The sequence below is a fragment of the Ranitomeya imitator genome, chromosome 3, assembly GCF_032444005.1.
Source record: "Ranitomeya imitator isolate aRanImi1 chromosome 3, aRanImi1.pri, whole genome shotgun sequence".
Taxonomy (NCBI): domain Eukaryota; kingdom Metazoa; phylum Chordata; class Amphibia; order Anura; family Dendrobatidae; genus Ranitomeya; species Ranitomeya imitator.
Window position 1 is genome coordinate 553,385,265 of NC_091284.1, and position 144,179 is coordinate 553,529,443.

A 144,179-nucleotide genomic window follows, 5' to 3' on the forward strand; every position below is an offset into this window, starting at 1 on the left:
ATGACAAACATACACACACACACACACAACACACAGAACACATGCATCACACACAACACACATAGTGTATAGTGCGATTACATTTTAGACCTCGACAGCATTGACACAATATACATATAATGGCCAATTCATTTACCCATATTTATATAGAAAAGGTAAAAATCACAACTGAGGAAGAAACCAGTAGTACATGAACAAAAGTAACACCCGGAAAATAAAATACTGTAAACAATAGTAAAACATTATATTCAATAATATTCATATTTTTAACCTTATATGATTTGTTTGCGACAGATCATAGAAATCAAAAACCATATCATGTTTGGTGCACTATATTAAATGCTTTATGCATATAAACTTACGTTATCTTAACCCAAGGATTCTTGATAATGTAAAAAGAAAGGGGCTTACTAATGCTGCTAGGTTGTTTCTAGGGCCCCAGATAAGGTCATTTTTGTGATAAAATGTATTGTTAAACTGAAAATGATCTAGCCTAAGCAAATATCACGAGTCACATATCTAATGAGAAAATTATTATTTAAATGATTATAACTTTAAACCGTAACGCGGAAAAATAAACCGTGACACGAGATATAGTGTATATTGGATCCATTTGTGACGAAAATCAATGGTGTATGTCCGGGTTTGAAAGTAGCTATTTGGCTCTATTTTAAGCTACAGATATTACAATAGTCTGAACAGAACCTAAGATGTAACTTCACATGAAACTACTGTGATACATTATAAACTACAAAATAGTTTTGTAGCTTTGTGTAGAAATATATCAGACATAGAATATAAAACTACTAGGGAAAAGGATTCTATTTGTAGGATGTCTCTTACTCATAAAGCTAAAGAGTCATTTAATATGGATATTAGTGACTATAAAAAACAAAATAAGTCATCCTGTGCACATACACACCGCCTTTATAAGCTTCCAAAAGTAAACCCCAATGTATAATTAATATGATATTCTGCCATCTAGTGACCGTGATAGGTAATTGGTTATACACTTCAGAATATATTTTCAATTCACTACGCATGTAACACATATTTCTTCGCCCCAACTCCTGCCTGTTATGCATATAGACCAAATTTGTGCCTAAAATAGCACAAATAGTTAATATTGGTGTATTTTCATACACGTATCAAAACTCTGGGTTTCTATCAATAATTTCTCCTGTCATTAAGCCCCAAAAATATGAAATAACTGTATAATTTTTAATTCAGCAAAAAACTGTAATAATATATGCTGATGTGTTCGAGCTAAAAGTTATGCGTTTGTTTCTTACGGTTTTGGGTTAACCAAGAAGATTTTTTATGCATAATTTCATAGTAAAGTAGGCCTATAGAAATCATTAGTCATTCAATATAAAATGGTTATTTTCTGAATTCGACATTATAACCCCCAATTTCCAATGTCTCTGGTGTGTCCCGCATGTCTTGTAGAGATACAGCTGTGCCTGTCTGCCAGAGATTTTTACACAAAAAACAAGAAAAAGCAGCGGCATATAAAATGCGAATTACAGTGTCAAATAATGGTGCATAACACAAAATATATATATATATATATATATATATATATATATATATATATATATATATATATATATATATATAATATCCCCGTGAGAATGTGTTAGAAAACTCTCATATAAAATGAATGTTATAAATATCATATAAAAGTTGTGAAATTAATATGTGCTAAAATAATGTAGAATTAAAGAACGCTGAAATAATATCTGTGGATGCGGTAGATCTAAAAGTTATACATTTGTTTCTTACGTGTTTTGGTGTAGCCAAGAAGATTTTTTTATGCAGATTTTATATAAAATGCGGGCGAATACAAAAAAGGCTTCTTTATTTCCAAATAACATGCTGCAGATACACTATCATCATGACCTGTGTGACTTGTGGCTGTCAAATAAAATACAATGCTCTGATAACTGCAGTAAACTCATTTCCGCTACCTTAGTAAATATTGTAAGTTGCTCTCTGTGTACGTTCTACACCGGTTTATTGGGTCAACAGAACCTCTGTTAGTATATCTCCCCCACAGAAACTCTGGCTGTCTAGTGACCGGCATGTCCTGTAGAGACACAGCTGTGCTTGTCTGTCAGTTTCACACTTATATTATTGAAATGTCTTTGTAAGCCACGTTGTCCTGTAGAGACACAACTGTGATTATTATATAAACGGCATGGTGTGTTATAAAATACAATATATAAAAATGAGAATACCTTACACATTACAGTCTGCAGCCAGAAACACTGGTTCTAAAATACACTGCATAGAAATGTGGCCGTAATAGATAATTGGTTATGCCACATATTTCTCAAAATGACATACACTGTAGAATATATCTGCAATTCACTACGCTTGTAACACATATTTCATCGCCCCAACTCCTGACTGCTATACATATAGGACAAATTTACGCCTAAAATAGCACAAATAGTTAATATTGGTGTATTTTCATACACTTATCAAAACTTTGAGTTTCTACATAATTTTCTATTTATATGGCCTAATTAGCAATACTATTCAGCTGCATTCTGAGATATATATATTAATGTACACTCTGCACGCCATCATGCCTGAACAAAACAGAAATGTAGATTTTTTGCGAATTTATTAAAAAGAAAACTGAAATATCACACGGTCATAAGTATTCAGACCCTTTGCACAGTATTGAGTGCAATATTACACTCAGTCATGCCGCCTGTTACTGTATACAGGCTGTAATCCACATATAGTCTGTAAAAGTGCGAATTATAGGGCCATGTAAATACACGCCTAAGGTATAAGCATAATTATAGGAATTTGTAAGTTTCCAAAAGTAAACCCCAAATGTATAATTAATGATATTCTGCCATCTAGTGGCCGTAATAGGTAATTGGTTATGCCACACATTTCTCAAAATGACATACACTGTAGAATATATCTGCAATTCACTACGCTTGTAACACATATTTCATCGCCCCAACTCCTGTCTGCTATACATATAGGACAAATTTACGCCTAAAATTGCACAAATAGTTAATATTGGTGTATTTTCATACACTTATCAAAACTTTGGGTTTCTACATAATTTTCTATTTATATGTCCTAATTAGCACTACTATTCAGCTGCATTCTGAGATATATATATTAATGTACACCCCGCACGCCATGTGTGTGTGTGTGTGTGTTCGTGCCTGTCTGACCGCGATTTTACACAAAACATTAAAAGTATGTATATGTTAGATGTCTTTGAATAAAAAGGAGTCAAATTATAGACAGCACAGGCACCTGTAAAATTAATATGTGCTAAAATAATGTAGAATTAATGAAAGCTGGAATAATATATGGGAATGTGTCACACCCTTTTGAGATATCAAAAATACTATATGTGTACAGCATATTAATAAAGTGCAAAAATCACTGACCTATGTGGACCGCATATTAATAAAGTGCAAAATGGCATTACCACTTGCTATAGCGTTATTTTTATAAACATGTGTTATCCCCGAATCAAATTAACAATATCAAACATGTTGTGTTATAAAAGCATGAATAAAACTGATAGAAATGCACAAAGAGAAATGTTATCCCAGAATAATTAATATGATATTCTGCCATCTAGTGGCCGTGATAGGTAATTGGTTATGCTACACATTTCTCAAAGAAATGTCTTTGTAAGCCATCAACGAGATTTTACACAAAAAAAAAACAAACAAGAAAAACAGTAATACATGTGCAGAAGTAACTTAAAATGTGTTCCCAGAATCAAATTACCAATATCAAACATGGTGTGTTATAAATGCATGAATAAAACTGATAGAAATGCACAAAGAGTGCAGAAGTGTTATTTCTATAAAGATATATTGCCCGGTTTCTTATGTATGTCCAGTTATTTTCAACAAAACAAGGATAGAGTCAAATTATAGACAGCACAGGCAACGTGCATAAAGATAATAACATAAATAAGTCCTAAATGTCTATTTCGTGTGTGTGTTGTATGTGTTGTGTGTGTGGGTTCTGTGTTTGTTGTGTGTGGGTTCTGTGTTGTGTGTGTGTGTGTGTTCGTGCCTGTCTGACCGCGATTTTACACAAAAACATTAAAAGTATGTATATGTTAGATGTCTTTGAATAAAAAGGAGTCAAATTATAGACAGCACAGGCACCTGTAAAATTAATATGTGCTAAAATAATGTAGAATTAAAGAAAGCTGGAATAATATATGGGAATGTGTCACACCCTTTTGAGATATAAAAAAAAATACTATATGTGTACAGCATATTAATAAAGTGCAAAAATCACTGACCTATGTGGTCAGCATATTAATAAAGTGCAAAAAAAATCCCTGACCTATGACAAAAAGCTAATATAATATAAGCCAAAGATATAAAAAGAATGCTGAATTTTTACTAAACAGGTTGCTGCAGAATAAAAATGTCACAGCATGGAATAATAATGCTGAATTTATTTTCAAAGGATATTATTAAGGCCGCGAACCAATAAATGATTTTACAATATTGTGTTATAAATCCCTTATAAATGAGAATGTGTTATAAATATCATATAAAAGTTGTGAAATTAATGTGTGATAAAATAACGTAGAATTAAAGAACGCTGGAATAATATCTGCGGATACGGCAGCACTATAAGTTATACATTTGTTTCTTACGTGTTTTGGTGCAGCCAAGAAGATTTTTTTATGCAGATTTTATATAAAATGCGGTCGAATACAAAAAAGGGTTCTTTATTTCCAAATAACATGCTGCAGATACACTATCATCATGACCTGTGTGACTTGTGGCTGCCAAATAAAATACAATGCTCTGATAACTGCAGTAAACTCCTACAATATCGTGTCTTTGGTTTATATTCGTATAAAACACGCCGCTTCTTACTTGCGTGTGTTGTAACATTGGGGCATAATATATATATATATATATATATATATATATATATATATATATATATATATATATATATATATATATATATATATATATATATATATATATATATATATATATATATATATATAGAAATAAGTTGTCCAGTAACTTTTCTGCTTGTGTATATAAGGCAGCCACAAGGAGAAAATCTGGTGTACACTGTGAATAAACACAGCTTACAATTTTCTGTTAATGGGTAGTAGCCGCACAAATAACTTCTCAGCTGACGTCTACAGACACAAAGAGAAAGCAAATATCAAACATGGTGCGTTATAAAAACATAAATAATACACAATGCCTGGGCAGATGACCCGCAGATAACACTACATAACCCTACAGGTACAATACAAGCACAAACAGAAAATCTGTCGCTTCTGCTTGTGAAAATAAACATTTATTGGGAAAGCGATTACAACAGCAATTGACCTAGGCTTTATAAACCTCTGACCCGCAAATAACCCCACCATTTAGTTAATGTTCAGTAGGTCCATAAATAAAATGGCTCTTCTGTTTGTGAAAATAAACATTTAGTTAATGTTCACCATAATGTTCAGTAGGATCACAAATAAACAGCTTGGTGTGTTATAAGTTCTCCACTATATGAATACACTGTGAATAAAACACAGCTTACAGAATCAAACTCGGGGCTACGTATAAAATCTAATATAAAACAAATGAGAAAGGTGTTATAAACCACGTGTAAAATAAATACACGACTAGGATATAATTATAAACGTGTTATTCCACAAAAATACGGGAATAATATCAAAATGCAACAAATTAAACTATATTAAACGATATCAAAAGGGGGAAATCAAACAAGGAGGGACAGCTGGCTACCAGCCGTCAGACAAGGGGAGGGGAGGGGTTACACACTTTGATAGGGGCGGGGCACCTGTCAGATTGAGTTTGACGAATCATATGAATTATACACTACTATGGACTTTTTAGGAGCTTCCTCAACCTGCAAAGAAAAAAAGGATCGTTCTATGAAATGTACCTCAGATGGCGGATAGCATGACAGTGTGGGAGAAATAAAAAAAACAAAACCCTAAATAACTCACTTGTACCAGGGTTTCAGCAGCGGTATCAGCCTGGCCAGTGGTTTGTCCTTCCATTGCTGGCAGTTCAGATGCACTGGAACTTCAGCTCCCCTCTGCAAATACTTTAAATAGTATTGTCTCACCGGTCTACCATCGGCATCATCAAAAGGCGGTTCCCCTATAAATTAAGGATTTGGCACCTTTTTTTCAGATTCATGAAAGGTGAGCTCCACAATAGAACTTACGCCAGGTACTGAGGGATGCTGGAGGGAGGGTCTTTTTAATCTCTTGTGTGCTTCTGTCCCTATCAAGGATATGAAGGACAACCACCTGATGGTGCGGTCAGGTGCGGTCAGGAGGGACGTCCTTGAAAACCCTTTTTTCAATCACCAATACATGCAGTTTGCACACCAAGCAAAAAATATGCAGTTGCGAGCATAAGCCCTCAGGTTAAACTATTATTTAAAAACAAACTGGTATTTAATAAAATCACAAAATTCATTGTATCTGCAAGAAAAATGTTTATTCATTGTAAACCCCACAAAAAAAAAAAAAAAAAAAAGCTGAGTCGCAGCCAAGACCAAGAAATTAATGATGAGAAGAAAATAAAATATAGCCGTAAAGGCAGCAAATAGTAGAGGAACTTTCAACACAGAAGTCTGTGAATTAGATTCCAGGTTTTGCACAAAGATAGAGAAACTATGAGACATATCCACTAGTGATGAGCGAACGTGCTTGGATAAGTAGCTATCCGAGCGTGCTATTATGCTACAAGAGTATCTTTGGCATGCTCAAAAACTGTTATAGTCCCAGTGGCTGCATGTCTCGAATGCTGTTCGACAGCTGCAACACATGCAAGGATTACCTAACAGCCAAGAGGCAAGCAGCCGCTTGGACTCTAGCATATTTTTCGAGCACGCTAGATACTGTTAGCACACGAGCATGATCAGATAACGCCTTTCCCGTGCACATTCGCTTGTCACCAATATCCAGGTATCGCTTCAATGCAGACGGTAATAGAAGGTGGTCTAAAATGCAAAATCATTGCAACATCTACATCCTGCTAGACTAGATAAGTAAAATAAGTACTAGATAAGTACTTTATTATGAAATGAGGACCCCTTGTTAATACAGAGGGCTGGGCAGAACTGGATACCCTGTCAAAACAAATTAGAAGACATTGTCAATTTTAATTATATATACACTGCTCAAAAAAATAAAGGGAACACTAAAATCCCACATCCTAGATATCACTGAATGACATATTCCGGTTGTAAACCTTTATTCATTAAATAGTGGAATGTATTGCGAACAATAAACCCTAAAAATGTCAACGTAAATCACAACTAATATCCCACAGCCGTCTGGAGTTGGAATGATGCTCAAAATCAAAGTGGAAAATGAAGTTACAGGCTGATCCAACTTCAGTGGAAATGCCTCAAGACAAGGAAATGATGCTCAGTAGTGTGTGTGGCCTCCACGTGAATGTATGATCTCCCTAGAATGCCTGGGCATGCTCCTGATGAGGCGGTGGATGGTCTCCTGAGGGATCTCCTCCCAGACCTGGACTAAAGCATCTGCCAAATCCTGGACAGTCTGTGGTGCAACGTGACGTTGGTGGATGATGCAAGACATGATGTCCCAGATGTGTTCAATCGGATTCAGGTCTGGGGAACGGGGTGGGGGGATGGGGGTGGGGCAGTCCATAGCTTCAATGCCTTCACCTTGCAGGAACTGCTGACACACTCCAGCCAAATGAGGTCTGGCACTGTCCTGCATTAGGAGGAACCCAATGCCAACCACACCAGCATATGGTCTCACAAGGGGTCTGAGGATCTCATCTCGGTACCTAATGGCAGTCAGGCTACCTCTGGCGAGTACATGGAGGCTATGCAGCCCTCCAAAGAAATGTCACCCCACACCATTACTGACCCACTGCCAAACCGGTCACGCTGAAGGATGTTGCAGGCAGCAGATCGCTCTCCACGGAGTCTCTAGACTTGTCACATCTGCTCAGTGTGAACCTGCTTTCATCTGTGAAGAGCACAGGGCACCAGTGGCGAATTTGCCAATCCTGATGTTCTGTGGCAAATGTCAAGTGTCCTGCGCGGTGCTGGGCTGTGAGCACAACCCCCCCCCATCTGTGGAAGTTGGGCACTCAGACCATCCTCACGGAGTCGGTTTCTTAGGGTATGTGTCCACGTTCAGGATTGCATCAGGATTTGGTCAGGATTTTCCATCAGTTTTTGTAAGCCAAAACCAGGAGTGGAACAATTAGCGGAAAAGTATAATAGAAACATATGCCCCACTTCTGTATTTATCACCCACTCCTGGTTTTGGCTTACAAAAACTGATGGAAAATCCTGACCAAATCCTGATGCAATCCTGAACGTGGACACATACCCTTACAGTTTGTGCAGACACATGCACATTTGTGTCCTGCTGGAGGTCATTTTGCAGGGCTATGGAAGTGCTCCTCCTGTTCCTCCTTGCACAAAGGCTGAGGTAGCGGTCCTGCTGTTGGGTTATTGCCCTCCTACAGCCCCCTCCATGTCTCCTGGTATACTGGCCTGTCTCTTGGTAGCGCCTCCAGCCACAGCTCGCATTGATGTGCCATCCTGGATGAGCTGCACTACCTGAGCCACTTGTGTAGGTTGTAGAGTCCATCTCATTCTACCACGAGTGTGAAAGCACAACCAACATTCAAAAGTGACCAAAACATCAGCCAGAAAGCATTGGTACTGAGATGTGCTCTGTGGTCCTCACCTGCAGAACCACTCTTTTATTGAGTGTGCCTAGATCACTTCCAATAATTTGTCTGTTATCTATTCCATTTGCACAACATGTGAAACGGATTGTCAAACTATGTTGCTTTTTAAGTGGACAGTTTGATTTCACAGAAGTTTGATTTACTTTGAGTTATATTCTGTTGTTTAAGTGTTCCCTTTATTTATTTTGAGAATATATATATATATTTTTTTTAAATTAGTGATTTTTTTTTTGCACAAATGACTGAAAGTTACCAGACTCTTCTATATGTCACCGAAAAGATCTCAGGAGTCTACATTCTTGGCACCAACTTTTGATATGACCTCTCACTGCACCGCTTTGTGACTTCTAGAGAGTAATTTTAGAAGATTTTAAACTAGTTTTGTAGGCATTAAAAAAAAAAAAAATTCCATTCCTATGATAAATGTGCCTTTACTTAGATGATGGATTGATAAGAATACTTTAACCCAGAACATTATTGCATTAGCTAGTCTTTGCCAATACATTTGCATTGATCAGCACCTTGGCTGCAGCATGGGGGTCTGTGGCCTGTTCGTAATCAGAATAAGGAAAAGTAAATCAGACCCTAATCTTTCTTGCACCATAACAGTCTATTCTCAAGGCACTGAACGAGACCCCATTCCACTAGAAACACCAATAAACACTCGACGGATCTACTGACAACTAAGAACATCACTATCTCGTTCCCCTTCACACCATGTCTAAGTCCACAGTACTTCTATTTTTGGTCCAAGGCAGGTAAATGGAAAGCTGTAAAGTTTTCTTATTTGTTTTTTCTAGAAATGTTCCTCCCCTTAAACTTTTCTTACTGGAAACAGTTATAAAATTAGTTCTGTTGTGCAAAGAAGAGCACAAAACTTGATTTGGCTGTGGATAAAGTGCAGGCAAGCAATAATGTTGCTTTTTTCCCCATAACAATCCCCTTAATTTTTGCTTCAGTACCCAGAATGTCTGTCCACAGTAAATTCTCTGCCATTTCTCCAGATGCAGCGTCAACTTTGACGGTATAATATATATATTTGGCATAAACACATCGTAATCCTATAACTACACCCTACAGAATGATTTTCCTTTCATCGACTGTGCCCAAAAAAAAGAGACCAAAATTTCATATTCTGGAGCTGCATTAATCGCATAAAAGACAATGGAGGCCAAAATGCAGATCTATTTTTCCGCCTCCAGTGCCTTCTATGCGAGAACGCGTCGTGAATTTAATAGATTGATAAATAAAAATAAATAATCCTTTGTACATCTCTAATGGCAAATGCTAGATTTTGCTACTTGCCACAACCACAATTATATAAGGAGTTCCCATCCATTCCTGTAAATCAAAACCACACATTTAATATCATAACTGATGGTCGCAGATCGAAGAGACCATAGTTAAACAGGCAGACAACATTCAATACCTAGCGGTCGCGGCTAGATTTGAGACCCCCCCCCATGGATGACCTTGTCCATCGGTCATCAATATGTTGTGACTGGACAACCCCTTTAAACATGAAATGTAAAAAATCAAGACGGTTTGTATCAGGACGTACCATGACTAATGAAGATGCTCACATTAGTGCAAAGGCAAAAATTAATATGAAATCTTGTTGTCAGGGAGAAGGGGAAAAAAAATCTAAGATTATTTTTAGTATGCTAAAATATCTAGTATTAACCTAGTGTTTTGATTGGTACCAGGAGTCCAATTCTGTATTTTAACTAAAATTACAACTGTGAACCCCGAAAATGGTTTAGGATTATTATTACTTTTTTTTTTTTGAACATACCAGCATTAAAAAGTTATTGCATAGCAAGAACCGGGATTCATTTCATACTTTTTACAAAGCTGATCCATTTAAAAAGAAAAAAAAAACAAAAAAAAAAAAAACAGACATTTAAAAAAAAAAAAAAAGCGCAGGGTAAAAAGAAAAAAAAAAAAAACACAAGCCAAGCTTTAATACTTAATTTGCATTGCACACAAGCAAGGCAAGGAAGCAAAATACTTACTGGTCCTCATGTACCAAAACCATGTCAGGATGGAGGGGGAGGAATGGCTGCTGATAGAAACCAGTCAAGGGGTATTATGAATCTACTTAAAAACAAGATTTCTTTGGGTCTAGCAATTTTTTTTTTTTTACAGAGATAGAAAAAACAAACAAAGGAAATTACCTAACATGAAGCCATCTTTCATGTTTATATATGGTCGTTCACCAATTATGATATGGCGGGTGGCTCTCGCCCAATAACCTTTCCGGCTGTGAAACCTTACACGAAGAATCTTCAAAAATGATAGGGGGACAAAGATGCCAGTTTTCAAATGTACAACACCCAACAAGCATTCTATTTGTGTCATTGACATCGCTATTGTTACCGCTGTGTGCAAGGCAAAGAGTTAGAATTGTGGTTCCCTGTGTATTCCCTAGATTGTGAATTGATCCCAGGACAGATAATACAATGAAGAGTCAATTCAAGATGGTCTCAGAGGGGCAAATGGCAACAACGTACTGTTTCAGAAACCGTTACACAGGTTTGTGACAATTACAATGGTTCGCAGCATTTTTAACTACAGTTTTCAATCAAAACCCTCCGTGCTATTCCTTGTAGGCTAGCTTATGTTTGTATGCTTCTCGATGACCCATAGGACATGAATTACAGCTTATGCAGAGTAAGAAATATCATTCAAAGGTTTCAACTCAAGTGAATCACTTATGTATTTGCTATAGGATGAATTGCTAAATTTTGTGACGTTTAGCTTAAAAAAAAAAAAAAAGTCCAAATGATAAAACATAAAAACAAAAAATTAAGAAAACCTCATCCTATTGCAACATGGTGCTATCAGCTTTGATTTTTTTCCTTTTTCATTTTAAGTTAACACAAATACAGTTCTTGTAATACAATTCCATCTTTAATTGCAACAGATGCTTTTGCATGTTGACTCCAGTCAGACAAAATTTGTGGGGGAGAGTGGAGATTGGGTGGCCTGATGGCAGCTGGCATTCATTTCTTGAGTGGCTGGTAAACTGATGCATTGGGGTCCAACCCAGATGAGCTAGTCTCCACAAACTTGGAAGAGTAGTGTGGGGAAACTGGGCTTAGGGTACTTGTCCCTGCTGTATATGCAATGCTGGGCATTACTGCCATTACTTCGGCAATCTTCTGTTTGAGGTCTTTGATTTCTTGATCTTTCTGAAGAATTTGTCCTAAAAAAGTGAGAAGAGGAGACCGTGTTAAGGATAAAAATGCCACCTCAAATGAAATTACTACTTTAAGGACGGCTTCATACATACAACTTTCATGGCCCAAGTATAGAATGAGTGGTTCAGATTTTCCATAAGTGTCCTGACCCAAACTCAATTAGCCACAAACTTCTACAAGTTTGTCGAGTTTGGGTCAGGAGACCCATGGCCGGTCTGGACCATGAATGCTGGAGGTGTAAACCCCCAGATCACTCAACCAATTTTAGAGCAGTTTCCTTAACCCCTTTACCCCAAGGGTGGTTTGCACGTTAATGACCGGGCCAATTTTTATAATTCTGACCACTGTCCCTTTATGAGGTTATAACTCTGGAACGCTTCAACGGATCCCAGTGAATCTGACATTGTTTTCTCGTGACATATTGTACTTCATGACAATGGTAAAAATTCTTTGATAGTACCTGCATTTATTTGTGAAAAAAACGAAAATTTGGCGAAAATTATGAAAATTTTGCAATTTTCCAACTTTGAATTTTTATGCAATTAAATCACAGAGATATGTCACACAAAATACTTAATATGTAACATTTCCCACATGTCTACTTTACATCAGCACAATTTTGGAACCAAAATTTTTTTTTGTTGTTAGGGAGTTATAAGGGTGAAAAGTTGAACAGCAATTTCTCATTTCTACAACACCATTTTTTTTTTTTAGGGACCACATCTCATTTGCAGTCATTTTGAGGGGTCTATATGATAGAAAATAACCAAAACTACATTCAAGAAGTTTGTTAACCCTTCTGGTGCTTCACAGGAATTTTTTGAATGTTTAAATAAAAATGAACATTTAACTTTTTTTCACAAAAAATTTAATTCAGCTCCAATTTGTTTTATTTTACCAAGGGTAACAGGAGGAAATGGACCCCAAACATTGTTGTACAATTTGTCCTGAGTACGCCAATACCCCACATGTGGTGGTAAACCACTGTTTGGGCGCATGGCACAGCTCGGAAGCGAAGGAGCGCCATTTGACTTTTCAATGCAAAATTGACTGGAATTGAGATGGGACGCCATGTTGCGTTTGCAGAGCCCCTAATGTACCTAAATAGTAGAAATCCCTCACAAGTGACACCATTTTGGAAAGTAGACCCCCTAAGGAACTTATCTAGATGTGTGGTGAGCGCTTTGACCCACCAAGGGCTTCACAGAAGTTTATAATGGAGAGCCAAAAAAATAAAACAAAATTTCTTTCCCACAAAAATTATTTTTTAGCCCCCAGTTTTGTATTTTCCCGAGGGTAAGAGGAGAAATTCGACCCCAAAAGTTGTTGCCCAATTCGTCCTGAGTACGCTGATACCCCATATGTTGGGGGGAACCACCGTTTGGGCGCATGGGAGGGCTCGGAAGGGAAGGAGTGCCATTTGGAATGCAGACTTAGATGGAATGGTCTGCAGGCGTCACATTGCTATATAAGTAGCGTGGTGTATTTATCCAATAATATTTATACCGTATAGTAGCAAAAGGATAAAATTTAACCTTTATTAGGTATGTATAAAAAATAGGCCTCAAATAGGACCTGACTATAGACCAAAAAACAACAAAAAAAATAATAAGACAAACCAAAATAGAAAACCAAACGTGGTATGTGCCCTATTACCTACACAGAAAGGAAAAACGAGAAACAGACAGACAAATACAAATAACATATATTCTGCAGCACTGACCGTGCCAATACTGAGTAACCAATCCACAATAGTCTTTACAGGCTCACACAAAGTGGGCCAACTATTGAACAAACCAGCTGGACATAAATATATTTATGACACAGGATGCACCTCTATATGAAGGTATTATGGCTATAACTGTCTATACAAACAGAGTATCACCTTGTCACAGCTGGTTATTAAACCAAAGAATGTACTTCGTCCACCTCATATCCTGACCCTTAGTCTTTTACAGAGTGGTACTGCAGAGAGCGTTTCCTCCTTGCGGATTCATCAGGGGAGAATGCTGCTGCCATTACGGGTCTCCCCCTTCTGTGTCCTTTATAGATTGAGCTCGTGCCGCGCTGACATAAGCCCCGCCCACCTGGCATGTGACGCGCTGCTCGAGCTTGTCCAGACTGTACCAGCCGCTCACCGTCTTCGTTGAACCTAGGGAATCCCGGCACAGTAGCGCATGTGCGTCTGCCGTAGCGGGGATAGAGATGTCCCAGGGTATGTGAGTGAACTGTATCTTATTCTTGATACGGGGGAATAAAGCGTAAATGTATGAATTCATACATATACCCCCCCTAAGGTGTCTGTACACATTGCCGCATGGAATCAATAATCCATCCAATATGCCGCACACTTAGTCAGCACCCTAAACACAGGACCTGCAATAGAACACCGATCCTGTTCACCAAACGACATGATTCATGGAAAAACTCAGCATATTATCATACCAATTAAGTTACAGTAGACAAACAGAGGGTTGTCTACTTTTAGTGTATGACCATATCAAATATAAACTGCGAGAAACAAAGACGAGAGAGCCTAAAAAAACAGTAAGAATTTAAATACTGATTTGTTGATATACAGAAATATATAGGGTAAAAATTCCTATGCGCGGGACACCACCATCCATCACAAAAAAACCCAAAGGAGGGAAAAGGTGACCCTAAAACATTACCCTATCATAATATCCCTACTCTCCTGTCCCTGCCTGTCGCGGAGGTTGGCACCCTACAAAGAACCCTGCGCAAGTGGCGCCCCCACTCGACGTCGGCTCACCCAGAACTATCTCTCCCTATAGCACCCTCATATCTACAAAGGACAGCTATAAAGAAAGAAACACAGATAGGGGGGAGAAAAGGAACTGTAGGATTTTCCAATAATTTGAAAATATTTTTTAAGGTCAGATCCGTAATTAGGAGATATAAACAATCCCTAAGATCCTGACCCTACCTGTCGCGGGGGTTGGCACCCTACAGCCTTTGCATGTGGCGCCCCCACTCCACGACGGCTTGCCCTAATTGGAAACCCTATCAGATATAATCACAAAAGAGGTGGAAAAAATAGTAAAATACAGGACCACTTAAATACATACTACAGAAAACAACTGTATGATTGTGTCTCATTTAGTCCTAACGGTTGTACAGTCTTCAACATGAATATCCATCTCGTCTCTTTTTGCAATATTTGTCTGTCCCAGTCGCCACCTCTTGGTGGAGGTATAATCCTGTCAATCCCTACGAAATAGATCTTATCGGGGTTACCCTGATGAAACTGATTCATGTGGATAGCCACGGGAGTGTCCCTTTTATTAGCAATATCACGGAGGTGCTCACCAATTCTCTTACGAAACTCTCTTTTTGTTTTACCCACATACTCCAGGTTACAATCACATGTGGCCTTGTAAATAACCCCCTTGGTCCGGCAGTTGATAAAATGCCGAATTGTGTATGTGGTACCTGTGACATTGCTTATAAAGCTCTTTGAGGGTCTGATGGATGCGCAGCTTTTGCAGCCACCACACTTCTAACAACCCTTAGTCTGGTTTGTCGTTAACCAAAGGCTGTTACCTGAGTCAAAATGGCTGTGAACCAATCTGTCATGAAGAGATTTGCCCTTTCTGTATGTGATCTGAGGTACCGGTGGGACATGTTTGTTTATATCCCTATCCATCTGCAGGATAGGCCAATGTTTCTGAAGAATTTCTCTGACATAATTCGACCCATTGGAATATCTAGTGATGAAGCGAATAACATTGTCTTCATCAGACTTGGGCTTGGGTATCAATAAATCTTTCCTTTCTTTTTTCAGAGATTCTTTATAGGCCTTATTGAGTACCCCCTCCGGATATCCTCTTTCCAAGAACCGATGCTTCAAATCAATGGCTTGTTCTTGGAACACTTCATTGTTTGAGCAATTTCTGCGCACCCTTAAATATTGCCCCTTAGGGATCCCTCTTTTAAGAGGAGCAGGGTGACTGCTTTCCCACCTGAGGAGAGAATTTGTGGCCGTGTCCTTTCTGTGTGTTTTTGTGGTCAATTCACCATTAGGACTTTTATTAATGCGTATGTCCAAAAATGCCAGGCTAGTGTTGCTGGCTTCAAACGTGAAGCGCAGGCCTAGGTCATTGATGTTTAGCCCCTCAACAAAGTTGCCAAAATCAGTGGCTTCTCCTCTCCAAATTACAAACACATCATCAATATATCTTAGCCGCAAAATTATCCTCTCCTCAGGATGGGTCAAAGTGTCTCCAAAAACTACCGTTTCCTCCCACCAGCCCAGGAGCAAATTTGCATACGAGGGCGCACAAGGGCTGCCCATCGCAGTGCCCCTGAGCTGGTGGAAGTACTTCCGGTCAAACAGGAAAACATTATGGGTCAAACAGAATTCTAGGGCCTTTATCACAAAATCATGTCGTCTGTTATATTGTGTGCCTCTGGTATGTAAGAAGTGGCTCACAGCCATTAGGCCCTTGTCATGTGGTATTGAAGAGTATAGTGACTCCACGTCAATGCTGCCTAAGATCATGTCTGGGTCCAGGCAAACATCTTCCAATTTAAGCAAGAGGTCAGTGGTGTCCCGCACATAAGAATTCAGAGCTCCCACAAATGGTTTTAAGATCTTATCGATATAAACACCAAGTCTTTCTGTCAAACTGTTTCCTGAAACAATCGGGCGCCCCTTTAGGGGATTAGTCCCCTTGTGAATCTTTGGAAGACAATAAAAAGTTGGAGTAACCGGATGCTTGAGTACCAGATACTCCCTCTCGTCCTTGCTTAACACTCCTTCTCTGAAACCCTCCTCAACGATAGATCTGAGTTCACACTCATATTGTTTAAGGGGGCTATGTGGTAGTATCTTATAATCCTCCTCACCCTCCAAAAGAGAAAGGCATAGAGTACGGTATTTAATAGTATCAATTACCACCACATTACCCCCTTTATCTGAGGGCTTGATGGTAATGTTTTTGTCCTTTTCCAAATTACACAGACAGTTCATTTCACTTCTGGATAAGTTGTGGGAATTTTTTCTTTTTTTGTCTGATATTCTCATGAGATCTTCCGTGACCAAGTTTAAAAAAATATCAATGGAGCTTAAGTCTCCCATAGGTGGGGGCATACTGGAGCTTTTATTCTTAAGTTTGGTAAAAGGTCCCAACCCTTCCATATTGGGATCAACATCTCCCAGATGGAACAACAACCGAACATCCTGCAATAGATCCTCTGCTATAACCAAATCTGCACATTGTTTTCTCTCTTCCCTCAGAAAAAATTTCTTCCACTTGAGACGTCTTACAAATAAATTTACATCCTTAATAACCTCAAAAGTGTCCATGTCTGAACTAGGTACAAAAGAAAGACCCCTACTTAATGATGATATTTCAATCTCTGATAGTGCTCTGGAAGAAAGGTTTACTACCTGCATATTTAAGTTGGGGGATTGGTTCGACTCCTGAGTGGATAACTGAGGTCTAAAAAATTGTTCTTGACCGGTGATTTTTTGTTACTCCCGCGTCCCCAGTTACCACCTCTCCCCCTATTCTTTCCTTTTCCTCTCTGTCCTCCAGCTCTACCTTCACTGTCTGAAACTTCTGCCTCTGAAGATGAAATATCAGTCTCTGTTTTTCGGGAAAATCTACTCGCTGAAAAGGTATATGCTTTATTATCTTTGAACTCCTGAAGATCTCTTATGAAAAATTTATGTTTTTTATCCTTCAGATGATACTGGAATCTCTCTACCGAGTTCTGTAATTGAATTTCTTTTTTAGAGAATTCAGGTTCAGCCGAGAATTTCTTTGTTATATCTATATGTTCTTTCAGGGATTCATTCAAACTGTTCAAATTTTGTTTTTCTTCTTCTAATAATAGTCCCATCAATCTAAGAGAACTCGCCGTGGCCTCCTTCTCCCATTTAGCTAACAGACTGGGATTTTTATAACGATAACCAGGTGCCAAGGTGATCCTTAGATGTCTGGGAACAATACCAGCTGGTGATGAGTTGAACACGCGGTGAGATCTAACCAATTTACATGGTGGTTACATGACTGATCTCGTGTATCACAGCGTTCCCGTTACTATACCCCACCGTCATTAACCCTTTTAAGAATGCCACAACTGAATCCTTCAGGGAACACTCATAGTATATGTAAATGAGTTAACATGTATCCCTAAGTTATATGGAAGGGTATTATTTTTTATTGTTGGGCATCTCACTATGCTGCATATGTGGTCTGCTACTCTGCACTGACGTTATTCCTATCTGGGTATATATATTTTGGTAGAGCAATGATACGTTGTCTACCAGTGATATACTATAAGTACATTCTTTGGTTTAATAACCAGCTGTGACAAGGTGATACTCTGTTTGTATAGACAGTTATAGCCATAATACCTTCATATAGAGGTGCATCCTGTGTCATAAATATATTTATGTCCAGCTGGTTTGTTCAATAGTTGGCCCACTTTGTGTGAGCCTGTAAAGACTATTGTGGATTGGTTACTCAGTATTGGCACGGTCAGTGCTGCAGAATATATGTTATTTGTATTTGTCTGTCTGTTTCTCGTTTTTCCTTTCTGTGTAGGTAATAGGGCACATACCACGTTTGGTTTTCTATTTTGGTTTGTCTTATTATTTTTTTTGTTGTTTTTTGGTCTATAGTCAGGTCCTATTTGAGGCCTATTTTTTATACATACCTAATAAAGGTTAAATTTTATCCTTTTGCTACTATAAGGCGTCACATTGCGTTTGCAGAACCCCTAATGTACCTAAACAGTAGAAACCCCCCACAAGTGACCCCATATTGGAAACTAGACCCCCCAGGGAACTTATCTAGATGTGTTGTGAGAACTTTGAACCCCCAAGTGTTTCACTACAGTTTATAACGCAGAGCCGTAAAAATAAAAAATCTTTTTTTCCCACAAAAATTATTTTTTAGCCCCCAGTTTTGTATTTTCCCAAGGGTAACTGGAGAAATTGGACCCCAACAGTTGTTGTCCTATTTATCCTGAGTACGCTGATACCCCATATGTTGGGGTAAACCCCTGTTTGGGCACACGGGCGAGCTCGGAAGGGAAGAAGCACTGTTTTACTTTTTCAACGTAGAATTGGCTGGAATGGAGATCGGACGCCATGTCGCTTTTGGAGAACCCCTGATGTGCCTAAACAGTGGAAACCCCCCAATTATAACTGAAACCCTAATCCAAACACTCCCCTAACCCTAATTCCAACGGTAACCCTAACCACACCTCTAACCTTGACACACCCCTAACCCTAATCCCAACCCTATTCTCAACTGTAAATGTAATCTAAACCCTAACTGTAACTTTAGCCCCAACCCAAACTGTAGCCCTAGCCCTAACCCTAGCCCTAATCCTAACCCTAGCCCTAACCCTAGCCCTAACCCTAGCCCTAACCCTAACCCTAGCCCTAACCCTAGCCCTAACCCTAGCCCTAACCCTAGCCCTAACTTTAGCACTAACCCTAGCCCTAATGGGAAAATGGAAATAAATACATTTTTTTAATTTTTCCCTAACTAAGGGGGTGATGAAGGGGGGTTTGATTTACTTTTATAGTGGGTTTTTTAGCGGATTTTTATGATTGGCAGCCGTCACACACTGAAAGACGCTTTTTATTGCAAAAAATATTTTTTGCGTTACCACATTTTGAGAGCTATAATTTTTCCATATTTTGGTCCACAGAGTCATGTGAGGTCTTGTTTTTTGCGGGACGAGTTGACGTTTTTATTGGTAACATTTTCGGGCACGTGACATTTTTTGATCGCTTTTTATTCCGATTTTTGTGAGACAGAATGACCAAAAACCAGCTATTCATGAATTTCTTTTGGGGGAGGCGTTTATACCGTTCCGCGTTTGGTAAAATTGATAAAGCAGTTTTATTCTTCGGGTCAGTACGATTACAGCGACACCTCATTTAGATCATTTTTTTATGTTTTGGCGCTTTTATACGATAAAAACTATTTTATAGAAAAAATAATTATTTTGGCATTTATTCTCAGGACTAACTTTTTTATTTTTTTGCTGATGATGCTGTATGGCGGCTCTTTTTTTTGCGGGACAAGATGACGCTTTCAGTGGTACCATGGTTATTTATATCTGTCCTTTTGATCCCGTGTTATTCCACTTTTTGTTCGGCGGTATGATAATAAAGCGTCGTTTTTTGCCTCTTTTTTCTTACGGTGTTTACTGAAGGGGTTAACTAGTGGGCCAGTTTTATAGGTCGGACCGTTACGGAAGCGGCGATACTAAATATATGTACTATTGTTTTTTTTTATTTATTTAGATAAAGAAATGTATTTATGGGAATAATATTTATTTTTTTTCATTATTAAGGAATATTTTTTTTTTTTTTTTTTTTTTTTTTTTTTTTTACACATTTGGAAAATTTTTTTTTTACTTTTTTACTTTGTCCCAGGGGGGGGACATCACAGATCAATGATCTGACAGTTTGCACAGCACTCTGTCAGATCACCGATCTGATAGCAGTGCAGGCTGCTTCACAGTGCCTGCTCTGAGCCACCTCCCTCCCTGCATGACCCGGATCCGCGGCCATCTTGGATCCGGGCCTGGAGCAAGCAGGGAGGCAAAACAGCCACGACCAATCAGCGACTTGGGATTTCTGTGACAGACAGAAGGACAGACAGAAAGTCGGAAGTGACCCTTAGACAATTATATAGATCACTATTCCCCATGCAGGTGGGCAGCCATGTATGAGACATGTGGTAAATTGACGACAAGTCTCACCTAGCTTTCTTCAACTGAAAAGAAATAAGACAAGAAAAGTGAGACTAAAAGTGACCACAAGCATGCAAATCGCATACATCCACCCACACAAGGAAATACAGAAGAATTTTGATTGCCTACATTGTCAAGATTTGGCAGTCTACAGTCAGATCTTTCTTCGGATATCAAACAACCCTTTTCAAAATGATGAGTGGATCATAAACAAGTATCCTTGTTTTGTGTTAATTCTTGGCTATGATTTCATTTATATTAGTTTACAGTTCGAACTGGCCTTTAATTTTCATTTGTTACATAATACTGCTTCCCCAATGTTTTAAGAGGGGTGGTATTGATCCATATCCTCCTAGCTTTGGAGTATAATGAGTGGAGAGTCTCATTAGACATGCATGTAAAAATTTACATGGGGGATATGGAGCATTACTTATATAATCTCAATCATCATGAGGAAAAATGTAATGCCCTTGAGTAGGCATTGCAGAAAATTGAGAAGTGTGACAGGCTTCTCCAAAAATCATAGGCAACAGCTTGATGTTCCACCAATGTGACCCAACTACCGGAAAGGACAATCCCATACTGGATAGTCGTAGGAGCTCCTTCAAGTCCAATGGCCGACTGTGGACTATAACAATCTGAAATATACTGGCTGCCAATAACTGCACAGTATTTCACACATGACGATTTTTCTGAGCTCTTCCCCAGCCATAATAATATGCCAGTTACCTTGGGCAATCTCCAGCTGTCGTTTTGCATCACCTAGTGCAGAGAACAAATCCAACTTGATTCGGGTTTCTGCGCTGAGGCTATTTTCTAAGTGCTGTGTTTTATCCTGCATGGCTGAAAGTGCAGACATTAACACCTCTGTATCTTTTTCATTTTCTTTGTACTTTCGCAGCTCCTGAAACAAAAAATATAGCAGAGCTTAAAAACAGATTACAGGATAGTGTGTAATAAAGGCCACTTCAAGACAAATATTATGTTCATTAAATGTAGAATACCCACTGCATCTCTCTATAAAAGGAGCACAGCCTATACTAAGGCCATGTTCACACTTTGCAGTTTTTACCGCGGAACCGCGGCGATTTTGATGCTGCGGGTCCGCAGCAGTTTCCATTGCGTTTAAAGTAACATGTAAACCCTATGGAAACCGCAAACCACTGTGCACATGCTGCGGGAAAAACCGCGCAGGAAAGCAGCAGTTTACAACCCACAGCATGTCACTTCTTTGTGCAGAATGGCAGCGATTCTGCACCCATAGGAATACATTGATCGGCCTACTTCCCGCATGGGGCTGTGCCCACCATGTGGGAAGTAATGCGGATAATGTGCGGTTGCTACCCGGGGTGGAGGAGAGGAGACTCTCCTCCAGGCCCCGGGAACCATATTTGTGTAAAAAAAAAAAAAAAGAAAAAAAGAATTAAAATAAAAAATAATGATATACTCACCTCCCAGCGCTGTACGCGGCCGTCCGGTCTCAGGTTGCTATGCGAGCAGGACCTGCGGTGATGTCGCGGTCACATGACCGTGATGTCGCGGTCACATGACCGTGACGTCACGAAGGTCCTTCTTGCACAGCATCTTTGGAACCGGACCGCCGCGTGCAGCGCCGAGGAGATCGGGACGTCAGAGGGTGAGTGTATCATTATTTTTAACATTAGCATATGCAGCATCAATAGTAAAACAAGTGCAGGATTAAACCCGCAGTGGAACCCGCAACAAATCTGCAGGGATAACCGCAGCGGGTTTGCCCTGCAGATTTATCAAATCCGCTGCGGGAAAACCGGCGGGAGAACCCGCAGCCCCCTTCCTACGTGTGCACATAGCCTTAGGCCTAGTCCTGCTGCTGAAAGCCTTTATCAGATCTGTACTCTTTCATTAATTAAAAAAAAAAAAAAAAACCACACTATGAACAATTTGGGGGAGCATCGATGTCAAAAGGACTAAGGCACTTATCTTACAGTACATGTGGAGAAAAAGCTATTTAAACATTAATGAGGATCTGCCATCAGATTTCATTATACAAATAGTTTAGATCAATAAATGGATATTAAACCCAGTGGGGCTGGTGTGTTTTGAAAGTTTTCATGCTTAAAGGGGCATTCCCATTTCCAAGATCCTATCCCAATATGAGGTACAGTGGGTACGAAAAGTATTCAGACTCCTTTGAAAAGTTCTCACTGTTTCATTGCAGCCATTTGGTAAATTAAAAAAAATTACATTTTTTCTCATTAATGTACACTCCGCACCCCCATCTTGACTGAAAAAAAAAAAAAAAAAAAACAAATCTAGAAATTTTTTCAAATTTATTAAAAAAGAGAAACTGAAATATCACATGGTCATAAGTATTCAGACCGTTGTTCAGACTCATTTAAGTCACATGCTGTACATTTCCTTGTGATCCTCTGAGATGGTTCTACTCCTTCACTGGAGTCCAGCTGTGTTTATTTAAACTGATAGGACTTGATTTGGAAAGGCAAACTATAAAAGGTACCATCACATTAAGCGACTGCAGCGATCTAGACAACGATGTCGATCCCTGCAGCGTCGCTGTGTGGTCGCTGGAGAGCTGTCACACAGACAGCTCTCCAGCGACCAACGATGCCGAAGTGCTTTGCTTTACGGCCGGCCGGCGCTCACAGTCACTGCAGGAAGCTGAAGGCGAGGGACGTGACCAGACACTGGAATGTAAGTATGTAGTGTTTTTTTTTTACTTTTACAATGGTAACCAGGGTAAACATCGGGTTACTAAGCACGGCCCTGCGCTTAGTAACCCGATGTTTACCCTGGTTACCAGTGAAGACATCGCTGAATCGGTGTCACACACGCCGATTCAGCGATGTCAGCGGGAGAACCAGCAACGAAATAAAGTTCTGGACTTTCCCCAGCGACCAACGATCTCCCAGCAGGGGCCTGATCGTTGGTCGCTGTCACGCATAACGATTTCATTAATGATATTGTTGCTACGTCACAAAAAGCAACGATATCGTTATGTGTGACGGTACCTCAAGAGCCACCTTGTGCAGCACTAATGCTGCATTCTGACAAGGTGGCTCTTTTAGTTTGGGTCCCTGGCACTGCTGAAAGAATGGTTTTTGAAATTTGTCCCTCAAACCGTGAAATCGTCAGGGGGCAGGTTTTTCCCCCCTAATACAGATGCCTCCCAGCCGTCAATCATGGCTTCTGCGCACAAGGCGCCGCCTCCTCTTCCTTCATTAGCGTCGCCAGCGCAGTTTTTTTTTCCGGGCATGCGCAGTTGCGCTGCCCTTTGAACTTACAGCGCAGGCGCTGGGAACGCTACTGAAGGAAGAGGAGGCGGCACGCAGAGGCCATGATTGACGGCTGGGAGGTGTCTGGATTGGGGGGGAAAGACCTGCCTCCCTGGCGATTTAACAGTATGAGGGACAAATTTAAAAAACCATTCTTTCAGCAGTGCCAGGAACAAGAACTAAAAGAGCCACCTTGTCAGAATGCAGCATTCGTGCTGCACAAGGTGGCTCTTTTAGTTACAAACGCCTGGGGGAGGAGGGGGGGGGGGAAGGGTGACAGGTTCCCTTTAAATGGAAGAAGTCTGACCACCAGAAGTCTTCCTGGACCTGGCCGTACAGCCAAACTGAGCAATCGTGGGAGAAGAGCCTTGGTGAGAGGTAAAGAAGAACCCAAAGATCACTGGCTGAGCTTCAAAGATGCAGTAGGGCGATGGGAGAAAGTTCCACAAAGTCAACTATCACTGCAGCCCTCCACCAGTCAGGCCTTTATGGCAGAGTGGCCCGACAGAAGTCTCTGTTCGGTGCAAGACATATGAAAGCCTGCATACAGTTTGCTAAAAAACACAAAGGACTCCCAGACTGAGAAATACGATTCCCTGGTCTGGTGAGATGAAGATACACCTCTTTGGTGATAATTTTAAGCGGTATGTGTGGAGAAAACCAGGCACCGCTCATCACTTCAATCCAGGCACATACAATCCCATCAGTGAAACATGGTGGTGGCAGCAGCATCATGCTGTGGAGGTGTTTTTCACCTGCAGGTACAGGAAGACTGGTTGTCATTGAAGGAAACATGAATGCAGCTAAGTACAGAGATATCCATGATGAAAACCTCTTCCAGAGTGCTCTGGACCTCAGACTTGGCTGAAGGTTCACCTTCCAACAATGACCCTAAGCATACAGCTAAAATAACAAAGGAGTGGATTCAGAACAACTCTGTGGCCATTCTCGACTGGCGGAGCCAGAGTCCTGACCTAAACCCAATTGAGCATCTCTGGAGAGACCTAAAAATGGCTGTCCACCAACGTTCACCATCCAACCAGACGGAACTGGAGAGGGTCTGCAAGGAAGAATGGCAGAGGATCCCCAAATCCAGGTGTGAAAAACTTGTTGCATCATTCCCAAGAAGACTCATGGCTGTACTAGCTCAAAATGGTGCTTCTACTCAATACTGAGCAGAGGGTCTGAATGCTTATGACCATGTGATATTTCAGTTTTTCTTTTTTAATAAATTTGCTAAATGTTCTACATTTGTTTTTTTTTCAGTAAAGATGGGGTGCAGAGTGTACATTAATGAGAAAAAAAGTGAACTTTTTTGAATTTACCAAATGGCTGCAATGAAAAAGTGAAAAATTTAAAAAGGGGTCTGAATACTTTCTGTACCCAATGTAGGTGTAGTAATTATAATAGTATTAGCAAAATACCTCCAATTAAAAATGTAGTGTAGTTCTCCTGATAAGGTATGTCGCTTACCCCATGTGCACAGAAATGCAGTAGCTTAAGAATCCATGGTTACGACCACTAGCAACTAGCTAACTTTCAGTATAGGAGTGGTCGTAACCATGGATATTTAAGCTACTGCAATGCCCTGCACATAGGGTTCAGAGACACAGCTTATCAGGAGAGCCATGCTACATGTCTAATTGGAGGTATTTGCTAATATTACCACAATACCTACTACAGTTTCATGAGTACAACACTTGCTGGATTCAAAATATTTATCTAAATCTGAAAATCTGGTGTCAAGCTGTATAATTTTCTAAGTGCCCCAGCCTTGTCAAGTCGAAGATCTAGTTAATAATGTATACCTTGAAGTCTCATGTAATGAAAGGGTTCTTTACAGTTGGAGTATTTAAAAGGGGTTGACCAGGGTATAGAAATATATATTTTTGCAAGGCAAAAAGTAGTATTAAACAAAAAACAAACCACAAACATTTCTCACCTGTTTACTTTCCCAGCATTACTTTCGGACAACTGATCTGGAGCCATCTACCCAAGTGGCCTCAGCAGTGTGGAGCCATAAACACAGGCATCAGCGCTAAGGCCAGTGACTGGCTGCAGTGGTCATGTGGGCAGATGGCATGCAATAAGGCAAAGCAAAACAAGCAGGGAGAGTTTTCATTTCAAAGCATTTTCTGCAGAAAAATGTGGACAGATGATCCTACTAACGGTCCAATGGAACTATTCTAATACATTTGTGTACCAAAATAACCCTGGTAAGTTATAAAAAATAAATAAAAATAATGTAGGCAAGAAAACCGATTTTCCGTGGCAGCTGCAGCGGAAGATATTATACCTGAACCTTTAACTCCAGTTCCCTTATCTGGTCTTCTTTGAGCTTCATGTCTATTGATAACTTTTTACATTCACCCTCTAGATCTCGGATTCGACCTCGTAATGTTTCTGTACATTCACCTCTGAGAGATAGAGAGACCGGGTCAGTTATTATGAGTCATCTTAAATATACCAACTCTGTTATTCCGGTCCCACTTTGCACACAATGACATACCTGTTCGCTGCAGCAAACGCGACCGCTCTCGCTGCTGTGGCTTCTTCTAATTTCTTCCTTTTCTTCTCCTCCAGGAGCTGCTTCTCTACAAAAGCTCGGGCTTCTTGCTCTGCCTTGAGCTTTTTCTCCAGCTGACTAATGGTCTGCTTGTCCTTCTGCTTCATCTGGACAGCGCTGTGTAATCTGGGGGGTGACATAACGTTTCATTAGACCCTAGAATAAGACAATTCCATCAGCTAGGGATTATTCTCCTGCAGAGCACTCACTTGTTTTGCAGCAGCTCGTTTTCCTGTCTGAGCTGCCCTATTTCACTCCGAATTCCCCGCTCCGTGCTTGTTAGTACGTTGATCTGACTGCGGAGGTCCTGCTCAATCTGTCTGCTGCCCTGCAAGTCTGCTTTTAATTTCTTTACATCTTGTTCCAACCTGAAAGGACACAGAAAAATGGTCATCATTACCCGGTCAATGACAGAAAATACAGGGCGTCGAGAAACAAGGACCCCCATGTGCAAGCATTCTTCAGAGCCACCAGTCTGCAGTCACCTCCTCATGTGTTGTTTACGGCCATTCATATAACGTGTATAATGACAAATATGCATGTGTGAACACTGATATAGACCGCCATCTGACGCCTTCATCGGGTATCCATGACCGTACAGACAAAAATCAGAATCTCTAAGAGGACTTCTAAAAGACTCCTCCATATAGGTATTAGACTGAAGTCAGCAGAACGTGTAGATATTGGCCAACCGTCTTATGTATGGAGGTCTTCTAACTCCGAAGAAACTCCCGATCCTTTTGTTCTTCAAGAGTTAAGTTGTCTTGGCAGTAGGGGTCTCGACTCCCCACTGAAAACATGTTAACGCTCGGCACAGCCAAATGTTCACGTGTGGGGTATTCTCCATCGAGTCTCACATTCACTTACCTAAAAATAAACACCCAGTTCCATGGTCTTCCATTGGTTTGTTTGTTTTAATCATAGTCAGCTTTAAGAGAACTTGTCATGATGAAAATAGTATATATCAGGAGAAGCAGAACAGATCAATATATATTTTTGTTGGAACATTTCAGGAACACTTGTACTTTATTGTACTTTATGCATTGAAATCCCTGGTGTTTGTATGTATACAAGTCCAGTGATTGAAAGTCTTCCCTGTATGACTGCATAAGCAGAGATAGCTGTCAATCACTGAATTAGACCGCCTACTGGACTCCTACAGACACCAGGAATTTCAATAGACTTGTTGATCGAGTCAATATATCATTCTTCTCTATACTTATAAAACTACACGTAAAATGTGACCGGTTCCCTTTAGGGCCTTTATCATACTGTAAAAGTTGTCTGGGATTTTTAATAGTTCATTAGCAGCATAAAATTATATATTGCTACCCAATCAAATCCTTCACTTTAAAGTGGTGACTTACGATCCTGCAGTGCTAATGTATATCATTCAGGTGAGAACATCAGCAACGACTAGGGTTTTCCTGGCTGAAAAGTGTACAGTCACTAGGTGCACATTGCAGAGTTGTGACTCTCCCAGATTCGCAGCACAAAAAGGGCACGTGACTGCATGAATGCTTTTTATCCGCTTCACTCAATGGAACATTGGGAGAAACAACGGAGACCCTTAGTCCGCACCTGGCCAAAAGCATGGAAATCCTACACGTGACCCCACCTGCACCCCAGCCGCTCGGAGAATACAGGAGAATCATGACAGTGTGCAATGCAGCAGCCTGACTTCAGTCCCCAAAAGCACTTTAGAATGGGGACTATGTCCTGTTCTAAAGAGTCTGCATCTCAAAGGCAAGAAGCAGGCAGAAACATTTATACACGCCTGTCATCTTTCAGAAACAGAGAAACCATGGTTGTTTCAGGTGTTTTAAAGGGGTTGTCCACTACTCCGACAACCCCCTTCTCAACCCTACGTTCCCCCCTTCTAAAATAAAAAAGACCTATACACACCTCCAGTACCGGCGCTATTCCAGTGATGTCAGCACGGTCTCTCCCGGCGACTGCGTATCAGTGCGATGTCACACGAACCCGGTGGCAAATCAATAGCCATTCTCCACCTTCGGACACATTACATACTGTATATCTGGACAAAGCAGCAGATCTCGCTTCCCTTAGATGTAAGGCAAAGAGTGAAGCGGCCACTGATTGGCCGTAGGGTTTGTGCGACGCCATACTGTTATGCTTTCGCCGGAAGAGAAAGTGCTGACATCACTGGAATGGCGCCAGAGAGTAAAAGTGTAATTTTAAAAAGGGGAAACACATGGATTGAGAAGGGATTGTCCAAGTAGTGGACAAACCCTTTAACTCAGCCATATAACCCATAGTCGGGGGCTGAAGTTTCAGATCACGTGGCCCCGCTCATTAAAGTTAATATTCACCTCTCTCCAATCCCATAGGCGTGGAGTGAATATTCATTACCTTAATGAGCGGGGACACGTGATCGCTCGTCCGGTAGAGCTGCTGGTGCCGAAACGAGATGAAGCGAGGGCGTGCAGGGAAGGTAAATAGGATGTGGTTTTTTTTTGGTTTTTTTTAACAGGAGCCATGCATACAAGGATGGGGGATAAGGAGCCATGCCTACAAGGATGGGGAGCCATGCCTACAAGGAAGGGGATGGGGATGGAGTGCCATGCATACAAGGAAGGGGATAAGGATGGAGTGCCATGCATACAAGGATGGGGATGGAGTTCCATGCATACAAGGATGGGAATAAGGAGCCATGCAGACAAGGATGGGGAGCCATGCATACAAGGACGGGGATGGGGGTGCCATGCATACAAGGATGGGGAGCCATACATAGAAGGATGAGGGGAAAATGCATACCCAGCTTATACTCTAGTCAATAAGTTTTCCCAGTTTTTTGTGGCAAAATTAGGTGCCTCGACTTATACTCGAGTATATACGGTAAGTTAATATTTACTTATAGAAACATGGAAATGTTGGTATGTTTTTAAAATGTTATAACGATCACAGATTTGTTAGCAAGTCACTACTCATTCTGCAAGATCCACCCACAAGTATAAAGTGTATAGGGGCAGATAACAGATGCCATGGGATTGGATGGCTGTGGAGCATTTCTCAATGCATGTATGGCAGGTGTAGGAACCGAGCATTATGTGAGCAAATGTTAGCCATCATGACAATCAGTGATAAGGTCCTGTCAAAGTCAGCCAGAAAAACAAAAAACACAAAATTGGTCATCTGAAACACCATGCCGGACAAAGGACCAACACCTTCCTATATTTTAGACCATACTTGTGATAAGAAATAAAATCCAAGGCAGCAGACAAAAGAGGGTCAACAAGAAAGCTGCAATGTCTGAAGAGTCAGCACTTGTTTTTATTTCAGAGCATTACATCAAGTACTGTTTGTTCAGAACTGATCACAGATTTTAGGTCCGAGAGCACAGACTATATCTGTGAGGAACAAAAAAAATACGACTAGTGCCCAATTAATGGCCTTTCCTTCCCTCTTCCAAGAAATCTGTATATAAAGGGTGCATTTCTAAAATAAAGTTTTACCCACCATAGCAGTGCCCATGCCACAGCTGTCAATTAGTCTATTATAGAGCAGATCTCAAGATTAGGAGTCAGCCTCCTCCACTACTAGCATAGTATTTTTTTTTTTTAGCTTTGCAGAACACCAAGTCTTTTAAATTGACCGTTCTTGTAAAATAATCATTAATCTAACAAATTATTAAATTCAACTACAGTAATTGTTCATGTCAGTAATATCCTGAACTCCTGCCAGTGAAACCAGATTGGAGACATGGGGGGCTATGCTATTTGAGCGAGTCACTAGAAGACTGAGGCTTGGAGATATCCATTATCAGTGACCACAGTCCAGTAGTGGTGGCAGACATAATAGTTAATCACTATGAAATGGATAAAAAAAAAAAATGGTGTGAATAAAACATTCCCCACACCATTCGTTCCAACATTTTCCCAGGATGTTGTATAGGAAGCAAACATTTGTTATGGACCAGGCAAGATTCCACTTGTCATAGATCACTCGGGTTTTGCTCAGTTTTTAAGCTAACAAGATTGGAATGCAAAAGGGCATTCCACCTCCAAGTCATGCACTTTAAAAAGCAACTAAAATAATAAAGCATGTAAAAAAAAAAAATCTGATATGTGGGTATCCCGACACTACCCTGTTCCTCACCAGTCAAAACTTCTGAACATATTACTAGAAAGCACCTAGAGCTGAGCTTTTAAAGAGCCTTTACCATTGTGTCATCAATGTATCCCTTTTTTTTTCTCCGGAAGCTTAGAAACTTCCCAAGACTCCAGCCTACCCCCGAGAATCTCAAACCACTTCACTGGTACCATCATGATACAGTCCCTCAGTACCCGCTTTTTTCTCATTGTGAGGTTGCCTCTGAAGAGCCCGTTTACCACGTCTACTTGTTTCTACAGTTAGCGTGCACCAAATGAGTGGCCAATAACATTGGCACTACTGAACAGCTCTACCCAGTAGAGCACCAGTGAGCCACAAACTAGGTTTATTTACACGGGCAGACTTTGGGAAAGATTTTTTTTGCAGCAATTATCAAATGTGCCTTTATAGTTTTAGTCCAGTCTTGAAGGACTAAGCAAGATTAAAAGCTGCACAGAATCAGCAACAGTAGAAGCTGGCATAGAATGTTTATAACTGCTGGAAGGAGAAGGACATGTCACAGAAGGCATAGAAAGACAAGAATCATGTGTGAAGGGACTAGGTCAATGATCTTCTGCCATAGGAAAGGACAAGAATAATGGGACGTCTACCCGAGAAACATGGCCCAGCACCAATGTACTCCAGTACATGTGCACATACCCTAAGGCCATGTTCTCACGTTGTGGTTCTGTAGCTCTTAATATGCAAATTAAAAGCTGCTCTTTACATTGGCAGCAAAAGCCTTGCAGGGATTTTGCAGTTTTTTTCATTTTTAGAAAAATCAATGAGGGAAAAAAAATAAGAAAGCTCTACTTTATTAAACATGTACTGTAGGCAAAACATGTAATCCGTATCCCTCCCCCCCCCCCCCCCCCCCAAAAAAAAAAAAAAAAAAAAAAAAAAATCAAAAACACTGGAAACGGGCGTTTTGAAAGCATGAGGTTTTATGTAAAAAAAAAAAAAAAATGCAGCAAAACGCTGCATGTGAATGTAGCCTAAGATATTTTGTAATTCTTTTTGACTGCATGTCCCAGAAGAAAGCAAATATAACTCCTGTATTGGAGGTTTTTTTTTAAGGCAACTTTTCTACCTTAAAGTGTTCTTTTAAAGAATTAGAGGGTTGAGTGTGAGCCATGATATGTACTTCTAGGAAGTAATCGAAGGGAGGTACAGTCAGAGCTGTGAGGAGGAACTCTGCGTACAAGTCACACAGAAGCACAGGCTCTCACGTGGATGGAGGAGTCGTTTCTTACATGCTCATCTTTGTAAAAGGCTTTTTTGCACCTTCATTCTTCTTATCCTTCTTGGAACAGGAAAAACCCACAATCTGACATTTTTGGGGGTGGGGTTATGCCTTTATGGTGTTTATTGTGCAGTAAAAATGATCAGGCAATGGGAATCTTCAGGTCAGTATGATTAAGATATCAAATTGGCAACTTTATTACCATATATACTCAAGTATAAGTGGACCCAAGTATAAGCCAAGGCACCTAATTTTGCCACCAAAATCTGCAAAACTTATTGACTCAAGTAGAAGCTGGGTATGTATTGTCCCCTTACCCCCATCCCTGGATGCACGCCTCTATCCCCTATCTTTGTATGCATGGTTCCTGTTTAAAAAAACCTACTTACCTTCCCTGTGAGCCCTCACTGTATCTCGCTCTGGCACAGCAGCTCTTCCAGCCGAGCGATCACGTGTCCCCGCTCATTAAAGTAATGAATATTCACTCCACGCCTATGGGAGTGGAGAGGGGTAAATATTCATTACATTAATGAGCGGGGACAGACGACTGCTCGGCAGAAGACTGACAGTGGAAGGAGAAGCAGCGAGGGCATGCAGAAAGGTAAGTAGGATGTGTGCTGGAAGCCGGCAGCTGCGGCTGTAAGGCTATGTGCACACATTCAGGTTTTTTTTGCGTTTTTTTTGCGCTAAAATCACTATAAAAACTCATTAAAAACGCATACATTATGCATTCTATCATTTAGAATGCATTCTGCATGTTTTATGCACATGGATGCGTTGTTTTCCGCGAAAAAAAAAACGCATCGCGGTAAAAAAAAATGAGCATGTTCATTATTTTTGCGGACTTTCTGCGTTTTTCCCCGCAATTCTATGCATTTCGGGGGAAAAAAACGCACAAAAAAAAAAAAAAACGCATGCGGATTTCTGGCAGAAATGTCCGTTTTTTGTCAGGAAAATTTCTGCAAGAAATCCTGACGTGTGCACATACCCTGTGTGTGCTATACGGAGAAATGAATATTTACTGCCAGCACAGTGAATATTAATTTCTCTTTAGCAGAAGGCACAGCCGCTGGCTCCTGTCTTTGTGACCCGCTGCTCCCCTCACCCGCCAGCTTTCTGGGACAATGACTTGTGTATAAGCTGAGGGGGCGTTTTCAGCACAAAAAAAAAAGTGCTGAAAAACTCGGCTTATACACGAGTATATACAGTAAACGTATTTTAAGACTTTGGAGTCTAAGGCCATGTTCACACAGTGCGTTTTTTACTGCGGAACCGCAGCGGTTTTGCCGCTGCGGTTCCGCAGCTGTTTTCCATGCAGGGTACATAACAATGTAACCCTATGGAAAACAGTCACTGCTGTGCACATGATCCGTAATTTCGTTTAAAAAGCCGCGCAGAATAGCTGCGGCAAAAAAGAAGGAGCATGTCACTTCTTTTTCCTGAACCGCAGCGGTTCTGCACCCATAGACCTCCATTGTGAGGTCAAAATCGCAGTAAAACCCGCAGATCAAAAATATATCTGCGGGTTTTACTGCGATTTGATGTGCAGAACCGCTGCAGCAGGAAGTGCGGGGGAGCGGGCGGAAGTGCGTGGGCGGAGTGTGGCTGCCCCCCCGTGCTCCGATCCCGCCCCCCGTGCTCCGATGCCCCCCCCCAGTGCTCCGATGCCCCCCCCCAGTGCCCTAATCTCCCCCCCTTATACTTACCCGGCGTCCCGGTGTCCGTCCGGCCGTCTTCTCCCTGGGCACCGCCATCTTGCAAAATGGCGGGCGCATGCGCAGTGCGCCCGCCGAATCTGCCGGCCGGCAGATTCGCTCCAAAGTGCATTTTGATCACTGAGATATAACCTCTCTCAGTGATCAAAAAAAATAGTAAATGACACCCCCCCACACTTTGTCACCCCCATTGGTAGGGACAATAAAAAAAATTAAGAATTTTTTTTTTTTTTTTCACTAAGGTTAGAATAGGGGTATGGGTAGGGTTAGGGTTAGGGGTAGGGTTAGGGGTAGGGTTAGGGTATTTTCAGCCATTTTAGCCCTAAAAAGCTTCCTAGGAAACACACAGTCTCTGCATAGAAACCTGCATAAAAAAAGGATAAAAAAACGCATCAAAAAACGCATCAAAAAAAGGACAAAAAAAAGGACCAAAAAAAGGACCTGCGTTTTCTGCCAAGAGCTGCAGTTTTTAAAAAAAACTGTCCTGAAAAAAAAAGGATGGAAATCCTGAACGTGTGAACATACCCTAAAACAAAATTGGCTTGTGTTTCTATTTACAAACGTAATTTTTCCATTCATTGAGCGGTACAAGGTTTGAGATGTTTGCCTGTTGAGCCGACATAGGACTGGAACCTGTGATCGTTCATCGTATATACTGCTGTATTACTTTCTATAGTTGAATTGATGTCTTCCACAGGCTGGGCTTCACAGGAGGACAAACATTGCAGTGATAAGTAGAGTTGAGCGAATTTGTTGGGTCCCCGCTTATTTGACAAGCTATATAATAAGCTGCAGAGGGAACCCAGATACCTGGAGCGCTCCGGCTGATCAGCGTCGCAGCTGCACGTGTCGTGGCGGTGTCACAGCACATGCATTCAGCGCCCAACACACAGGCTCTCCATGCATGTGCTGTGACTGTCACACAGCCGCGACATGTAGCTGTGGCACAAATCAGCCGGCGCCCTCGGTGTATCCGGGTTCCCTCTGCAGCTTATTCGGTAAGTGCTATAGCTTGACAAATAAGCAGGGACCCGAACACATTTCACTCAACTCTAGTGATCAGGGGATTTCAGCAGACCTTCAGTGGTCATAGTAACTCATCAGCACCCTGCACTTCTCATGGTGGAGGGTAAACGTAATCATGCCATTTAGCCCCTAAACGACCAGGGGTATTTCTGTTTCTGCTCCCATTCTTCCCAGACCCATAACTTTTATTTTTCCCATCAATATGGCTTTGTGAGGGCTTTTTTTTTTTGCTGGACTAGTTGCACTTTTGAACTTCACCATATTGTGTAATGTAAAATTGAGGGGGGGGGGGGGGAACTTTTGAAACAAAAATCAAAGTGTGGTGAAATTGCAAAAAAAAAAAAAAAAAAGGGCAATTCCACAATTTTTTTTTTTCTACCATGTTCACTTAATGCTAAAACTGACCTGCCATCATGATTCCCCAGGTCATTACAAGTTCGCAGATAGCAAACATGTATTTTTTTTGTGGGGGGGACAAAAAGAAACTGAACCATTTTCCAAAACCCATAGCATCTCCATTTTTCAGGATCTGGGTGACGGCTTATTTTTTGTGTGCAGAGCTGACGTTTTTATTGATATCATTTTGGGATAGATACGATGTTTTGATCGCCTTTTATTGCAATGTTGCAGCGACAAAAAAAAAAAAAAAAAAGGAACTCTGGCATTTTAATAATAATCTTTATTTTTTATATAGCGCTAACATATTCCGCAGCGCTTTACAAGTTGCACACATTATCATCGCTGTCCCCGATGGGGCTCACAATCTAAATTCACTATCAGTATGTCTTTGGAATGTGGGAGGAAACCGGAGAACCCGGAGGAAACCCACGCAAACACGGAGAGAACATACAAACCCCTTGCAGATGTTGTCCTGAGTGGGATTTGAACCCAGAACTCCAGCGCTGCAAGGCTGCTGTGCTAACCACTGCGCCTGGTTTTTTGTTTGTCGTTACGCCGTTTACTGATCAGTTTTTTTTTTTTTTTAAATTGTTTTATTCTGAATGTGGCAAAACAGGGGGGTGAATTGAACATCGTTTTAAAAAAAAAACTGATGTTTTTACTTTTAACTGGCACCCTGCGATCATGTGACATGGGCAGAGCTATGACAAGCATCCGGTTTGCGAGAGTTAAACGCTTCCAGCAGTGGTATGTAAATGGTTAAACAGCAATGATTGTAACACACATGAAGTCTTTTTACAGTGCAAGCCAGGCCGGACTCTTCAAATATCTGGCCAGTAGTCCCAAATTTACAGCCTTGCAAAAACTTTAAAAATGAACAAAAAACACAAGCAAAAAAACCAAAGCCTTACACAGTATGGCCCCAGAATCAACATTTGCGTTTATTTTTTTTAAGTTTTTTGTATTCTAGTAATTGCCATTTTTTGGTGTCAAATTCATGAAATCACATGCGGAATAAAAAAAACAAAAAAAAAAAACACCTTTCTTCCTGTTGAACTGTTTTTTGTGTGCAACTTTTGACACCAAAGGCACAAAAACTGTGACAAAGTGCAGACATAAAAATACACCAGGAGGAGACTGAAAAGTCACATGTAAAAACAGACTTGAATTGAGACACAAAACTGGACAAAAAAAAACGGGAAAATGCAATGGTGAATCAGGGCCTATATGCAGAGTTGTAACTACATTGAAGAGAACTTTTAAGAACAAAAACACTTCTAATATTTCATAGTGACACCGAGCCAGAGGTTTTGATGGGAAGGTGGCCGAGTGCAGAGACCTCAACCGATCACAAAAAACAACACGTGCCTTCTATTCTATATTCTATCCTTGGATTGAGGAGCGAGTGAACCGTCACCACTTGTTCCCCTCTCCGATGAGTGAGGAACCAAAGTGAAAGGTCACATTGCTCAGGACAGGGCTTATGAACTTTATATTTTAACAATCACGATATGTGCACACATGTTGCAGACTTTGCTGCGGATCCATTTTTCACGGACGAAAATCGCACAAATGTTTCATGAACAGTGATCCGTATGTCATCCGTGTGCAGTGCGAGGATGCGATTTTCTCGCATGTAAGCATCCATGTGACATCCGTATGCCGAGATTCTCGAAGGCTTGCAATCCAGGACCTCAAATATTCTTGAAAACATATATACAGTATAATATATATATATTTTTATTTATTTTATTTTTTTCAAACAGAGCGGAGAAAACGTTCAGAGGAACGTTTTTTCTGCACGGTGGAAAAAAAAAAAAAAAATCGCTCAGCGATGGATCCTGCGCTGTTCGTCGTTGTCTTTAATGGAAGCCTATGGAAGCAGGATCCGTTGCTGACCGTTAAAACACTGGAATTTAGCGACGTATCCCGTTTTTTCAACCGAGCATGCCCGAAACCATTTTCCAAGTCAGGGAAAAAATATTCTCTCTCATCGCTTGGAAAACTGATTGACAGGTTGGTTACACTTGTCAATCATAGTGTTTTGACAAATTTGACCAGCTTTTTACTATTGATGCTGCGTATGCAGAATCAATAGTAAAAAGATAAAATAATAATAATAATATTTATTGTTATAGCGCCATTTATTCCATGGCGCTTTACATGTAAGGAGGGGTATCTAATATATAATTGCCTAGAATACTACTTCCTGCAATTTGTGCCAACTTCCGTGGCTTTGTCCGGAGCTAATGTCCGGAGATTAATTGCCTAGAATACTACTTCCTGCAATTTGTGCCAACTTCCGTGGCTTTGTCCGGAGCTAATGTCCGGAGATAATGTCCGGAGCTAAGTGACGTCAACAGTGTCCAGTGTCTGATTGGTTGCCGCCTGCTGCGAGCGACCAATCAGAAACGTGCCGTACTGTGACACACTCCGCCCGCCATTTTGGTGTGATTTTTGAATTTTTACCTCACAGCAAGTTTCTACTGCGTGGAGGCGGGCCCAGTGACGTTGCTCTTCAAGCTCCTGCCGAATTTCGTCAAAAAAATGATAATACCATTTACCAAAACTATATATATTTAGTTGTGAAGTGGTTCAGTGACATTTTCACACCAATTTTGAACTTTTGTTTGGTGTTTTCTCCATATACTGCCTATTATTTTTGTTCTTTCTTACTATTATTTAATTGTATTATTCTTACATTTGAATAAATAAAGTATATATGGATTCTAGACTCCCGATTCTTTAGAATCGGGCTGCCATCTAGTACATAATAAAAACAAGTACAATAATCTTAAACAATACAAGTCATAACTGGTACAGGAGGAGTGAGGACCCTGCCCGCGAAGGCTCACAATCTACAAGGGATGGGTGAGGATACAGTAGGTGAGGATAGATTTGGTCATGCAGCGGTTTGGTCGATCGGTGGTTACTGCAGATTGTAGGCTTGTCGGAAGAGGTGGGTCTTCAGGTTCTTTTTGAAATAAATCATGATATTCTCACCTTCCGGCGTCCCCGACAGCCTTTCCCGCTCCTCGCGATGCTTCCATTCCCAGTAATGCTTTGCGGCATGACCCCAGATGACGTAGCGGTTTCGTGAGACCATATGTCATCACAGGTCATTTTCGCAAAGCATCCCTGGGAATGGGAGTGTCGCGAGGAGCGGGAAAGCTGCGCGAGACGCCGGAAGGTGAGAATATCACTTTTTTTTTCCTTTTTTTTTTTTTTTTACAATTATATGGTACCAAGGGCCTGGAGGAGAGTCTCCTCTCCTCCACCCTGGGTACCATCCGCACATGATCCGCTTACTTCCCGCATGGTGGGCATAGTCCCATGTCGGAAGTAAGCGGATCAATGCATTCCTATGTGCGCGGAATCGCCACGATTCCACACTAATGAACATGCTGTGCTTTTTTCCGGAATGCGATTCCGCCACGGAAAAAAATGCAGCATGTGCACACAAAAAAAAAAAGCGGAATGCATTCTAATAGGATGCTTAATGTATGCGTTTTTTTCGCGGTTTTACAGCGAAGAAAAACACGAAAATTCCTAAAACGTGTGTGCAAAGCCTAAAAGAGAGAATCCTTAATTAGGTAAGATTAGACAAGTGGTGTGAAAGTTTTATTGACCCCACATGTATGTGAGATCAAAGGGGTGGTGGTGCCTTCATTGTTTTTGGAGGAAATTGCTCAGATTTGGTGGTGGGCCATAAATCCTCCTGACAAATATGAGTCCTGTGTGAACAGAATCAAAGATGGTAGTGAATTTGTATTCCCAAATCCTGCGATGTTTGTGATTTGAAGTTTCCTTTCAAAGTGACAACTTTCATATTGTCCATGTTGTGTCCTTGACTACAGATGTTTGGCCACAGGTAATTTTATTTTTTTGTCTGTATGGCGATGAGACCTCATCCTTGCTCTCAGCCTCTGTCCTGTTTCTCCAACATAGAAGCCTCCCACAGGACATATATTGCATAGAATTAAATACACTACATTGGAAGAGAAACATGTGAATGTCCCAGGGATCTTTTAGTCCTGCTGTGTGTTGGGGATCTGGATCTTGTCGTTGGTCTCTATATGAATGCAGGTTTTGCATCTCCTCCCATTGGAAGGATAAATCCCCCTTGGTGAATCTGAGGGCATTGAACTTTGGATCATGATGTGTCTTAAATTAGGAGGTTGCCTGTAACATAGCAAGGAAGAAGGGGGGGGGGGGGGGGATATGAATATTATTTTCAACCGGTCATCCTTGTGTAGGACATGAAGTTTCTTAGCAGTTTCTCAGTATTTCAAGCTGTGGGTTGTAGGTCACGACTTCTAGGGATCCTTGTGGCCCTAATGATCTGATCGTTAATGGAGGTGGGATGGTAAGCTTGATTTAAAAATGACATTTTAAAGCTGGGTTAAGGTACCGTCACACTAGACGATATCGCTAGCGATCCGTGACGTTGCAGCGTCCTGGCTAGCGATATCATCCAGTGTGACAGGCAGTAGCGATCAGGCCCCTGCTGTGATGTCGCTGGTCAGGGAAGAAAGTCCAGAACTTTGCTTCGTCGCTGGACTCCCCGCAGACATCGCTGAATCGGTGTGTGACACCGATTCAGCGATGTCTTCGCTGGTAACCAGGGTAAACATCGGGTAACTAAGCGCAGGGCCGCGCTTAGTAACCCGATGTTTACCCTGGTTACCATCGTTAAAGTAAAAAAAAAAAAAAAAACGCTACATACTTACCTACCGCTGTCTGTCCTCGGCGCTTTGCTTCTCTGCTCTGGCTGTGAGCACAGCGGCCGGAAAGCAGAGCGGTGACGTCACCGCTCTGCTTTCCGGCTGCCCGGCGCTCACAGCCAGAGCAGAGAAGCAAAGCGCCGGGGACAGACAGCGGTAGGTAAGTATGTAGCATTTGTTTTTTTTACTTTAACGATGGTAACCAGGGTAAACATCGGGTTACTAAGCGCGGCCCTGCGCTTAGTTACCCGATGTTTACCCTGGTTACCGGGGACCTCGGGATGGTTGGTCGCTGGAGAGCTGTCTGTGTGACAGCTCTCCAGCGACGCTGCAGCGATCCGGATCGTTGTTGGTATCGCTGCAGCGTCGCTTAGTGTGACGGTACCTTTAGGTTTTCATCCCTGTCCTTAGGACTGGAAGAGATATCTGAGTGCCTGGCTGTAGACAATGGACTTTTTAATGTATTTAGGATGGAAGCTGTCCCATCTGAGGTATATGGGAAGGTAAATTGGTTTCCGATACACATGTTTGGAACGAACCAGTTGCCACTTTTATGGCAGTGTCTAGAAAGTTGATTTTTGGTTTCGAGTGGTCCAATGTCAAGTTTATGGTAGGATGTAATTTGTTGAATTTGTCATGGAAATTTAGAAGTTCTTGTTCGGACTCAGCCCAGATTATTAAGATATCATCGATGTAACGGAAATAGGCAAAGGGTTTGATGGAGCAGGATGTTAAAAAGTCATTTTCCAGTTTAACCATGAAGAGGTTGGCGCACTGGGGTGCCAATTTACTTCCCATAGCAGTGCCGATGCTTTGTAGATATAGCTCCTCACCAAAAGAGAAATAGTTGTGTGTGAGGATGAATCTGGTAAGTAATTACAGACTCGGAAGGGATCCTATCATCTTCAACAAACATTTGGCGGTTAGTCCATCTTCGTGTGGGATGTTAGAATATAAGGATTCAACATCCATGGTGGCTAAGATGGTGCTGTCGGGGAGGGGACCTATCATGGATAGCTTATTTAGCAGGTCTGTAGCGTCCTGTATATAGCTGGCTGTCTTCCTTACCAGCGGCTTAAGGATGTTTTCTACCCACCCTGAGATTTTTTCAGTGAGTGTCCCCACCCCTGAGATGATTGGCCTCCCTGGGTTGCCTGGCTTATGAATCTTGGGAAGCATATAGAAAGTTCCCATCCTTGGATTCTCAGTCATTAAATCCAGAAGGTTTATGGAGTCTGCATACAGATATTTGATGACTTTTCAACTCCCTCAGATATTGTGGAGTTGGGCCATCATCCAGTTTGGTGTAGTACTGTATATCCATCAGTTGTCTGTGTGCCTCTCTGATGTAGTCGGTTGTGTTAAGGAGAACTATGGCACCACCTTTATCCACAGGCTTAATAGTGATCTCCCTGTTGTTCTTTAGGCCGTGAATCGCCTCTGTCTCGTGCAAGCTGATATTAGATGTTTCCTTTGCTTTATCCAATATCGTGGACTGCGCCGAACGTCAAAATGAGTCAATATATTGGACCAAAATGGTGCTGCGGCCAGAAGGAGGTATCCAGTCGGAATTTTTCTTATTCTCAATTCGGAATAGAGTTTGGCTGCCCAGAAGCCCGAAGTCCTCTTTGGCAGAGAAGAACTCCTTCAGTCTAAGTCTCCTGAAGTATTGTTCCAGGTCACTACAAAGTTCTGTTTTGTCTAGAGATTTTGTAAGACAGAGTGTGAGACCTCTGGAAAGTACATGGAGTTCTAGATTAGTGGGTTTGTGAGATGACAAATTAATAACACAGCTGACTACCTGTGGCCTACTGCAGTTCTGCCCCATGTGGTAGTGTTTGGGAGGATCTTGACTGGGGCTGGAGTATAATCCTGCTTTCAGTAGAAGTCTGGAGTTTTTTTTTTTTGTTGTATATTAGGTACGACAGCAGAGTTGTACAGTAAAGCTGCATTTTCTGCTGTATGTCACCAGCAATTGTACTATGCAGCATCAATAGTAAAAAGATCTAAAGTTAAAAATAATAATAATAAAAAAATCATCATATACTCACCTTCCGGCGCCTCTCCGGTGACCGGTCCATGCATTGCAATCTCGCGAGACCGCAATGCACTCTTGAGACCGGGGCGATTGAGGAGCGCCGGTAAACGCTTCCTGGATCCAGGGGCCAACAGAAGGTGAGTATATAACTATTTTATTTTATTTATTTATTTTTTTTAACAAGGATATGATGCCCGCTGGGCAATATACTACGCGGGCTGTGCAATTTACTACGCGGGCTGTGCAATGTACTACGCGGGCATGCATATTCTAGAATCAAAAAAAGAGAAAGAAATGTCCAGCTTCTCCGAGTCCGTAAAAAGGCGATTTCTTTATTAAACTTTAAACATGGAGGATACAGACTTCAGCACAACCATATGGGTAAGAATCTCAACACGTTTCTGGAGACTAGGCTCCCTTAATCATGACATGTATCCTCCATGTTTAAAGTTTAATAAAGAAATCGCCTTTTTACGGACTCGGTGAAGCTGGACATTTCTTTCTCTTTTTTTGGATCTTGCACGCCTGGACACAGCGGGTCCGTGCTCCCGAGGTTTGGTTGCTGAATCATGGGTGAGCTGGTTTATGTTCCTTCTTACTAATATTCTAGAATACCCGATGTGTTAGAATCCAGCCACCATATAGTGAGGTCATAACTCTGGAACGCTTTAAATGGATCCCGCTGATTGAGATTGCTTTTTTCATGACATACTGTACTTCATGGTAGTGGTAAAGTGTATGCGATATGACTTGCGTTTATGAAAAAATTTGAAAACTGCAATTTTTGCTAAATTTCCAACTTTTAATTTTTATGCCATTGTTATATCACACAAAATAGTTAATAACTAACATTTCCCATATGTCTATTTTACATCAGCCTGATTTTGGAAACTTTTTTGTTAGGAAATTATAAGGGTTTAAAGTTGACCAGCGATTTCTCATTTTTCCAACAAAATTTACAAAACCATTTTTTTTTTTAGGGACCACATAACATTTGAAGTGAGTTTGGGGATGGGTCAAAACAACAGTAAATACCCAAAAGGGACATCATTCTAAAAACTGCACCCCTCAAGGTGCTCAAAACCACATTCAAGAAGTTTATTAACCCTTCAGGTGGTTCACGACAACTAAAGCAATGTGGAAGGAAAAAAAAACAACCCGAGTCATATTCTTTGGGATCTCAGCTACCGCTGGTAGCCAAGACCCTGGAGAAATTCAGACTCTGGAAGGCGCTATACCCTTATTTCTCAGCACCGTTAAAATGCGGCGCTGAGGCATAAGTACCCTTAAAGGCTGCTGTTAACAGGCATATCGGTGGTCGTTAAGGGGGTTAAATAAAATGTTCCTGTGCTGAAATAAAATTATAAATGTGCCCCTCCTGTGTACTGTGTAAGGTCCGTCTGACCATACAGGGACATGAGGTATTTGAGGTAAAACATTAAAAAGTAAAAAAGACAGACAGGGAAATTAGTTATCTCACATAAAGAATCAGCTGTGTAGCATGGTGGCTCAGTCCTGAGGTCCTGGGTTCAAATCCCACCAAGGACAACATCTGCAAGGAGTTTGTATGTTCTCTCCGAGTTTGCTTGGGTTTCCTCCGAGTACTCCGGATTCCTCCCACACTCCAAAAACATACTGATAGGGAATTTACCGTAGATTGCAAGCCATATTGGGGACAGCGATAATGTTTGCAAACTAAAGCGCTGCGGAATATGTTAGCGCTGTATAAAAATAAAGATTATTATCCCATGCTGTAATGTCTGTATATCCTTTTGCTTCCTCCCCTGCTCAGGAGATGTGGTATGATCAGACCATGTTCCTGCTTGGTCAGAAACAGCCATTACACAGTACATAGGCAGGGGTGGCACTTTTATAAGACTATCCCAGCGCAGGAACATTGTATTTATTTTTTTAAAACGCATCCAATTGTGGAAATTATTCTTCTTCCAAGATGTATTGATTAAAGTTAACTTTGTTAGTGGGAAAACCCCTTTATGTGGGCTAGTGAATCATTACTGCGACTCCAACATGAACTCAAGGTGTCTTTGGCCCAATGCTGAACAAGCTGGATTTTTGTAACCTCTTGTAGGAAAGACGGTCCATCCCATACAATACAGCCACCTACCTTTGATCCTCCTGCCGCTTTCCAATATCCTGTTTAGTCTGCGTCTGCACATGACACTTCTGGCTTTGCCAAAGTTTTCCTAAATTATGAAATAGTCTGCATGTGTTTTTTTTTTTTTACTGAAGCCTTTGTTAGGGATTACATATTTAAAAAGACTACATGTCTTCACACATTTTAGCCAGCTCCGGTACCCCACGACTGCAGTTGTGACCAGCCAAATCACAGGAGTTGCTGTGTAAAGCGGAGGTCACTTCTCAATGCACGTCTATGGAAATACAGAATGAGCCTTCTTCAGTCTCAGACTTTTATTGAGAAAAGGGACTTCCAGAACAGTTATCTGGTGAACAAACACTTACAAGGTGCTTCATAAGGGGTCACAACCATATGCATTCTCAGTAGCCAACAGCATAAGTGACAAATGTCTGGTTGCGGAAACCACTCGCCATCATAATGGCGGAGAATCCCACTTGCACAACCTCAGTGGAGACCTTCAATGGAGCATTCGCGCTGCCACTACATGCAAAGTCTACGGCAGTGACAAACAGCACAGAGCCTGAAAAAAGTACAAGGATACACTTGATATTTTAGAAGAACATTTTTCAATGGTCAGGGAAGGTTGTGTTTCCAGATGACAAATCACTGATCTCAGCTTGATCTGGGACAGATGTTCACTCAAGTAATGGCAACAGATCTACCAACAAGAATCACCTTTTGACAGGGTCTGTCCATTAAAAGCTCAGGATTAGTCACTTGATCTCAATGTCAATTACAACAGAAAAATACTGGAGAAAGAAAAGCCAAATCTGCTCATTAGCAATTGTGCTTCATTTAATTATAGGCTCCTCTCATCTGCAAATAAAGTAAACTCTTACAATTAAAATCAAACATGGAATAAATCCTCGGAGGGCAGAAAGATGTATTAAATGGGTCTTATGCGGAAAACCTAACAAGACCTGTTTTGTCAAGGTAAGCCAATTTAAGTGTTGGTGGGGGAAATAAAGTTCTCCATAGGAGTCATTTTTCTGGAAACTCAAAGGCAGTATTCTATAACCAAACAACATCTTGTGACAGCTCCAACCGAGCCATGCTAACAAGCCACTAATGAATAGCAGACAGACGGGAAGTAAGAATACAGCGAAGCAGTACAACAGGCTTTACAAGGAATGTATCACTGTACTCCGAGAAAGGTTTTTACTTCTCCTGAACCCGTTGGTGACTTGTATTGCTCATCATTATCGTCTTTCGTTTTTATTATGTAAAGCTCCATGCAATAAATAGCAGCGCTATAATAAATAATAACCTTGCTGGGAAACTGAGTGGGTGTGTTATTGATTAGCAGACTAAACCAGACTGCCAACAATTCTCTTCAGGGATGAGAGGACATAACACTGGTGGCAGTGCCCGCTGGGATCAAAGTGATGACACTGTTGGTTGCCAATGGCAAAAATGACAGCACACTCCCATTCCTGCAAGATTTAGAAATGCACCTTGATGACATTTCACCTATTCTCTCAAATGCCCCCTTACTGGACACCCCCTGGATCTCCATTCCTTTAGGCTTCTGAATTTACCATACCAACAATTTGACAGATGAAGACGTAAGCTGGGAATGCCCCATCACTCACCTTACTAATGTGTCCGGCTTACTAAGCTGGTTGTTTGGAATACAGTTCTCCGTTGGATCTTTGTGCATGCTTGGACTTTTACTAGTGCATTTCTTCTTGTCGTTCTTGCTGGACGTCGAGGAAGGGATAGTCCCGTTAGACGAGCTGTGGCTCCGAGGAGATGAATTTGCAGTCCCTGTGGTGTTCTTGTAGTTCTTAGAGGAAGCAGTGCACATGTCCTCCTTTAAAAGGTTCTCTGTACTCCCCAAGTCATTATTTAGTCGTTTACTGTTGATATGATTCTCCATATATTCGATCTCCTGTACTTTAGAGTCTGTAGGCTGAAGGATGTTGTTGTTAATCCCCAAATTGTGTCTTTTCACATCCTTTTCTTTGCCCTTTTCTTTGTATTCCAGCTCCGGTAATGTGCTGGATATTTTTTTATTGGATGAGAGTCCGTTGTGCTGTAACAGTATTGGTGAATCCATTTCAGATAAACCTTTGGCGGCGGCTGTATGAAAAAGAGAAAGTCATTACCTGGAATGGTAAATCTCTTTAAGAGAAAGGACCACATCCATATCAGGACAGTAGCATAATGGGGTCTACAAAGCCCACCTTACACACAGAACTTGTACAATTAAGTGCAGTAAGTTAAAGGGTCTCTTACTCTGCGCTGACATAGTACAGGCGCTCGGTGCCTCATGGGATGTTTGGGGGGGGGGGGGGGGGGGGGGCGGGGGCAAACATTTTCCTATGCCTTCCCACCTATCACCACCCCCTTTTCTTCTGGCTTGATAGAGGGAACCAAGCAGGTGATATGGTGCCCTTGAATGTTTGGCCTCGCCATGACGCACCGGGCGCCTGTACTTGGTTTGAACAGTCATTCTGCCCTGACGCTGACAGCGTCCCTCCAAGCGTGATTGCCGCCATTTCTGACAAGTCCTTACCTTCTTCTGCTTCCCTTTCTTGCCTCTGTAACATCTGCTGCTCTGGGGGTAGTGCCTGCTGCAGGAGCTGCATATAAAACTCGTTCTCCTTCTGAACCTCTTTCTGTTTTCTTAACCGCATTTTATAACTGACGTAGCTCTTAAACCCAAAGCCTAAAGTGACTACAGGATATCCGATACTGGGCAAAGACATAAAAACAATGTTCATACAAACGTGAGATGGATATAACACATACTAATGATTGATAGGTTTTAGCTATAAAGGAGTAGAGGAGCAAAAGAAAAAGAAAGATGATGACCGGTACATTGGTGTCAAGAATTATTTTATTTTTTAAACTAATGTACTGATGCTGCATAGGCATTTTCAGTCTGTTATCCCTCCCAGTTACCCCAATTTCACTCTTTGACATATATGTTTACAAAGTAATAAAACTGATAGAGGGGACAAAAAAAAAAAAAAACACTCTGTAGGCTACAAACAGATTAAAAGCGAAGCTGGCTTCTGGATTAAAAGTTGTCATAAGTAGCACGATCACCACCAAAAATCCACGGGTCCATTGGTTTCAACGGTTGATAACAATCCTCCATATCAGGGATCAGCATGCTCTGGCACCCCAGCTCTTGTGAAACTACAACTCTCAATATTCCCTGGCAGTTGGTCAAAAGCATGAGCCTGGAATGGTATGGTGAAAGTCGCAGTTTCGAAATAGCTGGAGTGCCGAAGGTGGTCACCCCCTCCAGAACAATGTAGAAGCTCTCCATTCTGACTGGATAGGGATAGAGATAAATCAATAGAAAACGAAAATTAAAAATTTACCAGTGTGCAGCAAATGGACGACAAAGATCTACATGAAAATTCTTCAGATCTTTAAACCTAATTGCTGCTTCGATATAAACAAATAGTATCCACAGCGAGACTGTAGGCAAACAGACGCCTCTTTCTGCAGGGGGGAGAGAAACACTTGGTATTAGTAAGAAGGTAATGAGCATTGCATTTTGTATAGACAGGAAGCATAGCTCCAGTACATGCAAGTGCCATCTGCCTCCAAGAAGCTACATTGCAGAAATAAGCTGCTTCAGATCAGGCCACCACTGCTTTCCAAAATAAAAGTGGCACTGATGTCCTTTTACTGTTGACTATGTATGAAACACGGAAACATACAAGCAGCATTAAAGAATACAGCGCTATATTCTGAGCTTTCAGATCACTAGTTATATTGGGAACTCACCAGAAATCAGTAACAGATATTATTTGTACCCTTTAAAGAGGTCTTGTCCCATCCATCCAGGACATTTATCATACATCCAGCACGTGAATGGGGGCTCATCTTCAGAGTCCAATAATGGAGAGATAGCCATGCATGTGTGGTGTTCTACATTCACTTCTATAGGAACTCAATTGTCAAGTACGGAAATATGCATGAGAGGCAACGCAAAGCTATTGCCAACAAACAAAGCAGATCAAGATGGTGACACCATAAAACTCATCTAATGTTCACCGTGTAGTTCCACAGCAAGTACTACATGATCATTCTAACATTTCCATCCAAGAAAACACAGCTTAAAGATTGAACTGCAGTTGTGATATTTCATCCCTATTGGGGCTGGTATAGGACTTTTTCGGACACTTATGTTCAGATATTCTGCGGTCTTGTGGTGTCGTCCCAACATAGGAGTTGGCATGCCAGCGTGCCTGCAGACATTCAAACCAAGCACATTTCCATTTATACAAATGAGTTTGTTAGATGATACACTGGAAGAACTTTCCATAATAGTCAAATTAGAAAAGTGAATCAGAAAAAATATCTATCAGAGGACATGTGAATCTTTTACAGAATAGGGATGAAATTCCCCAATGTTAGTCCAAAACACCACTATAGCCTTAGGCTAGATAGGTTAGCAAGACCACGACTTCTCCATCGGCCACACAGCAAACACTATCAGCTCCAATGAATGTTACTAGAAGCATTTACCCAATTTTACCTCTGAAGGGATAGTCCAGACAAGCACTTCTCACCCATCTACTAGAATAATGGTGGGTGCATCTAGTCTTTAAATACCTCCAGTTAAAATGGAGAAGCAGTTGAGCATACTCCCTGCTACACTATTCAATGGATATGCAACAGAAAAGTAAAAGAAGTGTGAAAAAAAACCCTTAAAAAGGGGTACCCAGGAAGACCAAACTATCTTACAACCTAGGACGATAATGAAGTCAGTCTGTAAGCCAGTGTTATATGAAGGTCCCATACTGATAACCACAAGTGAGAAGTGGAGTAGTTCTAAATGCTTTTGGTAGGGTCATGTCACCTTAGAGAAGATGCTCCTCATCGTTGCCCTTCCCGCCTGGGTGTTGTGTCACTGCTCTGAGGGCATGGCTTAAAGGGAATCTGTCACCTCATTTTGGCCCTATAAACTGCGGCCACCGCCATCAGGGGCTTATCTACAGCATTCTGTAATGCTGTAAATAAGCCCCCGATGTAACCTGAAAGATGAGAAAAAGAGGTTAGATTATACTCACCCAGGGGCGGTCCTAGTCCGGTTCAGGTCCGATAGGCGTCGCAGGGTCCGGCACCTCCCATCTTCATAAGATGTAGTCATCCTCCTTGCTTCTGACCTTTCCCGCCGCCTGCGCACTGCAGTACTTTGCTGTAGATAAGCCCCTGATGGCGGTGGCCGCAGTTTATAGGGCCAAAATGAGGTGACAGATTCCCTTTAATGCAAGCAACTCTCCGGTTGAACACCATCACACCTCCACTACACTGGCGTGCCATGAACACAGCCTGCCAATGTATAGTGTACATGTGTCCATTGCTGTAGCGCTCACAGAGCACCTGCATACGGGCACCATCCAATACAAGAATGCTGGGCAGTGACATATCGTTACATGATGAGCAGAGTTGGTACACTTTACGGTGAGTGTGAGAGAGAGAGGAGTGGTGGGATTAACAAGTCCTGGGATATGTAGATGATATATATCATATATGCAACCAACCTATATACTCAGCTTCTCTCCTATCCCTAAGTTTACAGGGTTATTCCCATTATAGTGAATAGCCACGTATTCACACTAGGAGGGCTCGATTACACGAGTGTATAACTCGGAGCAATAAAAACTATATTGTACTCGGACCAAGGTTACTTGATGAGGCAGTGCAGATCTGTGGTTGTTCTCTCAGCTGTATTCGGAGTGAGAAAAAAACAAAATGGTTCTGCACATGGACAGCAAATGAGAAAAATTAAATCGTCCCACTTTACTGGACTTTTTTTTTTTTTTTTTTTTTTTTTTAATACATGCCTGTGTGACCTCCGGTCTAACAGATGACATGATATCTATTGAACTGCCAGAGATCGAGTACAGAAGTCTACCACATAATGACTAAAGCGGTGCATAACCACAGCTTCATTGCATCGGGACATTGCAGAACTCTGATCTAGGGGGTCAGTTGCAAACACTTTGGTGGGACCACCAACCAGAAAATTATTACCTATACCATAGATGAGCAACAATGTGCCAAGATGAGAATAACCCATTTACGACTTGCAGTTCTCAATTGATCTAAGTGGAGTTAGGTGGGAAGGGCGGGCCAGTGTTCATACAGCAGGTAGTGTGCGGAGCGATCAAAAAATCATATACCGTACTTAATTTGAAAGTTCACAGTGGTTGATACTTTTTAATGACTAACTGAAAAGATGGTAACATAACCACTGAGGACTCTCAATTTTAATATTTCTCCATCTACTGGCTAACATGGTACATAGATATATACTGTATTTTTCCTGTATCAAAATAAAGTTTTACAATGGAGTTTTCATTCATAATGTTTACAAAGCAACCCAAAACCTTAGCATTGGTGGAACAGGTGTGGATTTTGCAGTCCAGCTTTTGCCTGTGATGGACAACACGATCTGTCAATGCAAGTAACTCATAGCAATGACAGTGATCACATATGAGGGAGGGGAGCAAATGGGGCAAAGAACACTGAGAAATTAAAGCAAATTGGGCATTCCAAATTTTCTTTCCAGAGAAACACTGAAAAGGCAAATCAAAGGAAATAAAAAACTTAAAAAGCATCTTTTAAAGATACAGGTTGCTTTTTAACCGACTCGGTTGAGGTTGTGCCATTTAAAGTTTCCAACACTATTGATCTAGTCAGCAGGGGGGGGGGGGGCAGGTAGTGAACTGTCACACTACTCTAAGAACCTCCCCACGAGTCCCGTCTGCCCCCAGCATTATACAGAGACATGAGCCCAGAAGATGTTCTCCACGCTGCTGCAAGGAAGGAGCTTTACTCCAATGTGTGCACAGAGCTACACAAAACATGCAGGAACATGTACATTAATGACAACTTAAACAAATCTTACCTGTGTGCCACACATATTGTACCCAAACATAGGTACTAGCTGCAAAAAATAGCCATTGCACTGGTATAAATAGGAGACAGATTATATCTGACGTGAATGCTACACACACAAAAAATACTGAGAAGGCCTGAAACAAGAACAGAACAGAGGAGCAGTTAGATCCAGGAAAAACAGACATTTGGTATAGAATATGGATTAGAACATTTAGCAATTATTCCACCAGCCACAATAAGAATCCCGATTACTTCAGTGCCATTTGCAGTACCCATGTTATCATCCCAGACTTCAAAAATTATAGTTCTGAATGAAGGCTTAGGTCAATCTAACACAGAAAGATGAAGGTGCTGCTCATACTTGGGCTATGGCTCCTGCTATAAGAGTCATAGCATATATGCTCAATCAGCCTTAGGCCACGTGCACACGGTCACTATTTTACATCAGTATTTGTAAGCGAAAATTAGAAGTGGGTGATAAATGCAGAAGTGGTGACGTGTTTTTATTAGACTTTTCCACTCCTGGTTTTGGCTACAAATACTGAGGTAAAATACTGGCCAAATACTGCTAGTGTGACCTTACACATCTGAGGCTGCATCAATGTCAGGGACACGGCATATGACAAATACACGCCACATGTCGTGAAAGGGTTGAAGGAATCCGGTCATCTTGAAAATGGCATATGATATGCAGGCTGGATGGTATAGATGAGACTGACAGACATTTTTGTGAGCAACATTTCAGTAAACCATGTATTGTATGCATTGGACTCTGGTGTTTATACGCATGCGAGTCCAGTGGGCGGTACTATTCATTGATTGACAGTCCTTCCTATATGGCTGCAGGCAGGGATAGCTGTCAATCATTGGAAGAAGCACCTACCGGGCTCATACAAACACCATGGATTTTAATGAATAAATTACAAGTTAGACTGAATCTATTCCACCAAACCTACACATCATTCTGCTCAGCGTCTTCCCTATACCCTGCGGTCCACAGATCAGATGGCATATACAATTTGACAGGTTCCTTTTAAGTTATTGTCTAAAACTTTTTTGCCAAAACTAATTACCTTCATCCAAATCAACATATTACAGTTGCACTGAAACCATCCAAGGCTACTTTCACACTAGCGTCGGTACGGGGCCGTCGCCATGCGTTGGCCCGACGTACACTGCCAAAAAAAAAAAAAAAAAAAATGAACGGGGTAGCGGATGCAGTTTTACAACGCATCCGCTGCCCCACTGTAAGGTCCGGGGAGGAGGGGGCGGAGTTCCCGACGGTGCGCCAAATCACGACACATCCGTCGTGCAACGGATGTGACGTGTGGCGATATGTCACAATGCGTCGCTAATGAAAGTCTATGGAGAAAAACGCATCCTGCGGGCAACTTTGCAGGATGCGTTTTTACTCCAAAACGACGCATTGTGACGTGCGTCAAAAAATACTAGTGTGACAGTAGCCTAAGAAGCTGTACATTCGGGTAAGAAGAGCATCTGTGGCCTTTTTGTCCACAGCAGTCCATTACAGAAAGTAAAATACCACCGACTGAACCCAGAGTTAAAGAAATCAAAGTATCACGGCTAGTTGGGACCCCAGCCCTTAGTCCTACAATGTATTCCTGATATTTTAAAGGCACGCACTCTTCAAAAATAAAAACTAAATGTCTGCCTTCCTTCCTTATCCTATATTAGAAGTAAAACTGAAAAATACATAAAGTCTCTGTTCCAGGAAGTCAGCCATGACTTCTCTATTTCTCCTTGCCATCCCAGGAACGACTTTAGGATAGAAAGGCTAACAGGCTGCAGCAGGAGCCTCTCCCTCTGAAAGGTCTGCAGTAAGACAAAATTATAATTAGGCCCTGCAACGTCAGCTTAGTTTACACGGTTTAGCAAGAGTCAACCCTCATTTTCTGCAGGATTTCTACAAGAACATTTGCTATAAAAACAAAGTCCCGCAGACTGACAGACGGTGGAAGTTTCTCTCTTTACATTTTGCATTACTGCACAGAAAGTACTTTAAGAGCTTTAATATTGGACAGGATAAAAAGGTCACCCATATACGTACCAAGCCTTGGTATCTGAACGAGTCATATACACTCCTGATGAACAGCCAGAACGGCCACAGGTATTCAAAGCGAAACTCCAGCACAAAGTCTGCCAGCAACACGAGCGCCCAGACCACAAGGAACTTCAGATACAGGAAGGTGCTGCAAGGCAAGAAACAGCAATTACTATTTCCCAATACCAGCTCGATCCAAAGGTAGAGCCCATTTCCAGGTACATTCAGACACCAGGGCTTAGATTGCACTTGGATACCATAGGTTTTTGCTTATGCACATCTCAGCATGGCCTATAATGGGGTTTTGACCCCAGGGATGAAAAGTGAAAACAGAAACATGCAGCCAACACCAACCGTCACCTCTTCCATAGCTGTCAGCACATAACCAATGAGGCTAATTACGTGGTGAGAACGCCAGTGGACATGGCTGGCAGGACAGAGGAGTGGTGAGAGGGATCATAAGTATAGGAGATATATTTTAACCACACATGTGCCATGCGTACACATAGAGAACCCCATTCGACATTACTTGCGTCTATCTGTCACACAGGTAGATAGGATTGGGGGGGGGGGGAAGGGGGGGGTTTAAAAAAAAAAAATGTCCCAAACTGCCAAGTGTGAGGCTGTAATCTTGGAAGGGAAATGCATGATGGCAACGTGACCCGATCAACTGCCCATAACCTATACAGCGTTACAGAATAGAATCTGTAGCCCACACAGTGCCAACCACTCCTGCACCCCCGTAGGTGCACGCTGCCTTGACATCAGTAGTGCCAGTAGGAATAGTTTGCATTCGGTAACATGTCCTGTTTTGAATGGAAACCTGAGAAGCTAAGAGAAAGTGATACAAAACCCACATCATTTGTGTATGCCATTTTCTATCCTGGAACAGAAGATATGATTTTTCCAGCTCATTACCGCACTATAAAAGGAAAATATGGAGGTTAAGCAGAGATTTACTGACATACATCTGTGTCCAGCAACCTGCATATTTGTTGACGTGCACTGGCCATATTCGTACAATTACATCAGCATCCATTGCAAACCTGCATGTATATTTCAATGGGGAGAGGGGGACAGTTTCAGCGAGATGCAGCAGCTCACTTCTTGCTGCAAGGATCCATACACATTATACTGCGTGTTTAGCTTTAAAGGGAACCTGTCAGCAGGATTGTGCACAGTCACCTACACACAGTGCCAGGTCGGCGCCATTATACTAATTACACATCCACAAGACGGATTTCATCAAGCAAGGTATCGGTGTAATCTTTATTTTCAGTTTTAAAGTTAATGATATGCTTGTGCTCCAGGGCGCGACTTTGTGGTGCATTCATAATGCAGCCTGCTGATAGGTCACTGACCAGCCCCCTTGTTTGCATACTGAATATCTGTACATGCTTAAGTGAAAAAAAACAAAAAACCCTTCTGCAGGCAGGTACCAGCAGCACAATCGCATGTTTCATGTCCCAATAAGACATGTTCTTGATGTTATTCAGCTAGAAAAAAAATCCATTTAAAAATGGCGCCCGCCGCACCTGCACAGTAGCAGATATACACACCTATGGCAACAACCACAAGACGGATTTCACCAACCAAGGTATCATTTTAATCAGTATAATGGCGCTAACCTAACACTGTGTGTAGGTTACTGAGCACAATCCTGCTGACAGGTTCCCTTCATACGTGAACTGCAGATCAGCTCCTATTAAAGAGGATAGGAGCTGATCCTACAGTTTTTAGCAGCAGCTGCTGCTACACAAGGAATGGAGCTCAAATCTAGGTTTACATTCATCCGTCGCCACAGCGAATAACAGTGGCGGTCCAGCACCCACACCAATCCGATATTGATGTCCTACCCAAGAAAAAATCATCAACATCATATGCTTGGATAATGCCTTTAACCCCTTTCCGACATCGGGCATAATAGTACGCTGATGTTGGACTCCCTCCCTTTGATGTGGGCTTCGGCAGTGATCAAATTAGTCTGCTACATACAGGCGATATGATCATTGTCTGTATGTAGTAGAGCCGATCGGGTTATGGCAGCTTCTAGTCTCCCATGGAGACTATTGATGCATGCAAAAAGTTAGAAAAAAAAAAAAGTTTAAAGGTAATCTGTCACCTAATTTTGGCCCTATAAATTGCGGCCACCGCCATAAGGGGCTTGTCTGCAGCATTCTGTAGTGCTGCAAATAAGCACCCCTCCCCACCCCCGATGTAACCTGAAAGATAAGAAAAACAAGTTAGATTAACCTGATCGCTAAACGGCGCAGCAAGAAAAAAGTCAAAACGCCAGAATGACTATTTGGTTGCAGCAACATTGCATTAAAATGCAATAACGGGCGATCAAAAGATCGAATCTGCCCCAAAATGGTGTCTTTAAAAAAGTCAGCTTGAAACGCAAAAAAATAAGCCCTCACCCAACCCGAGATCACGAAAAATGGAGACGCTACGGGTGTCGGAAAATGGCGCAGTTTTTTTGTAACAAAGTTTGGCATTTTTTTCATCACCTAGATAAATAAAAGAACCTAGACATGTTTGGTGTCCATGAACTTGTAATGACCTGGAGAATCATAATGGCAGGTAGGTTTAGCATTTAGTGAACTTGGTAAAACGCTAAACAAAACTGTAGGATTGCACGGTTTTACAATTTCACCTCACTTGGAATTTTATTCCCATTTTCCAGTGCATAATATGGTAAAACCAATAGTGTCATTCAAAAGTACAACTAGTCCCGCAAAAAAACAAGCCCTCACATGGCCATATTGAGCAAAAAATTTAAAAAGTTATTGCTCTGGGAAGGAGGGGAGCGAAAAACGAAAATGCAAAACCAAAAATACCTCTAGTCGTTAAGGGGTTAATGTTTGTGATGGATAATAGGCCAAGTATTAATAGTTCTGTTCCACACCAAAGTTTTAATATATAAAAGTTAAATTTTTTTGTCAAAAAGGGGGGAGGCTGGGAGGGGAGTTTGAAAATTAATTGAATCCAGTACTGGACACAGACCGCTATGAACATCTGAATTGGTGCCTAGCTAAACCAGAATGGATACAAACTTGCTGACAGGACATGAAACACTTCCACACATCTCCATGAACAAGCCGCTTCTCCGTGCCAAATGGAAACAGCCAGAGGTAAAGCGGCTGCCAAGAGCGGTACACATGGGGGTCAGGAGAAAGGCTTAGATGCAGCAGTCCTGATGCTATGGAAGGAACACACTGTGGCTCAGCTAATCTCCGGCACACACGGCAGAATATAAGACCCAAGCGTTTATCTCTGTGCTGCTCCTGGTCCATCCTCTCCTAGGTATAATTGTATGTATGTATGTATGTATGTATGTATGTATGTATGTATGTATGTATGTATGTATGTATGTATGTATATATATAGCAAATTGCCTCTTCTGAGAAAAAGAGGACTTAAACTCTATAGCGCCACCTGTTGGAAGTAGCGATCCTACAAGTCACAATCAACCCTTTAACGAGTCGTGCAATATGACTTAGGATAAAAGCCAAATCAGTATCTCAATCAGCTTACTGTAGCGCTGTCTCCTGCACGGTCCGTGTGGTACCCAGTCGGCACACGGCTGCCGCACGAGTGCCGCACTGATGTGCCACGTGAGCACACGGACAACTCCGGGACCGGAATTATCTGGACGTGTGAGACAGGCCTTAGGGTAAGTTCACACTGGGCATTTTTTTGCCTTTTTTAATACTAATTTTCAGCTGCTTTTTACAGTACCAGCAAAGCCTAGGAGAATTCAGAAATCTCATGCACACACTTTTGTGTGATCAGTATTTTGTGCTTTGCTGTGTTTTTTGGACATTGGGCATATCACCTCTTTCAGCATTTTTCCAGCCATTGACTTGAATGGATGGTGAAAACACACTGCAAATACGCTAGGTTGACTTTTCTTGCAGCGTATTTGCTGCAGAAAAGTCAAGGACACCCGTATGTGACGTCACACTCGGCTCTGCTACCTCTACATGGCAGGCTGCACAATGTGTCCATGCAGCCTGTCATCCAGCAGAGCAGACCTGATCCCCATTCTCTTGAATGGGGGGGTCCGAAAATACTGTGTCTGACACGCTGTCATTTGCATGACAGCGCCGCAAACACCCGCTTGTGATCGGCGGGGAAATCATCCCCACCGGTCAGGGAGCCGCGATTCCCACACTGTCAGCTGTGATCGGAGGTAAAGTTTACACCTCCAATTACTGGTGTCAGCTGATCTGATGGGACTACTGCTCCCATCATCTGACACCTACAGCCGCTAATTACAGTGAGAGCAGGAGCGGTGGATGATTGCATTCATCTGCCACTCCTGCACTATAAATAATTTAAAAAATAAATAAATAAGTGTGGATTCCCCCCTATTTTTGTTAGCCAACCAGACTAAACTCACAGCTGGGGGCTGCAACCCCCAGCTATCAGAAAGGCTTGTTATCAAGATTAGCGGGGTCCTTATTTATTATTTAAATACCGGTAAATAATTTTTAAAAAACAGCATGAGGTCCCAGTCTGCCGCTCATGCACTGTAAATAAATACGGTAATTTTGCCGCGAGGCATTACTGGGAACGGGAGCATCGCGAGGAGGAGGAAGGCTGCGGGGGACGCCGGATGGTGAGAATATCACGATTTTTTATTTTATTATTTTTTATATTTTACCCTTCTACTATTGATGCTGCATAGGCAGCATCAATAGTAAAAAGTTGGTCACACTTGTCAAAACACTGTTTGAAAAGTGTGACCAACCTGTCAGTCAGTTTTCCAAGCGATGCTACAGATCACTTGGAAAATGCTAGCATTCTGCAAGCTAATTACGCTTGTAAAACGCTAGTGTTCAGCGAGGATACGCATGACAATTCTGCATGCGTGTTTCCCACGGCTGGAGTTGCGGAATTGCCGTGGAAATTCTGCAATGTGTGCACATAGCCTCACCGACCAAAACCTCCGGCATAGGGCTCAGACTTATACCACCAGACAGGTAGAAAATGGCATTTTATGCACAATGTAAAAACTTACAACACACTACTTTTTTCGGGTGGCTCACTGTACAGAAAAGCATTTTCTTACACAGTAAAAGTCTATCCCAACAAGAACAGAGCACTGTGGATACATCAGATATATACACCTGGAGCTCTTCCTGTGCCAAACAGATCCTCTACCATCATGAGGCTACGCACCTCTTCTATACTGGTTTACAGCTCATTTTCAGGAATGGTCAGGCTGAGCTGTCATGTTGAGAGCTCACCATCTGCTCGGGTTGACAGCCATTTAGGAATAAGAAACATACTAATGGCTTTCGTCTTCACTCTGCCAGCTCATATCCACAAGTTACACAACTACAGTAATATATATGTAAATTCTAGAAATGATGAGGCAGCAATCCGGGCTTCAGTGAGAAAATTGGATCCTCTATTTACCCATGTAGCTAATATCTTGCTACAACAGTAATAAAAGTAACGACTGGAATTGAACGATTTGTCTTATTACTGGACAATTACTGTTGCAGTGTGCCGGGTGTCAACACTACATCCTTTTTACCACGGTTCTGCACTGTAGATTTCCACCATCTAGTCCTATAGGTGAAACAAAAGTTGATCAGTAAAAGAAAAAAAATAATTGCATTGCAGAGTCTTTAAACTTTGCTAGTAGTTGAAGTTGATAACAGCTGATTTGTGAAAGTGTCAGATGCCCACCGATCCAAGAAAGCCAGTCAGATATTGTGAAGTCACCGACTTTTAAGATATTACCATTACTACTGATTGCTCTGAAGCTCGCCCCATACCATAGACTAATGTCAGCTGAACCTGCCAATATCGATGGGTTCAACCAACAGTCAAATGTGTATGGGGTCCACAGACCACAGGGATCCAATAGGTCGGATTTCAGACTGCTGATTCATTTGCCTTCAAACAGATAAGCTGCCACCCAGGTTGTCTGACCGTGGCTCTCATGGAAGACGTGGGCACTTTGTACTGAGCGCTCCTGTGTATGGGAGAGCAGGCAGAGATAGCTGGCGGTCAAATGATCGGCCACACCAACATTTGGCCAACAGGCAAGCTGTATAGGAGGGCACATTAAGGTACAGCTACAGTACATGTCCAATATTCTGCACATCACTTTCGTGTACCAGGATTTATACATCTTATAACTGACATATTATGCCAGCTTCTAATGTAAATGGATCAACATGGCACTGAGGTGGTTACAACAGAATACTCAATACTATGATAGAATCATTAAAGGGAACCTGTCAGCAGATTTTTCCGCTATAATATACGGCCACTGCCTTTCAGGGCTTATATACAGCATTCTATAATGCTGTAGATAAGCCCCCGGACAGACCTGCAAGTGAAGAAAGCATTAAGTTACTTACAGGTAAAGGCATCTTCCAGAGGCCCATGACAGCACCACCTACAGATACAAGAGGGCAGCACCTCTCCTACGCATCAGTTGGATTACAGAGCTTGAGAGGACCTCAATGGTTAATGGCACATAAAATATATACAACTCTAACACAATTCACCCATGTGAAAAAACTTATAAGTGGAAGAAGTGTGCACCCATACTTTAAGGGAGGGAACTAAGAATGCTTTCATGGGCCTCCAAAAAATGCCGTTACCGGTAAGCAACTTAATGCTTTATTTGGACTCCCATGACAGCACCACAAGAGAACTACAGAGACGACGTAAAACTAGATTGATTGTGGCGGGGGGGGGGGGGGGGGGGTGTTTGATGACTACAGCCTTAAGAAGCACCCATGTCCAGTCTATAATGGTTAAAGAAGGTGGACGGGGGGGGACCATGTAGCCACCTTACAAATCTGGTTGATGGACACTCCAGACCTTTCTGGCCGTGGCTCGAGTAGAATGTGCCCTTAAAGGGACACTGTCACCTGGATTTGGAGGGAACAATCTTCAGCCATGGAGGCGGGGTTTTTGATTCACCCTTTCCTTACCCGCTGGCTGCATGCTGGCTGCAATATTGGATTGAAGTTCATTCTCTGTCCTCAATAGTACACGCCTGCGCAAGGCAAGATTGCCTTGTGCAGGCATGTACTACGGAGGACAGAGAATGAACTTCAATCCAATATTGCAGCCAGCGGGTAAGGAAAGGATGAATCAAAAACCCCAAAACCCCGCCTCCATGGCTGAAGATTGTTCCCTCCAAATCCAGGTGACAGTGTCCCTTTAAATTCTGTGGAGCCAGACTGCCACCTGCTGTATAAGCTAGAGAGCTAGCCTCCATAATCCATCTCGCTAATGTACAATTGGAGATTATGAACCTTTCTAGGGCCCTGGAAGGATAAAAATAAGGCATAGTCCTTCCTCCAGGATTTAGTGACAGATACTGTAACAAAAACAAACATCTCCTAATGTCTAGAGTGTGAAGTTTCTCCTCCTTCTAATTAGTAGGTTTCAAGAGGAAGGATGGAAGGACCATCTCTTGTGATCTGTGGAAGTCTGAGGCAACCTTTGGCAAGCAGGGTCTGGCCTAAACACTACCCTGTCATTCAATATCTGCGTATAAGGAGGAATCCTAGAGTGTGCTTGAATGTCACTTATCCTACGCGCTAATGTTATAGCTATTAAAAGGGCCACTTTGAGGGATACAATCTTAATAGAGGCAGATACCATGGGTTCAAACGGGGCCTCCATCAAGGCCGAAAGGACTAAATTCAAGTCCCATGGTACACACCTTACCCTGTGTATGGGCCTAGATCTACCAGCTGCCTTTATGAATCTGGAGACCCAGTAAATACTAGCGATGTCGCAACTAAATAAGGCACCAAAAGCCGAAACTTGCACTTTAATGGTACTAGTGGCAAGACAAATTCTAGAATGGGTCCTATAGGTACCCCCTCTTCGATCTTAAAGTCAGAAGTAGCTAGGAACGGTCTCCATGTTCTGGCAAATTTTAGTAGCGATAACCACCCTACTGAAAAATAGATTGTTAATTCCATTTGGGGAGAAACCTTGGTACTTTAACAATGCCCTTTCAAATTCCATGCCGTCAAGTGGAGTCCTGCTACTCGTGGATGGTTGACTGGGCCCTGGGAGAGGAGATCCGGAAGATCTGGAAGTGCCCAGGGATCACAGACCGACAGTTCTTAGCCACGAGAACCAAGCCCTTCTGGGCCAGAAGGGGGCAATTAGTATAATCCTCACACTGTCTTCCCTGATCTTCCTCACTACCAAATGTAACAGGGAAAGTGGAGGGAATGCATAGGCCAGGTTGAAGACCCAGATCCTCAGGAAGACGTCCACTATAAGAGGTTTCTCCACTGGATTCAGAGAACAGAATTGATTTACTTTTCTGTTTCTCCGGGTGGCAAAAAGGTCTACCTCTGGCAGACCCCACATGCGGACAATCTGGTTGAAGATAGCTCCATCTAGAGACCACTCTCCCTGCCTTAGTATGTTGCGGCTTAGAAAGTCTGCCTTGGCATGGTCTTTTCCTCTTATGTGTAATGCTGTTAAAGATAGTCTTTCCGCCACTTGGAAAAGGCGTTTTGTAATTTCCATCAGGGACTCGGATCGGGTCCGACCTTGGTGGTTGATGTAAGCCACTGCCACCTGGTTGTCCGATAGAATTCGGACATGGTGACCCTGTAGGTACACAAGGAGCTTTTTAACCGATAGTTCTACCGCTGATAATTCCTTCAAGTTAGATGATGTTTCTATCTGGGAATCCCATTGACCTTGGACCACAATATCCTCCATGTGGGCCCCCTACCCTGAATGACTAGCGTCTGTGGTTATTGTACGTGATATAACCCCCAAGGGTTCTGTCATTAATTAAAATATCCCTCTGAAGGGCCCTTGTGTGTACCTGAGCCCACTTGACGGCTGGAATACAGGATATTAAGGAACCTAACAGGGACATGGCTTGTCTAAGAGTCATAGTGTCTATTTACTGCCCGAAAAACCTGGTGACAAAGGCGAACAATTTTGTCAGGTGTTCGGTGACATTCTTGATTTACAGAATCAAATACAAGACCGAGGAATAGTTGAACTTTTACAGGTTGCAAAGGTGATTTTTCTGAGTTTTAGACAACCTAATTGTTCCAGAGTGGACCTTGATCATGCTACCTGTGAAAAGCAATGATCAGCCGAACTGCCTATGATTAGGAAGTCGTCTAAATAGGGGACAATTAGGATGTCTGACTCCTGAAGGTGGGCCATGACCTCAGCAATTTAGTTTAGACTCGTGGAGTGACTGACAGGCCAAAGGGGAGGGCTACAAACTGAAAATGACGGACCAAGCCATCCAAGGATACTGCTACTCTCAGGAAACGTTGATAGTCTTAGTAAATAGGCACATGATAAGCATCCTTTAAATCTAATACCGCCGCCACGAAACAATTTTGAAATAACATTTTTATTGCCGGGTCAACTGTTTCCATTTTAAAGGGGCGAGTGATAAGAAATTTATTGAGGGACCGGAGGTTGATGATGGTCCTGTAAAAGTTATCCGGTTTCCGGACCAAAAACAGGGAAGAGTAAAAACCTCTACCCCTTTCAGATTCCGGAACCTCCCTCAGGACCCCTTTATGACACAGCTTAACTACTTCATCCTCCAAGGCAGATTGCTCAAGATGGGAAGAGCAGAAAGGAAATAACTATTTATCCCCGGGAGTAATGCGCAATTCAAGTTTTAGTCCTGATGAAGACATACCCTGCATCCAGTCACTGTTGGTGATTCCCGACCAGGTTGGATAGAAGGCCGGCAATCTTCTCCATACGGGGACCGCTAGTCATTGGGATTTTTTTTTGTGTTCTTGAGAATGTCTGAACATGAAGCCTTTACCTCGCTTCTTCCTGTCATCCCATCTGGGACTGTTCCTAGTGGGTCTCCCCCGGCCAGACTTTCTCCTACTGAAGGGGTGCCGTAAGAAGAGGATGATAAGTTGGGGAATCTATTCTTTTCATCTCCCGCCTTATCCAGATCGTCCAAAACCGTGCCGAAAAGGTACTCCCCCTCACAAGGAATCACGCAGAGCTTGGATCTTGTTTGGATGTCTCCTGGCCAGCATTTTAACCACAGAGCTCTGTGGGCCGCGCTGGAAAGACCCGCTGCTCTTGCTGCCATCCTAACCGAGTCCACTGAGGCCATCTGATAGGAATGCCGCGGCTTCCTGGATTGTTGGAAGGGCCCCCAGAATAGTCTTCTTTTAACCGAGTCTCAAGATGGTCCAACCAGACCATCATTGATCTAGCCACGCAGGTGGATGCGACTGCTGGTCTAAGGGAACCGGCTGCCATCTCCCAAGTTCCTTTAAGGAAGACATCTGCCTTTCTGTCCAGGGGATCTTTCAGGGTCGCCATGTCCTCAAAGGGTAGTGAAGATTTCTTTGATGCCCTGGATACCCCTGCATCTAACCTAGGGGCTTTATCCCAAGCATTAACGACCGGGTCATCAAAGGGGTATATCCGCTTGAGAGCTGGAGGTAAGGAACCCTTTTTTTCCCCCTGTCTCTTCTACTCACGGAGAATCAGTCCCTGAATTTTTTCGTTCAAGGGAAAAGATTTACGTTTTTTTCTGATCCAAATCCTTGAACATGACGTCATGTAAGGAAAGATCCGTCCTGGGATCTAATATCCCCATTGTTCCCCTAACAGCCTTTACAAGTTTGTCCACGCGGTCCAGGGGCAGGCAGAAGCGACCAGAGTCTTCCTCTGATGAAGCAGAGGGGGATTAATCAGAGGAATTATCAAATTCCCCTTGACCCGCAGATGAATCTGACTCTGGAGGATCCAGCCACCTGGAACTCTCCCCTTGAGTCAGGGATTTTATGGACTCCCTCACTTCTGACCTGATGATGTCCTTCAAACTCGCGGTGAAATTAGGAGTTTCTTCTGCCACAGTCTGCTGGATACAGGGAGTGGGGTGCATAACTTTTTTGGGACAAGAGTCCAGTAGCGGGCATCCACAGAGGGCGCATTCCCTGTGTTTTGCTTTACTCATTTCTTCCCCAGATTCCCAGCAGTGAACCGGAAGTGCCTGCCAACTCCGCCCCCTGATGTCACCCAGCGACCCCAATGACGCAGAACGCGTCAGAGGCTGCCCTAGAACGCCGAGGAGAGCCACGATGCACCGCGACACACGCCGGACCCAGCTGGAGCCCACTTCTGCACCGTGAGAAGCCAAAGGGACCCAGGAAATATACTTACCCTGGCGCTGGCCACTTCCGGAGACGGCAATCCTCCGGACCCTGCTCCCTGCTGCTCGTTCACAGACGTACTGTCCATTGAGGACCACCGTGGCGCTTCCAGGACCCCCATACCGGTCGAGGTAGGAGACACCCCCCCCCCCCCCCCCGCTACCTGAGCCGATTGGCCGGGCCTGGGATCTGACGTTCCTGTAGTCTGTAGGAACCCATCGCATCAGGAAACCAACTGATAGGTGGGAGAGGTGCCGCCCTTTTGTACATGTAGGTTTCCTGATCTTGAAGAGCGGATCCCTTCTCTCGTGTTGCTGTCATGGGAGTCCGAATAAATTAAGTTTTATTATACTTACCCGGGAGGCAGTCCGGTCTGATGGGTGTCACAGGTCCAGGTTCGGCGCCTCCCATCTTCTTACGATGCCGCCCTCCTGTTGCTTCCTCGCTCCCCAGCATTGTGCTCCTGCGCATGTGTACTGATCTGCCCTGTTGATGGCAGAGTAAAGTACTGCAGTGGGAAAGGTCAGAGAGGCCCACTGCCTGCGCACTGCAGTACTTTACTCTGCCCTCAACAGGGTAGATCAGTACACATGCGCAGGAGCGCGATGCCGGGACCCATGAAGAAGCAGGAGGTCGACGTTGCAAGAAGATGGGAGGCGCCGGACCCGGGACACGGTCAAGCAGTCCAGTGCCAGAGGCAGCAAAGCAACCCCAAAACATCAGGGAACCTCTGCTATGTTTAACTGTAGGTACCGTGTTCTTTTCTTTGAATGCCTCGTTTTTTCTCCTGTAAACTCTGTTGACACCATTGCCCAAAAAGTTCTACTTTTGTCTCATCTGACCAGAGAACATTCTTCCAAAATGTTTTAGGCTTTTTCAGGTAAGTTTTGGCAAACTCCAGCCTGGCTTTTTTATGTCTCGGGTTAAAAAGTGGGGTCTTCCTGGGTCTCCTACGATACAGTCCGTTTTCATTCAGAAGCCGACGGATAGTATGGGTTGACACGGTTGTACCCTCGGACTGCAGGGCAGCTTGAACTTGTTTGGATGTCAGTTGAGGTTCTTTATCCAACATCCGCACATTCTTGCGTTGAAATCTCTTGTCAATTTTTCTTTTCCGTCCACATCTAGGGAGGTTAGACAGTGCCATGGGCTTAAACCCCTTAAGCCCCAAGGGTGGTTTGCACGGTAATGACCGGGCCAATTTTTACAATTCTGACCACTGTCCTTTTATGAGGTTATAACTCTGGAACGCTTCAATGGATCTTGGCGATTCTGACACTATTTTCTCGTGACATTGTACTTCATGGTAGTGGTAACATTTCTTAGATATAACGTGCGTTTATTTGTGGAAAAAAACAGAAATTTGGCAAAAATTTTGCTTTTTTAACTTTTAATTTTTATGCCCTTAAATCACAGAGATATGTCACACAACATTATTAATAAGTAACATTTCCCACGTCTACTTTACATCAGCACAATTTTGGAAACAAATTTTTTTTTTTTGTTAGGGAGTTAAGGGTTAAAAGTTGATCAGCAATTTCTCATTTTTACAACACCAATATTTTTTTAGGGACCACATCACATTTGAAGTCATCTTGAGGGGTCTATATGATAGAAAATACCCAAGTGTGACACCATTCTAAAAACTGCACCCCTCAAGGTGCTCAAAACCACATTCAAGAAGTTTATTAACCCCTTAGTGACAGAGCCAATTTTTGCAATTCTGTCCACTGTCACTTTATGAGGTTATAACTCTGGAACGCTTCAACGGATCCCGCTGATTCTGAGATTTTTTTTCCTGACATATTGTACTTCATGTTAGTGGTAACATTTCTTCGATATTACTTGCGATTATTTATGAAAAAAACGGAAATATGGCGAAAATTTTTAAAATTTTGCAATTTTCAAACTTTGTATTTTTATGCCCTTAAATCAGAGAGATATGTCATGAAAAATAGTTAATAAATAACATTTCCCACATGTCTACATCAGCACAATTTTGGAAACAAATTTTTTTCTTGTTAGGGAGTTATAAGGGTTCAAAGTTGACCAGCAATTTCTCATTTTTACAACACCATTTTTTTTTTTTTAGGGACCACATCACATTTGAAGTAATTTTGAGGGGTCTATATGATAGAAAATAATGAAGTGTGGCACCATTCTAAAAACTACACCCCTCAAGGTTCTCAAAACCACATTCAAGAAGTTTATTAACCCTTTACGTGCTTCACAGGAACTGAAACAATGTGCAAGGAAAAAATGAACATTTAACTTTTTTTTGCAAACATCTTAATTCAGAACCATTTTTTTTTATTTTCACAAGTGTAAAAACAGAAATGTAACCATAAATTTTGTTATGCAATTTCTCCTGAATACGCCAATACCCCATATGTGGGGGTAAACCACTTTTTGGGCGCACCGCAGAACTTAGAAGTGAAGGAGCGCCGTTTGACTTTTTCAATGCAGAATTGGCTGGAATTGAGATCGGACGCCATGTCACGTTTAGAGAGCCCCTGATGTGCCTAAACAGTGGAAACTTCCCACAAGTGACCCCATTTTGGAAACTAGACCCCTTAAGGAACTTATCTAGATGTGTGGTGAGCACTTTGAACCCCCAAGTGCTTCACAGAAGTTTATAACGTAGAGCCGTGAAAATAAAAAAATCGCTTTTGTTTACACAAAAAATGATCTTTTCGCCCACAAATTCTTATTTTCACAAGGGTAACAGGAGAAATTAGACCACAAAAGTTGTTGTGCGATTTCTCCTGAATACGTCGATACCCCATATGTGAGGGTAAACCACTGTTTGGGCGCATGGCAGAGCTTGGAAGTGAAGGAGCGCCGTTTTACTTTTTCAATGTAGAATTGGCTGGAATTGAGATCGGACGCCATGTCGCGTTTGGAGAGCCCCTGATGTGCCTAAACAGTAGAAATCCCCCACAAGTGACCCCATTTTGGAAACTAGACCCCCCATGGAACTTATCTAGATATGTGGTGAGAACTTTGAATGCCCAAGTGCTTCACAGAAGTTTAGAATGCAGAGTCGTGAAAATAAAAAATATTTTTTTTTCCACAAAAAAGATATTGTAGCCCCCAAGTTTTTATTTTCACAAGGGTAACAGGAGAAATTAAACTGCAATAGTTGTTGTCCAATTTATCCCGAGTACGCTGATGCCCCATATGTGGGGGTAAACCACTGTTTGGGCGCACGGCAGAGCTCGGAAGGGAAGGAGCACCGTTTTGGAATGCAGACTTAGATAGAATGGTCTGTGGGCGTTATGTTGCGTTTGCAGAGCCCCTGATGTACCTAAACAGTAGTAACCCCCCACAAGTGACCCCATTTTGGAAACTAGACCCCCCATGGAACTTATCTAGATATGTGGTGAGAACTTTGAATGCCCAAGTGCTTCACAGAAGTTTAGAATGCAGAGTCATAAAAAAATATATATATATTTTTCCACAAAAAGGATTTAGTAGACCCCAAGTTTTTATTTTCACAAGGGTAACAAGAGAAATTGGACCCCAGAAGTTGTTATCCAATTTATCCCGAGTATGCTGATGCCCCATATGTTTGGGCGCACAGCAGAGCTCAGAAGGGAGGGAGCACCATTTGACTTTTTGAGCGCAAAATTGGCTATCGTGTTTGGAGACCCCCTGATGTACCTAAACAGTGGAAACCCCCCAATTCTAGCTCCAACCCTAACCCCAACACACCCCTAACCCTAATCCCAACCTGATCCATAATCCTAATCACTAACCCTAACCATAATCACAACCCTTACCCCAAAACAACCCTAATGTCAACCCTAACCATAACCCTAATCAAAACCCTAAATCCAACACACCCCTAATCCTAATCTTAACCCTAACCTCAAACCTAACCCTAATCCCAATACACCCCTAATCTCAACCCTAACCTTAACCCTAATCCCAAACCTAACCCTAATCCCAAGCGTAACCCTAATGCCAACCCTAACCCTAATACCAACCCTAATCCAAACCCTAACCCTAACCCTAATCCAAACTCTAACCCTAAGGCTACTTTCACACTTGCGTTGTTTGGCATCCGTCGCAATCCGTCGTTTTGGACAAGAAACGGATCCTGCAAATGTGCCCGCAGGATGCATTTTTTGCCCATAGACTTGTATTGCCGACGGATCGTGACGGATGGCCACACGTCGTGTCTGTCGTGCACTGGATCAGTGTTTTGGCGGACCGTCAGCACAAAAAAAGTTCAATGTAATGTTTTTTTGTACGTCGCATCCGCCATTTCTGACCGCGCATGCGTGGCCGTAGCTCCGCCCCCTCCTCCCTAGGACATAGATTGGGCAGCGGATGCGTTGAAAAACTACATCCGCTGCCCACGTTGTGCACAATTTTCACAACGTGTGTCGGTATGTCGGGCCGATGCATTGCGACGGCCCCGTACCGACGTAAGTGTGAAAGAAGCCTAACCCTAAATTTAGCCCCAACCCTAACTCTAAATTTAGCCCTAACCCTAAATTTAGCCCCAACCCTAAATTTAGCCCCAACCCTACCTCTACCCCCAACCCTACCCCTAATTTTATCCCCAACTGCTCTTCTCCTGCCGGCCGGCAGATGGAGACAGATGGCGGGCGCACTGCGCATGCGCCCGCCATTTTCTTTTGCCGGCGGCCAGGAGGAGCAGCAGGAGGACCCAGGGACACAGGTGAGTATGGCAGGGTCCCCGAATCCCCCTATTTCTCTGTCCTCTGAGAAAACCGACCCCGATCATGCTCTTTGGGGTCTCGGCTACCCCCGGCAGCCGAGACCCCAAAGATTCTCGCGGGGCCGGCCGGCGGGCGCACTGCGCATGCGCCCGCCATTTTGAAGATGGCGGCGCCCACCGGGAGCCACGAGGAGCATCGGTGGAGATAGGCAAGTATTGGGGGGCTACCTGGGACCCCTTTTCTCTGTCCTCCGATGTGCGATCACATCGGAGGACAGAGAAATTAAAAAGAGATCGCGGTTTGTTTTTTTTTTGCACTGTATGGGGCACAGCTATGGGGCAATAATGAACGGTGCCGAGCACAGTATGGGGCACAGATATGGGACAAAATGAACGGTGCAGAGCATTGTATATGGGGCACAGATATGGGGCAATAATGAACGGTGCCGAGCACAGTATGGGGCACAGCTATGGGACAAAATGAACGGTGCCGAGCACAGTATGGGGCACAGCTATGGGACAAAATGAACGGTGCAGAGCATTGTATATGGGGCACAGATATGGGGCAATAATGAACGGTGCCGAGCACAGTATGGGGCACAGCTATGGGACAAAATGAACGGTGCAGAGCACTATATGGCACAGCTATGGGGAAATAATGATCTATTTTTATTTTTGAAATTCACCGGTAAATGCTGCATTTCCACCCTAGACTTATACTCGAGTCAGTAAGTTATCCCAGTTTTTTGTGGCAAAATTAGGGGGGTCGGCTTATACTCCGGTCGGCTTATACTCGAGTATATATGGTAATCCAAACCCTAACTTTAGCCCCAACCCCAACGTTAGCCCCAGCCCTAACCCCAACCCTAATGGGAAAATGGAAATACATACATTTTTTTAATATTTAATATTTCCCTAACTAAGGGGGTGATGAAGGGGGGGTTCGATTTACTTTTATAGCTGCTTTTTATGACTGGCAGCAGTCACGCACTAAAAGACGCTTTTTATTGCAAAAAATATTTTTTGCGTTACCACATTTTGAGCGCTATAATTTTTCCAGATTTTAGTCCACAGAGTCATATGAGGTCTTGTTTTTTGCGGGACGGGCTGACGTTTTTATTGGCACCATTTTTGGGCATGTGACATGTTTTGATCGCTTTTTATTCAGATTTTTGTGAGGCAGAAAGACTAAAAACCAGCTATTCATGATTTTTTTTTTTTTTTGGGGGGGGGGGGATGGAGAGGGGGGTGGCATTTATACCATTCCGCATTTGGTAAAATGAATAAAGCAGTTTAATTCTTTGGGTCAGTACGATTACAGCGATACCTCATTTAGATTTTTTTTTAATGTTTTGACACTTATACGATAAAAACTATTTTAGAGAAAAAATAATTATTTTTGCATCGATTTATTCTGAGGAGTATAACTTTTTTTGCTGATGATGCTGTATAGCGGCTCGTTTTTTGTGGGACAAGATGGTACCATGGTTATTTATATCCGTCCTTTTGATCGCGTGTTATCCCACTTTTTGTTCGGCGGTATGATAATAAAGCGTTGTTTTTTGCCTTTTTTTTTTTACAGTGTTCACTGAAGGGGTTAACTAGTGGGCCAGTTTGATAGGTCGGGACGTTACGGACGCGGCGATACTAAATGTGTGTACTTTTATTGTTTTTTTTATTTGGATGAAGAAATGTATTTATGGGAACAATATTTTATTTTTTTCTCTTTATTTAGGATTTTTTTTTTTTTTTTTTAACACATTTAAAAATTTTGTTTTTTTTTAACTTTTTTACTTTGTCCCAAAGGGGACATCACTGTATAGTGACAGATCGCTGATCTGACACTCTGCAGAGCTCTGAGCAGGCACTTGGTAAGCCACCTCCCTGCAGGACCCGGAAGTAGCTCCGCGGCCATTTTGCATCCGAGGCCTGCAGGGAGGAGACACTCGGTACAAGGTGAGCACATCACCTTGTACCGATCGTCTCAGGGAAGCACACAGGGAGCCCCCTCCCTGCGCGATGGTTCCCTATACCGCCGGGACACTGCGATCATGTTTGATCGCAGTGTGCGGGGGTTAATGTGTCGGGAGCGATCCGTGACCACTCCTGGCACATAGTGCCGGATGTCAGCTGCGATAGTCAGCTGAGACCCGGCCGCGATCGGTCGCGCTCCCCCCGTGAGCGCGGCCGATCGCATATGACGTACTATCCAGTCACTGGGAATTAAGTCCCAGGTCACCTCGACGGGATAGTACGTCATATGGGATTAAGGGGTTAAATATCTTGATGACACTGCGCACGGTAGACACAGGAACATTCAGGTCTTTGGAGATGGGCTTGTAGCCTTGAGATTGCTCATGCTTCCTCACAATTTGGTTTCTCAAGTCCTCAGACAGTTCTTTGGTCTTCTTTCTTTTCTCCATGCTCAATGTGGTACACACAAGGACACAGGACAAAGGTTGAGTCAACTTTAATCCATGTCAACTGGCTGCAAGTGTGATTTAGTTATTGCCAACACCTGTTAGGTGCCACAGGTAAGTTACAGGTGCTGTTAATTACACAAATTAGAGAAGCATCACATGATTTTTCGAACGGTGCCAATACTTTTGTCCACCCCCTTTTTTATGTTTGGTGTGGAATTATATCCAATTTGGCTTTAGGACAATTCTTTTTGTGTTTTTTTTCATTAAGACAAATTAAATGAAGATAACAAAGAATTTGTGTTTGCAATCATTTTCAGGAAGAAACTGAGTATTATCTGACAGAATTGCAGGGGTGTCAATACTTTTGGCCACAACGGTAGCTGCTGAAAACAGATGTTAAATGTCACCCACCGATGCTTCCGTAACAAGGGAGTCCCAAAAAGAGCCCTGGAAAGGTGCCATCACATTAGTCATTATGCCTGCGTACGCAAGAGCAGAGACATGACAGGCCCTTTACTATGGTGCCAATATTTGTTTACAGGGAGCCAAAATGGCCAGGGATTCTCTCTTGAGATCAGGCCACAGTTCTTAACAGAAACTTGAGAGAAAATTAATCACGCAATTAAAGCTGCAAATTTCACTGTAATATGTGTTTATGGTCAAGTGTACTGTTTGTGAGGTTGGTTAAAATCCTCAAACTACTGCACATTACCCAGAGCAGCGGGCATAAGTTGTAGCCAGGACCGCTGCCGCCCTGTTACGAGCCCCAGCATTTTTAATGAAGCCATACACCCTCCTAGATGGAAAGACAGAGGGCACTTTCCACTGCAGGTGTGGCGATGGTGAACCAGCACTTCCCAGGAATATGGCTACTGATGACAACTAGATGTAACAGTTCAGACATTTTCATCGAACATTCGGTGACTTTCATATAGCCAGATGGGGGTCCGGAATTTGCAAATCACAGAAAAATATTCTCTTGGAAAGATTTGCACCTCTCCCATGTTAGACCCAGTGCTAGTTGCCTTACAAACACTGCAGGGTGAAGGCGGCCTCTTCATTGGGGGACAGGGACATTAGTAGCACCTTTTGGAGGCCCTTTAGTCCCAAGGAAGCACTGGCCATAAGTCTCCCTACGTTCACAAGTAGAATCTGGCAGAGGCCTCTCTCCCAGTTCTTGTGCTAGCCCCACACTGGTACAAAGCCATCTGAAACACGTCTGCAAATGGTCATGCAGCGAGGCTCTTCACATAGTCCATTTCTAGGATTCCCACTTCCTGACCTCTTCCCCTGTTAGGCTATGTGCACACGATGCGGATTTGCTGCGGATTTTTCCGCGCAGAAGCGCTGCAGATCCGCACGGCCGAGGCTACCACTGTGTGTCAGCGGCAGGTTCTAACGGGGGATTGCAACCTTGGGGGGGGGGGGGGGGGGGGAACGCTCCCATTGCTAACACTACTGCACAGTGGGGAAGAAACCGCCACGCAAGTGGATTTTCCCTGCACAGGACTATACGCCGATCTGTAAGTGCCCCTTAGCGCGGCAACCTTTTACATTATTGATTTTGGATATTTGGGCAGTTTTACCTGCTGCTGCACTTTCAGGCACACGTGTTCAGCGCCATTGTGATCTATTGATTTACTATTATTAGAAAATACCTCCACTTAGAAGTGTAGGATAGTTCTTCTGATTAGCTATGTCGCTTACGCCATGTGCAGGGCATGGTTACAACTACTGATATAGTGACAGCTGTTCGTGGCCACAACTATGGATAACTAAGCTACTACAATGCACATGGGGTAACGCAGCTAATCAGAAGAACTAAAATACATTTCTAATCGGATGTATTTGCTAACAATTTTATTACACCTACTACATATGGAGATAGGATCTTGGAGATCGGAATACCCTTTTAACCCTAGGCAAGAACTAAAGGGAAGCGGTCAGTCACTATATTACCTAAACCTTGGGCAACACAAGACTGGTTCATTAAAAAGCCTCATCTTCCTCAAACACTGCAGCAGAGAAGAGTCTGCGGGCAGCGCCCATCACCTTCCTGCCCAACACGACAGGTCATAGGAAGAGACCGGTCAGTCGAGTCAGACGAGCCACAGGGGAACCTCTTCTCCCTGGGCCTGGCTCATCTTTCAGGTAAAATGGTGCTTTCTGCAGTGAACGAGCCATCCATGTTTCATAATAGACCACAGATGACAAACATAAAGGGGGGACTACAACTTTAAATAACAGAAGACTTTACTGTCTGTTTTTCGCCAACTGGTGATGGCTTCTCAGATGACTGGTGCTAGTCAGGAACCAGATTATCACATCCTTCTTTGACTGTTAAAGGGGCTGGGACTACGCAAGCCATGCTGTATCCATAGGGCAGGCCATCAATGTAAGATTGTTGTGGTCACTGATCAGCCCATGGTTTAGGGCGATAAAGTACGGTACTGCCAGGTACTCGGTGCCAGCCGATCCGTGGGGTGCCACAAGTCTTACATGAGTGACCTATCCGCCATACATGCCTGCATTCAGTAATACACAGCTATCCAGTCACGTGCCCCCAAACAGAGACACATGGCTGCCCATTGTGGTGAAGGGGCCATCCGGCTCCTGGGGTCTGTTATTGTCGGCAGCGCTGCCCTCACATAACAGCACTGCAGCCAATCAGTGAGCTCGGGTATCAGATGTAGTGGCGTCAGCGCTGCAGACAGTCACCGGGCGCAGCCTCACAGCTGGACCTGGCGGAGGTGACAATTATAGGGGCTTGACAATGGGGGGCAATGATGCCAGTAATTATTGGGGGCCCACAGGTAGCCCTGCTCCCAGGAGCTGGCACAGCCGGCCATGTGTGGGCCAGGCCGAGGCTTCCCTCCCGGCCTCCACGGCTGGCCGCCTCACCGCGCGGTCCCCGGCCTCACTCACCTGCCGTAGATTCCATCGGTGATTCGGTTCCGTTTTAACGGGCGCCGGAGTTTACTGCAGTCAGCATTCCGCCGCTTCATTCTCCCGGTGTCCACCTCCTCCAGCTGCCGCCGCCCGAGGCCTCCCCCGTCCGTCCAGACACCGCTCACACCGGCTCCGGTGCTTACTAGGGGCTACCCGCCCGGAAACGCGCCGATAAACGCATGGAAAGAAACCGATAGTAACGAGTTTAAAGGGTTTGAAACAAAGAAATAAAGATGGAGGCCCCTCCTCCTCCTCCCCTCAGCAACGGCGCAGCCAGGGCCGGACGGAACGCCAGCCCGCCCACTCTAGGAGTGAAGGCTGGGACAGCCAATCACAGCTTCCGAGGCGCTGAGCGACAAGAAGGCAAGCCAGTAGGGCACAAGGGCAAGCTGCCAATAATGACGCAAGGAGTTTTTCTGAAGCTTTGCTGGCCTTAGAAAGAAAAGCCGTTCGGCTTTGGGCGGGGAATTGTAATGACTGGCGTCTGAAGGGACCAATTATAAAGATCACAGAATGTGCTGGGCGGGGCAATGTGGTTGGCAAGTGCAGTGCGCGGGAAGCCAGAGAGTGAAAGGAGAGGGGCGTGAGGTGTCAAATCTTACAGCCAATCAGAGCCAATCTACAGGAGAGGGTGACAGCGGCATGTCCAATGACGCTGCAGAAGAGGAGGAGCTATAGTTAACCCTTCAGGTAGAGCAATGGGCTGGTTTGTTTTGGGTTCCACGTCCGCAGGATGGAGGGCCGTACCGTGAAGCCCGCCCCCTGCTGGAATGGGGCAGTACTGGCTCCGGTCTGTCAGTACTGGGAGGCTGCGCCGTGTGTGGGGCTGAGCACGGACATGGCAGACATGTAGGACTCCTGTCCTGGCAGCGCGCTAGTACCAGCCGGGCCACTGCCGGCTCTGTTCCCATAGCAGTCCATGGGAACACAAGAACTGTGCGGGCTACTGCCCCATAGGCAGCGCTGTGCATCGGGCTGAGGATGCCCCCGACCTGTGGAGCCCGCAGTACCACTGAGAGACGGGGGTGGCGCTGTACTGGGGCATCCTGATGGGGACAGGGCTGCATACAGAGCACGGTGCCCACTGTCACCCAAGGACCCCACAAAACGGCTGGCAGGATGGAGAGGTAGCCAGTGTATGTAATGGAAGGACGAGACAGGCACCGGGGAGGCACAGCAGCTCTGGGTGTGACTGGAGTCTAGACATAATGTGTAAGAACAGAATAGTGACTGCAGCTCTGGGTGTGACAGGAGTCTAGACATAATGTCACTGCAGCTCTGGGTGTGACTGGAGTATAGACATAATGTGTAAGAACAGAATAGTGACTGCAGCTCTGGGTGTGACTGGAGTACAGATATAATGTAAGAACAGAATAGTGACTGCAGCTCTGGGTGTGACAGGAGTCTAGACATAATGTCACTGCAGCTCTGGGTGTGACTGGAGTATAGACATAATGTAAGAACAGAATAGTGACTTCAGCTCTGGATGTGACTGGAGTACAGACATAATGTAAGAACAGAATAGTGACTGCAGCTCTGGGTGTGACTGGAGTACAGACATTGTAAGAACAATAGTGACTGCAGCTCTGGAGGGGACTGGCGTACAGACATAATGTAAGAACAGAATAGTGACTGCAGCTCAGGATGTGACTGGAGTCTAGACATAATATACCAACAGAATAGTGACTGCAGCTGTGGGTGTGACTGGAGTCAAGACATAATATACCAACAGAATAGTGACTGCAGCTCTGGATGTGACTGGAGTCTAGACAATATACTAACAGAATAGTGAGTGCAGCTCTGGGTGTGACTGGAGTCAAGACATAATATACCAACAGAATAGTGACTGCAGCTCTGGATGTGACTGGAGTCTAGACAATATACTAACAGAATAGTGACTGCAGCTCTGGGTGTGACAGGAGTCTAGACATAATGTCACTGCAGCTCTGGGTGTGACTGGAGTATAGACATCATAATGTAAGAACAGAATAGTGACTGCAGCTCTGGGTGTGACTGGAGTACAGATATAATGTAAGAACAGAATAGTGACTGCAGCTCTGGGTGTGACAGGAGTCTAGACATAATGTCACTGCAGCTCTGGGTGTGACTGGAGTATAGACATAATGTAAGAACAGAATAGTGACTTCAGCTCTGGATGTGACTGGAGTACAGACATAATGTAAGAACAGAATAGTGACTGCAGCTCTGGGTGTGACTGGAGTACAGACATTGTAAGAACAATAGTGACTGCAGCTCTGGAGGGGACTGGCGTACAGACATAATGTAAGAACAGAATAGTGACTGCAGCTCAGGATGTGACTGGAGTCTAGACATAATATACCAACAGAATAGTGACTGCAGCTGTGGGTGTGACTGGAGTCAAGACATAATATACCAACAGAATAGTGACTGCAGCTCTGGATGTGACTGGAGTCTAGACAATATACTAACAGAATAGTGAGTGCAGCTCTGGGTGTGACTGGAGTCAAGACATAATATACCAACAGAATAGTGACTGCAGCTCTGGATGTGACTGGAGTCTAGACAATATACTAACAGAATAGTGACTGCAGCTCTGGGTGTGACAGGAGTCTAGACATAATGTCACTGCAGCTCTGGGTGTGACTGGAGTATAGACATCATAATGTAAGAACAGAATAGTGACTGCAGCTCTGGGTGTGACTGGAGTACAGATATAATGTAAGAACAGAATAGTGACTGCAGCTCTGGGTGTGACAGGAGTCTAGACATAATGTCACTGCAGCTCTGGGTGTGACTGGAGTATAGACATAATGTAAGAACAGAATAGTGACTTCAGCTCTGGATGTGACTGGAGTACAGACATAATGTAAGAACAGAATAGTGACTGCAGCTCTGGGTGTGACTGGAGTACAGACATTGTAAGAACAATAGTGACTGCAGCTCTGGAGGGGACTGGCGTACAGACATAATGTAAGAACAGAATAGTGACTGCAGCTCAGGATGTGACTGGAGTCTAGACATAATATACCAACAGAATAGTGACTGCAGCTGTGGGTGTGACTGGAGTCAAGACATAATATACCAACAGAATAGTGACTGCAGCTCTGGATGTGACTGGAGTCTAGACAATATACTAACAGAATAGTGAGTGCAGCTCTGGGTGTGACTGGAGTCAAGACATAATATACCAACAGAATAGTGACTGCAGCTCTGGATGTGACTGGAGTCTAGACAATATACTAACAGAATAGTGACTGCAGCTCTGGGTGTGACAGGAGTCTAGACATAATGTCACTGCAGCTCTGGGTGTGACTGGAGTATAGACATCATAATGTAAGAACAGAATAGTGACTGCAGCTCTGGGTGTGACTGGAGTACAGATATAATGTAAGAACAGAATAGTGACTGCAGCTCTGGGTGTGACAGGAGTCTAGACATAATGTCACTGCAGCTCTGGGTGTGACTGGAGTATAGACACAATGTCACTGTAGCTCTGGGTGTAACGAGTGTAGACATAATATACCAACAGAATAGTCACTGCAGCTCTGGATGTGACCGGAGTATAGACATAATGCAAGAACAGAATAGTGACTGCACCTCTGGGTGTAACTTTAATATAAACATAATATACCAAGAGAATAGTGACTGCAGCTCTGGATGTGATTGGAGACTTGACATAATGCAAGAACAGAATAGTGACCGCAGCTCTGGGTGTGACTGGAGTCTAGACATAATGCAAGAACAGAATAGTGACTGCAGCTCTGGGTGTGACTGGAGTATAGACATAAGAAAAAAGAGAGCGTGGAGGGCACCACCATACGTATAACTACAAGGGGTTCACCATGGGCAAAAATACTCCAATCAAGCATAAAAAAAGCATGCCCATAAAGTAGGGAGCACCCAAGCTCATTAGACTTTCACATTTTTATTTCACTTACAAAAAGATAATCACAGCACATAAGACACACTAAGGCTTCTTTCACACTAGCGTCGGAATCTCCCCGTTGCAATGCGTCGGGGAGAGATTCCGACGCTAGCGTTTGCTGCATTGCACAACGGGTGCAGCGGATGCATTTTTCCGGCGCATCCGCTGCCCCATTGTAAGGTGCGGGGAGGTGGGGGCGGAGTTCCGGCCGCGCATGCGCGGTCGGAAAAAGCTGTCCGTCGGGAGAAAAAAACGTTACATGTAGGGTTTTTTTCTCCCGACGGTCCGCCAAAGCACGACGCATCCGTCGCAAATGCGTCGTCAATAGAAGTCTATGGGGAAAAAAACGCATCCTGCAAGCACTTTTGCAGGATGCGTTTTTTCTGCAAAACGACGCATTGTGACAGATTTAAAAAAACGCTAGTGTGAAAGTAGCCTAACAATTTAAAAACACAATGTGAATACTCAATGCACAGGGCTGCCACTAGAAATTTTTCGGGGCCCCCTTGAGACTCCGCCCAGGCTCCACCCCTCGAACTGTCCAAAGTCCCACCGCTCTCTCTTGGAAAAACTGCACTTCTCACCAATCACACATTATGGCCGTCGACACACTGCGAGAGCATCGGATGCGATATGCTAATGACACTCGGCTCCCGCTCGCAGTCATGCGTCTTTGCTCCGATTCGCTCGCACAGGGAGGATCGGAGCACAGCTGCGGAGGAGGCAGAGAAATGAATTTCTCCATCTCCTCCATTGCTGGGGTCCGCTTATAGCGCACATCACTCGGGTGTTATCCGAGTGGTGTGCGCTGTCTCCCTCGCACCCATAGGCTTATATGGGTGTGAGTGAGCCGAGAGTTTTCCTCGGTCCGAGACAATCGCAGCATGCTGCGATTGTCTCGGACCGAGGAAAACGGCCGACAAAAAGTCAGCTGGTGGGAGCGGCCCCTTAGCTTAACATTGGTACAAGTGCAATGTGGTTTTTTTTATCGCATTGCACTCGGCCATTTAAAACGCCAGTGTGACGCCGGCCTAACAGTTCCCATCACCAGATCACACATATAGCCGGCAGCTTTTGTTTTGGCCAAAAGATTTTTTAAGCAGCCACCATAACACAGTAGACACTTTTGGCCGGGCCCTACTCTGCTGTAACCTATTAAATATTTGTTAAAATATGCAATACAATTTAGGTATATTTTTATTTATTTTTCAATTTTTAAAATGACCAATAATATCACATACAAGGAACAAATACCGCCACACCATAACCAGACCACATATTACCACCACATAGTATAGTGACTGAATACTACAATACTGATCAGTAATAAAAAAAAAGACAATATCATCCATCACCATAAGTGCCATTATACACAGGAGATCTGTACTTAGTATGCAGTGTCTGTGTACAGGTAATGCAGTGATCACTGGTGACATTATACACAGGACCTCTGTATATAGTATACAGTGTATAGTGTCAGTGTATAGGTAACACACTGACTCACCAGTGATGTCTCTAGGTGAAGTTGTTCATCTTTCAACTTTCATCCAGCACAGACCGCCGTCACTTCTTCCAGCCAGGACTTGTCTCTGCCGGAAATAACACAGTTATCTCGAGCTCGGCTTTCAGAACACATTACTTAATTTTTCCCAACTTCTACATTACACCACATGAAGACAAAAAGGCAACATAGTACCACTCTACACAGTAACAGGATGGCCCCCCCCCCCCCCCATTTAAAACAGTGTCCTCAAAAAATAAATACGTCACTGCAGTAATAATATCCATGTTCTCCCATCCTGCCCTCATAAGTATCCATTCTGCCCCATATGATCTCCCCATCCTGCCCCATCTGTCTCCATCGTATCCATCCTGCCCCATGATCCTGCCCCCAGTGTCTCCAATCATGTCCCCATGTCTTTCATTCTGCCCCGTGTCTCCAATCATGCCCGTATCTCCATTCTGCCCCCAGTGTCTCCAGCATTTCTGCACCCAGTGTCTCCAGCATTCTGCCCCTGTGTGTCCAGCACCTCTGCCCCCAATGTCCAGCATTTCTGCCCCAGCGTGTCCGGCATCTCTGCCCCAGCGTGTCCGGCAGTTCTGCCCCAGCATGTCCGGCATCTCTGCCCCAGCGTGTCCGGCATCTCTGCCTGCCCCAGTGTCTCCAGCATTCTGCCCCAGTGTGTCCAGCATTTCTGCCCCAGTGTGTCCAGCATCTCTGCCCCAGCGTGTCCAGCATCTCTGCCCCAGCGTGTCCAGCATCTCTGCCCCAGCGTGTCCAGCATCTCTGCCCCCAGTGTCAAGCATCTCTGCCCCAGCGTGTCTAGCATCTCTGCCCCCAGTGTCCAGCATCTCTGCCCCAGCGTGTCCAGCATCTCTGCCCCAGCGTGTCCAGCATCTCTGCCCCAGCGTGTCCAGCATCTCTGCCCCCAGTGTCAAGCATCTCTGCCCCAGCGTGTCTAGCATCTCTGCCCCCAGTGTCCAGCATCTCTGCCCCAGCGTGTCCAGCATCTCTGCCCCAGCGTGTCCAGCATCTCTGCCCCAGCGTGTCCAGCATCTCTGCCCCCAGTGTCAAGCATCTCTGCCCCAGCGTGTCTAGCATCTCTGCCCCCAGTGTCCAGCATCTCTGCCCCAGCGTGTCCAGCATCTCTGCCCCAGCGTGTCCAGCATCTCTGCCCCAGCGTGTCCAGCATCTCTGCCCCAGCGTGTCCAGCATCTCTGCCCCCAGTGTCAAGCATCTCTGCCCCAGCGTGTCCAGCATATTGCCCCCAGTGTGTCCAGCATTCTGCCCCGGGGCCCCCTGGATCGCAGCTCTCAAAAAAAAACACGAGTTCTTACCTAGCCACACTCCTGTGGCGGGCGAAGCTCACTCCCTCCACGCAGATGAAGTGCGCGCTGTGGCTCAAGTCAGCTGCCAGCCTCCGATTGGCTGACGGCTGCTAACTATTTACATGCAGGCGCAGGCCCGCACGTCAATAGCGTGCCGCAGCACCTGTAGGGGGTGCCCGGTGAGCAGATGAGATGGGGCCCGATGCGGGCCCCCTCTGCCCACCGGGCCCCATGCGCCAGTCAGGGCAGTAATGCCCTGATGACGGCTTTGGCCATGCCTTATAATAAAGTCCATGATCCACCGTAGCTGCCTACTCAAAACCAAAATGATAATGTGAGCCCCAAAACATGCATGTAAAAAAATCACCTGATTGTAACAGGACTGCATATGTAACAATAAACCATGTATAGAATATTGTGCATTCCAATTAACACATGCAAGTAAATACACTGACCTAGCTATTCACAGTACCATATGGCTAAATAGGATGGAGGAACACATGATCAGTTCTGGACAATTCTTTAGACTCGCCTAGAGAAACCAGGCTGAAGAAATCTACATGCTCCCAAAACCATATGGATCCCGTTTAAAGGTAATACCAATGGGGCCCAGGCTATAATGGTATACAAAACCTGGCTCCACCGCAGGCGAGGACATGGAAAAGAAGGCCAACGCTCAAACCCTTAGGCTACTTTCACACTAGTGTCGGAATTCGGAGATTCCGACGCTAGCGTTGTTAGCGCCGCACAACGGGTGCAGCGGATGCATTTCTCCGGCGCATCCGCTGCCCCATTGTGAGGTGCGGGCGGAGTTCCGGCTGCGCATGCGTGGTCGGAAAAAGCGGTCCGTCGGCAGCAAAAAACGTTACATTTAACGTTTTTTGCTCCCGGCGGTCCGCCACAACACGGTGTAACCGTCGCAAGACGGTTGCAACGTGTGTCAACACGTCGCAATGCGTCGGTAATGTTAGTCTATGGGGCAAAAATGCATCCTGCAAACAACTTTGCAGGATGCGTTTTTTCCCCTAAACGACGCATTGCGACGTATTCCAAAAAACGCCAGTGTGAAAGTAGCCTTAGTTACATCAGCGTTTTCGTTTACTTTTTTCTCTTGTAGGTTTTAATGTATCTAAACCATGTCTAGCGCTGTATCATATATTAATATATATATATATACTAGCTGAAGAGCCCGACGTTGCCTGGGCATAGTAAATATCTGTGGTTAGTTATAGCACGTCACTTCTCTTATTTTCCCATCACGCCTCTCATTTTCCCAATTACATCTTTAATTTTCCCCCTCACATCTCCCATTTTCTCCTTCACACCTCTCATTTTCTCCCTCACTCCTCTCATTCCCCCCTAACACTTGTCATTTCAACCTCACATCTGTCATTTTCCGATCACTCCACTATTTTCCCTCACTCCTCTCATTTTGCACTCACACCTTTTCATTTTCACCTCACACCTCTCATTTTCACCTCAGTATATACATGTTTGTCATCTCCCTTATATATAGTATACACCTGTATGTCATCTCCTGTATATAGTATATACCTGTATGTCATCTCCCCTGTATATAGTATATACCTGCTGTGTGTCATCTCCCCTGTATATAGTATATACCTGTATGTCATCTTCTATATATAGTATATACCTGTATGTCATCTTCTATATATAGTATATACCTGTATGTCATCTTCTCCTGTATATAGTATATATCTGTCATCTCCTCCTGTATATAGTATATACCTGTATGTCATCTTCTATATATAGCATATACCTGTTTGTCATCTCCTCCTGTATATAGTACATACTTGTAGGTCATCTGCTCCTGCATATAGTATATACCTGTGTGTCATCTCCTCCTGTATATAGTTTATACCTGTATGTCATCTCCTCCTGTATATAGTATGTACCTGTATGTCATCTCCTCCTCTATATAGTATATACCTGTGTGTCATCTCTCCTGTATATAGTATATACCTGTGTGTCATCTCCTCCTGTATATAGTTTATACCTGTATGTCATCTCCTCCTGTATATAGTATGTACCTGTATGTCATCTCCTCCTCTATATAGTATATACCTGTGTGTCATCTCTCCTGTATATAGTATATACCTGTGTGTCATCTCCTCCTGTATATAGTATATACCTGTGTGTCATCTCCTCCTGTATATAGTATATACCTGTGTGTCATCTCCTCCTGTATTAGACCTCGTTCACACGTTCAGATTTTTATTTTTGAAGGATAATACCAGACTTTCGTGTGTTTTAGGGCGAGTTTCGTTTGTCAAGTTGTGTGTGTTGAGTTGCGTGTGGCGACATGCATGTAGCGACTTTTTGTGTGTCGAGTTGCATGTGACAGGTTAGTGTAGCAAGTTGTGTGCAGCAAGTTTTGCACATGGCGAGTTTTGCGCATGGCGAGTTTTATGTGTGGTGCCTTTTGAGTATGTGCAAGTTTTGTGTGAGGCAACTTTTGCATGTGTTGCAACTTTTGTGCATGTGGCAATTTTTCCGCGTGTGGCGAGTTTTCCATGAGGTGAGTTTTGCACTTGTGGCGAGTTTTGCGTGAGCCTAGTTTTTGCATGTGGCGAGTTTTCCATGAGGTGAGTTTTGCACTTGTGGCGAGTTTTGCGTGAGCCTAGTTTTTGCATGTGGCGAGTTTTGCGCGTGGCGAGTTTTGAGTGGCAACTTTTGTGTTTCGACTTTTATGTGGCGAGGTTGGTGTATGTGTGGTGAAATGTGTGCTGAGGGTGGTATATGTGTTCAAGCACGTGGTAGTGTGTGGCCCATTTTGTGTGAGTGTTCATATCCCCGTGTGTGGTGAGTATCCCATGTCGGGGCCCCACCTTAGCAATTGTACGGTATATACTCTTTGGCGCCATCGCTCTTGTTCACATCTGGCAGCTGTCAATTTGCCTCCAACACTTTTCCTTTCACTTTTCCCCATTATGTAGATAGGGGCAAAATTGTTTGGCGAATTGGAAAGCGCGGGGTTAAAATCTCACCTCACAACATAGCCTATGACGCTCTCGGGGTTCAGACGTGTGAGTGTGCAAAATGTTGTGGCTGTAGCTGCGACGGTGCAGATGCCAATCCCGGACATACACACACACTCAGCTTTATATATTAGATATATATGTGTGTGTGTGTGTGTGTGTGTGTGTGTGTGTGTGTGTGTGTGTGTGTTTTTACGATTACTTGAGCCCATGGATCCATTGTATGTCCGTATTGCAAGCCTGCAAGAAAATCTCGTAGTACGGATGCCATACGGATTACATACGCTGACACACCCTGCCTACGGATGACATGCGGATCACTATTTTGGGGACTTTTCTGCGTATTACAGCCGTAAATAACGGACCATATTTTCATACGCTGAGTGTGACGCCGGCCAAAAGAATTGTCCAGAACTGATCATGTGTTCCTCCATCCTATTTAGCCATATGGTACTGTGAATAGCTAGGTCAGTGTATTTACTTGCATGTGTTAATTGGAATGCACAATATTCTATACATGGTTTATTGTTACATATGCAGTCCTGTTGCAATCAAGTGGTTTTTTACATGCATGTTTTGGAGCTCACATTATCATTTTGGTTTTGAGCAGGCAGCTGTGGTGGATCATGGACTTTATTATAAGGCATGGCCATTGAGTATTCACATTGTGTTTTTAAATTGTTAGTGTGTCTTATGTGCTGTGATTATCGTTTTGTAATTTAAATAAAAAATTGAAAGTCTAATGAGCTTGGGTGTTCCCTACTTTATGGGCATGCTTTTTTTCTTTTTTTGTGCTTGATTGGAGTATAGACATAATGCAAGATCAGAATAATGACTGCAGCTCTGGGTGTGACTGGAGTCTAGTCATAGTATACCAGCAGAATAGTTACTGCAGCTCTCGATGTGACTGGAGTCTAGACATAATGCAAGAACAGAATAGTGACTGCAGTTCTGGGTGTGACTGGAGTATAGACAGTATAAAATCACACTGACAGGTTAGAATAGAATAGATATATACACATAGAATACATATATACAGTATATATAGATGTCAGTGACACACATATACAGTGCCTTGCAAAAGTATTCGCCCCCCTGGAACTTTTCAACCTTTTCCCATATTATTATTTATTTATTTATATAGCACCATTAATTCCATGGTGCTGTACATGTGAAAAGGGGTTACATACAGGGTTATAGATATCGTTAACAGTAAACAAATTTACAATGACAGACTGGTACAGAGGGGAGAGGACCATGTTCTTGCGGACTTACATTCTACGGGATAATGGGGAAGAGACAGGAGGTCGGTGTGCTGCAGCACTGGTGGTCGTGAGGTGGCAGCTTGGGTGGTTGGTGAGGCGGCAGTGGCTCGGTTGGTTGGTGAGGCGGCAGCTCTGGCGGTGGCGACACAGCAGCTCGGGTGGTTGATGACGTGGCAGCGGCTTGGGTGGTTGGTGAGGCGGCAGCTCAGGTGGTTGGTGAGGCGGAAGCTCGGGTGGTTGGTGAGGCGGCAGCTCGGGTGATTGGTGAGGCGGCAGCTCGGGTGGTTGGTGAGGCGGCAGCTCAGGTGGTGGCGAGGCGGCAGCTCTGGTGGTTAGTGAGGCGGCAGCATGGGTGGTTGGTGAGGCGGCAGCTCAGGTGGTGGTGAGGCGGCAGCTCTGGTGGTTGGTGAGGTGGCAGCTCTGGTGGTTGGGGAGGCGGCAGCATGGGTGGTGGTGAGGCGGCAGCTCTGGTGGTTGGTGAGGCGGCAGCTCTGGTGGTTGGTGAGGCGGCAGCATGGGTGGTGGTGAGGCGGCAGCTCTGGTGGTTGGTGAGGCGGCAGCTCTGGTGGTTGGTGAGGCGGCAGCATGGGTGGTGGTGAGGCGGCAGCTCTGGTGGTTGGTGAGGCGGCAGCATGGGTGGTGGTGAGGCGGCAGCTCTGATGGTTGGTGAGGCGGCAGCTCTGGTGGTTGGTGAGGCGGCAGCATGGGTGGTGGTGAGGCGGCAGCTCTGGTGGTTGGTGAGGCGGCAGCTCTGGCGGTTGGTGAGGTGGCAGCTCTGGTGGTTGGTGAGGCGGCAGCTCGGGTGATTGGTGAGGCGGCAGCTCAGGTGGTTGGTGAGGCGGCAGCTCAGGTGGTGGCGAGGCGGCAGCTCTGGTGGTTAGTGAGGCGGCAGCAAGGGTGGTTGGTGAGGCGGCAGCTCAGGTGGTGGTGAGGCGGCAGCTCTGGTGGTTGGTGAGGGGGCAGCTCTGGTGGTTGGGGAGGTGGCAGCATGGGTGGTGGTGAGGCGGCAGCTCTGGTGGTTGGTGAGGCGGCAGCTCAGGTGGTTGGTGAGGCGGCAGCATGGGTGGTGGTAAGGCGGCAGCTCTGGTGGTTGGTGAGGCGGCAGCATGGGTGGTGGTAAGGCGGCAGCTCTGGTGGTTGGTGAGGCGGCAGCATGGGTGGTGGTGAGGCGGCAGCTCTGATGGTTGGTGAGGCGGCAGCTCTGGTGGTTGGTGAGGCGGCAGCATGGGTGGTGGTGAGGCGGCAGCTCTGGTGGTTGGTGAGGCGGCAGCTCTGGTGGTTGGTGAGGTGGCAGCTCTGGTGGTTGGTGAGGCGGCAGCTCGGGTGATTGGTGAGGCGGCAGCTCGGGTGGTTGGTGAGGTGGCAGCTTAGGTGGTGGCGAGGCGGCAGCTCTGGTGGTTAGTGAGGCGGCAGCATGGGTGGTTGGTGAGGCGGCAGCTCAGGTGGTGGTGAGGCGGCAGCTCTGGTGGTTGGTGAGGTGGCAGCTCTGGTGGTTGGGGAGGCGGCAGCATGGGTGGTGGTGAGGCGGCAGCTCTGGTGGTTGGTGTGGCGGCAGCTCTGGTGGTTGGTGAGGTGGCAGCATGGGTGGTGGTGAGGCGGCAGCTCTGGTGGTTGGTGAGGCGGCAGCTCTGGTGGTTGGTGAGGCGGCAGCATGGGTGGTGGTGAGGCGGCAGCTCTGGTGGTTGGTGAGGCGGCAGCTCTGGTGGTTGGTGAGGCGGCAGCATGGGTGGTGGTGAGGCGGCAGCTCTGGTGGTTGGTGAGGCGGCAGCATGGGTGGTGGTGAGGCGGCAGCTCTGGTGGTTGGTGAGGCGGCAGCATGGGTGGTGGTGAGGCGGCAGCTCTGATGGTTGGTGAGGCGGCAGCTCTGGTGGTTGGTGAGGCGGCAGCATGGGTGGTGGTGAGGCGGCAGCTCTGGTGGTTGGTGAGGCGGCAGCTCTGGTGGTTGGTGAGGCGGCAGCTCTGGTGGTTGGTGAGGCGGCAGCTCGGGTGATTGGTGAGGCGGCAGCTCGGGTGGTTGGTGAGGCGGCAGCTCAGGTGGTGGCGAGGCGGCAGCTCTGGTGGTTAGTGAGGCGGCAGCATGGGTGGTTGGTGAGGCGGCAGCTCAGGTGGTGGTGAGGCGGCAGCTCTGGTGGTTGGTGAGGTGGCAGCTCTGGTGGTTGGGGAGGCGGCAGCATGGGTGGTGGTGAGGCGGCAGCTCTGGTGGTTGGTGAGGCGGCAGCTCTGGTGGTTGGTGAGGCGGCAGCATGGGTGGTGGTGAGGCGGCAGCTCTGGTGGTTGGTGAGGCGGCAGCTCTGGTGGTTGGTGAGGCGGCAGCATGGGTGGTGGTGAGGCGGCAGCTCTGGTGGTTGGTGAGGCGGCAGCTCTGGTGGTTGGTGAGGCGGCAGCATGGGTGGTGGTGAGGCGGCAGCTCTGGTGGTTGGTGAGGCGGCAGCATGGGTGGTGGTGAGGCGGCAGCTCTGGTGGTTGGTGAGGCGGCAGCATGAGTGGTTGGTGAGGCGGCAGCTCAGGTGGTGGTGAGGCGGCAGCTCAGGTGGTGGGTGAGGCGGCAGCATGGGTGGTTGGAGAGGCGGCAGCTCTGGCGGTTGCTGACGCAGCAGCTCGGGTGGTTGGTGAGGCGGCAGCTCTGGCAGTTGGTGACGCAGCAGCTCGGGTGGTTGTTGAGGCGGCAGAATGGTTATTGCAGGCTGTAGGCTTTCTTGAAGAGATGGGTTTTTAGGTTCCGTCTGAAGGATCCGAGGGTGGTTGGTAGTCAGACGTGTTGAGGCGTGGAATTCCAGAGGATGGGAGACATTCGGGAGAAATCTTGGAGGCGGTTGTGTGAGGGAAGATATTGGGAGATTAGTTCAGAGATATAGGGAGGGGACAGGTTGTGGATGGCTTTGTAGATCAGTGTTAGTAGTTTGAACTGGATTCGTAGGGGAATTGGGAGCCAGTGGAGGGATTTGCAGAGGGGAGAAGCAGGGGAGTAGCGAGGAGAGAGGTGGATTCGCTGAGCAGCAGAGTTGAGGACAGACTGGAGCGGTGCAAGTGAGTTAGCAAGGAGGCCACAGAGGAGGGTGTTGCAGTAATCGAGGCGGGAGATGATGAGGGCATGCACAAGAGTTTTAGTAATGGATCAAATAATTTTGATATTAGGAAACATCTCACTTGCTCTTCACAGGGTGTAATCTATCATGCCACATGCCCTTGCAATTTAATTTACTTTGGCCTAACAACACGGGAATTAAAAATAAGAGTACGTGAACACATCTGGGACATTGAAAAGGCCAAGTCCATAGATGATCCAGCTCTACTAAAAACACTGCCCGTCATTTTAAAAAATATCACAATTGCAAGGCTCATGGCTTCATTTTCAAGGGTATTGATCAAATTACTTTTGGAATACGAGGTGGCGGCTTAGGTAGATCCCTGGCACAGCTCGAGAGCAAGTCTATATACCGTCTGGGTATCATCACCCCATATGGGCTAAATGAGAGCTTTGGTTTCAATTCCTTCCTGTAATATTAGCAACTAGTTGTAATTCTGGGTTCTGTGTATTTTAGGTGTTTTTAATTGGTTTTAAATCTGCACTATTTCCCACCTCCCTTTTTTATTATCGCTACAAATTTCCTAATCCTAATTGTTATTATATAATTAAATCCTAAGGTGCATATCTATGTGCTTGTCCTGGTGTTGCCCCCAACAATTCCTTCTGATTGCGGTGAATTCTGGCGTATATCCTGATGTTGTCTTCAATTACGTCAAATCGTCCTTGGTGGATTCTGGCATATATCCGGAAGAACAACAAGTAAAAAAGACATTAACCTTTCACTTCAAGAAATATGAACCTAATTGTAGGAACTTGTTTCTTTATCGTTATGGTGTTCTGTAGAATATCATTTACCGAAAAATGTATTAATATCTTCCTTCTGACCTCCGGAAGTGCTCAACAGGTGACTGCAATGCGTTCCACTGCGTGCCACCGACCGCAGCTCCGGCCTCCCATTGGCAAGAGGAGGTTGGCCTTGTCTGACGCGCGCTATTTCGACCTATTGGGGCACTGATACACCCTTTGAGCACACTTGGTGCACTATGCCCCTTAGCATATATATACTCCCCACACCTAAATACCTCCACGCCCCCAGAAGGAGCTACATAGCGAAACGGCACACGTAAGGTGAGGGGAACGCTCTGCAGCAGTTAACTCTTTACACAGCAAATTGCAGCATCACCTTGGGCATCCATCTGACATAAGGTAAAACATTTTTTGCTAAACTGTACTCATACATTAGCATGTTCTTACACATATATAATTCCTTTGGATTCACTAATTTGGGCATTTACTGAATTCTTTTGTTCCACCAGCATTGGCGTATACTGTGAAGGTCACAGGTACCTTCCTTTGAACAGCACCAATTATTGCCTAATATTGCCTTATGCAAAGCTTGGTAGTAGAAAACAAAATATGTAATATTGTCTCCACCAAGCAGCTTTTCTTTCATCTTGGCAGGCTGTTCTAATTGCACTAAGCTCCTTTTTTATTGACTTGCAATATTACACTGGGATGTATATATAACTTACAGTAGCTGCTGCTGGACTACTCTCAATTGAAGGCTTCCTACTCTGTCTTTTTAAATTGATTTTACATGTTATTGTTACCTAATAAAGATAATAGTTTTATTTCACTTTTCTGACCTCCATCACTTCATTTTTTCGCATGGGATTACCATTACGAAATATGTTGAAAGAAAAAATAAATCTTTACATCTAACTATTTTATTTCTATATACTGTGTGTAATACATCTCTTCTATTCTGTCGGCTCCTGCACTACACTACCATGGCACATGAATTATCGTCTTTTCTTCTGTCTTTCTGTGCAATATAAATACATATATATGTGTGTGTGTGTGTCACTGACATCTATATATACATCTATTCTATGTGTATATATACATTCTATCTATTCTAACCTGTCACTCTGATTATACTGTACGCGGCAGATCATTTGCTGGCTTTGAACCCCTTTCTGACATAAGACGTACTATTCCGTCCATGTGACCATGGACGGAATAAGTACGTCTCAGCAATCGGCCGCGATCTTCCTTTGCATCGGAGACCCCGCAGCATGACGTGGGGCCCTGAACACTGCCGTGGTAACCCAATATCGTCATGACGACATCCGAATGACCAGAGATAAGAAACTTCCTGGTCATGCGCAGCGCTAACAGCTTCTATAGCACAGGGATGCTGCTTCATCTGTATGCTATAGAAGCGATCAGCCTGCAAAAATGATAGTCCCACAGTGGTACATAGTGTAAAAGTCAGAATAAAGTAACATTTTTTTCTTAAATAATTATAAAAAATATTAAAATAATAATAATAAAAATCAATATTTATTCTATCACTATATAAATATTTAAATGAAAAAAAAAAAATCTAAATAGAAGTACACATATTTGGTATCACCGCGTCCGTAATGACCCGACCTAAAACACTGTCCCACTAGTTAACCCCTTTAGTGAACACCATAAAAGAAAGAGAAAAAAAAAAAAAGGGCAAAAAATAATGCTTTCTCATTGTACTGCCGAACAAACAGTGGAATAACATGATCAAAAAGACGGATATAAATAATCATGATACCGTTGAAAACGTCATCTTGTCCCGCAAAAAACAAGCTTCATCAGCGGAAAAATTAAAAAGTTAGCTCTCAGAATAAAGCAATTTTTGTGCACATGATGCGGTTTTTTTCCGCAAAAAAAAACACATTGCGGTAAAAAACGCAGCATGTTCATTAATTTTGCAGATTTCCCACTATATTATTGCATTGGGAACCTCCGGAAAAATCCGCCAAAAAAAGCACCAAAAACGCGAGCAAAACGCATGCGGATTTCTTGCAGAAAACGTCGTTTTGCTCAGGAAATTTCTGCAAGAAATCCTGAACGTGTGCACATAGCCTTAATGACAAGTTATGATTTAACAGTTTTCCCTGGGGGTGTGTACTATATCCTCCTGTATGACATTGTCCGCTAAAAAGCAGGTATCAATCAACAGCACAAAAAGAATCTCGCTAACTTAATACTTTAGAGATCTCTCATTATATATCTTGCACAATGTCAGCGCTAATCTCATGGTCTAAAGGTACCGTCACACTGAACGATATCGCTAGCGATCCGTGACGTTGCAGCGTCCTGGCTAGCGATATCGTTCAGTTTGACAGGCAGCAGCGATCAGGATCCTGCTGTGATGTCGTTGGTCGCTGCAGAAAGTCCAGCACTTTATTTCGGCGCTGGACTCCCTGCAGACATCGCTGAATCGGCGTGTGACGCCGATTCAGCGGTCTTCACTGGCAACCAGGGTAAACATCGGGTTACTAAGCGCAGGGCCGCGCTTAGTAACCCGATGTTTACCCTGGTTACCAGCGTAAAAGTAAAAAAAAACACTACATACTTACCTTCCGCTGTCTCTCCCCGGCGCTGTGCTTCTCTGCACTGGCTGTGAGCGCCGGCCAGCCGGAAAGCACAGCGGTGACGTCACCGCTCTGCTTTCCGGCCGCTGTGCTCACAGTCAGTGCAGGAAAGCACAGCGCCGGGGACAGACAGCAGAAGGCAAGTATGTAGTGTTTGTTTTTTTTACTTTTACGATGGTAACCAGGGTAAACATCGGGTTACTTAGCGCGGCCCTGCGCTTAGTAACCCGATGTTTACCCTGGTTACCGGCATCGTTGGTCGCTGGAGAGCTGTCTGTGTGACAGCTCTCCAGCGACCAAACAGCGACGCTGCAGCGATCGACATCATTGTCGGTATCGCTGCGTCGCTGAGTGTGAAGGTACCTTAACATTATACATGTTTAGAAAGTGCCAGTGAATAGCACAATGATTTATCTTTCAGATAAGGTCCCAGCCCTGTGGGTGTGAGGGCAGCATAGCTGAGTTTAGCTGTACCACCTTAAAACACTTCTATCAGCTCTCCTCTCATAGGACTGTAACCTTTACTGTACTACCCTCCCTTCACATGGCCTGTATGGAACAGAGCAGAGCAGGCTGCAATTACAACTCAGACAGCTGTAGGCCAAAACAGGATACTCCAGAGTGATAAATATGACAGACAGCCTGATCTCACTGCAGAGTAATTACAAATAGCTTAGAGCACAACAGACAGGTGTGTTAATAACCACTTCAAGCTCTGTGCTTCATACAGGCAGGGTGAGATGAGGGGCATTACAGCAGAGGTGACAAGTGCTAGGAAAGCTGATAAAGGGGTTTGCAATGTAATATGGCACACCTAAACTCATCTGTGCTGCATCTTCCCCCACACTGACTGCTGGGACCTTACCTGAAAGGTGTTGGTCATCTGTGCTCTACTTCCAGTACTTTCTAATTATAAAGGAGGCTGTGCTTGAAGCTATGGTGGGGCACGTTCTTTGCAGAGTGTTGCTGCTTGCTTATTAGTGAACATCAGCCAGAGATAAGTAAATTCCCCCCAGTGAAAGCTGTCTGATATAATGTGAACTTTGACTTAACAAAAAAGAAACACATTAGGTGCCAAAATCGTTGTTAATATTTCCGCAATGGAGTCGGAAAAAAAAAGTTTTATTCCATTCTGCAGCTCATATTACGCTGTGTGTTCAGTTCAACATGAACAATTTTGTGAAAGATTCCCTTTTTTATAGAGGGCCTGTCACATTGCAAATGCAGCCTAATAAGTAGCCAGCATGGTACAACACAGACCGATATTCTGAAACCTTTTATTTTGGTTTTAAACTTTAACTTTTTTTTTCCCATTTAAACCATTGCTCGTTTTTTGATTGAGTCAAGTAGTTGGTTCTAATCAGTGGCTATTGTGTATGCACACTAAATGTACCGTCACATTAAGCAACTTCCCAACGAGAACGACAACGATCCGTGACGTTGCAGCGTCCTGGATAGCGATCTCGTTGTGTTTGACACGCAGCAGCGATCAGGATCCTGCTGTGACATCGCTGGTCGTCGCTGAAAGTCCGGAACTTTATTTGGTCGTCAGGTCGGCGTGATTCGTCCTGTTTGACAGCAAAAGCAATGATGCCTGCAATGGTTTTCTATGGAGCGAACAACCAGCGAGAACGATAAGTACGTCACTAGATCGCTCCTGCATCGTTCAGCTGTTGTCATGTTTGACGTCTCCTAGCGGCCTAAACAGCGACGCTGCAGCGATCGGCATTGTTGTCTATATCGCTGCAGCGTCGCTTAATGTGACGGTACCTTTAGCCTTTGACAACCTTTCATGTATATCACGGATTGGTAGTGCCCACTTGACTCAAAATCCTAAAATGAGCAGATGTTGTAATAGGACCTTTCTCTGGATTTTTAAAAATTTAAGTTGAACAAATCCCCAAATTTTCACCGTTTCATTGATTCTGAAAGTTATTCTTCTGTGCCTTTACTTTCCAAAGTTATGCCTCCAGTAAAAAAGATGTAAGTTTTCCCTACAACCAACTGGGCATGTACCACAGAACCTTTCTGTAGTTTTTCTTTTTGTCCTATTTCATACACCTAGTTGGAAATTTAGGAAAAAAATCTGTGGGGACAATTTAAGCACAATATGATTTTCTCCATGTAGCAATGAATAAATATAGCAGTACCTGGTCACCTATTGTGGTTGTTATGAAACAATATTAAGATATTGAGGTTTTGCAGCTCCACATGTTGGTAGATCCAATGCGGTATTGAGAGTTAAATGGAGATGTGGATAACCTGATGTGTCCACAAATTATTCCAATTAAACGGTGTAGAGGGTAACACTGTTTATTCTCCATGTGTTTCGAAGTTCTTAGGCTTCTCCAGAACCACAAAGATTATGGGTCTCAACCTTCTTAGTTCTGAAGTAGAAGTCTAAGAACGTTAAAACACATTGAGAATAAACTGCACTGTTTCCCCTGTATACCACTTATTTGAATTATTTGTGGATACATCACCAGCAACGCAGGTTATCCACATTTCCAATTACCTCAGTAACTACCGTAGTTGGAAAATTTGCAGCTTCACTACAGAGCAGCATAAAAGAAAAAAAAATAAATCTGTTCCACAATCAGTGGAAGAGGTACTCAATTTAAACAAACAAAAAAAAAAATCCAGTGAATGGTCCCTTTTAACCCCTTCCCGACCTGTGCCAATCCGACCTGTGACATAGCTTATGCGTCATGGTCGGATCGCGCTCCTGCAGGCTGGGTGAAAGGGTTAGCTGTAATTTCACCCGACCTGCAGGGACAGGTGGTTGTACTTGAGCCCCCCCTGCCATGGCTGGAGATCGCGATCTGCCACCCCCTCCCCGCCACCGATCTCCCCCCTCCGTCCGGTCATTAGCTGTCCTCCGCTCCCCTCCATCCTCCTGTCCGCTCCCCCCGCAGTCCGATCTCCTCCCCCCCCCCCCCGCTGTCCAATCCCCCCCATCATACTTACCGACCTCCCGTGTCCCTCCCGGTGTTCGTCCGTCTGCTCTATGGGCGCTGCCATCTTGCAAAATGGCGGGCGCATGCATAGTGCGCCCGCCGAATCTGCCGGCCGATTCGTTAGAAGTACATTTTGATCGCTGTGATAGAACCTAAATAAAATAATATATAAATAACCTCCCCCCTTTATCACCCATATATTTTTTTTCCCCCACTAGGGCTAGGGATAGGGTTAGGGCTAGGGTTAGAACTAGGGTTAGGGTTAGAATTAGGTTATGTGCACATGGTGCGGATTTGGCTGCGGATCCGCCGCTGCGGATTCGTAGCAGTTTTCCATCAGGTTTACAGTACCACGTAAACCTATGGAAAACCAAATCCGCTGTGCCCATGGTGCGGAAAATACCGCGCGGAAACGCTGTGTTGTATTTTCCGCAGCATGTCAATTCTTTGTGCGGATTCCGCAGCGTTTTACACCTGTTCCTCAATAGGAATCCGCAAGTTAAATCTGCACAAAAAACACTGGAATTCCACGGTACATCTGCAGGTAAAACACAGTGCCTTTTACCTGTGGATTTTTCAAAAATGGTGCTGAAAAATCTCACACGAATCCACAACGTGGGCACATAGCCTTAGGGTTAGGGTTGGAATTAGGGCTAGGGTTGGAAATAGGGTTAAGATTAGACTGTGGTTAGGGTTATGGGTGTGTTGGGGTTAGGGTTGTGGTTAGGGTTGGGATTAGGGGTGTGTTGGGGTTAGGGTTGTGATTAGGGTTATGGCTAGAGTTGGGGTTAGTGTTGGAGTTAGAATTGAGGGGTTTCCACTGTTTAGGCACATCACGGGTCTCCAAACGCAACATGGCGCCACCATTGATTCCAGCCAATCTTGCATTCAAAAAGTCAAATGGTGCTCCCTCCCTTCCGAGCCCTGACGTGCGCCCAAACAGTGGTTTACCCAAACATATAGGGGTACCAGCATACTCAGGACAAACTGGGCAACAATTATTGGGGTCCAATTTCTCCTGTTACCCTTGTGAAAATAAAAAATTGCTTGCTATAACATTTTTGAGGAAAGAAAAATGATTTTTTATTTTCACGGCTCTGCGTTGTAAATTTCTGTGAAGCACTTTGGACTTCAAAGTGCTCACCACATATCTACATAGGTTCCCTGGAGGGTCTAGTTTCCAAAATGGGGTCACTTGTGGGGGGTTTCTACTGCTTAGGCACATCAGGGGCTCTGCAAACGCAACATGACGCCCGCAGACCATTCCATCAAAAACTGCATTTCAAAACGTCACTACTTCCCTTCCGAGCCCCGACGTGTGCCCAAACAGTGGTTTACCCCCACATATGGGGTATCAGTGTACTCAGGACAAAATGGGCAACAACTATTGGGGCCCAGTTTCTCCTGTTACCCTTGTGAAAATAAAAAATTGCTTGCTAAAACATTTTTTGAGGAAAGAAAAATTATTTTTTATTTTCACGGATCTGCGTTATAAACTTCTGTGAAGCACTTGAGAGTTTGAAGTGGTCACCGCACATCTAGATTAGTTCCTTGGGAGGTCTAGTTTCCAAAATGGGGTCACATGTGGGGGAGCTCCAATGTTTAGGTACACAGGGGCTCTCCAAACGAGACATGGTGTCCGCTAACGATTGGAGCTAATTTTTCATTCAAAAGTCAAATGGTGCTCCTTCCCTTCCGAGCCTTGCCGTGTGCACAAACAGTGGTTTGTGACCACATATGAGGTATCTGTGTTCTCAGGAGAAATTGCCCAACACATTTTAGGATCCATTTTATCCTGTTGCCCATGTGAAAATGAAAAAAATTGAGGCTAAAATAATTTTTTTGTGAAAAAAAAGTACTTTTTCATTTTTACGGATCAATTTGTGAAGCACCTGGGGGTTCAAAGTGCTCACTATGCATCTAAATAAGCTCATTGGGGGGATCTAGTTTCCAAAATGGGGTCATTTGTGGGAGAGCTCCAATATTTAGGCACACAGGGGCTCTCCAAACGCAACATGGTGTCCGCTAAAGATTGGAGCCAATTTTTCATTGAAAAAGTCAAATGGCGCTCCTTCCCTTCTGAGCCCTGTCGTGCGCCCAAACAGTGGTTCCCCCCCACATATGGGATATCGGCGTACTCAGGACAAATTGTACAATAACTTTTGGGGTCCAGTTTCCCTTTTTACCTTTGGGGAAAAAAAAAATTGTTGCTAAAACATTTTGTGACTAAAAAGTTAAATGTTCATTTTTTCCTTCCATGTTGCTTCTGCTGCTGTGAAGCACCTGAAGGGTTAATAAACTTCTTGAATGTGGTTTTGAGTACCTTGAGGGGTGCAGTTTTTAGAATGGTGTCACTTTTGGGTATTTTCAGCCATACAGACCCCTCAAACTGACTTCAAATGTGAGGTGGTCCCTAAAAAAATGGTTTTGTAAATTTCGTTGTAAAAATGAGAAATCGCTGGTCAAATTTTAACCCGTATAACTTCCTAGCAAAAAAAAATGTTGTTTCCAAAATTGTGCTGATGTAAAGTAGACATGTGAATAATGTTATTTGTTAACTATTTTGTGTCACATAACTCTCTCGTTTAACAGAATAAAAATTCAAAATTTGAAAATTGTGAAATTTTCAAAATTTTAGCCAAATTTCCATTTTTTTTAACAAAAACACAAAAATTATCGACCTAAATTTACCACTACCATGAAGCTCAATATGTCACGAAAAAACAATCTCAAAACCGCTAGGATTCGTTGAAGCGTTCCTGAGTTATTACCTCATAAAGGGACACTGGTCAGAATTGCAAAAATGGCCAGGTCATTAAGGTCAAAATAGGCTGGGTCATGTAGGGGTTAAATGAATAAAACATTCTACTAAGCTCCTTCTGCTCTGTAGATTGCTGCCTGCATATAGGACTGAATTTCCATCCTTTAAGTAAATAAGGGAAGGTGGACAGCACACATTTGTGGCTCTGTTGGGGCTTCCGTCTGTAGTCATGTAAACCTTGATTTGGACAGAACCCACATCAAAGTCACAGTGCTTTCTGTCCTCTATTGAAGCAGAATCCTTTTTTTGTGTGTCAAAGACATCTCTACAAAAGTGCCTGTCTTCCTCATAGTGAACAGCTTGATGGGCTAAATCCGGTACGTGAACATATACCAATGCAACTGCATAGCTGAATAATGGATACTCGGTTGTCAGACTGCAGAGCACTCACGAGAGCGGACATTAGTCTGCACCTCTTTAGACTTCTGATTTTTCAATTAGCCCTGTGTATATAATTCAAACATACAATATAGAATTATATTGATCGTGCAGGTTACATGTCCCCAGCATAGAGGTAGGTCTAACTACTGTATAGATTCAACCGCTTGTACAAGGCCAATATAATTTTTTCCCAAGCCAAAGACTGAAAGGAGGGTGGGAAGCCCAAATTAAGTACAAATTCAACATACTGAATGAGAATCAGATTTTCTAAATGCAATGTACACAAGCTGGATAAAAGTTGATCATTTTAGAAAAATCAGTGAAAAAAACAGCATCATAATCAGAATGTCAGACCTTACAATCTTTCATGAGTATATGCAAGCCAAAACGAAGAGTGGCTCCAAAACCACTGAAGAGCTGTGTAGGTTCCACTGATCATTTTTGCCTACAAATGCTGTCATGTGAACAAAAACAAACACATGGATATGCAGATAATTCATAAAAATATCTCCAGTCTCAAGAACAAAGACTTAGAACGGCAAAGTATAAATGAAATGTCCTCCAAAAATGTCATTTAAAAATATTACATTAGCTTTAAAAAAACAAAACACACTTTACAGAGTTACGTAGATGTACTTTCTCAGATCACAAACCCTACTGCCATATGTCCAACCTATGAAATTGAACGTCACATTTCTAAGTGCTTCGTTTAGAATCTTTATTACAAAAGAACATTTTTTGGTCTTTTTTAATATACAGTTAGTGGCAATAGTGAAACCAGTGGCTATATTGGAAATGTCTCCAAAGTACTAGTTATTAAACGTCTCAATACCGGATTCTTTTTTTGGGTTCACGATTAATATAACGATTTTTAGGGGCCATTTGTATAATTTCTGACATTATTGGAAATAGGAACTCTTGGTGTGTAGGCTTGTATAGAGCTTTAACAAGCTTTTGTCTCTGAGCTTTGAGAAGTGTTCTTCCTTGTGAATATTTTTCTGAAGCCATTCTAACCTGCTGTTGGACACTCTGCACATTATGGTTGTGATACAGTGCAGAAAGTTGTGTGCGGGCAATTATGCCATCCGTCAAGAGGCGTTTTTTCTTAGAACGGTATTTGCGAATGGCACTGCGGAAAACCTCAAGCTCTCTGCTATGGGAAAAGTATGACAAATGCTGTAGGTCTTTGTGCAGGTTCCTGTTCAAAACAACTTCTGCTACTTCACTGTGAACTATGCTACCTTCCTCAAGCCATTTCTTTGGACCAAATGTAGATGTAACCACGGGGACGTGACTACAACTATTGTAACAGTCACTGCCTTCCCACGAATGCCTATTAACAATGTGGAATAAAATAGAGTTCCATTTGTCAGTTAGAAGAGAATGCTCCTCATTGCAGGTACTTGCGCTCCACCACAGGTGGTTTCTAGCAGCGCCAATCCACTTGCCTAGCTCTTCACAGTCTTTTTTTCGACTAACCTTGCTCAATTTGTTGCCGATTGATTTTGAAAGCTGCCATATATCATATTGATGTATGATGTTAGGATAGTGTGTCTTGATCATTTTTCGAATGCCTAATTGCTTTTCCGTGCATACAATTTTTATGTTTAATTGCTTTTTAACTAGACCTCTTAGAGCTTGTTTGCATGCTTCTGTTTTCAAACCAAGAGAAGAGTTTCCGGCAGAAAGCTGTTCCACATGGAATGATACAACTTTTTTGCTATTGACGTCCAGCAGTGTGTAGATGCCATGTTTAGTCAAGTGCCCCAGACGATCACACTGGCCATCCCCAGCCAGACAGAGAGGGGTTTTCTTCAGATTGTCAACAACAGCATTTTGCTCTAATATCCATTGATTATTAATAACAGGAAAGAGATGATAAGTTTGATTTTTCAAGTATGTTGACTTATCTATGCACAGAAGTCCCAAGATATGAAAAACGTGTCTGACCTTCACATAGGTTAATCCACTGAACAGAATAGCAGCAGATAGTAAAAGATTGCCTGCTGGTATTCCTCCAGTTTGTGGCTGACTTTCCCACAATTTATAGTTATGATTCCCACAAGAAACATGAACAGTTATGAAAGTACCATTTATTTCTTTCCAAATTTTAACAATCGGTCGATCACAACCTTGCTCTCCTCTGCATGGCATTGACAAGATTAGTTTATCTAAGCAGCTTTCAAAAACTAGAAATTTGCGGTCCTTTACAGGATCACTGCATATGGAGTGAGTCTCTTCCGCCCGAAGTTTTAGATCAAGCAAATCAGTAGGCGATAATTCCATTTCTGGGGGATTTTGGGGAGGAAAAGAAAGCCGAAATGAGGACTCAAACTCATGTTTTGGACTGTCACTGCTGCTGTCACTGTCTTTAACCATTACACTGTCGAGACTGTCCTCACTGTCTGTTATTGTTTCAATCAACTGATGTTTAGCTGAAGTACTAAGTAGAGACAGTGTCTTTAATTTCTTTTCAGAAAGTCGCCTACATTGAGTTTTTTTGTGGTATTTCTTAAACTTTGTTTCAGTTGATACAGTTCTCTTTCCCCATCTTGGATCGGTTTGTGTTGAGCGTAGTTTTCTTCCCATTGGTTCTGTTACTATTCCTTTCTCATCGGTCTTTGGCTTTTCTTCAAAGACATGGCCACATGTGGGGCAGATTTCACCATGAGTAAACTGGTAATCCAAGTATGAGCCTTCATATTCGTCATCAATTCTTTTCCTTTTACCAGATGGTAAAAGGATGCACGTTTCATTAGAGGTTGATGGCGCATCAAAGACAGTTGGTATAGCATCTTTACGCAAACTTTTACGGAAACCTTCAGACTGTGTGTAGCAGTACTCTCTGAAGTGTTTGGAGCACATTCTATAAGTATCATATTTTTTTCCTTCAATAATTTTATCTGTGAAGGCATCAATGTCCCCAAAGTCTTGGCCTGTCTCTATAAGCCATCTTTTTATCATCTCCCTTTCTTTTGGGAACACATGCAAAATGACTCCTTCCTCCTTTCTTCTTCCTCCAGAAAAACAGCCCTGCACAACACAAGAAGGCATTGTATCTGAAAAAAAATATATATATAAAAAAAATTAAACTTATGACAAAATGTTGATTATTAAACAACAAACGTCTTGACAATATACAAGAGCCACACATGGTCTTTTTGTGATTTCTGTACAGGCAGCTGGTTATGTGCTTTACAGCATTTGCGCAAAAACGTGCATGCTGTCAGAATTCACCGGCACTGCCGGTGATAGCACATGGTCACGTGACCAAGTATGCTATTTTCATGCATACAGTCATGCATTTTAAAATACCCATTTAATAAGCTATTGATTTCAAATTTAGAAAACCTTTTCCGATGCACTTATCCTGCCTCGGGAGCAGCAACATTTCTCCACACTTCACATTCTGAGCTCATCTGCAGTTCTATAGCATTTGTGAAAAAGTATAAAAAGGTACTCTGCCAATCAAAAAGATGGACTCAAAAATAGACCCTATTACAAGTAAATAAGGTCTGCAGGGACCGATGGGTGTCCATAACTTGACGGATTTAGAATGCTGCGTCATGTTATCAGTATACAGTACAAACCATGATAGTATTGTTTAATGCTCATAGCTTGATAGTCAATGTGGGTCCTATCACCTGCCTTCATACCAGGACTTGCACTTGTAATACACTAGCCTCAAACTGGCCCAAGGCGATCATCACACAGGTGTAATATAGCTGCAAGACAAGTACAGACTCAACTTCAAAACCAGTGATCGGGCAGGGGCTTGTGGCTGTAACAGAACACACTACTCACCACTTCAATCCAGCACTTTAGCACTGGCTATGACATACAGTTTTTCTGGCAAGCTGTCCCTTTAGTGGTTACATACCATACTTCAGGTACATAACTGAACCTTAGTGTAAGGTCACCTTATTCCCGCTGCTCCCCTAAATATTTATTTTTTTTAATTTGCCATACGGTTCCAGAGATATGGGCCTAATTATATAGTGCTAATTTTTATTGTCTAAACAAAGGGGGAAAAGATCACAGGATTTCCTGCGGGCGCGTCTTTAGGCTGCTTTTCTTTATTACCCTCAGAGCATCATCTTATTAGTAAAGACCATAAAAATTAGCAATAAATAGAAAGGCCCACATCTTTAGAACCGCATGAAAGATTCACAAGAAAATAAGAAAGGGTGCTATACTTAGGGAAGCAAGAATAAGGCTATGCGCACACCTTGCGGTTTGGGGTGCAGAGTTTTCTGCACAAAATCCTCCTGGCAGAAAACGCAGGTGCAGATTTGATGCGTTTTTTTATGCGGATTTGATACATTTTTTACCCCTACGGATTTTTATAATGGAAGGGTGCAGAAACGCTGCAGATCTGCACAAAGGAAGTGACATGCTCCTTCTTTTGATCCGCAGCGTTTTCCATGCAGAATTTTCCGCACCATTAGCCCAGCATTTTATTTTTCCTATTGATTTACATTGTACTGTAAATCACTTTGCGGATCTGCAGCGTTTCTGCGCAGAAAAAAACGCTGCTGATCCGCAGTAAATCCGCATCATGTGTACATAGCCTAAAACAAGAGCAAAAACTGGCCACTCGTGACAGGTAGTCTTTCTGTAAAGACAGCACATTCAGGTGCTCCTCACAAAATTAGAATATCAAAAAGTTAATTTATTCCAGTTCTTCAATACAAAAAGTGAAACTCATTATATAGAGTCATTACAGAGTGATCTGTTTCAAGTATTTATTTCTGTTCATGTTTATGATTATGGCTTACGTCCAATGAAAACCCAAAAGTCATTTTCTCAGTAAATTAGAATTATTAACAAATAAAACGCCTACAAAGGCTTCCTAAGCGTTTATAAAGGTCCCTTATTCGGTTTCAGTAGGCTGACTTGACAGATGTCCAGAAGGCAGTCATTAACACTCCACAAGGAGGATAAGGCTACTTTCACGTTAGCGTCGGATTCGGCCCGTCGCAGTGCGTCGGGCCAAGATTCCGACGCTAGCGTTTGAAGCGCCGCACAATGGGTGCAGCGGATGCATTTCTCCGGCGCATCCGTTGCCCCATTGTGAGGTGGGGGCGGAGTTCCGGCCGCGCATGCGCGGTCGGAAAAAGCGGTCCGTCGGCAGCAAAAAACGTTACATTTAACGTTTTTTGCTCCCGGCGGTCCGCCACAACACGGCGCAACCGTCGCACGACGGTTGCGACGTGTGTCAATGCGTCGGTAATGTTACTCTATGGGGCAAAAACGCATCCTGCAAACAACTTTGCAGGATGCGTTTTTTCACCTAAACGACGCATTGCGACGTATTGAAAACAACGCTAGTGTGAAAGTAGCCTTAGCCACAAAAGGTCATTACTAAAGAAGCTGGCTGTTCACAGAGTGCTGTATCCTAGCATATTAATGGAAAATTGAGTGGAAGGAAAAAGTGTGGCAGAAAAAGGTGCACAAGCAACCAGGATAACCGTAGCCTTGAAAAGATTGTTAAGAAATGGCCATTCAAAAATTTGGGGGAGATGCACAAGGAGTGGACTGCTGCTGGAGTCATTGCTCCAGAAGCCACCACACACAGACGTATCCAGGACATGGGCTACAAGTGTCGCATTCTTTGTGTCAAGCCACTCATGACCACTAGACAATGCCAGAAGTGTCTTACCTGGGCCAAGAAGAAAAAGAACTGGACTGTTGCTCAGTGGTCCAAGGTGTTTTTTTCAGCTTAAAGTAAATTTTGCATTTCATTTGGAAATCAAGGTCCCAGAGTCTGGAGGAAGACTGGACAGGCACACAATCCAAGCTGCTTGAGGTCTAGTGTGAAGTTTCCACAATCAGTGATGGTTTGGGGAGCCATGTCCTCTGCTGGTGTAGGTAAACTGTTTTATCAAGACCAAAGTCAGCGCAGCCGTCGCCCAAGGAATGTTAGAGCACTTCATGCTTTCCTCTGCTGACAAGCCTTTTGGAGATGGAAATTTCATTCTCCAACAGGACTTGGCACCTGTCCACACTGCCAAAAGTACCAATACCTGGTGTACAAACAACAGTATCACTGTGCTTGATTGTCCAGCAAACTCACCTGACCTTTAGGGTATGTGTCCACGTTCAGGATTGCATCAGGATTTGGTCAGGATTTTATGTCAGTATTTGTAAGCCAAAACCAGGAGTGGGTGATAAATACAGAAGTGGTGCATATGTTTCTATTATACTTTTCCTCTAATTGTTCCACTCCTGGTTTTGGCTTACAAATACTGATGTAAAATACTGACCAAATCCTGATGCAATCCTGAACGTGGACACATACCCTTAGGGTATGTGCACACGTCAGGATTTCTTGCAGATGTGCACACGTCAGGATTTCTTGCAGAAATTTCCTGAAGAAAACCGGAAATTTTCTGCAAGAAATCAGCATTTTTTTTTGCGTTTGTTTCCCGTTTTTTTTTTAAGCATTTTGCAAGCAAAACTAGCTTGCAGAATGCTAAAGTTTTCCAAGCGATCTGTAGCATCGCTTGGAAAACTGACTGACAGGTTGGTCACACTTGTCAAACATAGTGTTTGACAAGTGTGACCAACTTTTTACTATAGATGCTGCCTATGCAGCATCAATAGTAAAAGATACAATGTTTAAAAATAATTAAAAAAATGGTTATACTTACCTGCAGACAGCTGATCTCCTCAGCGGCGTCCGTTCCTATAGATGGTATGTGTGTGCAGGACCTTCGATGACGTCGTGGTCACATGAGCGGTCACGCGACCAATCACAAGACGGCGACGTCATCACAGGTCTTCACACAGAGCATCTATAGGAATGGGAGAGAGAGAGCATGCACCGATGAGAGGCGGGAAGACTCCGAGGCCATCAGAGGTGAGTATATCACTATTTTTTATTTTAATTCTTTTTTTCTTTTTTTTACCAATTATATGGTGCCCAGTCTGTGGAGAAGAGTCTCCTCTCCTCCACCCTGGGTACCAACCGCACATAATCTGCTTACTTCCCGCATGGTGTGCACAGCCCCATGCGGAAAGTAAGTAGATCAATGCATTCCTAGGTGTGCGGAATCCCTGCAATTCCGCAAATTTAATGAACATGTTGCTTTTTTTCCGCAATGCGATTTTTTCGCGGAAAAAAAAGCAACATTTGCACAAGAAATGCGGAATAGACTGTAAATAATAGGATGCATATGTAAGCGTTTTTTTCACGTTTTTATAGCGAAAAATACTGAACGTGTGCACATGGCCTTACCCCATAGACGGTATTGTCAAGAGGAAGATGAGACACCAGACCCAACAATGCAGACGAGCTGAAGGCTGATATCAAAGCAAATTGGGCTTCCATAACACCTCAGCAGAGCCACAGGCTCATCGCCTCCATGCCACGGTGCATTGATGCAGTAATTGATGCAAAAGGAACCCCGACCAAGTATTGAGTGCATTTACTGAACATACATTTCAGTAGGCTAACATTTTGGATTTTAAAATAATTTTTCAAGCTGATGTTATAAAGAATTCTAATTTACTGAGAAATTGACTTTTGGGTTTTCATTGGCTGTAATCCATAATCATCAATATTAATGAAATAAACACTTGAAATAGATCACTCGGTTTGTAATGACTATATATGAGTTTCACTTTTTGTATTGAATTACTGAAATAAATTAACATTTTGATGATCTTCTAATTTTGTGAGAAACACCTGTAATTGCTTACCAGACCTCTGCTGCATAAGTTGCTGGAAGCGTCTCAGACTGTCAGGGATGGCTTAAATATCTGCCCTTCATGGGTGGAGATGAGGATGGAATGGAGTGAATCATGGGTTTTGTATTCATTTTTATGCAAATTATCTTTTTAAAGAGGAAGAGGACAGGAACTCTAGTGCCACCTATAGGAAATAGCAATCTTAAAAGTCAATATCGACTCCAACGAGCCTTGTCACATGGTGAGGCTTCTAACCAGGATTCAAGGGTAACGTTTCTCCTTGCGGAGTGTGACATGTCAAACCTGACATGCCAAGGTGAGGAGACATACGCCGCAATGCTCCTCTGGGAGATATGTAAATTGTCTCTTTAGAGAGAAGAGGACTAGAACTCTAGTGCCACCTATTGGAAGCAGCATTTTGGTTTGTGCTTTTATCCCAAGTTATGCGACAAAGCTCGTTAAAGAGTCAATACTGACTTTTAGGATTGCTACTTCTTATAGGTGGCACTAGAGTTCTAGTCCTCTTCCTCTCTGAAGAGACAATTTGCACATTTTCCAGAGGAGAATTGCGGCGTAAAAGTCTCCTCACCTTTGCATGTCATGTTCACTATCCGCAAGGAGAAAAGTTACCCCTTGGATCCTGTATTAGTTTTTAAAAATTGGACCACCTTTCTACAGTGTTCCTCCAGATAGAACCACCAATAGCACCAACGCACAATACTGTTAAGGCTTCTTTCACACTTCCTTCATTTGGCCAACGTCGCAATGCTTCATTTTGGAGAAAAAACGCATCCTACAAAGTTGCCCATAGGATGCGTTTTTTTCTCCATAGACTTGCATTAGCGAAGTATGGCCATACGTTGCATGCGTCGTCCACTGGATGCGTCGAGTTTTGGCGGACCTTCGTCTTGGAAAAACGTTCAAGGGAACGTTTTTCCGTACGTCGCATCCAGTGTTTCACACTGCGTATGCCCAGCAGGAAATATCGCTCCCACGATCTTTCCTGCTCGGCAACGCAGATGGAAATGTGAAAGCAAACACTTCTGTCGGTACGTCGCGCCGACGCTTCGTGACGGCCCCGTACCGACTGAAGTGTGAAAGAAGCCTTAGAATTGTCTGGTTGCCATGACAATAATAGCATCAAGCGTGTACAATTTTTTTGTCAGGTTTTGTGGGAGATTATAACAGGCGGTAAAATTTATAGTCCAGTCTAAAAGCTACATTCACACATTGCTGAGAATTTTCTGCACGAAATGGTGTGCTGAAAATCTGCTACATGCTACAGTTCCAACTAAGTAGATGAGATTTCAGAAACCTCATGTACACTCTGTACATATTTTCTGTAAGTACATTTTCCTGCAACACATTTTTTACGGGGACCTGTCACATGATTCAAGCTGCACAAACCAAAAGCAGCAGAAAATCCGAGACCGGCTGCAGTGTTTAGGGAACAGCAGAAGTGAAAGCATGGCGGATTTCTGTGCGCACTGTGCAGAAAGCTGCCAATCACTGCAGTCCCTGGGGTTATACAGAGCTCAGCACTCAGAGAGCTGGGAGAGCTGCAGCAGATAAATCAGCGATTTTATCAAAACTACCATGAGCAAGTGATACATCACTGGAATCACAATCTCTACCACTACACCATGCTGCTCCACATGAAGTCCAAAAACTTGGTGACAGATGCCTGGATGGGCTTCAAACAAAGAATGGTGGCAATCTCGTCTTCCAGGGCTCCTGTGAATACAGTGAATGGAGCTCCGAAGGTTTCCGCTAGTTGTGGAAGTGATACCTGCTATGATTGGATGGTGACTAAAAGTGCGCGCCACTAGATATTTCTCTGGTAACATGCTCTACTGGTCACCTGACCATTACCACCAGTCTTAGGCTACTTTCACACTAGCGTCGGAATCTTCCCGTCGCAATGCGTCGGGCGGAGATTCCGACGCTAGCGTTTGATGCGCCGCACAACGGGTGCAGTGGATGCATTTCTTCGGCGCATCCGCTGCCCCATTGTGAGGTGCGGGGAGGTGGGGGCGGAGTTCCGGCCGCGCATGCGTGGTCGGAAAAAGCGGTCCGTCGGCAGGAAAAAACGTTACATTTAACGTTTTTTGCTCCCGGCGGTCTGCCACAACACGGCGCAACCGTCGCACGACGGTTGCGACGTGTGGCAATGCGTCGCTAATGTTAATCTATGGGGCAAAAACGCATCCTGCAAACAACTTTGCAGGATGCGTTTTTTGCCATAAACGACACATTGCAAAAAACACCAGTGTGAAAGTAGCCTTAGACTGCAATGGTTCTTTGCCTTCCAAGTCTCATCTGGAGCGGACACAGACCTCCTGAGTGGCCCGCTTTGGATCTACAAGGGCCCTGAAGGCGAGTTGGACACAGTTCTTAAAGGGAACCTGTCACCCCGAAAATCGCGGGTGAGGTAAGCCCACCGGCATCAGGGGCTTATCTGCAGCATTCTGTAATGCTGTAGATAATCCCCCGATGTTACCTGAAAAAGGAGAAAAAGACGTTATATTATACTCACCCAGGGGCGGTCCCGCTGCTGGTCAGGTCGGATGGGTGTCTCTGGTCCGCTGCGGCGCCTCCCATCTTCATTACAAGACATCCTCTTCTGATCTTCAGCCACGGCTCCGGCACAGGCGTACTTTTCTCTACCATGTTGAGGGCAGAACAAAGTACTGCAGTGCTCAGGCGCCGGGCCTCTGACCTTTCCGGCGCCTGCGCACTGCAGTACTATCCTCTGCCCTCAAGAGGGCAGAGCAAAGTACGCCTGCGCCGGAGCCGTGGCTGAAGATCAGAAGAGGACGCCTTGGAATGAAGATAGGAGGCGCCGCAGCGGACCAGAGACGCCCATCCGACCGGACCAGCAGCGGGACTGCCCCTGGGTGAGTGTAATCTAACGTCTTTTTCTCCTTTTTCAGGTAACATTGGGGGCTTATCTACAGCATTACAGAATGCTGCAGATAAGCCCCTGATGCCGGTGGGCTTACCTCACCCGCGATTTTCGGGGTGACAGGTTCCCTTTAATTGTAGGCCCATCCACACCTTCATTTTTAAAGCAACGTCGGACCAATCCTTTAAAGGGTTTAACTCATTCTCATTCCCTAGATTTGTCCCCGTTAAAATAAATGTCTAAACTCACCTCAAGTACCTGCGCCGTTCCAGTGGCCCGTGCGTTCCCTACTCTCACGTGAGGTTGTTCCATCACGTTGGCCCAATCAGCGCTGGTGTCACTGTCCCTACCTTCAGACAAATAAATCAAGAATAAAACGGCGGCCGCCTGCGGCTCTGACTTCCTATTGATTTTCTGTAAAGCCAAAGGTGGGGACAGTGATGACAGCCCTGAGTGGGCGCAGAGCTCATGAGAGCAGGAAACGCAAGTGCCGACACCGCTGGAACAGCGCCCAAGGAGAGTATAGGACCAAAGATGAGGAATGAGTAGGGTGGACAACCCCTATAATTCTGCGACAGGATCCCTTTCAGAGGATTCTATAGATTTCACCCTTTGCCATGGAAAGCGCGACAAAATCTGCATAGAACATGTGCAAATAAGCTGCAATGTGTGAACTTAGCCTTAGACCACTGGGTGGGATTCTTCTTTCCTCACAGAATCCATGAAAAATGAATAATGATTTTACAGAGGGGCTTGGGCAACTTTGTGTCCTGCTTGGGACTCAGCACCACCATCACCTCAGAGTCGGCTCTGTCCGTTTAGTCTATGCATTTAACCCTTTGCACAGTCACTGGCGAGAACTGATCACATTTAACCCCTGAGTCTCTGTCAGGTTTCCCCCTCCATTATGTACAGCCCTGCTCACTGCTTGCCCGTCTTCCTCACGCGAGTTCCCCCCAAAAAATGTGAGGCGAAAACTTACAGCAAACCGAAGAACCGACAGAACAACGAAGGTGGAGGACGGTCTCCGAGAAAGGCGGGAGGAAGACTTGGAGCTGTGGAGGCGCAATAATGGAGAGCCGCACACGAGGAAGAGGGAGCCCAGAACTAAGAGCGGAAGGGGAGGCCGCGGAAGGAGGGGGAAGGGAGCCATTGCTTGCGGCAGGAAGTGATGGGACCTCCGTATACAGGCACACACTGCTCGGTATACGGAGTCTTTGTGGAAACGTTCACAATGGCCATATTCAGGGGAAGTCATGAGAGGAATGAGTCATGGAGGAGCAGAAGACGTAATCCTCTCACTTTCCACCATGTACTCGATGTAGGGAAGATGCTTCTTATGGATAGGTTTATTACCTCAGGCTTAGTGTTTACCACACCCATAAGCCTCCATTACAGTCCTAAGCCTCCGTTAGGTCTCCTTTCTTCAGGGACGGACTAAACTGCATATTGGGATGATGGGCTGCAATACTAGACTCCACCACTAGATGGCAGCACATTTTACAAATGCAGCCCAGGAAATGACTTCTTGTAATATAGCAAGAAGGGAATTCAATGGAAATACTTAAATGAATCAGAACATCCACAGGGCTGGATTAAAGATTAATAATAGAACCAGGGAAAAAAAGATTGTAACTATATGGGATTATGTGTAGAATATCGGGTTACACACGCCTGGTGATATATCTCATCAACATCTCATAGGAATATGGGTATATCTATTGTTCTGTATGGGGATTATGGGTGAAATATCACAAATACACATGCCCAGGAACATACTTCATCTACTTCTGATAGGAATATGGGTATATCTATTGATCTGTATGGGGATTATGGGTGAAATATCACAAATACACATGCCCAGGAACATACTTCATCTACTTCTGATAGGAATATGGGTATATCTATTGATCTGTATGGGGATTATGGGTGAAATATCACAAATACACATGCCCAGGAACATACTTCATCTACTTCTGCTAGGAATATGGGTATAATGGTTCTTTGTGGGTATTATAGGTGATATATCATTAATACACATGCCCAGTGTCATATTCGATCAATTCCTGGTAAGGGACACGTATGTGTGACGCCCAGGAGACCGGGATACCCAGCACCGGACCAATGGAGTCTGTCTCTTGAGGGGGATGTCACGGGTGGCTTGACCCGGTGCTGTGGCCTCAGGCAATGCACAGTATAAGGGGTATCATGAGGGGACAGGCACTTACTTGATCAGCAGCAGGTTCTCCCAGCGGTGACGATCCCGATCCTGGATAGATGGCTATTGTTCAAATGAAAGACTGAGGCACTGAAACGTTTAACCAGTTTACTTTAACATAAAAGGATTTACAACCAGTCCTGTCACCGGAGTCTGTATGGGAACTCTGAGTTACTTTGACCCTGCCGGGGTCTTCGCCTCTTATTGTGCGCAATTTCTGTGTGGCCCTGTTGATGTATGTGAACTGGCTGCCGGCCCAATCTGTCCCCTCCGGGTCCTGGTTCGACGGGCAACCCGAGTCCTTTTATCGGCTTACCCCCTCCAGGAGTACCGCTGAACTCTGTGTCTGTTGCTGCGTCCGGCCCTAGTGAAGCTGATATCGCCTCACGTTTTTCCGGTTGCTGTATTATATATAATGAATACAGCCACGGATCCGGTATCCGTCTTTGCGCCTGTTCTGGGTAGTGATTAATGCTACCCGGTTCTCACAATGTCCTTTTTCTCTATCCCTCTTCTCCTCAGGCCGGTGATTTAGGCCTGGTAACAGTCACAGGGCTGTTAGAGATTCAACTGTATGACCTCTCACTTTCAGCTCCTTAGCCCAACTGCCAGTTCTTCTCTCAGACCAGAATGGATCAAGGGGAGTCTCTGGAGCTCCCCCTTCTGGCCGGAGGTGGTAGTGCAGTCTTGCTATTTTAGTATTTGCATTTACTGTCGGTAACTATTTTTGTGGCAAATACCCCTAGGGGTGCCACATTCCCCCTTAGTTAAGAACAGTACTCCGGGACTGTGGGACAATAACATTTTGAAATAACAATTAATATGTACAGAGTCTTAAAAATGAAAAGTTACAAAAACCACTCAAGGAAACAAAAATATAGTTCTGTAAAAAGTCACTTCAAATAGCGTCCATTAATACAGTTCTATCCTTGAAGGTATTAGGAAAGGCACTGTACTTAGTGTCCAGGAATTTAGTTCCATTTTTCCAACGGAGTTATCAATATAAAGCCTAAAGAAAGTTCAAAAAGAGCAAAAAGCAAAGTTCAAAAAGCAGTCTTTCCGGAGCTTTGATTTAGTGCCTCCGGGCTGATAAAAAGTTCAAGAATATGCAAGAAGTTCATACAGACAAGTCTCTGTAGGCACTGGGCTTAAACGTTGCAGACTGATAACAATGACTATACTACATTTTCTGTTTAACTATAGACGGCATAACATATATACAATTCACATTATGAGCTTTATAGTTGGTAATCTGCATACCTGGCCGGTAATTGACCCTGGGTACTACGCTGTGATCTACGTAATAGCGGTGTCTCTTCATGTGGTGTACTACTGTCTACTGCGGATGTAGTATCTGCCCGCTCTGCTAAAGATAATTCCACGACTATGGAGTTGGCAAGTCCACCGTGAATGGGATTACTCTGACCAGGAATCTGTTCTTCCTGGCCTGGAACCTCCTGTAGTACGGGACCAGCCTCTTCCTGTCTTGGGACTTCTGGTATTGGGTTCGGTGTTGGGTAAAAGGCCACCATGGGAACCACTACTGCACCATGGTATGTTAGTAGGGTTTTGGGAAAGTCTCCTATACAGGTGTGATACACTTCCTCTTCTTTTTCCTTTACTGGTTGAACCTGTATGGGTTGAATAACTTCTGGTTCTGGCTGGACAACGTCTGGCTCTTTCAATGCTTCCGGACACAATTTAAGATTGTCTCTTGACACTAGTACAGATGTTAAGCCTCCGTTTTTGCTAATGAGACACATTTTAGGATTATCCACTCTTGTTGGTAAAACTGTGTAGGGTACGGCTTCCCACTGATTGTCCAGTTTATTGGTTCGACGATTTCTCTTGAGCACTTGGTCACCCGGTCTTAATGGGGTCGCTAGAGCATTCTGGTTGAAAGTTCGCTCTTGTCTTTCTCTAGTTTGCTGAAGGCTTCTTTCCACACTCTCTTGCACTTGGCGATACTGCTTTTGCCGTATGATATCCCAATTGGAGTCTTGAACTTCTGCGTCTGGTTTCAGAATTCCCATTTCTAGATCGATTGGTAATTGGCCGGGTCTTGCACGCATAAGGTAAGCTGGGGTGCAGTTGGTGGAGCTCACCGGGACATGATTATACAGATCCACCAAGTCAGGCAATTTCTCTGGCCATTGATTCCTTTCTGTCTCAGGTAAAGTCTTTAGTAGGTCTATTACAATATGGTTCATCTTCTCGCATAAGCCGTTTGTTTGTGGATGATAGGCCGTCGTCCGGATCTTTTTGCAACCATACATATTACAGAATTCTCTGAAGATCTCTGATTCAAAGGCTGTACCTTGGTCGGTGAGAACCTGTTCCGGATATCCATGGGGTCTACAAAAGTACGTTTGGAACGCTTTGGCTGCTGTTTTTGCTGTCAGATCTTTTACGGGTACTACTACCAAGAAGCGTGAATAATGGTCCACGATGGTCAAGGCATAGACATAGCCGGACCGGCTTGGTGTCAACTTCACATGGTCCATGGCTACAAGTTCAAGTGGTTGTTTGGTGATTATGGGCTGCAGTGGTGCTCTTTGGTTCTTTTGATCGTTTCTTCTGAGGTTGCACGGGCCACAATTTCTGCACCACTGTTCGATTGGTTTTCTCATCCCGACCCAATAAAATCTTTCTCTTAGAAGTACTTCTAACTTTTTCCAACCGAAGTGATCAGCACCATTATAGTAAGCTTCGAGGACCATCTTCACATCTTGTTTAGGCACAATAATCTGCCAAACCAATTCATGTGTTTTCGGATTGGTGTATCTTCTACAGAGCTTCCCTTGATACAGGAACATTTTGCCTCTCTCTTTCCAGAGTTGATGCATCTCTTCTGGGGCATCATCATCGGGATATGCACTTTGCTCAGTCAACAGTTCTTTCACCAACTTCACAGCCGGATTGCTGTCTTGGGTGTCAGCCCATCTATGGTGTGCTAACGGATTAAAATTCACCTCTTGTTGTTTCTGATAGGTACTTGACTGATGATGTTTTGCCTTGGGACGATGGAAGGCTGGTAGTTCAATTTCTTCAAGCTCCCCCGTTTCCTCTTCTACATCTCTCAAGTGTGGCATCCGGGATAGGGCATCGGCATTTCCATTCTTGCGACCTGCTCGATACTTGATTATGAAGTTGTAATTAGATAACCGGGCTATCCATCGCTGTTCTAACGCACCTAATTTGGCTGTGTCCAGGTGGGTCAACGGATTGTTGTCAGTATAGACAATAAATTCTGCAGCGGCCAGATAGTGTTTGAAACGCTCCGTCACAGCCCAAACTACTGCCAGTAGTTCCAATTTGAAGGAGCTGTAATTTTCTGAATTTCTTTCAGTAGGCCGGAGCTTTCTACTTGCAAAGGCGATGACTTTCTCCCGACCTTCTTGCTTTTGTGACAGCACCGCTCCTAGTCCCACATTACTGGCATCGGTGTAGAGGATGAAAGGTTTATGGTAATCTGGGTATGCCAGAACCTCTTCTCCGGTTAGTGCCTTCTTTAGTTGTTCAAAGGAGTCTTCCCTTTCGTCGTTCCACTGAAAAGGAGGGTTTCGGTTTGAAGGTTTCTTCGTCTGCCCTACCAAGGTGTCTTGCAAGGGTGCTGCCAACTTGGTAAATCCTTTTATAAATCTGCGATAGTAACCCACCAATCCCAGGAATTGTCTCACTTCTTTTGCGCTGGTAGGTCTTGGCCAATCCCTTATGGCGCTTATTTTCTCGGGATCTGGTGCTACTCCCTCCGAACTCACGATGTGTCCCAGGTACTGTACCTTTGGCTTGAGAAGGTGACATTTGGATGGCTTGACTTTCATGCCATACCTGGATAAGGCTTCGAACACTTCTGCCAGGTCTATTAAGTGTTGTTCGTAAGTCTTTGAGTAGACGATCACATCATCTAGGTACAGGAGGACGGTCTCGAAGTTCTTGTGTCCGAGGCAGCATTCCATCAGCCGCTGGAAGGTACCGGATGCGTTGCAGAGTCCGAATGGCATGCGATTAAATTCACATAGACCCATTGGTGTGGTGAATGACGTCTTTTCCTTATCTCTCTCAGCCACAGGGACTTGCCAATACCCGCTTGTTAAGTCTAAGGTGGAAAAATAATTAGCAGATTTCAAAGCAGTTAAGGACTCTTCTATCCTAGGCAAGGGGTAGGCGTCTTTATGGGTGATGTTATTAATCTTCCGGTAGTCTACGCACATTCTCGTGGTTCCGTCCTTTTTTTTGACAATCACTAGAGGGGCCGCCCAGGGGCTACAGCTGTCTCTTATTACCCCGGCCTGTTTCATTTCCCTCAGCATATCTTTTGCACATTGATAGTGAGCGGGCGGTATGGGTCTATATCTTTCTTTTATTGGGGGATGGTCACCTGTGGGGATTGTGGGTTCTACCCCTTCTATCCGTCCGAAGTCCAATGGGTGTTTACTGAAGACTTGTTCATATTCCGTCACTAGCCTATACACCCCTTGTTTTTGATGGGTAGGTGTTGAATTTATGCCCACGTGTAGCTGTTGGCACCAATCCTCCATTTCTCCATCTGAGCCATTGCCTTCCACCTGACAGGTTGGTTCTAAGGGCTCAATGGTTGTCATGGCATTGTTGTCAACAGTATATAGCTTTGCCATTGTAGCATACCTTGGCAAAGTGACCTCTTCCTCTCCACAGTTCAAAAGTCGTACCGGCACTCGTCCCCGGTGTACCTCGACTATCCCTCGTGCTGTGAGTATAGTGGGCCTGCTGTCGGTGTACACTGGTTCTATTAAGGCTTGATAATCTCGTCCCTTAGTACCAATGGCTGCTCTACACCATACCAGCATTTCTGTTTTTGGTGGGATTACAATAGACGTTGGATCACTTACCCTCACACTGCCGATTTCTCCACCTGCAACTTCTACCTGTTGCCTTAACATCAATACTTTTATTTCCCTCCGGAGAACTCTCTGCTGGCAGGATTGGGCAGTTTCAGCAATTTGCTGTAAGACAGAAATGACTTCGGAAAAGCAGTTCTCTAACACATTCATTCCTATCAATACAGTTGGTTCACAGTTCCGCCGGTCAACATCAACAACAATTATACCCTGTTTCTTCAGTTCTACTTTACCAATCTTTATGGTCATCTCCCTGAATCCTAGTTTCGGTACCAACTTACCATTACTGGCCCATATATCTAGTTCAACATCAGAGGGCCCTTTATCAATATCTGCATCAGCCCAGTACCTCTTATAAAGGATATACGGTATAGATGAAATCTGGGAACCTGTGTCCAGCAAAGCGTTGAGGGGAATTCCGTCCAGCACGATCGGGATAATGGGTCGTCCTCCGATGTACCTTTCGTGCCAGGGTGTTGGGCCTTGAAAGTTCATTCCTGCGAAGCGGCCCGCATTCCCAGGGGATTCCCGTTTAAATCACAATCTCGTGCAAAGTGGCCTGGCTGCTGGCAACGGCGGCAAATGGGCTGTCCATCCGGTTGGTAGCGGTCGCGGGGTCGTCCTCTCCATGTCGGGTATCTCCGGGGTCTCATCCATGGAACATCCTCTCTACAGTTTGCCAACTCCATCTTGTGTCCTCTCATCTCCTGCATGGTTTTAGCCATTGAAGCAACAACATCAGCTAAAGAGTCAAGCTTTTGTTGAAGAGCCTCATTAGTACTGGGCCCCAGGGGCTTAGCAATGGCCCCAGACATAGCTGATGTCACTGGCACTCCCTGTTGTTGAGGTGCCTCTGCCATGGGTTGCGCAGGATCCTGATCCCGAGGTGCCTCTGCCAGCTGGAGACGTATAGCGCTCTCCTTTAATTGGGCAAATGTCAATTCAGGGTTCTTAAAAACAAGCATGCTCACATGCCCCCGGTGAGAAGGGGTGTAGAGTCCCTCAATAAATTGATCTCTTAGCAGTTTATCCGCTCCGGTGTTAAAAATGGGTTCAGCCAGTGTAAGTGATTTAAGGGCTTCCTGCAGGTTTAAGGCAAAGTCTCTCACGCCCTCATTAGCTTTTTGTTTGCAATTAAAGAATCGTATTTTAGCTTTGCTGCTGGCCGTGGTTTCAAATGTAGCTTTTAATCCAGCAAATATGCGTTCAACAGTGCCTTTTAGATCAGCTGCCCATGCTGTGACTTCTCGCTTAGCATGGCCACTTAACTGCATCATCAGGAGACTAACACGCTGAACTTCACCCACAGGGAACATGTCAAAATGGGCCAGCATCTTTTCTCTGAAATCGTCAAGGGTATTAGGCTCACCTTCATACATTGGAAGCCATGGGCCACCCGGGGTATATGGCATTAGCACCGGCATGATGGGCGCCACTCCTTGCACCGCTGCGCTGCCGGACTCTCTATTGACACTCTGTCTTTCAGCTGCATTAGCGTTGCCGGGTGCTGCGGCGTCTCCGTGCTGCGACATACTGTGCCCCCTTAGTTAATCCGGACCCTTCCGGTCCTCCGCTTCCGTCGGGATAGTGTAGATTCGTTCCGCTGTGCAGCAGGATCGATTTTCCCCTTGCTCTGATGTCAGAGCGCTCAGCTTGGTGCCGCCCACAATGACACGCCCCCTGCTGCTCCCACCCACCGCGCTCTGTAATGGCGGATTCTGAAGTTTTTCAGTTAGACTGGGGCTCAGGTGATGGCGTAGCTCAATTAACAGTCTCGTGCCTAACGGTTATGAGGTGATTACCTCAGGGGATGGCGGCCATCTTTACTCCATTATAACCAATGGGGAAAAGTCACTTTCAATAGTTTTCAATGGGGAATGGATTTTTCTTTAATAAAGTCAATTTTCAAGATTTTTCATCCCAGTTTTCACAGTTTTGGGCTCCAATCACGGCACACAATACCCGGTATACGGGCTGGCTAGATCCTGTTCGTGACGCCAATTGTGACGCCCAGGAGACCGGGATACCCAGCACCGGACCAATGGAGTCTGTCTCTTGAGGGGGATGTCACGGGTGGCTTGACCCGGTGCTGTGGCCTCAGGCAATGCACAGTATAAGGGGTATCATGAGGGGACAGGCACTTACTTGATCAGCAGCAGGTTCTCCCAGCGGTGACGATCCCGATCCTGGATAGATGGCTATTGTCCAAATGAAAGACTGAGGCACTGAAACGTTTAACCAGTTTACTTTAACATAAAAGGATTTACAACCAGTCCTGTCACCGGAGTCTGTATGGGAACTCTGAGTTACTTTGACCCTGCCGGGGTCTTCGCCTCTTATTGTGCGCAATTTCTGTGTGGCCCTGCTGCTGTATGTGAACTGGCTGCCGGCCCAATCTGTCCCCTCCGGGTCCTGGTTCGACGGGCAACCCGAGTCCTTTTATCGGTTTACCCCCTCTGGGAGTACCGCTGAACTCTGTGTCTGTTGCTGCGTCCGGCCCTAGTGAAGCTGATATCGCCTCACGTTTTTCCGGTTGCTGTATTATATATAATGAATACAGCCACGGATCCGGTATCCGTCTTTGCGCCTGTTCTGGGTAGTGATTAATGCTACCTGGTTCTCACAATGTCCTTTTTCTCTATCCCTCTTCTCCTCAGGCCGGTGATTTAGGCCTGGTAACAGTCACAGGGCTGTTAGAGATTCAACTGTATGACCTCTCACTTTCAGCTCCTTAGCCCAACTGCCAGTTCTTCTCTCAGACCAGAATGGATCAAGGGGAGTCTCTGGAGCTCCCCCTTCTGGCCGGAGGTGGTAGTGCAGTCTTGCTATTTTAGTATTTGCATTTACTGTCAGTAACTATTTTTGTGGCAAATACCCCTAGGGGTGCCACATTTGTGTACAATTATTGTTTTATATGTTGATTATTGGTAAAATATGATGAAACATTTCATTAACTTCCGGTAAGAATATGGGTATATTTAGATGAAATATGTTCCTGAGCATGTGTATTTGTGATATTTCACCCATAATCCCCATACAGATCAATAGATATACCCATATTCCTATCAGAAGTAGATGAAATATGTTCCTGGGCATGTGTATTTGTGATATTTCACCCATAATCCCCATACAGAACAATAATTATACCCATATTCCTATCAGAAGTAGATGAAATATGTTCCTGAGCATGTGTATTTGTGATATTTAACCCATAATCCCCATACAGATCAATAATTATACCCATATTCCTATCAGAAGTAGATGAAATATGTTCCTGAGCATGTGTATTTGTGATATTTAACCCATAATCCCCATACAGATCAATAATTATACCCATATTCCTATCAGAAGTAGATGAAGTATGTTCCTGGGCATGTGTATTTGTGATATTTCACCCATAATCCCCATACAGATCAATAATTATACCCATATTCCTATCAGAAGTAGATGAAATATGTTCCTGGGCATGTGTATTTGTGATATTTAACCCATAATCCCCATACAGATCAATAATTATACCCATATTCCTATCAGAAGTAGATGAAATATGTTCCTGGGCATGTGTATTTGTGATATTTAACCCATAATCCCCATACAGATCAATAGATATACCCATATTCCTATCAGAAGTAGATGAAATGTGTTCCTGAGCATGTGTATTTGTGATATTTCACCCATAATCCCCATACAGAACAATAGATATACCCATATTCCTATCAGAAGTAGATGAAGTATGTTCCTGAGCATGTGTATTTGTGATATTTCACCCATAATCCCCATACAGAACAATAATTATACCCATATTCCTATCAGAAGTAGATGAAATATGTTCCTGGGCATGTGTATTTGTGATATTTCACCCATAATCCCCATACAGAACAATAATTATACCCATATTCCTATCAGAAGTAGATGAAATATGTTCCTGAGCATGTGTATTTGTGATATTTAACCCATAATCCCCATACAGATCAATAATTATACCCATATTCCTATCAGAAGTAGATGAAATATGTTCCTGGGCATGTGTATTTGTGATATTTCACCCATAATCCCCATACAGAACAATAATTATACTCATATTCCTATCAGAAGTAGATGAAGTATGTTCCTGAGCATGTGTATTTGTGATATTTCACCCATAATCCCCATACAGAACAATAATTATACTCATATTCCTATCAGAAGTAGATGAAATATGTTCCTGGGCATGTGTATTTGTGATATTTCACCCATAATCCCCATACAGAACAATAATTATACCCATATTCCTATCAGAAGTAGATGAAGTATGTTCCTGGGCATGTGTATTTGTGATATTTCACCCATAATCCCCATACAGAACAATAATTATACTCATATTCCTATCAGAAGTAGATGAAGTATGTTCCTGGACATGTGTATTTGTGATATTTCACCCATAATCCCCATACAGATCAATAATTATACCCATATTCCTATCAGAAGTAGATGAAATATGTTCCTGGGCATGTGTATTTGTGATATTTCACCCATAATCCCCATACAGAACAATAGATATACCCATATTCCTATCAGAAGTAGATGAAATATGTTCCTGGGCATGTGTATTTGTGATATTTCACCCATAATCCCCATACAGATCAATAATTATACTCATATTCCTATCAGAAGTAGATGAAGTATGTTCCTGGACATGTGTATTTGTGATATTTCACCCATAATCCCCATACAGAACAATAGTTATACCCATATTCCTATCAGAAGTAGATGAAGTATGTTCCTGAGCATGTGTATTTGTGATATTTCACCCATAATCCCCATACAGATCAATAGATATACCCATATTCCTATCAGAAGTAGATGAAGTATGTTCCTGAGCATGTGTATTTGTGATATTTCACCCATAATCCCCATACAGATCAATAATTATACCCATATTCCTATCAGAAGTAGATGAAGTATGTTCCTGGGCATGTGTATTTGTGATATTTCACCTATAATCCCCATACAGAACAATAATTATACTCATATTCCTATCAGAAGTAGATGAAGTATGTTCCTGGGCATGTGTATTTGTGATATTTCACCCATAATCCCCATACAGAACAATAATTATACCCATATTCCTATCAGAAGTAGATGAAGTATGTTCCTGGGCATGTGTATTTGTGATATTTCACCCATAATCCCCATGCAGATCAATAGATACACCCATATTCCTATCAGAAGTAGATGAAATATGTTCCTGGGCATGTGTATTTGTGATATTTCACCCATAATCCCCATAGAGATCAATAGATATACCCATATTCCTATCAGAAGTAGATGAAATATGTTCCTGGGCATGTGTATTTGTGATATTTCACCCATAATCCCCATGCAGATCAATAGATATACCCATATTCCTATGAGAAGTAGATGAAATATGTTCCTGGGCATGTGTATTTGTGATATTTCACCCATAATCCCCATACAGAACAATAGTTATACTCATATTCCCTTCTTGCTATATTACAAGAAGTCATTTCCTGGGCTGCATTTGTAAAATGTGCTGCCATCTAGTGGTGGAGTCTAGTATTGCAGCCCATCATCCCATAATCCCATAATCCCAATATGCAGTTTAGTCCGTCCCCTTTCTTCACAATTTGCTTTTCATGTATTTTATAAATGCAAATGATAAAAAAAATTCACGGTATAAAAAACACCACAGTAAGGACTTTCAATGCAAGTTTAGCTCCATAGAAAAACGAAAAAAAAAAAAAACATGACATGAAGCCCATGCTGTAATTGTAGCTATAAACTGTGGAAGATGCCGGGTGTTCGGGCTGGCGGAACGCACCGAATAAATGTAGATAGTATAGGTGCGTTCGTAGCCCGGGGTCCACCGTGCAGGAGTGGAACTTTCAGCTAGTAAATGGCGGCACTATAAGGCTTTGTGCACACGTAGGAAATGTGGTGCAGAATTTTCTGCACAAAATCCGCACCTCCTGGCAGAATATGCAGCTGTGGATTTGCCGCGGATTTTATGCAGTTTTTGCCACTGCGGATTTCTATCATGGAGGGGTGCAGAAAAGCTGCAGATCCGCACAAAAGAAGTGACATGCACTTCTTTTAAATCCGCAGCAATTCCGCACTGATTTTTCCGCACAACTTTTTTTTTTTACCAATTGATTTACATTGTACTGTAAATCACAGTGCGGATCTGCAGCGTTTCTGCGCGGAAAAATCCACTGCGGATCCAAAGCAAAACCGCATCGTGTGCACAGAGCCTATGGTGGTACTATGCCTGAACAGACACGGGTTCCGTCACCCAGTCTGTATAGGAGCGAACTCTGTTGCTTCACAGAGTCGCCGGGATTAAAAATAATGCTGTGCTCTGTTAACCTCACAGAGGATAGAAGCTCTCACTAACGGTAGCATTCAGTGGTCATACAGTCAGCAACAGCACTCAAACTACTCATCCCCGGAGGTGTCGGAATTCTAGTGGCTGTACGCCAGCCCTAAATTCACACAAACAAACTTCTCTCCGGAGGTGCCCGAATTCTAGAGGCTATACGCCATCCCTAAAATCACACAAACTCCTCTCCGGAGGTGCCGGAATTCTAAAGGCTTACACCCGACCCTGAGCACATGCTGATACAGACCATAAAGTAACAAAGCTCATACACACATGAACATAAGTTGATACTAGTGCATGGCCATGTGAACCTTTTGTAGTAGAAGCTCTCCAGGACCTTCCTTGTGGTCCTTTAGTAACCGCTACAGGATCTGAGCATGTGACCCTCGACCTCCAATGAGAGGTCATCCCTTGGGCATGCTCAGTAGAGGAAAAGCAGGACTTAGTCCCAGGAGCAAATAATGCAATGGCGGCCGACAGCACTACTGCAGCATAAAATGGTTGCTCGCCCTAACTTCACAGGACCCAAGTGGAGAGGTACATACCAACGTATTGAAGTGAAGGACAGCATCCAATCCAGGTGAAGACAAGAAACACTTTATTGTGCCATATGTGCAACGTTTCAACCTCAGGGGGTCTTTGTCAAGCATACATAATGATCAATATGACGGCCTTATATAGGAAGTAGATCACCACCACCTGGCAGGTCCGCCCACAAAATTTACATATATATTAGCTGGTGATCATAATGACAATAAAAAATGTGTAAACTGTGTGACATACATAGTTAAAAATACATTACAGTATTACTACAATCCCCTATTGTGGATAATACCTTTCATAATCATCATAGCAAGCACATGTAAAAGGTCGAAAATAAACAAACAACATTGCCTGTCATATCCAAGCCTATCAGCAGGCTCAAGGGGGCCATTATATACGTGAGCTGCCTATCACCGGGCTTGTATCACATCACTCATGGTGGACCAATCAATACCTAAGGTGAAGATCCAATCTGGGGCACCGGTACATCACCAGCCCCACGCAGTAGAGCCAATCCAGGCTCCATATCTGCTTACCTGGAAACACCTCCCAGGCTAATCACAACACCTCACGTCCGTGGCATCCAGGTTCCCCACTAGAGGCAAGAGTCCTGGAACCAGTGCGCACCCCCGCCGGCTCCACGGTAACGCAAAGCATGAAAAAACATGCAGCGTCACCTCGGGCCGCCGAGAGACACGCCCACCGGCGTCAACACCCGCCCCATGTAAAAGAGCCAATCAAGGCTCCTAGCCCACATCAACCACCACGCCCCCATGTCAGTCACATGACTGACCAACACTGACGTCCACAGCTCACCTGACGCACCGTAGAGGGAAGGAGTCCCCGACCAAATGCGCACGCCCACCAGCTCCCCGGCGACGCATACACAACATGCAGCGCCGCCTAGACAGCCGAAGGGCACGCCCACCGGCCGCAAGTCCCACCCCCCCCAGAGCAAGCCAGATTACATCAATAAGGAACGCACATCCACCGGTTCCCCAGCGACGTATGCACTACATGCAGAGCCGCCAGAGACAGCTGAAGGTCACGCCCACACACAATAGGCTAGACTACAGATCCACCAGTACCTCTCCAAAGTACAAATGCGCGTGCCAACAGACCTTCAGGGCTTATGAAGCAGCATATAATGATATTCTATTCCCTAAACCACATGGAAAAGAGAAAGGACAACTAACTCAAATGACCCCCGAACCTATATCACAGATTAAAGATTGGCTAAACATAACCCAATCCACTCTAATAAGAGATGACTTCACCAGAAAAAGGTTCGGTAACATATACCGTCTCATATAGTATATCGCCATATCCTTAGCAATGTATTAAGTTACCATAAATGGGAGCACTCCAAGACTAGTGAAAAGCCCATTGATCAAATGGACAAGGGACAGAAAAATTAAACCAATTCATCATACACTAATCCACATGGCCCAAAAGGTCATTCTAGGGGATAGAGTAAACTGTATAACCAATCACCATTTAAAAACAAACTATACAGATGCGAACCCCACTAACCATACAATGCTAGATTAAGAAACACATAACAGAAGATTGTAGTCAACATTCAACCCTCCAGGCTGACGGGAGCCCAATTTCGATATCCATTTAAGTTCCTTTTGCTTTAATAATTTAACCCTATCTCCACCCCTACGGAGAGGAGGTACACCATCAATCACCCTGAATCGTAATTGGCTGACTGAATGTCCACTCTCGATAAAATGTTTGGGTATCGGTAAATCCACCATCTTGGTTCTGATGGTGCTTTTATGCTTGCTAATGCGCGCTTTTATTTCCATGGTGGTCTCCCCCACATATGTAAGTCCACAAGGACAGACAATAAGGTAAATAACAAAGCTTGAGGTACAAGTGTACCTCCCCCTGATGGAAAACCTCTGGCCCGTGCGAGGATGATTAAAAAAATCTCCCTTAATCATATTGCCACAACACGCACATCCCAAACAGGGAAAATTGCCAAACTTCGGGGGGGCCAAAGTCCTCTGCAAACTAACTAACGTTGAACCAATATCAGAATTAACTAATTTATCTTTCAAATTGCGCCCTCTTTTATACGACAAAATTGGTGGTAGGGTAAATTCCTCAATGTCAGGTAGACCTTGATGTAAAATATGCCAATGTTTCAAGATCATATTTTTCACATGCCCACTGGCTGTACTAAAGGTAGACACAAAGGGAATCTGCTTGTCTCTAACCCTGATTTTCTTCTCCCTTACAACTGCTCTAGATGTCTCTTTAGCCCTCTCGACATGTTTTCTAACTCCAATTTCAGGATAACCTCGGTTTAAAAATTTACTGCACATCTCATCCAATCTAGAATCGAGGCGCGTGTCATCCGCCACAATCTTTCTAACTCTAAGCATCTGGCTCCAAGGTAACGACTCGACCATGCTCCTTGGATGATGACTGTTAAATTGTAGCACGCTGTTCCTATCTGTGCTTTTCACGTATAAATCAGTCCTCAAAGATGCCCCAACCTTATATACTACTGTGTCTAAAAATTTAACTTGCTCCTGAGAGTATGTGATTGTAAAGCTGAGTTCTGGAAAAATATTATTTAACTCATGGTGAAAATCCAAGAGTTCACTAAGGGGCCCCTCCCACACTGCAAACACATCATCGATGTAGCGCCACCAGGCCCGGACCCGGGGCCAAAACCGGGAGACATACACGTACTGGTCCTCGAGTACCGCCATATAGATATTAGCATAAGTGGGGGCCACATTGGACCCCATGGCGGTACCTCTCAGCTGCAGGTAGTAATCATCCCCAAACAGGAAATAATTCCTTCTGAGGATGAACTCCAGCAGCTGGAGGACCAGACGTGTACGGCCCGGCCCCACGTCCGAGCCCGACAGCGCCACATCAACGGCTGCCAGGCCTCTATCATGGTCTATGGAGGTGTACAATGAGACCACATCGAAAGACACCAAAAATGTTTCAGCTGTAACATTCAAGTCCTCAATTTTATTCAGAAAATCATCCGTATCACGAATATACGACTTCGCCCCTGAGGCAAACTTCGATAACACTTTATCAAGAAAGATCGATACTTTATTGAAAATGGAGCCACGGCCTGACACAATCTGCCGGCCCGGAGGGTTAAAATAATCCTTATGGATTTTGGGCAAAACATATATCAAGGGCCTAACCGGGCAATCCGTAATTAAATATTCAGACAGCTTAGAGTCAATCAGGCCATCCGTCAGGGCCTCATTGACCATAAGCTGCAGTTCTTTCTGGAAACGTAGTGTAGGATCCCCTGACAATTTACAGTAGACATCAGTGTCAGCTAATTGGCGCACGCGACACACAACGCACCAAAAAACGCGTGCAAACGCACGCAAAAACGCTGCGTTTTTCGACGCGTGCGTCGTTTTTGATGAAAATCGGACGCAAGAAAAATGCAACTTGTTGCGTTTTCTTGGTCCGACGCTAGCGTCGGGAGAGACGCACGTGTCGGAAAATGCAACAAGCAAAAACGCATGCGTCCCCCATGTTAAACATAGGGGCGCATGACGCGTGCGTCGCCGCTGCGTCGCCCGACGCTAGCGCGACGCACACTAGCCGAACGCTAGTGTGAACGTAGACTTAGGCGGCGCTGCATGTTGTGTATGCGTCGCCGGGGAGCTGGTGGGCGTGCGCATTTGGTCGGGGACTCCTTCCCTCTACGGTGCGTCAGGTGAGCTGTGGACGTCAGTGTTGGTCAGTCATGTGACTGACATGGGGGCGTGGTGGTTGATGTGGGCCAGGAGCCTTGATTGGCTCTTTTACATGGGGCGGGTGTTGACGCCGGTGGGCGTGTCTCTCGGCGGCCCGAGGTGACGCTGCATGTTTTTTCATGCTTTGCGTTACCGTGGAGCCGGCGGGGGTGCGCACTGGTTCCAGGACTCTTGCCTCTAGTGGGGAACCTGGATGCCACGGACGTGAGGTGTTGTGATTAGCCTGGGAGGTGTTTCCAGGTAAGCAGATATGGAGCCTGGATTGGCTCTACTGCGTGGGGCTGGTGATGTACCGGTGCCCCAGATTGGATCTTCACCTTAGGTATTGATTGGTCCACCATGAGTGATGTGATACAAGCCCGGTGATAGGCAGCTCACGTATATAATGGCCCCCTTGAGCCTGCTGATAGGCTTGGATATGACAGGCAATGTTGTTTGTTTATTTTCGACCTTTTACATGTGCTTGCTATGATGATTATGAAAGGTATTATCCACAATAGGGGATTGTAGTAATACTGTAATGTATTTTTAACTATGTATGTCACACAGTTTACATATTTTTTATTGTCATTATGATTACCAGCTAATATATATGTAAATTTTGTGGGTGGACCTGCCAGGTGGTGGTGATCTACTTCCTATATAAGGCCGTCATATTGATCATTATGTATGCTTGACAAAGACCCCCTGAGGTTGAAACGTTGCACATATGGCACAATAAAGTGTTTCTTGTCTTCACCTGGATTGGATGCTGTCCTTCACTTCAATACGTTAGTCCCAGGAGCGTCTGCTCGCCGCAGAACAGTGCTGGTTGCAATGGCTGAGCCTGGAAGATCAGCAGTAACCAAGCGCACAGTATCTGCCTGAGCCAGGCGCTGGGACCGACGTCTCCACTGAGCAGGCTCCAGAAGAAGAATGGGAGACCACAGTGGAGGTGGCTTGAGATTCCCCCTGTTCAGCGGTGTGAACTCGACACCTAACACCAGGAATACGTGTTGTGTGCCTGGGAATGAGTATTCTCCTAGGCGACTTTCACACATCGTGTTTTTGCCATCAGACACAAGCCGTCTAATGTTGAAAACAGATCCATCACATATTGTAAAAAACGGGCAGCACGGTGGCGCAGTGGTTAGCATTGCAGCGCTGGAGTCCTGGGTTCTAATCCCACTCAGGACAACATCTGCGGAGAGTTTGTATGTTCTCTCCGTGTTTGCGTGGGTTTCCTCCGGGCACTCCGGCTTCATTCCATAGACATACTGATAGGGAATTTAGATTGTGAGCCCCATCGGGGACAGCAATGATAATGTGTGCAAACTGTAAAGCGCTGCGGAGTATGTTAGCGCTATATAAAAATAAAGATTATTATTATTAACTGTTGCGACGGATCAGTTTTTTCGATGGATCCGACTAGCATATCCAGATAATTGGATTAAAAAAAATTTGGAGCATGCGCAGTTTAAAAAAACAATCCGGCGCCGGAATCCATCATTTTCCAGATCCGCCACCTTCCGGCTCCCATAGGCTTCAATTCTAGCAAAAAGCCAGAAGCACCAAATCCGGCGCTTCCGGATTTTTCGCCGGAGACAAAAAATTTTACTATGTACGTTTTTACCAGACGCCGGAAACAAAATTTTTGCCGGATCTGGTGAAAACCAGATGAAACGTAAGGTCGTCTGGCGCTAATACAATTCTATGGCATCTTTCACCAGATCCAGTTTTTTTCAAAATTTGCCGGATTGAGCCTGACTGCAAAAGACGGATGTGTGAATGTAGCCAAAGGCCATGTGCACACGTTGCGTTTTTTACTGCGGAACCGGGCGTTTTTGATGCTGCGGATCTGCAGCAGTTTTCCATGCGGTCTACAGTACTATGGAAAACCAAATCTGCTGTGCACATGCTGCGTAAAAAAAGTGCGAAAATGCAGCCTTGTTTTTTCCACAGCATGTCAATTCTTTGTGCGGATCTGCAGCATTTCTGCACCAATTGACTTGCACTGAGTCGGGCAATTCCGCAGCAAAACCGCAGATATAAAAAAGATCTGAGGTTTAGCTGTGGTGAAACACTGCAGATCGGGAGGGGGGAAGAGTGTGGGCGGAGACTGTGCGTGTCTGTGTGTGCGGGCAGGGTCAGTGCAGGACTGTCGGGGGTCTGTGCGGGCTGCCAGGGGTCTGAGGGGGCCTGTCAGGGGTCTGTGCGGGCCTGCCGGGGGTCTGTGCAGGCCTGCCGGTGGTCTGTGCGGGCCTGTCGGGGTCTGTGCGGGCCTGCCGGGGGTCTGTGCGGGCCTGCCGGGGGTCTGTGCGGGCCTGCCGGGGGTCTGTGCGGGCCTGCCGGGAGTCTGTGCGGGCCTCTCAGGGGTCTGTGCGGGCCTCTCGGGTCTGTGCGGGCCTCTCGGAGGTCTGTGCGGGCCTCTCGGAGGTCTTTGTGTGTGTGTGCGCAGGCATCGTCCGATGGGACTACAAGTCCCATCGGGCTATGCCTGCTACAATGACAGTGATTGACACATTAGCCAATGATGGGACAGTAGTAGTCCCATCATCCGGATAATGTGTTGAATGTAAAAAAAAAAACACAAACATACATACTACATCTATATACAATATACTACATACATACTACATACATACAACATACTACATACATACAACATACATACAACATACTAGATACATACTACATACATACATACTACATACATACCACATACATACTACATACATGCATACTACATACAGTACATACTACATACACACTAAATACAGTACATTCATACATTAAATACAATACATATATACAACACACTGCCCCCTGAGGAAGCAGCGGCGAAACGCGCGTTGGGGTACCTGAGCTGTGGCATCTGATGGGTAAGACTGGCTTGTCGACTTTTACATTCACTATCTGCACTTTACTTGTAGCCCTTGTGTTTCATCTATATTATTGACAGGCCCTGTATGGTCTTCAGCCCAGTTTACAGGTTTATTCCTTGAGGTCACTTTTCTACCCTTTATACAAACACATCTGAGGGTATTGGGAATGCTCTCATGTTACGGATAGCCTGCCACGCCAGCTTCTTTGCATCATTTGCTATCAGACCCGTCCAATAGTTGTGTTATTATTGTATGTGTACTTTGTGTGATTTTTTATACACTTGTGTGCCTTGTTCATGCTATATAATTTAATAAAGAGATTTATATATTTTCTACAGCAATCTTTCAAGCATTTATTATTATAAATAATAGCACGGTGGCGCAGTGGTTAGCACAGCAGCCTTGCAGCGCTGGAGTCCTGGGTTCTAATCCCACCTTGGACAACATCTGCAAAGAGTTTGTATGTTCTCTCCGTGTTTGCGTGGGTTTCCTCCGGGCACTCCGGTTTCCTCCCACATTCCAAAGACATACTGATAGGGAATCTAGATTGTGAGCCCCATCGGGGACAGTGATGATAATGTGTGCAAAATGTAAAGCGCTGCGGAATATGTTAGCGCTATATAAAAATAAAGATTATTATTATTATTATTATTATTATATTTCTACTAGCTATTATTGGGAATGTAAAGCTCCAGGTTTTTTTCATATGTCTTCCATTGTTGTTCAGGGGGTAAGGGGTTTATCCAGGATTCCAGGCAGCCGGTTACTTGCACCATGGGTAAGGTACTTTGTTAAACATGCACCTTGTATGCACCTTAACTGTTTTGGTTTCCTTCCCGTGTGGGTGACACTTGTCTTGTATGGAAACTGTTGTTATCTACGGTTTTATGGCGGTTCATACTATATGTTAATTAAAGCCAGTTATATATGGGCTTGCACCATACTTCTTTGTACTAGTACTAGTGCTGTTTATTAACACCATGGTGACATTATGATTATACATTCCCGTGCCTGGAATTAGGGTGTTTTTTACTAGGGTCTACTTCCTTCTTTACACATTTGTATCCATTGTAAATTATTTTGTGTAATAAAATATTTTGTTGTTATCATAATATACTGTATGGAACTCTATTTTGTTCATTGTTTTCTAATAAAGAGAGATATATATTTTCTACAACAATCTTTCAGGCATTTATTATTATATTTCTACTAGCTATTATTGGGAATGTAAAGGTCCAGGGTTTTTTCATATGTCTTCCATTGTTGTTCAGGAGCATTCCGTTTTAATATGGTCTTCCTTTATCGGTTCTGGTATGTCATTATATTATATATATAACATACAGTACATATAACATAGAGTACATACTCACCATCACTTTTCACTTTGATCCCCAAAGCCAGTGTCACCTGTAAAAAATAGTAAAATAATAAACAACCAATAAACTCCCTGATCCTCAGAAATCCAATAAAAACGAGTGTCCCACGACGATCTCCCGTGGAGAGCAGCAGCATCAGCTGATGCGACCGCTCTCTAGGGGATCCGGCAAAAAACGGATAAAACATGTGGCCATCTGGCGCAATCCGGTCGCGAATACAACTCTGATTTAAAAAAAACGGATCCAATGGAAAGAAAAAACGGATCAGTTTTTTTCAAAACTCGCCGGATTGTGCCTGACTGCAAAAACCTGATGTGCGAAAGTAGCCTAACTATCCATATATCTATCTACATCTATCCATAGATATATCTATCTACATCCATCTATCTCATTCCTTCTGTCTATCTATCTATCTATCTATCTATCTATCTATCTATCTATCTGTCTATGTGTGTAATGGAGTGTGGGTTGGACAAATGTAAAAGAGGAGGTTGGACAAGACATGACATCACAAATCTTTTTTTTTGCTCAATAATACATCTTTATTTAGCTTTCAAAAACGCATACAAAACTGCATCAAAAACCGCATCAAAAACCGTGCAAAACCGTGCAAAAACCTGCGTTTTCTGCCAAGACCTGCGGATTAGTGCAGAAAAATCCACAGGCAAATCTGCAACGTGTGCACATACCCTTAGGCATCATTCATACTGCAGGTTAAAAACAGACCTAGAATGAAAACAGGTCGATCACAAAAAGACTTTATTTGCAGATTAGAAATAAAAGTCCCTTAGGGGCTGATGTATTATTTGTTACTTTTTGATGTTTCAATTTACCATTTTTAATAACTTAATTTGCGGTACATAAGTCGGATTGACAGCTTGCGTCTTGATTAGGCAATAGCCTCATTCAGGTGTTTATAAGTACCTACGTGTTCTGTTTTTTTCACAGACATAATATGTACGCATTAAAATCTATGGGGCTGTTCACATTTCCTTTTTGTTTTTTGCACATTGAGTTATATCACAGAGACATGTCAGTTTTTGACCTGAGTCTTTGATCAAGATTACCCATATAAGTCTATGGATCCCTGAAAGTCATGGACAACACATGCATGACATCAATGCGTAATCCTTGTGCTGTCCGTGATTAAAGAGAACCTTACACCTGATAAATGTTGCTCAATCCATGGACAGTATGTATCTGGCGCCTTGGCTGTGTTATCTCAGCCAGATATGCTTGACTCTGAAACACTGCGGTGTATTAGGGAAAAACATACTTTTAGTAGCCGCCAGGGACCGAGCCAAGAGGCAGACTGTTCGGAGAGGCGGGTCCATGATGGCTTCTCCCTGGCTTCTGCCCTCAATTGACCTCTGCCTATACGCACATATAGGCAGAGATCTATCACTCAAGGAGAACGGTCAAGGAGAAGCCACCTGGGACTCACCTGATAAACTAATCTGCCCCACGGTTCAGCTCCCAGCAGCTATTAAAAATATGTTTCTCTGAAATTGCCAAAGCGTTTCAGAGCCAAACATACATTTTGGTCAGTGGTCAGTTCTTCTGTCTGCTTAGCCTTTTTCTTCCTTGGCAATGGCATTATGCTGATGGTACCAATTGCCTTTATGTTTCCTTTCTGGGTTTGCTCCTCTTCAGGTATTTCCCATTGTTCCGTTATGGTTTGCCCTATCACATTCTGGGTTGGACTATATATATTCTCCCTTCACTACACTTCCTTGCTGGCTATACTTTGAGTTGGATTAGTCCTAAGGAGTTCCAGTTCTTCAGTGAAGGAATTTCTGCTGTTTGTTTTTCTGCCTTCCCAGCATCTTTCTTTCTCCTCAGTTAGGTTGATGGGAGGCTATACTTGTTTCATTTATTCTCCCTTTTTCCCCTTTGTGCACATGCTTTAAGTTTCATCACCCTGTGTCCTCGTATCCTTCTGCACACACTCCCTCTGTTGGTTAGCTGTGCGTGGGAGCCTCCCCTCTGGTTTCTCAGGAGGTACGAGAAAGCCCTTGATGGCTTTTATGGGGCCAGATCCGATGTAGTGTTTTTCTTAGTTGTGCGGTTAGGGATTGTCTAGTCTACAGGGACCAGTAGCGTGTGGGTGCAGCTACGTTTTGTTGTAGACTTTATTATGAGTGCTTCAGCAGGGATAGAAGTAAGTTTACAGTATTTTCTGCCTCATGTAAATTATACTTTTGTCTCCATCCTGTCTCCTCTGGGTGTGAGAGTCAACAAGTTGGCATTATCATGCTGTGGTTCAGTGTTTAACCCCTTCCCGACCTGTGACCCCACTGTTGTGAATTCTGTTATCGAACTCCCTCCTGTGGTCATGAATGGTACTTCGGCGAGTTCTGTCCATGGACTCCCTCTGGTGGCTGTGAGTGGAGCTGCTGCTTCTGAGGTTCCTTCCACAGGTGAAGTAGTTTATTCTCTGGCTGGCTGCTCTATTTAACTCCACTCAGATCGTTACTCCATGCCAGCTGTCAATGTTCTTGTACTGGTTCAGTTCGCTCTTGGATCTTTCGGGTGACCTGTCTACTCCAGCAGAAGCTAAGTCCCTGTTAGTTTATTATTTGTTCTTTGTTTTCTTGTCCAGCTTGCTATCATGATTTTGCCTTGCTAGCTGGAAGCTCTGGGATGCAGAGTGGCACCTCCGCACCGTGAGTCGGTGCGGAGGTCTTTTTGCACACTTTGCGTGGTCTTTTGTAGTTTTTTGTGCTGACCGCAAAGATACCTTTCCTATCCTCAGTCTGTTTAGTTAGTCTGGCCTCCCTTTGCTGAAACTTGTTTCATTCCTGTGTTTGTGATTTTCATCTTAACTCACAGTCAATATATGTGGGGGGCTGCCTTTTCCTTTGGGGAATTTCTCTGAGGCAAGGTAGGCTTTATTTTCTATCTCTAGGGCTAGTTAGCTCTTAGGCTGTGAAGAGGCGTCTAGGCCGAGTTAGGTACGCTCCATGGCTATTTCTAGTGTGTGTGATAGGATTAGGGGTTGCGGTCAGCAGAGCTCCCACTTCCCAGAGCTTGTTCTGTGTTAGTTTAACCATCAGGTCGTTCCAGGTGCTCCTAACCACCAGGTCCATAACAGTACAGCTGGCCCAAAGTATTAATGCATCTCAATAGAGGGATAAGAGAAGTTCTGAGACCATTTTTTTTTCTCTGCAGTGTGTTTTGTCTTTCTTTTCCCCTTAACCTCTGGGTGGTTCAGGACACAGGTGTAGATATGGACATTCAAGGTCTGTCCTCTTGTGTGGATCATCTCACTGCAAGGGTACAAAACATTCAAGATTTTGTGGTTCAGAATCCGATGTTAGAGCCTAGAATTCCAATTCCTGATTTGTTTTCTGGGAATAGATCTAAGTTCCTGAATTTCAAAAATAATTGTAAACTGTTTCTTGCTTTGAAACCCCGCTCCTCTGGTGACCCCGTTCAACAAGTAAAAATCATTATTTCTTTGTTGCGTGGTGACCCTCAAGACTGGGCATTTTCCCTTGCGCCAGGAGATCCTGCATTGCGTGATGTAGATGCATTTTTTCTGGCGCTTGGATTGCTTTATGATGAACCAAATTCAGTGGATCAGGCAGAGAAAATCTTGCTGGCTTTGTGTCAGGGTCAGGATGAAGCGGAGGTATATTGTCAGAAGTTTAGAAAGTGGTCTGTGCTTACTCAGTGGAATGAGTGTGCCCTGGCGGCAATTTTTAGAAAGGGTCTTTCTGAAACCCTTAAGGATGTCATGGTGGGATTTCCCACGCCTGCTGGTCTGAATGAGTCTATGTCCTTGGCCATTCAGATCGATCGGCGCTTGCCTGAGCCTATGCAATGTGATAGGACTTTGACCAGAGCTGAACGGCAAGAACACAGACGTCGGAATGGGCTGTGTTTTTACTGTGGTGATTCCACTCATGCTATCTCCGAGTGTCCTAAGCGCACTAAGCGGTTCGCTAGGTCTGCCACCATTGGTACGGTACAGTCTAAATTTCTTTTGTCCGTTACTCTGATTTGCTCTTTGTCGTCCTATTCTGTTATGACATTTGTGGATTCAGGCGCTGCCCTGAATTTGATGGACTTGGAGTTTGCCAGGCGCTGTGGTTTTTTCTTGGAGCCCTTGCAGTATCCTATTCCATTGAGAGGAATTGATGCTACGCCTTTGGCCAAGAATAAGCCTCAGTACTGGACTCAATTGACCATGTGCATGGCTCCTGCACATCAGGAGGATATTCGCTTTTTGGTGTTGCATAATCTGCATGATGTGGTCGTTTTGGGGTTGCCATGGCTACAGATCCATAATCCAGTATTGGATTGGAAATCTATGTCTGTGTCCAGCTGGGGTTATCAAGGGGTACATGGTGATGTTCCATTGCTGTCAATTTCGCCTTCCACTCCTTCTGAAGTCCCTGAATTTTTGTCGGATTACCGGGATGTATTTGATGAGCCCAAATCCAATGCCCTACCTCCTCATAGGGATTGTGATTGTGCTATTAATTTGATTCCTGGTAGTAAGTTTCCTAAGGGCTGACTGTTCAATTTATCTGTGCCAGAGCATGCCGCTATGCGGAGTTATATAAAGGAATCCTTGGAGAAAGGTCATATTCGCCCGTCGTCATCACCGTTGGGAGCAGGGTTCTTTTTTGTGGCCAAGAAGGATGGTTCTTTGAGACCTTGTATTGATTACCGCCTTCTTAATAAGATCACAGTCAAATTTCAGTACTTTGCCGCTGCTGTCTGATTTGTTTGCTTGGATTAAGGGGGCTAGTTGGTTCACCAAGATAGATCTTCGAGGGGCGTATAATCTTGTCCGTATTAAACAGGGCGATGAATGGAAAACAGCATTTAATACGCCCGAGGGCCATTTTGAGTACCTGGTTATGCCATTCGGGCTTTCTAATGCTCCATCTGTATTTCAGTCCTTTATGCATGACATCTTCCGAGAGTACCTGGATAAATTCATGATTGTATATTTGGATGATATTTTGGTCTTTTCGGATGATTGGGAGTCTCATGTAAAGCAGGTCAGAATGGTGTTCCAGGTCCTTCGTGCAAATTCCTTGTTTGTGAAGGGGTCAAAGTGTCTCTTTGGAGTTCAGAAGGTTTCATTTTTGGGTTTCATTTTTTCCCCTTCTACTATCGAGATGGACCTTGTTAAAGTTCAGGCCATTTATGATTGGACTCAGCGACATCTGTGAAGAGCCTGCAGAAGTTCCTGGGCTTTGCTAATTTTTACCGTCGCTTCATCGCTAATTTTTCTAGTGTGGCTAAACCGTTGACTGATTTGACCAAGAAAGGTGCTGATGTGGTCAATTGGTCCTCTGCGGCTGTAGAGGCTTTTCAGGAGTTGAAGCGTCGGTTTTCTTCTGCCCCTGTGTTGTGCCAGCCAGATGTTTCACTCCCGTTTCAGGTCGAGGTTGATGCTTCTGAGATTGGAGCAGGGGCTGTTTTGTCGCAAAGAAGTTCTGATGGCTCGGTGATGAAACCATGTGCCTTCTTTTCTAGAAAGTTCTCGCCTGCTGAGCGCAATTATGATGTTGGCAATCGAGAGTTGTTGGCCATGAAGTGGGCATTCGAGGAGTGGCAACATTGGCTTGAAGGAGCCAAGCATCGCGTGGTGGTTTTGACGGATCACAAGAATTTGACTTATCTCGAGTCTGCCAAACAGTTGAATCCTAGACAGGCTCGATGGTCGCTGTTTTTCTCCCGTTTTGATTTTGTGGTTTCGTACCTTCCGGGCTCTAAGAATGTGAAGGCTGATGCCCTGTCAAGGAGTTTTGTGCCTGACTCTCCGGGTGTTCCTGAGCCAGCGGGTATTCTCAAAGAGGGGGTAATTTTGTCTGCCATGTCCCCTGTATTGCGGCGGGTGCTGCAGAAGTTTCAGGCTGAGAGACCTGACCGTTGTCCAGCAGAGAAACTGTTTGTCCCTGATAGATGGACTAGTAGAGTTATCTCTGAGGTTCATTGTTCGGTGTTGGCTGGTCATCCTGGAATCTTTGGTACCAGAGATTTGGTGGCTAGATCCTTTTGGTGGCCTTCTTTGTCACGGGATGTGCGTTCTTTTGTGCAGTCCTGTGGGACTTGTGCTCGGGCTAAGCCCTGCTGTTCTCGTGCCAGTGGGTTGCTTTTGCCCTTGCCGGTCCCGAAGAGGCCCTGGACGCATATTTCCATGGATTTTATTTTAGATCTCCCTGTCTCTCAAAGGATGTCGGTCATTTGGGTGGTTTGTGATCGCTTCTCTAAGATGGTCCATTTGGTACCCTTGTCTAAATTGCCTTCCTCCTCTGATTTGGTGCCATTGTTTTTCCAGCATGTGGTTCGTTTGCATGGCATTCCGGAGAACATCGTCTCGGACAGAGGTTCCCAGTTTGTTTCGAGGTTTTGGCGGTCCTTTTGTGCTAAGATGGGCATTTGTCTTTTTCTTCGGCTTTCCATCCTCAGACTAATGGCCAAACCGAACGAACTAATCAGACTTTGGAAACATATCTGAGATGCTTTGTTTCTGCTGATCAGGATGATTGGGTGTCCTTCTTGCCTTTGGCTGAGTTTGCCCTTAATAATCGGGCCAGCTCGGCTATTTTGGTTTCGCCGTTTTTCTGTAATTCTGGTTTTCATCCTCGTTTCTCTTCAGGGCAGGTTGAGCCTTCGGACTGTCCTGGTGTGGATACTGTGGTGGACAGGTTGCAGCAGATTTGGACTCATGTGGTGGACAATTTGACATTGTCCCAGGAGAAGGCTCAACGTTTCGCTAACCGCCGGCGCTGTGTTGGTCCCCGATTTCGTGTTGGGGATTTGGTTTGGTTGTCGTCTCGTCATGTTCCTATGAAGGTTTCCTCTCCTAAGTTTAAGCCTTGTTTCATTGGTCCGTATAAGATTTCTGAAGTTCTCAATCCTGTGTCATTTCGTTTGGCCCTTCCAGCTTCTTTTGCCATCCATAATGTGTTCCATAGGTCGTTATTGCGGAGATACGTGGCGCCTATGGTTCCCTCCGTTGATCCTCCTGCCCCGGTGTTGGTCGAGGTGGAGTTGGAGTATGTGGTGGAAAAGATTTTGGATTCTCGTATTTTGAGACGGAAACTCCAGTACCTGGTCAAGTGGAAGGGTTATGGTCAGGAAGATAATTCCTGGGTTTTTGCCTCTGATGTTCACGCTGCCGATCTAGTTCGTGCCTTTCATTTGGCTCATCCTAATCGGCCTGGGGGCTCTGGTGAGGGTTCGGTGACCCCTCCTCAAGGGGGGGTACTGTTGTGAATTCTGTTATCGAACTCCCTCCTGTGGTCATGAATGGTACTTCGGCGAGTTCTGTCCATGGACTCCCTCTGGTGGCTGTGAGTGGAGCTGCTGCTTCTGAGGTTCCTTCAACAGGTGACGTAGTTTATTCTTTGGCTGGCTGCTCTATTTAACTCCACTCAGATCGTTACTCCATGCCAGCTGTCAATGTTCTTGTACTGGTTCAGTTCGCTCTTGGATCTTTCGGGTGACCTGTCTACTCCAGCAGAAGCTAAGTCCCTGTTAGTTTATTATTTGTTCTTTGTTTTCTTGTCCAGTTTGCTATCATGATTTTGCCTTGCTAGCTGGAAGCTCTGGGATGCAGAGTGGCACCACCGCACCGTGAGTCGGTGCGGAGGTCTTTTTGCACACTTTGCGTGGTCTTTTGTAGTTTTTTGTGCTGACCGCAAAGATACCTTTCCTATCCTCAGTCTGTTTAGTTAGTCTGGCCTCCCTTTGCTGAAACTTGTTTCATTCCTGTGTTTGTGATTTTCATCTTAACTCACAGTCAATATATGTGGGGGGCTGCCTTTTCCTTTGGGGAATTTTTCTGAGGCAAGGTAGGCTTTATTTTCTATCTCTAGGGCTAGTTAGCTCTTAGGCTGTGAAGAGGCGTCTAGGCCGAGTTAGGTACGCTCCACGGCTATTTCTAGTGTGTGTGATAGGATTAGGGGTTGCGGTCAGCAGAGCTCCCACTTCCCAGAGCTTGTTCTGTGTTAGTTTAACCATCAGGTCGTTCCAGGTGCTCCTAACCACCAGGTCCATAACACCCCACGTAGGTGTCATGAAAGTCCCCCCTAGATCTGATTGGAACTAGCTTCCATGTGACTCTATCTCTCCAATCAGATGTGGAGGGGCGGAGTAAAGTATGGCAGCGTTGCTCTCCAGCTTCATCCATGCCCTGGAAGCTGAAAAGCGTCATGCCTGCATGCTGCCTGCCACCAACTGACAGCGATCACCGTCGCCATCGCTGCTGCTGCCGCCGCCATCAGGTACTCCCTTCTACTGACCTCCGCTCCCCTCGCCATCCAATTCCACCACTTCCACCCCCGACTTCCACTCCCTCCCCCCTGCCCCCCCCCCCCCCCCGCTGCTGCTGTCGGCTCCATCTCCTGCATCATCTCAGCCCACTTTTGCCCCCCTGCGCCTGACAGCCCCATCCTGTCCCCGGTGATCAGCCCCCCGCCCCAGTGATCACCCCGAGCACCCTCTGCCCCCCCAATCCCCCCTGCTCCGGTGATCGCCCCCTGCCCCAGCGATTGCCCCCTGATCACCCCCTGTCCTGGTGATTGCCCCCTGCCCCGGCAATCACCCCCTGCCCCGGCAATCACCCGCTGCCCCGGTGATCGCCCACTCCACCCCAGTTTACCCATTAGGGTTAGAGTTGGGCTAAAGTGAGTTGGGCTAAAGTTACGATTGGGGATAAAATTAGGGTTAGTGTTGGGATTAGGATTAGGGTTGGGATTATGCTGCAAGTGACTAGCACACTCCAAAGTGTTGTGATGCAAACGGGGGGTTTATTTACATACAGTAATCAAACGTTTCGGTCAATACAGGACCTTCATCAGTGTACATATAATGACTGTATATCTGGTAGAGCCCCCAAAAAAGAAAACATTGCATCCAAAAGACTGGCCTAAACGATATGGGCCACAAGTGCAGTGGAACCTGCCCACTAAAGCGGAATACACGCGGTGTCCAGTCTTTTGGATGCAATGTTTTCTTTTTTGGGGGCTCTACCAGATATACAGTCATTATATGTACACTGATGAAGGTCCTGTATTGACCGAAACGTTTGATTACTGTATGTAAATAAACCCCCCGTTTGCATCACAACACTTTGGAGTGTGCTAGTCACTTGCAGCATAATTATCAGGGTTTGGGAACCTATGACTGTGCACCTCCTCCTCTTAGGCTGTGCTGAGCATCTTCTATACTAGGGTTGGGATTAGGCTTAGGGGTGTGTTAGGGTTAGGTTTGAGGTTAGGGTTGGGATTAGGGTTAAGGTACCGTCACATTAAGCGACGCTGCAGCGATCTAGACAACAATGTCGATCGCTGCAGCGTCGTTGTTTGGTCGCTGAAGAGTTGACACACAGACAGCTCTCCAGCGACCAACGATCCCGAAGTCCCCGGGTAACCAGGGTAAACATCGGATTACTAAGCGCAGGGCCGCGCTTAGTAACCCAATGTTTACCCTGGTTACAATTGTAAAAGTAAAAAAAAAACACTACATACTTACATTCCTGTCGCGTCCCCCAGCATCAGCTTCCCTGCACTGTGCGCGCTGGCCGGAAAGCAGAGAGGTGATGTCACCGCTGTGCTTTGCTTTATGGCCGGCCAGCGCTGACACTGGGGGACGCAGGGAAGCTGACGCTGAGGAACGTGACAGGAATGTATGTATGTAGTGTTTTTTTTTTTTACTTTTACAATGGTAACCAGGGTAAACATCGGGTTACTAAGCGCGGCCCTGCGCTTAGTAACCCGATGTTTACCCTGGTTACCAGTGAAGACATTGCTGAATCGGCGTCACACACGCCGATTCAGCGATGTCAGCGGGTGATCCAGCGACGAAATAAAGTCCTGGACTTTCCCCAGCGACCAACGATCTCCCAGCAGGGGCCTGATCGTTGGTCGCTGTCACGCATAATGATTTCGGTAATGATATCGTTGCTATGTCACAAAAAGCAAAGATATCGTTAACGATATCGTTATGTGTGATGGTACCTTTAGGGGTGTGTAAGGGTTAGGTTTGTGGTTAGGGTTAGGGTTGGAGTTAGGGGTGTGTTGGAGTTAGAATTGAGGGGTTTCCACTGTTTAGGCACATCGGGGGTTCTCCAAACGCAACATGACGCCCGCAGACCATTCCATCAAAGTCTGCATTCCAAAAGTCACTACTTCCCTTCCAAGCCCCGATGTGTGCCCATACAGTAGTTTTCTCACACATATGGGGTATCAGCATACTCAGGACAAATTGGACGCGACATGGTGTCCACTAACAATTGGAGCTAATTTTCCATTCAAAAAGTCAAATGGCGCTCCTTCCCTTCCAAGCCCTGATGTACACCCAAACAGTGGTTTACCCCCACATATGAGGTATCGGTGTATTCAGGAGAAACTGCCCAACAAATTTCTGAATCCATTTTATCCTGTTGCCCATGTGAAAATGAAAAATTGAGGCTAAAAGAAAATTTGTGAAAAAACAAGTACTTTTTCACTTTTACGGATCAATTTGTGAAGCACCTGGGGGTCCAAAGTGCTCACTATGCATCTACATAAGTTCCAAGGGGGGTCTAGTTTCCAAAATGGGATCACTTGTGGGGGAGCTCCAATGTTTAGGCACACAGGGGCTCTCCATATGCGACATGGTGTCTGCTAACGATGCAAGCTAATTTTCCATTCAAAATTTTCCCCTCCGAGCCCTGCCATGCGCCCAAACAGTGGTTTATCCCCACATATGAGGCGTCGTTGTACTCAGGAAAAATTGCCCAACAAATTCTAGGATCCATTTTATCCCATTGCCCATGTAAAAATGAAAAAATTGAGGCTAGAAATAACATTTTTCCACGTTGCTTTAGTTCCTGTGAAGCACCCGAAGGGTTAGTAATCTTCTTGAATGTAGTTTTGCGTAGTTTGAGGGATGCAGTTTTTGGAATGGTGTAACTTTTGGATGTTTTCTGTCACATAGGCCCGTCAAATGGTTTTGTAAATTTTGCTGGAAAAATGAGAATTGCTGATAAACTTTGAACACTTGTAACTTCCTAACAAAAAAAAGTTTTCCCAAAATTGTGCTGATATAAAAGTAGACATGTGGGAAATTTCATTTATTAACTTTTTTGTGTCACATAACTTTAACTGAATAAAAATTCAAAATATTTTTTACAAATAAACGCAAAAATTATCGACCTAAATTTACTATTAAGATAAAGCCCAATATGTCACGAAAAAAGAATCTTAGAATCGCTAGGATCCGTTGAAGCGTTTCTGAGTTATTACCTCATAAAGAGACTCTGGTCACAATTGCAAAAAATGGTCAGGTCATTAAGGTCAAAATAGGCAGGGTCATGAAGGGGTTAAAATATAAAGATTAATTTCTATAAGAAAATAAAAAATAATCTTTACAGTGTAAGGGTGCAGCATCCTAGAGCATGAGATCACTTCTTGTTCGTGCATCTGGGTTTACCTTATAGGTATCCTTGAAGACTAAGTCTGGTTTTATCTTTACGCCTTCATTTGTGGGTTCAGGTTCTGCTTTCAAGTTAATAGATCATGATTTCGCTGTAAACAGTGGTTATGATTTCTCTACTCTCGGTGTTATAACTGTATGAGCACACTCTAACGGGTTATGTACAAACCAAGAGAGACAAACCCAACACAGGGTCGGCGTCAGCACCTAGCGCACCAGGGCAAGTGCCAGGGCCCTGGCAAGACAGGGGGCCCATTCAGGGGCGGCATTAGGGGCAGGCAGCTTCCTAGGGCCCCCACTCCCCCAGGAGCCCTCAGCTAGTGGCACATCACGCAGCTGCTATGAGGCCCCTGTGAGGCAGGGGGCCTGCTTGCCGCCAGCGCTGACTCCGCCGCCGCATTGAACTATACCGGCGTCTGCCAGTACAGTTCAAAGTAATGATGGAGGAGAGAATGTCAGCTGATGCTCCCTCTCCCATCATTCCCCTCTCTGCCTCTGACACTGCGGGTGCGTGATGACATCATCGTGCACTCACAGTGCAGCGGCAGCCACCGAGACAGAAGCAGGGAGCAGCGCAGCGCGGGCAAGAGGAGAGGTGAGGAGTGTTTTTTTTTTACTATAACAGTGAGTACTGGACTGTGGTGCCATTCTCGGGGGGGGCTGTGCTATATACTACATGGCTGTGCTATATGCTACGTGGGCTGTGCTATATACTACGTGGGCTGTGCTATATACTACGTGGGCTGTGCTATATACTACGTGGGCTGTGCTTTATACTACGTGGCTGTGCTATATACTACATATCTGTGCTATATGCTACGTGGGCTGTGCTATATACTACATGGCTGTGCTATATACTATCTGGCTGTGCTATATGCTACGTGGCTGTGCTATATGCTACGTGGATGTGCTATATGCTACGTGGATGTTATATGCTACCCATTTTGCACTTTTACAAATGTTCTACGTTAATACTTTCTAATGTTTACTTTAAAAAGTTTTCCATAAAAAAATTGTCATATTCAATGTATGCAGTTTTTTCTTTGCAGCAAGTGTAACTAACAATAACGCTATGTGCACACGTTGCGGATTTCCGGCAGATCTGCAGCATTTTTTTCCGTGCAGAAATGCTGCACATCCGCAAGTGATTTACAATACAATGTAAATCAATGGAAAAAAAAGGCTGTGCTAATGGTGCAGAAAATTCCGCGCAGAAACGCTGCGGACTAAAAGAAGTAGCATGTCACTTCTTTTGTGTGGATCTGCAGCGTTTTTGTACCCATTCCATTATACAAATCCGCAGGGGTAAAAATGCATGAAATCTGCACAAAATCCACAGTAAATCTGCAGCAAATCCAGATAAAAATAACATCAAATCCGCACCTGCTTTTTCTGCCAAGAGATGCAGAATCCGCACAAAAAATTCCAGAGCCAAATCCACAACGTGTGCACATACCCTAAATGCCTACTGGTAACTGAGGAAGAGAGAGTAGGTCACAAAAATTGGCATATACGGGGTTGACTTATATAAAGCCCCTCTGCTGTATGGTATTGTAGAATTTACAATAGCTATCACTCATGTAAGAAATGCAGTACGCATGCGTATTTTCGCGGTGTGCGGCTGGGCATGGCTGATGCACCATGTTAGAAATTTTTTGGCGTCAAATTTCTGCAGCCATACGCATGTGGACGCTTGTGGAAGGAGTGCGTCAAAACAACGCATTACAATCTATGGAAACGCACAGGAACGCAAGGACATGCGTTCGCTTGCGTTTGCACAAGGGTCTATATACAGAAATCCCATGAGCCACTCCCATTTGGCGTGGCGTGTGTCACAGAAATCGTGTGTCAAGGAAATTCTCCTTGAAAATTTTTTTCATAACAAACGCATGCGCAATAAACAACGCGAACGCATGCAAAAACGCATGCAGACGTTGCTTTTTTATCTGTCATCTGTCATGTGTAAGTTGATGCGGATAAAAAACACAGCGTTATCATGAGTTTGCATGCGTTTTGCCATGCGTTTGCGATTGCATATGAAACGCTGCAGATTCAACTGCAAATGTGAACCTAGCCTTACCCTGACAGTTGTTAACTGCACCCACTCTATAAACAATGTGAAACACTACAACAATAATAACTATAAAAGGAAATATACAAAAATCTGAGGAAAAGGCAACGGGCTATGAACGTGTTCACACAGATACACAGGAATGATGGAAGAAAATCAGAAGAATCACACAACAAACAGAATACATGTAAAACTTCCCAGACCCCGTAAAAGAAAGGAAATGGTACTGGAGAGGAAGACACACAAACAAACCGTAGGAAAAGCAACTGAGATTAGGTAAAATAATCCCTAGTTGGGGCTCTGGCTCTCCAAACAC

The 144,179-nt window shown here is 44.2% G+C and overlaps 2 protein-coding genes across 2 annotated transcripts; both read right to left on the reverse strand.

Annotated features, from left to right (window-relative positions):
• Positions 1 to 10,872: 10,872 nt before the first annotated feature.
• MACO1 (macoilin 1) lies at positions 10,873 to 74,414 on the reverse strand. Its single transcript, XM_069757909.1, has 11 exons — positions 74,106 to 74,414; positions 52,903 to 53,044; positions 50,842 to 50,968; positions 47,297 to 47,420; positions 46,480 to 46,658; positions 45,554 to 46,043; positions 26,755 to 26,913; positions 26,489 to 26,671; positions 26,276 to 26,396; positions 21,437 to 21,611; positions 10,873 to 11,967 (listed from the first exon to the last, which is right to left on the reverse strand). The coding sequence occupies exons 1-11, from the start codon at positions 74,183 to 74,185 to the stop codon at positions 11,765 to 11,767; spliced, it is 1,983 nt and encodes a 660-aa protein (XP_069614010.1). The 5' UTR covers positions 74,186 to 74,414; the 3' UTR covers positions 10,873 to 11,764.
• A 23,890-nt stretch (positions 74,415 to 98,304) lies between these two features.
• On the reverse strand, positions 98,305 to 109,447 carry LOC138670503 (uncharacterized). The gene is made up of 2 exons (XM_069757910.1): positions 109,315 to 109,447; positions 98,305 to 100,794 (listed from the first exon to the last, which is right to left on the reverse strand). Exon 2 carries the CDS (start codon positions 100,787 to 100,789, stop codon positions 98,561 to 98,563), a length of 2,229 nt encoding a protein of 742 aa, XP_069614011.1. The 5' UTR covers positions 100,790 to 100,794; positions 109,315 to 109,447; the 3' UTR covers positions 98,305 to 98,560.
• Positions 109,448 to 144,179: the final 34,732 nt, after the last annotated feature.

What these genes read in the sequence shown, in the direction of transcription:
- LOC138670503 (XM_069757910.1), bottom strand. Translation starts at nt 100,789, where the DNA reads ATGCCTTCTTGTGTTGTGCAGGGCTGTTTTTCTGGAGGAAGAAGAAAG.
- MACO1 (XM_069757909.1), bottom strand. Translation starts at nt 74,185, where the DNA reads ATGAAGCGGCGGAATGCTGACTGCAGTAAACTCCGGCGCCCGTTAAAA. An exon ending in AGAAAGGGAAGCAGAAGAAG is followed by an intron (nt 46,044 to 46,479) that starts GTAAGGACTTGT and finishes TTTTTCATACAG; the next exon opens with CCGCCGCCAAAGGTTTATCT. An exon ending in ACAGCTGGAGATTGCCCAAG is followed by an intron (nt 11,968 to 21,436) that starts GTAACTGGCATA and finishes TCACTTTTTTAG; the next exon opens with GACAAATTCTTCAGAAAGAT.